Here is a 121,896-nt window from a genome sequence, read left to right as displayed (position 1 = left end):
ATTCACAACAATAATGTATGTAAAACATCTGGATCACTATAGAGCGTAGAAAACAGTTTCAGTTTCCCTTCACTCCTAGGATCAATAATCCAAACCCTCATACAGTACATGTATACAGTGGCTCCCTAATGTCAAATTTTTTTTTGTTTTTTTTTAAAAACATTTTCTTGTGAAATATTGCATCTATTCATAAAATGGATAGATTTCAAAGTACATTTTAACAAGTAAAGAGCAAACTTCAAAGAATGCAAATACATTTTAACAAGTAATTAAAGAACAAACTTCAAAGTATGTTATGGGTTACGGTTCTACAATCTCAGACAAAGAACCAATTCCTTTTAGCTGCTTGAATACACTGGAGACTAAAAAGAAATATCAGTCTAATGATATCATATTCATTTTTTATATCCTATCTTCTCAGTTACAACTCTTCCCTGTCATTTGATCCTTCTCCCAATGTTTAGGGATATTTGAGTAATAACCATTTTAACTTCTTCATGTTGAGAAGTGGTGTCGACATTATGGGGTAGGGGGATGTAACTGGTTGGAAAGACTGGTACCTCTAGGTTTCAGGACTTATCCAGTAGAGGAGCAATCTGGAAATTTTAGGTTTATGAAAAATAAACTGAGTGAAACTATTATAGTGTCTCATTCCCTGGATATTTGCTTAATGTCAGTTTAAGAACCTTTCTAAGTACCAAAAAATACTTCTTCCCTACCACGGCCCATGAAACCTATGCATGTTCTACACCTGTCTACCTCTCCAGTCTTTCACTGTCTTTCTCCTTTTGCTGATGTCCTTAAACATACTGGTCTCATCCTATTCCTCAAACTCACTACACTTCTTCCATCTCAGTACTTTCCCAAATGTTCTTTCTCTATAGAACACACTCAACCCCTCCTTCACCTGTATAACTTCTATTCAACCTTCTTCCATCAGCTTAAATGCCACTTACTTAGCAGGACTTTTCCTAACACCTCTCCCCAAGATTATGTTTCCTCTTAAGTTTTCTCATTGTATCCATCACTCTTTCTTCAGAATAGTGTCACATTCTTAATTGTATCTTTGGACGTGATTGTTTAGGCCTGTCTTCCTTCACTACAGGAACAACTCCATAAGGACAGGGAGTTTGTCTATATTTTACACAGAACTTCCAGCACTTGGCTCAATGCCTTGCTCCAAGAAAGGGCCAATATATTTTTAATTAATGAATAAATGAATGAAAGATTCCAGGTCGTATCAATTCAATGCTGAACACGGTCTTCCAGATTCTTCATTGTCCTTCTCCTGTGAAAATGAGATCAAGCATTTGGAGTAGTTACTTATTTGTGGAAGGCAGGAACATACCAGAAAGCAAGAACCCAATACTTTCAAGTTCTGGGTCATTGAAAGGATTCAAAATGTTGGGAGCTTAGGAGTAAGAACCTCCATGTGGCTCTCAGTCTGCTGACCTTCCACCTGGTGTAAGTGCCCTCAATAGCACAGCACACACATGCCCTGGTGCTATGCTGCAGACATCCACAGGTACCCTCTAGGATCTTGGAGTGATATCTCAGGATTGGGAATCTAAACCTAATGTGGAGTACAGGGATAGAGTGTTGGCCCTAAAGGACCACCTGGGTGAGTTCCATGTTCAGATTTCCTATATTACAAACATCAAGAGTCTCAAGCTAGTCTCTGGGATCCTACAAGGCCAGATGCTATCCAGGTATTCATGAGAATTACATTGCTTGGTGCAAATTGAACTTCTAGGGAAGTCTAAAGGTCCTTTGGAAGCTACTTAGAGTTACAGGGCATGTGGGAGTCCACATATGTTGTCGGGTAGGTGGAGGTGATGTGTCTACCTGACTTGAGGGATAAGGTCCTTATCCCTTCCCAACAGCATCTCTTTCCATTATTAGGTGTCTAAATGCCTAATATCCCACCCCTAACATGTTACTCTTTGGGGTTGGCATTACTTTATGTGGTTACCTCTTTTGAAAAATGAGTCCCCATCCCACCAATTGTTCAACATTCCCATCAACATCTTATTAGTTCACAGAATGGTTCTTCCAGATAAGCTTGACCTGATGTGGGTCAGAAAAGAGGAAAGTGGGTAATGGCACATATAGGGAAAACAGGTCTTGAGTGTAAACCCTGCCAACTAAAGTTTTTTTTAGGGCCGAGGTACTTTAGCCACTGGCCCCCTAAGAGAGTGAATCATGCACACTGGAATTTTGAGTATCACACGGCACCGAAGAAGGGGAATGCCAAGGCGTGACACATGTACAGCCATAGAAGTGAAGGAGAAGTAATAAAAGGGCATTTCCTCTATGCTAAACTTTGTTCTCTTTTCTCCATGGGCCAATAAATAGTTAATCTACCTAAGCTGGTAGGAGAAGCTTTCTGCCTCCTGTAAAATTTGATTCCTAGAGGCAGATTTTTTTTTTAAATCCAGCAAGTATCAGATAATTGGAAGGGTGGAGTAAAGCTGTAAACCATGACACACCTTTGTCAGAACATGTTCGGAAGCATAGAACTGAAAGAAACAAGGGGAGAGAGAAGAAGAAGTGAACATTTTTGAAAGATCACTCAGCTATAACACACCTTGGCTGGGCCTGGATAAAAAACTGTGAGCCACAAACTTAGAAGAAAACATCAGGGGAAGAAAGAGAGGGGGGATTTACCCAAAGTTGTTTCCAATTCCCTCAAAATCTCAAACTAGGTAAGTAACAGGAAGAATTTCACCTTTCTCTTTCTTTTGAGACTTTGATTTGAGGCTTGCCATTTAGCACTTAAAATGTTTATTAGAGAAAATAAGATGAAAGTTTTTTGGTTTTAAAAGTGTTCTGGTTGAAGTTATCAATTGATCATAAATTGTTACTTCAGCTTATGAATTCTGTCTAAGGTCTGTCTTTTAAAAGGACAACAAGAAAGATCCATCAATGGGAAAGTAAATGAGAAGCCCAGTTGAGATAGACTATATAGTCGCAAAATTTCTTGTATTATTTTCAATATTGAAAAATAACTTGTGTTAAGTTGGTTTTATTTATATTAGGATAAGGGTTTATAATTCTATCTATCTATCTATCTATCTATCTCTATCTCTATTTCTGTGTCTCTCTCTGTTTTTCTCTCTTTCTGGCTTGCCCTTGTTTCTCCTCCTGCCCCCCTCTTCCTCCTTGAAAGCAAAGAACAGCTCAGAGATGCAGTTAAGGGGGTCCTAGGGCCTCCTAGCAGCAGCCCCTGAGTGCCAAGAAGAAACAGCTGCTGTGCTGCTGTGTCCTGTACTGGCAGGACCCCCAGTTAAGCTTAAGGGGCTGGGCAGTCACAGTTGTTTATCACACTAAAATTAATACTGCCTCTAACCTCAAGTGAAATGGAATCTTTGGAATAATTAACCCAGAAATCTCCTAAAATCAAACTTGGAAGAAGAAATTTGCAAAGAAAATTTTATCTGTATACACATTCTGACTGGCTGATGTGGACCCCCTCATGGGCATAAGGGAAAAAAAAATCCCCTTCGGGTGAGAATTACCAGTTTAGGTATCTAACTGGCCCACGTTACCTGTTAATTAACAAATTGCAACTTCAGGTTGGGGGGTATAGGAAAAGCAGTTCATCAGTGGCGTAATAGTCAGGTCTGTTATATCCATAAAATACTGTAAAATTTTAAAAAAATATTTGTTTGAAAAGCAGAAATTTTTCCTTCCTAACCCTGTATGTTCTTTCTTAGAGCTAAGGCACAGGTGTAAGTCGGAGCTAAACTAAAACAGTTGTCCAACTCCTGACAGACACCCCAATTTGGAGAATAGGAGTGGGGCTGCTTTGCTTTTGGCCCCTGTATTCTTACATAACACCCACGCAGATCTGATCAGATTTAACATGGGGACGATTAAAGTGAATTCTGCTTCAAACTTGGACAGAAACTTCTCAGATTGGTGAAACTGATCAGACATCAGAAGTAACCACATTCTTAGATTATGCCCCACCAAAAGAAGTCTGTGTCTACATTGTTTAGTTTGTTTGCCATTTGTGATGGCAGTGGGACTTAACCGAATGTGATTGTAAGCAACCTGGCATAAACAAAAGCTGGTGACCTAGTCCCCACCAGTCATGAAAATCCAGAGTGCCAAATACAGCAAGTAGGCAAACTTATTTCTGGGATATTGCAGAGATAAGAAGAGGCTTGGAGACAATCCATCCTAGAGTATTGGTTTTCCTAGATTTCAAATTGCTTTGGTGTTATCCAGTCAAAGCCAGTGGATGATTCTCTCAAACTTTTGCAATTTTATTGCTGTTTTACTTTAGAATTTAAAAGTTTTCAGAGATTGGAGTGATAAGAGTTGTGGCTTAAATCATGGTATTTCACAGTGCTTCTATTAAGTAGTACTGTTGGAAGTGAGTGTGCTGGTTAAGTATGCTGGGAGAGGCAGGCTTGGGCACGTCTCTGGGCATATATCACTTTCCCTTCCCTAACGGCAGCCCAGAATCAGTCATTCTTTTAAAAAGACCATCGACACGTAAAATGTTGAAAATAGAGGTCTTGAAGGATCACCACTGGATCCACAGGACCATTTTAGTCTGTGTTTGTGTTGCAGCCCATTACTCCCCATTTAATAACTCACTTATTAAACAAAGCTTCCCTGTTGCTTCGGTTTAAAGGAGTTCGTCCCTGAACACATCACTGCCACCTCAGGCTATGGGTCTCGCGGGGGACTTTGCCAAAGTCAACAAAATTGTGTTCTTTACTATTTCGGGCTCGGGAAATAATTCTGTGTGGTGTGGGATACACAGTCATTTGAATGGCCTCAGGCCCTGAAAGAGGCAAAGAGCCCATCTATCTGTACTGGTTTAGTGCAGGTTGTATCCAAGGGGTGTTCCAATGAGGAGCTCACAAGCCCTGTGAGCTTATTTCCTAATAAGCTTACTCTTCCCCTCTGGAATTTGGCGAAGCTGTGGCTTTGTGTTGCAGAAATTGAGACCCCATCACAGGATCTTAGAGAAAAGATAGGGGTCTAGAAACATCTATTATCTTTCTGAGAGAGAACAACAACACAATCTCCAGGTTTGCTGCCTGGAGATTGAGCCTCTTACCAAACTGAGCTATCATCGGTGTGCCTTGATGATATAATTGCAATAAACCAGCCAGTGATCCATCCCAAATTTGCAGCTGCCAACTGCAACCTTCACTAAAGGAACAAAATAAGTGATGATATGTGCAAATTAAAAGTTTCCATGGATTGTTATAAACAGCTCCTTTTCAGGACAATATTTCATATTTATTCAGGTGCCATCCTAGAGAGTTAGTGACTTCCCCACCATCAGCCAGGTGTCTTGAAATGTTTCAATTCTGAGATGCCTTCTGGTCTAGCTAATGAACAATTTGTTTGAAAAGGGTGGGAGGGGAGTGAGGTCTTCAGAGATACAAAAGACAATACATGCTTAAACAAAGGATTTCCAAGAGGATGTCTGGTTGCACGTAGGTTTGCATGACATAAATCCTAGTTTGTAGCTGGAGAGTCATAGGCAAGGGATGGCCTTCTAATGAGGCTGCACTCCCTTGTTAAATTGTTTATGGAGCCCCTCCTCTTGGCTCCAGGAAGCAATACCTACAAAGACATTCTGTGGCTTCTCATACCCAGCCAGGATTTTTTCCATGATGCCTCATTCCTTGCTTAGAGCTGCCTTTAAGAAACACTGATGAGTAAGAAGTTGGCACATTCGACCAGGCCCTGAAGTTAACTGCACTGGTCTCAATGAACTCCACCGGGTCTCAGTGAACTCCACCGAGGGGTTGACCAGCTGGCTATAATGCTGTCTTAGTTTACAGTGGGGAAGTCACCCAGGTTCACATTATGATTTTTGTGGGCCCTAGGCACTTTTGTCTTCATGGACTCTTTTCTCCATTAAAAGACAAAAAAACAACAACAATAAAACATTTAAAATGATATTTTACAACCACATAGGTATAGAGATTAATATAATCCAGATTGGATTTTAATAATTTTTTCCTTCCGATTTTAAAAGAAATTAAAAGATTTTTGTTGCCCCTAAAAGTATCTTGGGCTCACTGTGCCTACCGGAGAAGGTGAACATTGTCTTGTTATGAAAAGAAAATTTCATACTCTGAAAAGTATAAACTTCCATAGAAATATGACAGTTATAATGATTTTTATCTTGACTTAAATTCATCAAACATGATTATCACACCCAAAGTCTAAACAATGAAACATGAATTTCTTGTATTTATAGCATTTCATATAGGACACTGAACATTGTGGAAGACTCAAAACAAAATAATTGATGACACTAAGTGCCTGACTGGTATCCTTCAGCTATTTCTTACCTTGGAAAAGAACAGAGGTTTTATAATCGAACAGCAGTCTGGGCACCAGGGCTGCTAGGTAAGCCCCTTGGTGCGCAGCAGGGCCAGGCTGATCAATTATATCCAGAACAAAAAGCTCCCAGTACAAAGGAACAGAATCCAAAGTGGAACTATTAAATTACTCTCCATTATAACTGATGACAAGATGTGGGAAGGACTCAAAGTATGCATACAAAATAATTATGCATTGAATTCTAGGAATCAAGTTCTTAAGCCTCAGCTAAAATAGTAGGGTTACACAATTGCCAAAAGTGATGGTGAGAAGCAAGGCTGCTCATTGTTTCTGGCTTTTCTTGCAGGTGGCTATGGTATGGATGTGACCAAGAAAACCAAGCGAGATGGCACTGAAGTCACTGAGAGAAGTAAGAACCTCAAAACTTAAAAAAATGATTTCATCATAAAAGCAATGAAATCTTTGGAAACAGATTAATAGTTCATCCATAATTCTGTAATTTGCCATTTTAATGTATAGTGATGTATAATTTTCATAAACAGCATTTTTAATGGTTGCAAGATATTGTGTTGGATGGATTTGCTTAGTTTATTTAAACATTTCTCTACTTAGGGATAAAAGGCAAAAGGAATCTTAAAGTATAATATCCCAGTTATTTCACCACACTGGAAATAATGCTAGTGTCATGGTCGAAATCTATACTGAAAATTGAAAACTGACGCATTTCTTTGGTGAAACTGATCAAATAATCAATACAGGGATATTTAAACTACCCCCTTAGCAATTCTAAGTTAGAAAACATGTTTCACTGATCTTGTGACTTTCATATATTTCAAAAAAAAAAATCTCTGGTTCTGCAGACTTGGAACTTTAGGTTAGGAAAATATTTTTATGTATCAAAAAATCCCAAAGTACTAAACAATGAGAGGCTTCGTGAAAGCACAAGTACTATTATGCAAATCCAACTGTGGCTTTAGTCAGAAAAATCATTCCCTTTCATGCATGGAATGCTATTTCTGCTGTGTTCATAACCCTATTTTCCTGCTCGGACAACCAAACCAATTAAGAAAATGCAGTGGAAAAAAGGAAAAGGAGGGGCAGTAGGACTAGTGTGGGATGGAGCCAGGGCAAGCCGAAAAGCATATGGTGGCACAAAAACCTTCCTATACCATCTCTTCACCTTTTACTGCAACCAATGTGCATGTGCATGTCACACACACACATGCACACACACGGGAACTCTGCCTTGAAAGACCAGCAACATTAGCTAGATAGGCTATGTCCTTTATATGTCCTTTATGTCCAATAGACAAGGTAGTGGCCATGTCATAGTGAGAGCCAAAAAAAAGGCTCTGCTACGGCTTTGGGAATCTGTCCACCACCCTGTGCTACTGCAGGCAGACTAGAGAGTGACTCATCAGGCAGGAGTTCTCCTAACTGCTACTTTAAAAACCCCTGAAGCTACCTTGTTCTGTAGGAAACAACAAATGGAAGTTGATGAAGCAGCCCAGGCTCTTTACCAAGACATTGTCCAAAATAAAATGCTTGTGAAACACAAAGGGGAAAAGATGCAACTTCTTTTGTAAACTTTTTAAAATTGCAGTATAACAATTTTAAGTGCACACCTCAATGAAGTTTTACAAATGAATGCTACCTTGTAGCAACCACCCAGATAGAGCTATAGAACGTCTCCAGCACTCCGGAAATTACCCTCCTACTCCCCTCTGAGTAAATACTTTCCCTTGAAAGTAACTGCCAAAGGTTAGTTTTGTCTGTTCTAAAAGATCATAGTAGCTGGAATCATGCAGTATGTGTTCTTTTGTGTCTGTCTTCTTTCTCTCTACATTTTGTCTGTGGGATTCATCTATGTCATTGAGTGTATGAATAGATTGTTTTTATTGCTGCATCATGTTCCGTTGTGTGAATAGGCCACGATTTGTTTCTGTCTTCTTCTGTTTATGGATATTTGGATTGTTTCTAGTTTTGTACTATTGTGAGTGGAGCTGCTCTGGATATTTTTGAAAGAAAAAAATCCTGAAGCTTTTATTGCCTCCATAGTGACTCGGGGTCTAGAGGAACTCAGTTTGGGGGGACAAAGTCTGTCTTTGATGTTCATCTATCCCTGATTTTGCCAATCAGTGGATAAATGTTACTTACCCAGAACCTGCTTTCCTCCTACTTCTACTCACACCTCTCCACACTCAGGAACGGCCCTGAAGGTTTCAGGATGAGTTATGATAGCCTCCAAACATCCCCAAATTCATTAAAAAAAAGCACAAAATGATTATCTACTTCACAGTGAAATCAGCCAACATGAAGCATATCAGTTCATTAAAACCCTTTGCAACTGCACACAGTTTTGTCTGCAGTGGACCAGATTACATACTTTAAAGCACAAGTATACACAAATTTATGTTAAATCTAATTTAACGTGTTTAGCCTATGACAGATATTAGACCTTGTCAAATACAGGGATTTCAGTGCATTGCATAAGATCTCTTCTTTTTCTTTGTCTTTTTCTAGTTATCACTGAAACAGTAACTACGAGACTTACATCCTTACCACCAAGTAAGTAACAATATCAGTCTCTTTCTTCTCAATCATGTGTGTGACTTTCTGCATGGAAGTTCATTCTCCAGTTGAGCAAATCCAAAATATCTGAAGTCCTCTATTTTTAACAGCTGTATTGAAATATCATTTATGTACCATAAAAAGTGGTTTGGGTATATTTAAAGTGTTGTGCAGCCAGCACTACAATCTAATTTTAGAACATTTCTATCAACATGAAAAGAAATTTCATGGCTATTAGTCGTCACTCCTCATTCTCCTCTGTCCCAGCCCTTGACAACCACAAGTCCAGCTCTGTCTCTTTCGATTTGCCTATTCTGGACACCAAAATACCTGAAATAGTATCTAGCCTGAACATGAATGGAGATTGGGGTGGGGGAAAAGGCACCAGACAAATTTATGTTGGAGTCCACTGTTCTTCAGAGAGGTCCTTAGGTTTTAGTAGATTCTGGTTTTAGTAGAATTAAGAGATCTGAGTCCTAAAGCTATGCCCCGCACCTCCCAGAGACCCTGAGTTGCTGGGAAAAGGGAGAGCCTGGCCATCAGCAGGTGAGGATAGAGCAGTGATGGGCGGCCAGATAGAATGCCAGCAACACACAGAGCTGTCACTCACCCCTCCAACACATCTAGGGACTGCCAAGTCTGAGGCACTGACCAGGCATTTGATAAAAACCAGTCCAGCTCAAGGTGCTTTTCATCACTCAGCTGCCTTACTTAATATTTAAACTTTCCTAATAAGCAACTTGTTTGCCCCATTCAAAAAGCTTCCCTTTTACATAGGGTAGCGCATTCACTCTTCACATTTATATTAAAAACAAACCAACAAAACCAGAATATGGCAGCTTGCCCCATGTGAGACAAAACAACCCTGAGAAAGGGATCTCAAACCAAGAGTGTCACCGGAAAGAAGCAAGGGAAGGCTCCTAGCTTGACTCCATCCTTCAATTGTCACTCGCTTCTCATTTCTGGCAGAAGGGGGCACCAGCAATGGCTATGCTAAAACAGGCTCTCTGGGTGGAGGGAGCCGCCTGGAGAAGCAGAGCCTGACACACGGCAGCAGTGGCTACATAAACTCAAGTAAGTGCCTGTTGGAGGGAGAAGGGGTGGGGGAAGAGCAGATGGAGAGGAAGAGAATATCCTGCGATGGAGGCAGGCAGATGCAATCAGTGCCAACAGAGGGACAATTACAACTGCTTGTCGTCCATTCCAAATGCCGAAAGAGCTATCTAGATGATGCACAACCCAGGGAGGGACTGACTTTAAAATCATTAATATTTGAAACCTACTTAAAATGTGATCCATTTTCATTAAGTCCCTATATAAATAACAGTAATTAAGTAAGAAGACTCCATGGGGGAGGTGGCTGTCTTCCCACTGAATCACTCTCTTAAAGTCGTCAGGTCTGAGAGCTTACAATTTAATTTAACAACAACCAACAACAAAAGCAACTTAACGATTGGGCTACTGTTCTAAGAGAATCTGGTGGTATATGATCCCACACTGTGTAAGTTTCCACTGGGCAAGCATCCAAGATAGGCCCATTGTTCGCAATGAAACACATCCTTCTATGGTAGCTTTCAAATGAAAACAAAACAAAATGAAGCAAGGGAGTAAAAAGCACACATATAACCTCTGATTTAAAAAATCTTGGAATGAAACTAATAAAGGAGACCCTAAATTTTTTTTAATCTACATTTAATATATATATATACATAAAAGAAAGAAGACCTAAGACAAATTGACCAAAAGAAACACCTGTCCTTACCTGCTGAGGGGTGCTTCTATGTCCGGTTATATTCTAGCCCATCCAAGCAGTGAACAACCATTAAATGGAAGGCCCTCAAAAATAAAAAAAACCCTGCCAGACCCTGTCCATTTCCACACATCGTAGCCAGAGGCATAAAGGACGTCCCTGTCTTCCAGTGGTCTGCTTGGTCAGGGCAGCAGTAACGATTCCACCCTTCCATTTCTGAGCAGCCATGGGAATGCTGAGAGAGACCCTTTCAGTTGTGCTCTCCTGATCTCTCCTGGCCCTTCTTCCTGGTCCCTCTTTTAGTTGTGGGTAGCCTGAGGGGACATGGTTAACATCACTGGATTTCAATTGCATTTTGATTCATCTCTGTTGATGTACTATGAAAGTTTATGCTTTTCCCCACTTGTAGGTGGAAGCACAAGAGGCAATTCTACCTCCAGTTATAGGAGGGCACATTCACCAGCCTCCACTCTGCCCAATTCACCAGGCTCAACCTTTGAAAGGAAAACTCACGTCACTCGCCATGCAACATACGAAGGTAACCATCCTACAAACTCTAGATGAGGTCCATTCTCTTCCCCAAGTCATGCACTCACCCTCTGAAGATTTAAGTGTGGACCACCTGTGTTAACTGTGTCTGCCCCCTAATCTTTCTCTCCACTCCTCCTTCATTTCTTTATGGGCTAACATTCCTCGAAGATTTTCATTCATTCATCCATCCCTCACTCAAGCATTTAGTCATTCTTTCAACTCCCTTGGGAGAAAGGGAGAAAAAGGAATCAGTGATTCCACTGTGGTTTCAAATACAGATGGTTGGGTTCATGGTGGTGCCATCTATTGAAACCAAGAGAGTTCAGGTAGATATCAAATATCTACCATATGCTTAAATCTATTTGGAAAGCCTTGATGGATGCTTAGTTTAATCAGGCATGGATCTAGCCTTCAGGGAGCCCACAGTTTAATAGGCAAGTTAAGGGGACAGATCAAAAGGTGTAATGCAAAGTAGAAGGAGATGATCATTTTCAGATGAGAAAATCAGGGAAGACTTTATAGAGGAGATGGCATCTGAGCAGGGCCTTCATGATGGGTAAGACTTTGACACTCAGAGATGGGGCACTCCAAGCTGAGGGAGGAGAGACAGGCAGGGCTTGAGCAAGAAGCAGCAGTAAATATCTCTGGAAGGGTATGCAGGAAGGATTGACAGGACAGAGACTAAACATGGGTGTCAAGTTGGAAAGCTGACTTCAACAGGCCAGGGCAGAGAAAATTTGGCTGGGACTAAGGTGCTATCAGTGGGAGTGGAGAAAAGGAGCTGGAGGTGAAAGGTACTGTAGATGTGGAACTGAAAGGTTTGGCAAATCGATTAAATGATGGGAGAAAGGGAGAAAAGGGCATCAGCAATTCCATCGTGGTTTCAAATACAGGTGGTTGGTTTCGTAGTGGTGTCATCTATTGAAACCAAAAGAGTTCAGGTTTTTATTCTGAAATTGAGCTGCTTGCCCAGCATTTGGGTGGGATACCAGAACAGCAGTGGGACAAGTAGAACTTGAGCTCAGGGGTGAGTCAGGGCCAAGATACCCAGTTTGGCATCATTCACAAAGAGATATTAATAAAAGGCTGGGACTGGAGGAGTTTTCCAAGGAAGAGAGTATCAAAGCAGAAGGTAGCAAGGAAAGATAAAGTAAGGGGGGAGAAGGAGAAAGCAGAGCTAGAGACCAGAGAGAGAAGGAAGAGTCAGAGAGAGGGGCCGGGAAACCAGAAATATGCAGCATCTTTGAAGCCAGCACAAGAAAGTGCTCACAGTCAGGGAGGAGGAGGTCTGAAAGAAGACTTTTGGATGTCATCAGTAAGGTTACAGGAGTTCTTGGTAATATGAAGAAACAGTTTTAGTGGAAAACCAGCAAGCCAGGTGGCAGGTGGATTTACTAGTGAGTAGAGAGGGGTACTAGCGAGGGAGAAGCAGAATCAAGGGACAGGTTATCCTACTAAATGATTTAAGTGAGCTTGCTGCCCAGGCCCAGACACAAAAACTGCCCGGTGGTGGTGGGAGCATAAAGTCCAGATGAGATGGATTGTGCACCGTAGTGCTTTCCGATGGTTAAGCTGAACAGGACCTTGTCCCTTCGTTTTAGCAAGATCCTTAATCAGGGTGAGCATCACATGATACGAGAGGCTCCTGGTACTGATGACACATTTATTTGAATAGGGGCAAATCTACTTGCACTAGCACTAACGGGTACAGGTCCAATACAAATGAGGAAGAAAAGACAGAGAGAGAGAGAGAAATGAAAACCCCTTGCTTTCCTTTGCTCGTACCCTTTCCCACCTGAGGTAGACCAGTGATCCAAATGAGGCATTACAACCAAGACCAATAGGGTGACATCTTTTAGCCACGATCTTGGTTCATTTGAAATGTCTGCTGAAGAGCACCTCTCATTTTCCCCCTGAAATACCCAGAGCTATGGATGTTAGGACAGAAGTGACTGGGCATTGTCCAGCCTCTTGGAAGACTTATAGGCCTAACTGTCCGCTTGTAATTATTTTATCCCCTCTCCAGGGAGCTCCAGTGGAAACTCTTCTCCGGAATACCCTCGGAAAGAATTTGGTATGTCCTTTCCTTCTTTTCTGAAGAAATGGTCAAATGAGGCCCTATGAAAATGCCTAGGCAAGTAGGGGATATAATAAGTTGATTCTTCTAAAGGACCTTGACCTCTGCTGACCTATTTTCCCTTGCTCTTTACCCTGAAGCATCTTAAGGGAACCGTCTGCCACCTTAACTTGCTATCACAAGTCTTTGCTCCTGACACTACTGAAATGGCAGGCTATTTATCCAAGGCTCAGGCTTAGACAGATATGCCCCTAAGGCCAAACAATCATTGACGGGAGTTTTTCCTCCCATGTGATGCACAAAGCCTTCCCGGCAACGAGGAAAGGGGTTAGAACACACAAATGCCAGACATCCCAGCATCTCCAATACAGCTTACTTCAAAAGATGTATTTTATATCCAGTGAAATCCTAGGCTGAATCTACACTTGCCCTGAGAGTCCTTAGTTGTGTTCCTGAATTCTCACTATGTGTATGATTTTTTTTTATTTGAAATACAACTTTATTCTGATTCTAAATGAAAAGAATGGGAATGACAATAACAAACAAGACTTCACTGCTCAATATTTGTGATGTGACTGTAGCAGCCTTATATTTGAAACTCAAAAAGGAAACAATTGGATTTCAAAACAGCTAAATATGCAGGTCCAGAAAAAGATGTATTTTTTTTAAACTGCCACATTCGCTCTGAAACCCATTTGTTTCCTTCAGCTTCCCAAAGATTAAGCACACGTCCTGCTCGATTATATAATCAAGTGGCAAACACGCTGCACCACTGACATCACAGGACAGTTGCCTATAAAATTAGACTTCTGACGCTGGGCTCCAGCTTCATTTTCTCACAGGTCGTGATGTTTACCCGGTAGAGCAGTTGTCTGAGCAACCTTTGACTCCTGCTCATATTGTGCTGCCAAAGCTGGGCCCCTGACAGCCCCTGGTGGGGCCAGAGCAGGCCTGGCCACAGACTCCAAGTTAGGGTCACCAGTCAATTTTCTAGCAAGCCAAAGGAAGGGCTTTTCAAAGTTGTAGTTACTTTTGGTAGAAATGTCGTAGTACTGAAGATTCTTCTTTCTGTGGAAGACAATGGATTTGCCTTAAATTTCCTGTCCTTAATATCCACTTTGTTGCCACACAACACGATGGGGATGTTTTCACACACTCATACCAGATCTCTGTGCCAGTTAGGCACATTCTTGTAAGTAACTCTTGATGTTACATCAAACATTATAATGGCCCATTGGGCTTGGATGTAATAGCAGTCTCTCAGTCCACCAAATTTCTCCTGACCAGCGGTATCCCATACGTTGAATTTAATAGATCCTCTGTTTGTGTGAAACACAGGGGGATGGACCTCAACGCCCAAGGTGGCTGCACACTTCTTTTCAAATTCACCAGTCAAATGACGTTTAACGAATGCAGTTCTTCCAGTACAGCCATTGCCAACCAATACAAGTTTAAATTGAACTTGGGGCTCTCCTTGGGTGGCCATAGTGATGGTTCTTCCAGAAGCATCTCTGTACCCTGTCTCTGTACATGAATTTTTGATATAATAGTTGATTGCATGGTGATTTTGCTTTTATTAATTTATTAGCATACAGTGGAAAAACAAAGGCAGTCTCTTAGCCAAAAATAAAAGGGAAGACTTGGCAGTCTTATGATACATTTGATCAGTGTAGTCAGTTCAAAGAGACAGTGCTCCCAAATGGATTACCTGAACTGAATGCTATTTCACTAACTTAACACTCCAGCTGCACTGGGGCACTGCAAAGCTCCCACTAATATTTTGCTTCATCATTTACTAAGCATTTACTACAAAAAGGCTGCTATCTGGATGTAAACAAACTTGTCCGTTCGAGTATATCTACTTCTATGTGAACAAAAAGATTTAGCGAGCCACCTCTTACATGTGCCTTTGTTTTGTTGTTTCTCAGCATCTTCTTCAACCAGAGGACGGAGCCAAACACGAGGTGAGCTATATCGTTGGAATCAGTTCAGTTCATTCAACAAATGTTTTCTGAGTATCTAGCATGTGTCCAACCTTGAGCTAGGAAGTGTGAGGAGTATAAAAGAATGAACATAGCTGGTTTCTGCCTTCAAGGAGCTTACAGCAACCTGGAAATCTTTACTGGCTCTGTCAGGGTGGGGAGGATGCATTTATCATGATCTCATAGGTACATAGAGGCAGAAATCAAAACACATGGTAAGGATCTGGGGGAACAATCTGTTCTGCTCTGGATTATCTGAAGGTACAGATGTCACATCTGATTTCACTTCCAGTCTCCTGATTGAAATTAGCAAGATGTGCTTTCATTGCCTTTCTTTATACATCAAAAGCTGAGCAAAAGTTCTTCTTTTTTGAGTTATTCCAAGGGACAAAGAACTCCATAATGGTTCTGCAATCTTCTCATCTGACTATGGAAAAAGATGTAGAGAAAAATGTCCTCAGGGAAAGCTGCCTTTGATAAGTTTTGGAGAGGGTGATGAGGACACACATGTCAGGGCTGGCTGGTGATGAAACTTTTCACAGGCTCAGGGATTTCTCGAATGACTGAGCCAGAGTTCCTGTGGGTCTTACTGTCATCAGCACCTCGAAAGTTAGGAGCACAACAACCACACTAAACTTCAGGCTGTTAGTTAAAGATGCCAATTCTCAAACTGAAGCTGATAATATTCAATTATCAACCCCTATCTTTCCCATTTCTGAAGAATGCAAAATGGCTAAGTAAACACTCCAGATTTTAGAATTCTCTCAGCATTACCTGGAAGCAGGAGAGGAACTTGACTCTGGTCACATTGGTTATTGCCAATTGTAATGCAGCCTCCTTGCTCAGCCTGGGATCTCGTCAGAGCATCTCCGTGGCTGGGAAGTATAGCTGGCAGGGTGAGGTGTAAGGAAGGGCTGTCCCTTTGGAAACAACCTTCTTGGGCGCATCCAGCTTCCTGTTCCAGGACACAGAATTCTCAGAGCTGCCCACAGCTTCATCTGCTGCTCAGAGCTCAATGTCAGGGACCATGACCCAAGCGCCTTCATTCACCTTCTCCATCTCTCCTCCTATACAGAGAGTGAAATCCGAGTTCGACTGCAGAGTGCATCTCCTTCTACACGATGTAAGTGAAATGAAAAGATCCAGAAGTTGAGAGCTAAAGCTGTGTGTGTGCATGCATGCGTGCGCATACATGCAGTCATGCACATGTGCATTTGCTCAATCATAAAACTTTCTTCAAGAACCTTCTGCAGGTCAGACCTTGTGCCAGATGCTGGGGGTAAAGGACTGAGTTTGTCATGGTCCCTGCTGCCTGATAGTTCATTGACAAATGGGGAGACAGCAACTCAACCAGCCGTCACTGCTCAGCGTGATGGAGTTCTGCCCAGTATGGTGGGGGAACCCAGAGGAGCAGGTCTAGTCAGCTTGGGAAGATAGGAACAACCTCAGAGACTCGGAGAAGCCTTCCTGGGCTAGGTGTCACTTGAACGGAAACTTAAGGGTGAATTAGAGTTTGGCTTAGAGGGATGGGTCAGCACAAGACATTTGAAGTGTGGCTGAAGGGAAAGGAGCGTGAGGGGATACACGGGATAGTTAAGATTAGAGAAGGGTCTAAAGCCAGAATATGAGAGGCTCTGTGTCCTGAACTATAAAAGGAGTTTGAACTTTATCTCAAATGTCAGGGATTCTCCAGTCTAGTCCATTGAATATGTTAGACTTCTGTTGCTTTTGTTAAAAGCTACCTGATAACATTTTGAAACGAGCCCAACTTTAGGGTAGGAGCCAAAGAAACACAGACCTGGGTTTGGCCAGAGATTTCAGAACCTGAAGTCAGGGTTTCTGACTTTGGACCTGACGTTTTGCTTTCTGGCCTAAGTCCTTCCGGGCTTGGGGGCACTGAGCCCAAAGGAGGAAGCTTTTAGGGGAGGGGACCTGGGAGGTCCTCCAGCATGCCTCATCTGCAAACCTGCTTGCCCCATCTTGTGCTGTGTTTGCATCATGCCCCTTCCTCTCCTGTTTTTCCCACTTAGGAGGCACAGGGAGTTTGTTCCACTAGCCCACCTAGCTACAGATAATATGGGACAGACTAATTTGAAATTAAATCACATGAAAGCAGCATAGTGTTTGGAAGTTATGGGCCACAAATTGCTTTAGACATCCCCAGGCCTACAAGGTCAGGGACCTGATATCTGTGGCATCCTGTGCTGGGGGTGAGAATACTGTTGAAATATTTGGCTCAAAAACCTAGTTATTTAACTGTCCATATTGCAAATCCCCTCCTGATGCAAGATGACAGCATCTTCCAGACATGGAATCTTCTCTGAGGTGTCTTGATGAGGTCTAATTAAGAATTATCTCCCAAGGACTTGACCTCCTTGTGAGAGGCACTGTATTTATGAGGCTGCTCACATTGCAAAATGCAGGTTCAAGAAGTGCTATAAATTGGCAAAATGCAAAAATTATATGGCTAACCAAAAATGTCCCAGTGTGTCAAGCAGATGTCATCCTCTCGTATATTCAGAATGCCATAAACGTTCCCCTCACTTCACTTGGAATCAGGAAAGAATCACAAGCCTAATAGAAAATTTGGGGGATTCTTTTACAGGGACAGAATTGGATGATGTTAAGCGTTTGCTCAAGGGAAGCCGATCAGCCAGTGCCAGCCCCACCCGGAATTCTTCCAACACACTCCCCATCCCCAAAAAGGGCACCGTGGAGACCAAAATGGTGACAGCGAGCTCCCAGTCGGGTAAGGCCAACAGCCAAGGATTGTAGGGCAGGGAAGAGAATCCGATATACACCATCTAAGGTGGCAGGTTCATCCTGGCCCAGGAATTCAAGCCTTTCAGGCTGCTGCAGACTTCACAAAGCACTGCATGAAGAATATGGGCTCACCCTTCCTAACCCTGACTAGTAAACCATCCCATCTGCACACTGTGGCTCAGCTCTAGGTCTAGAAATTTCTCTCCCAAGAGATTCTTAATGGTAGACTGTCGGTCAGGTTCCCCAGATGAAGAATATTGGGGAAAGTTGCAATGTTCTATTCATTCATTGAGTCATTCAATGACTACTTTCTGAATGCCTACCCTAGGGCAAGCACCAGGCACTGGGAAAAGCAGTGAACAAGACCGACATGGTCACTGTCCTCTTGCAGACCAGAGTCTCCAGGGCAGACCGTTAACTAGATGATCATAATCAAGTAGGAAGACTGTAGTTAAGCACACACGCATTTAGGGCCTACCTATCAAGTGCAAGTTAGGTTCTTTGGGAGGTAGAAACCTCCATAAGAAAAAGCCTTGGATGGAGAGAAAGAAAGAAATCAGGTCTGCTATGAAACCAAGTTTTCTTCTCATTGACTGCTGGAGAAATGCTGGAGACTGGGGTCCTCCTTTTGCTTTTTAAGGTAAGACATAAACCTATGCAGCTGGCTCCCTCTCATATAAGGAACAGGCAGAATTGGCTTCCGAAATGACAAAGCATGAACACACCCTCTCAGATGCAGTGTATGCCCTTTGTGTCTGGTTGGCACCTGGGAACATTTAAGCAGTGTTTACTCAGAGAAGGCAGCCAGCCGTGCAGTGTGGCCTCAGAACCGAGGGCTCTCAGCCCACACTTACACCCTGCACTTGATAGAGTGCCTGGAATTCTACTGTGGGAGATTTGCTCATAGGGTCTCATTCACTGTTTCTGAGACAGGTGCTCCCTGGCATATTTGAGGGTAGCAGAGTCAGCAATGGGTAGAACGTAAGACCATAATTTGGGACAGCACACCAGGCCATGGGAAGAGGGATATAGAAGGAGAAATGGGTGGACCCCAAAGCAAAATTCAGCTGTATCAATGTTTACTGAGAGCCAGGAGCAATTTTTAATCTAAGAAATCAAGTGTTTTCCAGTCCTGAAATGTCAGGCAGAAGAGGATGGTCTGCCCAGGACTATGGAGGTTTCCAGGACCTTTAATTCTAAGACCAGGAAAACCAGGATGAACTGGTTGCCCTACTCAGAATGTTAATTTGTCTCTCACTTGTCCGTATGCACGCATGTGCATGCTTCTGTTTCCAGTTTCAGGCACCTATGACACAACAATCTTGGACGCCAACCTCCCCTCCCACGTGTGGTCCTCCACCTTGCCTGCAGGGTCGTCCATGGGGACCTATCACAACAACATGACAACCCAGAGCTCGTCCCTACTTAACACCAACGCCTATTCCGCAGGATCGGGTATGTGACAGTACAGAGCCCTCCCGTCCCTGGACCTCAGCACCTTTACCCTAAAGCCGAATGAGCTCTTGAAAGTTTCCCATATCCAGGGCTTCCAAGAGAGGCTTTTTGCGGTCAAATGTCCCCACATTTCCCCCTGGAATGTCACTTCAATTCTATCCATAAAGTGTTTCTCCTGGTGAGTCCCCTATAGAAAAGAATATATAATACGGTGTGTCAGAAAAATTGCCATGGAAAAGACACTGAAGATGGATGCAGGAAACCTAGTTTCACTTCACATGAATTAACCATGTGACCTTAACAAATCGTTGAATTCCTTTGGGTTTTTAGATGGCTTCTCTGTAAAATGGGGATGCTAACAACCGACAGCCTTTGGCTGGACCTGATGTCCTCTCTTACAGTTCTATGACCACCCCTTGGCTATGACCTGAGGCACACCACAGACTAATACTTTGATTCTCTGCTGCAAGAGCCAAAGCTTTGCGTAAAAGCAAAAACTTGAGAAAACGTAAAAACTCAGTCCTAGCGTTTCTTCTGATTCTTCTACGGCACCCAAGACCTTGCCCTGTTCTGGGCTGGACGGCCCCTCTCACCAGCCTTCTTCCTCCCCCACAGTCTTTGGTCTCCCAAATAACGTGGCCTCCTGCACTCCTACCCTACAACCGGGCATCAGCACCTGCTCCTCAGGTCAGTGGTCACCATCTTCCAGGTTCTTTACTTGGAAATAAGGATGCTCCCTGCTGGCGAGGAAATACAGTGGTTTCCTGGAAAATGTTCTTTCTGCTCCAGAGTGTGAATGGCTTTCCTCTCCATACACTGTGACGCAGACAGCTGAAGCCAAGGAGTGCATGGAGAGGGTAGAAGGCGTGGGCCATGCCCTCGCCCAGACAGAGAACACGGGGCCTCAGGGGAAGGTTCTTAAGAGGAGCTGGTGGGAGGAGAGAGACCCATATGCTTATTCTATGCTGACCCCTTTATTTTCTGTGAGAGTTGGAGAAATGGAAGTAAAATGTTTAAGTGAGTAATAGTTTAAGACATTTTCAGGTAAAAATCATTGATAATTTAAAGGATTTTGTATAAACTGAGATAAATAGTTATAAATATAGCAGTAGTTCATTGGGGCCGCAAATAATGCATAGCTTCTAATGCCAACATATGACCATTTTACAGAAATGTTTATTCACTACATTTCCACGTGCAGTGTGACAGCCTCTGTATAAATAAGTTACCAGCTTATTTTTTTAAGGTACCATCTTTTTTAATGTGTAAAGGCATAAAAAGTTTACCACATTTTTAAAAAGAATCTGCCTTCTCCCTGTGACTTCACGGCTAGTAAATGTAATGATGTGGGCTTCCCTTATTTACTTGGCTGGCATATTTGCTAGTGCAAATTTAGCATTCTAATTTTCAACTCCAGCTGACCAGAGTCCCAGAGCTCCCAATCCAGAAGATGCTAGGTTTATGCTTTTTTCTTTTTTTTTAAATACCTTTGCCACTATCGTTTTGTGAAGTTCTTATTGGGTGAGGCCCCTGGGAAAGGTGGGCTGATATTGGATCCATGATCCTTTCCTCCCCACACCAGAAAGGACAGAATAATGGAAGCTGTTGACAGAATGAGCTTCTGCAAATTGTTAACAAAACCAAAACAGATAACAACCAGCCCCCCAGAATCCTAATAGGGATAAGGGGCATTTCATGTTAAGAAAGAGGAGTTGAAGGGAAAACTGTGTGTCTGCCTAAGCCAGTGCCTCTCCGGCTCCCGCTACACCTGCATCATAGGCCCACCATCCCCACACAGGGCACCAGGGTGCCCAGGTTACTGCCATGAATAAGGACTCCCTGGAATAGTTTAAACTTTCAGGGGGATACAGCAAGTCTGTGCAAACTATTGCTATTAAGTTGTGTGGTCCTAACTAGTCAATAAATGGAGCTGCTAGTAATTTCTTTTGGCTTGAGATGGGCAGGTGGGGGCCTAAAAAAACTTACTGAGACACTAAGGTTTCTGGGAACTGAGAAAGTCCGGGAACTTCTATCAGATGGAAAGTCTTTATCAAGAAAGTGATTAAGGGGCCTCCCCTTTGTGCTGCACCCTGAACTCAGCTGTTCTCAATTTCTTTTCACAGTATTTGGCATGCAGAACAATCTGGCCCCCAGCTCACCCGCCTTGTCCCATGGCATGGCTGCTACTTCCACAGGTCAGGAGCCCAGGACTGCAGCTTAGGGGATGGGGAGTGACACCTCTTTTCAGCTATGACTTACAAGATTCCTTTTCAGCATCTGAATTAGAGGAACCTCCGTGTCCCTAAAAATCAACAGAACTTTCCTACCAAAGAAACAGCTGTCTCCCAACTTAGAGATGTCAGCTTTGCTGGGTTAGACCTAAATTAATCCCACTGCCACTGCCCAGTATCACTGAAAATCAATATCTGGTTGATTTTATGGTGCACCCCTAAGGTTGCTGCCCTGGTGAAAACATCTCTTTGGGGGCTGGGGGTGGGGGATACTACAGAAGAGACATGAGGTTTATTGTTGGCCCTCAACTTGCTTATTGTTTAGTTGTGGTAGAAAGTCTAATATATGTGAGACAACTGGGCGATCCCAAAGGACAACACAAATTAAGTAATACACTGTACAGAGCACCTGTTAAGGGCTGTAGGAGTTCAGAATAGAAGGAGATGTGTGGGGATCAAGGAGGACTTCATGGAGGAGGAGCCTTTGGGATGGGCCTAGAAGGATGAGGAGGATTGTACCAAAGAAGTCTCTGTCTGTGCCCTGATCACTGCTCCCATGGCTGGAGAGTGTTGGATCTCACCGAGCGCTTCTCCCCTGGGGAAGCCGCCTCTCTGCCAGGGCAGATCAGGCTGCTTCTAAGCTACATAGGGCCGCCTGTCAACACTGGCCAACCTCACTCCTTGGCTCCTCTCTTGCAGCATACGGTGGGAAGAAGAACATGCCCCAGAGCTCTGCCGTCGGAAGCACCGGCATGTCCACTTCTGCTGGTGAGTGCTGCTCCCAGCTCCCGGGGTTCAGGCTGGCACACTGGGGGAATGGCTCCACCGTGGACACAGGGCAAATTGGAGGAGGGCCTCTAACCCTATTGGTGATCTAAGTTCCACAAAGCCAGCTCACCCTAAGGGTCCCGCAGATGTTTCTGTGAGTAAGCCAAGATGAGTGTCTGTCCTGTCCAAGGGGGCAGGAAACTCTACCCTCCACACCTGCCTTCAACCAGGCACCTATACTCTGGCCACCACCACACTTGTTTGGCAGCCCCTGGCCTTCTCCTGCTACATTGAACCCCTCGCAAGGGCCAGGGTGCCCCCCAGAAGCTGCCAGGCACCCTCTCTACTTTCTGTAGAATCTTTCTGATACCACATGGTAGATTATTTCCTTGACAGCCCCAGTACTGGTGTGTTTCTCCCATTCATTCATTCAAAAAAAAATATTTATTGAGCACCTGCTTTATGTTGGATGGACATTGTTCTAAATGCTGGGAGCAGAGTGATGAACAAAACTTTTGTCCATTTGAGAAAGCTTCTGGAACTCTCCAGGGCAGATGTCCCATAGACCAGCTGCTCAGGACTTCTGACATTTAGCCCATCGCCCGGTGGCCAGGCCCAGCCAAGCAGGAACACACTGTGGGAAACTTCATAGTAACCACTGCCTGAGAGAGCAGGAGACACGCATACACACTGCAAGCTCTCTCTTTGCCCTCTTCTCCTTCCCTTTCCTCTTGTATTCATTCCATCCCTGTCTCCTCTCTCGGCTCCCTGCCACCTCTCCCTTCCTCCCTACCCACTTCTTTCCTCTCCAGCTTGCACCACAAGTGTCCAGAATGAGGACCTTTTGCACAAGGACTGTAAGTTCCTGATCCTGGAGAAAGACAGCACACCTGCCAAGAAGGAGATGGAGCTGCTGATCATGAACAAAGACAGCGGGAAGGTCTTCACCGCCTCCCCCGCCAGCATTGCTGCAAGTACGCGTGAGCCGCGTGGCTCGGGTTTCAGGAGAAAGGAAAATAGTGGAGGAGATTGGATGTCCTAGAAGGTGGTTTGAGACATTTTAATAAAGAAACCATAGGCATCCCACTCAAATGAAAAATGCCTGCCCAAGTAGTGTGTCCCAGGACCCGCCTGGAATGCAGACAAGCTGGGAAAGTTGAGGCCACCTCCTGTGGAGGGGCCTGTGGACAACAGTCAGTCTCCTAACCACAAGCCCAGGTCGGGAGGTGAGTCCCAGGAAAGCTGTGCTCTACTTTTACCAGGGTAACCAGGACCTCCCAAAGCAGGAGAGGAGATGAGGCAGGGGGCCAGGTGGAGAGAGTATACCAGGTTATCATGGATTTGGGGCACAGCTTCTTTTTCAGAGGACACCCTGAAAAAAGAAAAGCAGGCTGCCTACACTGCTGACACCTACACTGCTGACAAATCTGAAGCTAACGGTAAGAACGAATCTGATAGTTGTCCACCTTGACTTTGTCCTCTGAGGCCTCACAATTGGAGGTGCGGTTCCTGCACTGGCAGCAAGGGCAATGCCTGGGAGCTCGTTAGAAATGCAGATTCGCAGGCGGGGCCCCAGTTCCACTCTATCTGGCAAGGGAGACCTTTAATATATGTATAAATAGATATATGTACAGGCCAACCATATTATACAAACAACGGCTCACAATATCATCACATAGTCATGCATTCTTCACCATGATCATTTTCAGAACATTTGCATCACCCCAGAAAAGAAATAAAAAGAAATAAAAAGATCTCACACATCCCATACCCCTTACCCTTCCCTCTCATTAACCGACAGTATTTCAATCTACCCAATGTTTACCCTTCATCTCCCACTATAATTTTTTTTTATCCTTTTTTTTTCTTTTTACTCATCTGTTCCATACCCTGGATAAAAGGAGCATCAGATCAGATACAATGTTTTCACAATCACACAGTTACATTGTAAAAGCTTCATAGTTATACAGCTTTCTTCAAGAATCAAGGCTACTGGAACACATTTCATTTCAGGTACTTCCCTCCAGCCACTCCAATATACCATAAACTAAAAAAGGGAGGTGGGCAGTGAGTTCACCTGCTGAACTGGCTTAGAGAGAGAGGCCACATCTGAGCAACAAAAGAGGTTCTCTGGGGATGACTCTTATGCATAGTTATAAGTAGGCTTAGCCTATCCTTTGTAGGGATAAGCTTCACTGGGGCGAACCCCAAGACTGAAGGCTTGGCCTATTGAATTGGTTGTCCCCACTACTTGGTAAGAGAGACTTCTGCCCAATTGATGAAGATCCTGTTACTCTCCAGGTGGAGAGGCATCCCAGAAGACCAGTCATTTGCTCCCTGCCTGGTAATTGCTGTGCATATGATTGAAGAAAGAAGGCCTTCCTTTAGCCCTTCTAAAGTCTACAGTGGCCTTTGTTTCTCACTTCACTCACCCTCCCATAATTTTCAAAACTAGAAGAAAATGCTTTGAAAAGTACTTGTTAGTTTTATTTTTTTTTTCCTTCTCAAATATCTGGATTTTTTCCCTAGATAATTGCATTTTTCTTGCATTCTCTGAATTCTGTGAATTCTCTCCAAATCACCAATTATAGGGAGGTCTAAAGAAGGGAAAAAGTCAAGTTGCAGAACATGTAAGAATAAATACAAATAAAATCAGTTACAATCCTGGCAGGGAGCAGACTGGAGCCTGGCTCTAACAAAGTCTTCCAAGTTAGTGTTTTTTTTTACCTTTGAGTTGTGGAGTCAAAAGACCTTTTTTCACAATCTGATGAAAGCTATGCAATATGTTCCCAGAAAATGCCACACATGGCCACAAACAACTTTCACATAGCGTTAGGGACTCAGAAACAGCACTCCAAGGCCATCCTTGCCATTTGGGACCCTCCGTCCCAGGTTGCCAATCTGTGTTCAGAGTGCCTTAACCAGGAAATCCGTCACTTCCTCCAAGCTTGCTTCTCGTTTGAAGGCAAATGCCCCCCTAACATAGACCTCTAGAAATATTTGGACTTTGAGGCTTTAAGATCGCAAGAGGGTTAAAACGCTACTTTTCACCACCATTAATCCTTTGTCCCACATGTCTTCATTGATATAATTATCGCAAGCACCAGATTAGGGAGGGCTGAAGGGGCGTTCCTGAACTTGGCCGGTCTGCAAGGTGCCTGGGGGCAGGTTGACCTAAAATCCTACCCGAGACCAATGCAGGGCAGGCTTGGGGCCTCCTGCAGTTTAAAAGCCCAGGTGAAAGCCTGCGTCCTCTGTGTTTGTCCTTTCAGGAGACCTGAAGACTGTGTCCACCAAGGGCAAGGCCACCTCCGCAGGTGGGTGAGAATGGCAGGTCCTGCTGGGACAGGAACTGACAGGGCTGGTTATGGTTAGTGGGACAGATGTCAGCTCCCTGGCCTGGAAACAGTGCACCAACGAGCCACCTAGAACCTCTCAAGAGCTTCTGCAGCCAGGCTGTGGAAGGAACTGGGCTCAGGGGATGGCACCTCGCAGGTCCAGCCACCCCTGCTGGGACCCACTACCTGCTCTGAGGTTTCCCAACATGGCAGGAACAACACAGCAGGGCAACTGCTGGGTCTTTACAGGGCCTCGTATCAAGATGACACTGAGCCCAGGCCCACCTCTAGCCCTTTATATTTTCCAGAGGCTTAGTGCCAACCCTTCTCCCACCGCTTTGGGGTGGGGGTCGGTCAAGGCTTAGAGAATTAAATGCCCTTTTCATTAAAAAATAATTTTTGTTGAGCACCGCTTAGGTGCTGGGTATAATTGCAGACACTATGGGGGTTACAAAGAAATAGCTGTGTGACCTGAGACATGGAGATGGGGATACCCTAGATTTGGGCTAGTAGGATGCAGGGGATTGTAACAGATCAATAGGCTATGTGCTACATCCTCTGCTAATTACATTCCTTACCTATGAAGTAGGTAATCTTTTTAAACCCATTTTGTAAAAAAGGAAACAGAGAGGTTAAGTGACCTTCTCAGCATCACACAGTTCGAGCCTGGAATTGTCAGACTGCTGCTGCTCATAACCAGCCTGGCCCTGGTTCATGCTAGGAATCAGCTCCATCCTTCGTGGAGTTGCCCAAACACTTTAAAGCCCCCAACTCACATTCACTCAGGGCCACAGGAGGTCACCAAAAGATAGGAAATAGGGCAGAAATCTCCAGGATTCACCTCACCCGTCCCCTATTTTCCACAGATATCCATGGCTACGACCGTGGTGGCGGCGGCGGCGGCGGTGGCGGCGGCGGCGGTGCGTGGGGGGCCGGGCCAGCCTGGTGGCCCTGTGGCTCCTGCTGTAGCTGGTGGAAGTGGCTGCTGGGCCTGCTGCTCACCTGGCTGCTGCTCCTGGGGCTGCTTTTCGGCCTCATCGCCCTGGGTACGTGGCAAGAGTGACAGGCGGCCACTGAGAAGGGCAGGAGTCCAGGGATCATCCAAAGTGTGGGAGTGACGGGACCTGGAGAGCATTGGTGCCAGCTGCTTTTTTGGTGCAGATGAGGAAACTGAAGCCCTGGGAGATCCCTGGCCAAGGTCACAGACAGGGGCTGAGTCGGGATTCGAACCCATCTCCTGGTTCACCCCTCATGCTCTCTCCCCCACAGCAACATGCTCCAAGCATTTGGTTGCCCTAAATAACATCATGCCTTTTCATAGCCTCTTTTTCTTTAACCTTTTCAATGCACCCATACCTCTTGCTCTGTTGGCTCTCACACCATGTCTCAGGGAAAGATGAGAAAACTGACTCCCAGTCCAGGCTTGTTTGGTTTTCTCCCCTAGGGCCAGGCTGCCCTTGAGATTCTGTTGTGGTTTTGAGTAATGAATCCTGCTGGTTGTGACACCAGGTTGTCCTCGTGGCAAGAAGAAGCCACCACAAACCCCGATTCAGGCTCCCCATGAAGAACGAGTTGTTCTGAAGGGTACTGGACCCGGGTCCTTTTATCTTTTACCCAGCGGAGGAGGTGAGGAAGCTGAAGGCGCGCGTGGACGAACTGGAGAGAATGAAGGTCAACATGGTCAGTTTTGAGAAGATGGAGAGGAGCAACAAGGACCTTCTGCAAGGAGTGGCGCCGGGGGCTGGGTCAGGTGTGGGCACGGCTGGGCTGGACGGCCACAACCAGGAGGCGCTTTGGATATTCGTAAGGAACAAGCTGATGATGGAACAAAAAAGTGGTGAGCGCGCGCCCCCAGATCGCGAGGTCCTGGGGATCCCGGTGGAGTGGTGCCCCATTCCGGGTGGTCGTAACCCTCTCACTGCCTTTAAGGCTCTCAGCAGCCCTGTGAGGCAGGTGGGGCTAGTATTGTGATCCCATTTTCCTGTTGGGAAAACTGAGACCTGGAGAGGCGAATTGTCCCAAATCACACAATTAGGACAGTGTAGAATCTGTTCCTAGTCACTCCCTGTGGTTCTTTCTGCTATACGACGCTGGCCCCCTTCCTGGGCACGTGAGGGACATAGACGATATGGCACTAATTCACAACTTGCTTTCTCTTGCAGGAAATCTACTAGGGAGCCCTGGTCCTAAAGGTATTGTGGTGGATTTGTGGCCCCTTACAGATCTCATTTCCTGTCATTGGAGCTCGATTTTCTGGGTGGATTGGAAAGCATGCTTTTTTTTTTCCAAATTGAAGGAAGAGGAAGTGAATGGTCTTAGGGTATCTGTTGGGAATTGGCTTAACAGAATATCTTACAAGTAGGAACCTATAACCTCATCTAAGGGAGGCCCACCAACATGTCTGAATGATATTGAAAGGAATGGAGAGAGCCACACCACACATCTCCTCGCTGGGAATGTGGCTTTATGGGCTGTTTAGTGGTTTTAAAATGCTAGGGAGAGAAGGCCCTTGGGTTCTTACCTCATCTCACAGTTTTCATGTTTTCTGATTTTAGGTGACATGGGAAGTCCCGGCACTAAAGGTAAAGATAATGTGGAGACTTTGACCTTACATATTAGTGAGGGTTGGTGGTTTAAAGCAGTAGATAGGAAGTGCCGGAAAACCTGCTTCACACTCCTCCTGGTGTCTCCTTGTGCGGTAGGACCCATGGAGGGCAGAGCTGCCCGCAGTGCCTTGTGCTTTTGCTGGAGGAGGGGCTTTGCCCCTGCAGGAACCTGCCTCTCTAGGGCAGCCCTGGCCCCGGCCTCTTCTTGGGGCTCCAGGGGCTCCCCAAACAAGGAGCCTGGGGTGGCTTCTGTCTTGTCTCCCTAAGCTCTAAAGGTCACTCTGAGGCCCTGCTGTACCACAGCTCCCTGGGAAGTTTTCTATATCCATGGGTTTCTGGACTCGGTCCCAGACCACCTGAATTGGACTCTCTGGACTTGGACTTGTCAGTTAATTCTGATAAACCAAGTTGGAGCCTGGTGAGCAGGCTGCTTTCAAAAGCCTCAGCCGGGAGGCTGCGGGAGTCACCCAGCAATGAGGAACTGGCCACAGGAATCCAGGAGGCCCAATGTTGCCTGCCTCTAGGGGACTTGTGGTACGGCCAGGGAGGCCTGAGTCACAGGGAAAGTCTCCCCACGGTATGAGTCAGGGGACAATCACAGGCCTAGGGACTGGAGGAAACTGCAGTGATTTGACCGTGGATGGGACTGGCACATGGAGAGGAAGGAGGTTTCGAACCCCAATGGCCCTCATTTGGACACAGATCAGCTCTCCTTGATCTCACTGAGTGGGGTTTGGAAACTTGAGTGTGCACAGAAATTGCCAGAAGATTCTGGATCCCGTTCTCAGACTCTCCAGTCCAGGAGTCTGCGTTCTTAATCACCCCAGGCTCCCGGGTTCGGGTCTGTGCTGAGAACCACTCCTCTGGATGGAGAGGTTCCCCCTCTGCCCGGCTCCATCCCCCTTCCTAGGACAGGGCAGGAGTGGGGGTTCCTATAATGGTCCCCTACTTCTCTCCATGACTCCTCCCCTCCCTCCCACCTCACATGCACACCTGGGCTCCTGCCCAGCACCCCAGCTTGAAGGCCCCACCTTTCCAGACCACGAGGGAAGGAGGACCGGTGCCTTTGGAACTCCTGAGAGCTCCTGAATCTGGGATTGCCAGACAGGACTTAGGACACTCAGTTAAATAAGGGCACCCAGATCAACAACAAATAACTTTTCAGTATAGGTGTATCCTAAATTTTCCATGGAACATTCTTTTATTAGAAATGTGCCTGCTGCTTATCTGAAATTCAAATTTAACTGAGCATCCTTATTTTTATTTGCTAAATTTGGCAACCCTACCTGAATTCTGCTGGCGGCTGCCTGAGGGAACTGGGCCTGAGTTCCCTGACTGACTTATCTCTTTTATTTCTGCTTCCCCAGGAGACCGAGGGCTACCTGGGACTCCGGGTAGGTAGTCTCGGCTGACCTCCCTGCAATGGTGCTGCTGGGGTTGTGGGCCTCCCAGTCCCCACTGCTGGCCTCGGGGGCTGAGGTGCTTTCTTGTGCATCCACAGGTGTCCCTGGGCTCTTGGGCCACCCGGGTCCAGAAGGTCCAAAGGGACAAAAAGGCAGCGTGGGTAAGAGCCCCTTTTCCACCCCTCCCTCCCTCCATCCGTTTATTCCTCCCTTCAGTAAACATCTATTAAGTGCCTGCTAGGAGCCAGGCTCTATTTTAGGTGCTGGGGACATCACCAACAAAGCAGGAGAGCCCCTGCTGTCAGGGTCTTATCTCTTGGTGGGGAGGGAAGACAGTACACAGGAAAAGGGAGTGACGCCTAGGAATTAGGGGTGATTGAGCCTGGCAGGGAGTCAGGAGCGCGGAGTGGCCTTTACCTTTAATAGGGAGGCTGCGGAGGGCTTCACCTAGGTGGTGCCTTTTGAGGAAAAGGCGGTGAGGGAGCAAGGCCTGAGGCAATCTGGGGGACGCACTCCAGGCGGTGGGAGCAGCCAAGGCGACGTTTCTGGGCCACGGGGTGCTGGGCCTGAGCAAAGGGCAGTGAGGAGGCCTCCGTGGCCTGGGCAGGGGGGAGGCGGGAGTCCAGAGGACGGCAGTGGGGAGGCAGATGCCGTGGGGAGGCAGATGCCGTGGGGAGGCAGATGCCGTGGGGCCCAGCGTAAGGACACTGGCTTCTCTCTGAGGATGCTGAGAAGCCAATAGCTGCGTTGGAGCAGAGGTGCGGCACAATCGACTTGCATTTTAAAAGGGTCGCTCTGGCTTTGCAGGGCCTGGTAGATGCAGGGAGAGCAGAGAAGAGGCCCCAGGCCAGCCTCCAGCCTGGGGGACGCTGCCTCTGGAGGCCGTGGGGGGGCACGGGATGTAACCCTGCGCGGCCCTTCCTGTCTTTAGGAGAGCCTGGCATGGAGGGCCCCATGGGCCAGAGAGGGAGAGAAGGTCCCACAGGGCCTCGTGGGGAGCCAGGCCCTCCTGGCTTTGGAGAGAAAGGAGACAGAGGTAAGAGGCTGTCACCAGCTCCGTCCTTCTTTCCATCTTTCTCCGTCCCTCCTTCCTTTGGTGACCTTTGTTAGCACCTGCCTTAGTGCCGGTCCAGGCTGGGCCTGAGCAGATGGTGGTCTAACCACCGGGTGAGATTCTGGCTGCTGGGGACTCTGAGTCCACAGGGTGGCCTCAGGGAGCAGCAGTGTGCCCAGAGCGGGTGGTGAGGAGGGTGGGGAGTCAGGGCCAAGCTGAGCGCAGAGGGCCCAGTGGGCTGTGTCGGCCTTAGAGCCTCTCAGGGCCTGAACTGGGCAGGGAGGGGGCAGAGAAAACCCAAAGGCCCAGCCCCAGCCCTGGGGGTGCTGTGAGCTTTCTGAAATTAGATTCCTAAATATAAGACTGTGCTGATCAGAGGAAACCAAACAGACCCAGAAATTCTCTCAATGCTGAAAGACTGGCAGCTGGCAGCCTGATTTCACCTTCATTTTCTCTAAAAAATACCATCCAACCAATCATGAAGTATTTACTGAGCACCTACTACAGGCTGGGCAGTTGGGCAACAGCAGCGACTGGGGACTTACTGACCTCACAGAGGCACGGGCAGCCTGGGAAATGTCACTTCCAAGTGACGCGGCCAGTCTGGGAAGGCGACCGAGCCGGGGACTCCCCCAAAATGCTCATTCCTCCATTTCTTCTCAGGGGATGCTGGTGAGCCGGGTCCCCAGGGCCCACCTGGTGTCCCAGGTTCCGTGGGTCCCAAAGGTGAGTCACATGCCCAGGGCAACATGTACATTTTCCCAGTCCAGGGCCCCCTAGCCCCTGGTCCAGGCCTGTGCATGGGCAGTGGGTCCAGGGAGCGCCCCACCAGAGGAGCCCGGGGAGGGCAGAACGGGGGCTGTATTTCTGGCCCAGCAGTGGGGTTGAGATCACAATTCCCTGCCCAGAGGCTGTTTTGTGGTCCCTAAGTGGGTGAATGGATCATTCAGGAAATCAGAAGTCAGATTGTTTCCTCAGCTGACCAGGGCCCAGACAAACACATTCAAAAACAATGAGTGTGCACAGTCCAGGGAGAAGGGACTTTCTCACAGTGTGATGGCTTTCTGGCCACCTCTCCTCCCAGCCCAAACATCTCCCTCTCAAGGAGAAGGAGCAAGGGGTTCGCCATCCAACCCAGCTGCAGCTTCCTCCCCAAGGAGGGCTTTGCACTGGGTAACTCCCAGACCTGCTGACTTCTGGGGTCCTGCTGAGAACCCAACACTGTGAGGACAAGGGGCACCCCACGCCACCCTCACTGGCCCTTGGGAGTTCACCTTGGGAGTTTATGGGCTCCTTGGCCTGTGCCTGACCCCTCAGCTAATTCTTGTCTCATCCTCCTTCTCAGGCTCCAACGGTTCTCCTGGCCCTCAGGGTCCAGCAGGTGTGTGCGCTTCTGCTTGTAAATATATGCTATTTCTGGGCCAAAGAAAGGGGTATTGAAAGAATAGCAAACACTTTGAAAGCAAAGGAAGCAATTATAGATAGGACTTCCTGGAGACGCAAAACCCAAGTCCACACATACGTATCCCCTGTGGCTGAGCTTGGGTGTCTTGATCCTGGCTTCAGGGCATGAGACCCTCCAACATCATCAGCAGCAGGAACCCCATCCTGCCTTCATCTGAGCAAAGCGCTTGTCTGTACCTCATTCCCTATGGGCACAAGAGCTCATCCTGCTGTCTTGGGAATTTCAAGCCGTAGCCCACAAACCAGCATCTCTGCCAGGTTCCTCCGAGGTGCTCTTACACCCAAGGCCTGGTGATGGGCAGATGCAAGGAACCTGGACCAAGATGATGAAGGGATGTGGGGAGGGGGAGTTTGCAGAAAGCAGCCTTTTGACTTTAATCCAGGGTGCATGTGTGAGTGTGTTCGAGTGCATGTGAGCATGTGTGAGTGTGTGTATGTGCGCCTGTGTCCATTCCTACCAAAGTTGGGTGGCCTCATCCACTGCATGGTTTTATCTGCTTGGCAGGTTCTGCAGGTCTCCAAGGGCTCCGAGGTGAAGTGGGACTCCCTGGTGTCAGAGGTAAGCTGGGGGAAGGGATTGGAAGGAAGGGGATGCCACCCTGCAGATACCTCTCACTCAAGGGTAGGGGTCTGGGGGAACGGAGAGGGTCTAATGGACACTGCCAGCAGCCTGCGCAGGCCCCCAGGTGAGTGACGGGAAGGAGAGGTAGGATGGAGGGGAGCCTGTCTTCAGGGACAGACACTGCCCCTTCTTGGTCATCCCCTCCAGGGCTTTTTCACCAAGGTGTCCATTTCCATTTCAGGTGACAAAGGGCCCATGGGACCACCAGGACCCAAAGGTGTGTTGTTCTTGCAGTTACTACGTCATCACTATTATCTGTCTGACCCATGGGAGCCCAGACATGACTCCTGCCCCAGGGTCCAAGAATGCAAATGATTCTGGACCTTGGTCCCTGATGCTGAGAGGGACTCCAGAGCTTATTTTAGTCCAACCTTGCAGATGGAGAAACCAAGGCACAGAGAAGGGAAGCAACGTGCCCTGCATCACATAGCTATGGTTGAATGGCCCTCAGGGTGGTGAGGGTGCAGAGGTGGAGGTGTCAGCCCTCAGTCTTGTCCTCCTGGTGCCACAGCACCCATTTATGCAAAAGCAGTGGGGAAGGGATCCGTCTGAGGTGGAGTCTGACCCTGGGGAGATCACACATGTTCCTTTGCTTTCTTCTGACCAACATCCTGCCGATGTTGATAATACAAGACTTAACTCCCTGGTCCAAGGATCCCTATCACTGGGGGGTGAGATGGTTTCCTTGCTCCCCACTGATGCTTCCTCCCTGCTCCTTCTGTGTGTTTTAGGTGACCAGGGTGAGAAAGGACCCCGGGGCCTCACAGGTTAGTGCTATGCAGAAATCTACTTCAATTCAATTGATAACTTCTGATAAATCCTATGAGCATCTGAGACAGAGTTTCTGTTTAAAAACCTTCCGAGAATTTGCAGTATAGAAAAAAACATGAGACAGGATAAAATAAAGCACTAAACAAGTATCAGCAAGCATCAAAACGTATAGCCCAGACAGCAAATGTTTGGAAGTTTATGATTGTCCCTGATTCTTATGGAAAATCTAAGTGGTAAAATTAAGCTCTTCCCACCACGGCAGAAAGTGGCACCACTTGTACCCTCTCAGCCACATACCCCCTGCCAACTTGCCTGATATGAAAGGAAATCAATAGTACTCATACTTTGGATGCTAGGGGTATCTTTCTCTTTCCAAGGAAATAAGACTCAAACACGCCCCTTCAAGTCAGGCGTAGCTCTGGGGCCAGGCCATGCTTGCTTCCCCTGGGACAGCCAGATGCTCTGACCACAGAATCAAAGCCAAAGCTGATTCCCCTGCCTCTGATGGGCTCCCCAACCTCCTCTGCTGGGGGCGCTGGCAGGCTTGGGGGTGTGGGTGGAGACGTTTACCCTTGTCAAGCACTCACAGCTGGAAAGCCTCTGACCAATTAATCGTTTTCCTTTACAGGCGAGCCGGGCTCGAGAGGCTTACCTGGTGCTGTGGGTGAGCCCGGGGCTAAAGGAGCAATGGGTGAGTATCCTGAAAAGTGAGGGCAGTGGGTCTGCCCCACCCAAGTCGTCAACATGGTGCAGGAGCGTTCAGATGCTTCTTCTCACAGTTGCCTCTCCTGTTCTCTGTCCTGTTTTCTGTCCTGTTCTCTGTCCTGCCCACCCCCTGCAAGAGGCTCAGCTTCCAAGCCCTTTCCGGGGTCGGGGCTCCCCACAAGAGGTGCAAACGCCTCTGTTGATTTCTCACTGCTTAGGGGAGGGCTTGGCAGAGCTTAAGACATCCACCTGTTCCTGCTTCTAAGCTCTCTGGTCCCCTGGGAGGTCAGAGAAGTACTGAGGTGCTCTGGGACCCCCACTAATCCAGGCATAGCCCTGACACCTCCGGACTGGTCCCACAGGCAGGATGAAGAAAAGACAAAGAGTTGGGGAAAATGTAGGACAAGGTGACAGAAGGGCAGCACTTTGGCAAAAGCTTAGGAAAATTCCTGGGACGGTGGAAACAAGAGCTTGGAGGGCCATGAATGCTGCCAGGTAGAGGGTTGTGGGCATTCTCTGGCATTCGGTTATAGTCCACAAACATTTATTGAGCCTCTGGTGTGTGCTGAGCCCCGCTATAGGCACTAGAGATGCAAGGGGTGGGGGGCAGGGGTGGTCATCGAACAATTTTCACCAGAAAGTAGTCAATTACTAGTTTAGGAGAAGAGGCAGGGAGGAAGTTGTATCAAAAGATGTAAGGAAGGCAGGGCTTCTTCCATGATCAGTGTCTTCAGGCAAGGCCACCATGGGCTCCTGCCTGGGAGACAGCTTGCTCTGAAGCAGTTGGGCAGTAGATGCAGAGAGTGGCTGAAACTGCTCCTGGGGTAATGGGCTTTGGTTCTGCCTTACCAGGTCCTGCTGGCCCCGATGGACAACAAGGCCCAAGAGGTTGGTCACTGACCCTGCTCGCCTCACTCTCACCGCCTCCCCTGCCTGTCACTCCATGTCCTACCCAGGTCCCAGGGTACAGTTCCCAGCCCCCTTAATTACAGTGCCAGAGAGGCATCCATCAGATGGAAACTTGTTCTCTCCCTTCTCCTTTCCACCTGCCAGCAAGTCAGTAAAGCCCCCCAAAATCATCAGCTCACATTTTGTTGGCCAGTTCAGCTTTCCTAAAAGGAATTATTTCCATGTTGGTCATGCTCTCTCTAGGTGAACAAGGTCTTACAGGGATGCCTGGAATCCGGGGCTCACCAGGACCTTCTGGAGACCCAGGAAAGCCAGGTAAAAGAGCAGAAAGAGGGAGCCACAACCTTTGGTAGTATGTGTACTTGAGTTTGTGTGTGCTTGTGCTCATGTGTATGTGTGTGATTGTGTGTGTGTACACCTGTGTGTGCAGACACTAGCACATGCCTCATCCAGCTTTCCTCCAGCAGCTCAGCAGAGAACTACCATGATCAAGGGCTGGGCATTAGTCTCATGCTGTGTGTGACTGGGGCCCTGGCACCTTTGAGTCACCAGACCTGGCAATTCGAAGGGAAAGATTAACAGTTGAAAGCAAAAGTTCTAGAAAGGAGCAAGAACTCTCTTAAAAATTGCAGACTTCAACGTCTTGCTCCTTAGCATCCTTCTCCTCTGTCTACCTCTCAATGGCCTATATCTGGACCCAATACCCACCAGTCCCAGGAGAGGAGCCATTGGTGGATTCTCCACTAAAGACAAAACAAGAGCAAGGTTCTCAGGGTTGCAGGAGGAACAAATCAGACAAGCCCAGAAAGCCATGAGGGCCAGGCGAAGTTAATCAGGGCAGCTCTGGGGAGCAGGGAGAGCCTTGGACTCCTATGGCTGATGCATAGATGGGAGGAAACCGGGTCCAGCGTTAGGGTCTATGGGTGGGTGGCTCTCCCAAGATTCCAAAAGGATCTGTGACCACAGATAGGTAAGACCGTCGTCTGGTAGAGTGGTAGGTCCCTTTGCCGCCAAGCCCAGAGAATTGCTCTTCACCCAGCACAGGGACACGCTGGAGTCTGGCCACTCTGATGTGGATTGTCCTCTGGCCCCCACCAGTGCCCTCCATTCTGTGTGGCCACCTGCTGTGGCTATTGATGCTGTGGCTCCTTAAGGACGTCTCCAATCTCTCAACTCATCGCTCATTTGTTTTATTTTCTGCAGGTCTTACAGGACCCCAAGGACCTCAGGGTGAGTTCCTGGATCACTCCCACCTCCAAACACCCCCTACCAAGCCTGCCCCTCTCCCAGAAGGCAGCTTCAGCCGATATTTTTCCTCCAGTCACCTTAGAGTTTCCCCTTTGCCCTCTACACCTACAGCATGGGTTCAGGGCCCTTGACTGTAAGTCTTGAGAAGCATCTTAGGAAGAAAAAATATGTGCAGACAAACCTAGAAAGGCATTCTGGTGGAGATGAGGTTGGGTCATCCAGTGGTTCTGCTGCCCGGTCCCTGTTCCCTGCTGATGCAGGAACCCTGCAAGGTGCAGGCCAGGCGCTCCGCTAGCCCCGGGGCCCACATCCCCCTGGGCGTGGTGACAAGGGGATGCCCACTTGTTTAGAAGGGCCCCGTTTCTCTGGGACAGTCTCAATGTTAAAGGTTGTTGGATAACTGGACCAGTGTGCACCCATTTATCACACCCAGCCCCACGTCCTGAGGAAATAAGGCAAAGATTTTTAAATAAAATCAAGAAGGACGCACAGTGACATCCTGCAGATGCTCTTTGGTGAAGAGTGTGGCGAATCCTATAGGCCCCACCTGGCTCGAAGCTTGCACTAGAGTAGCTAGAGGCAAGGAGAGGGCCACTGCAGATGCAGGAAGCCCAGCTCTGCCCCTTGGGGGAGAGGTGGGGATGGTGGCAGCTTTGCAGACTCCAGGTGACTCATTGCACAGAGGGACGAGCATCTGCCCACCGCTGAGCCTGTGGGCCTCTGCCTTCCTCATGCCCAGTTGTGGCCCCATTTCCCAGACAAGGAGAAGGGAGGCTCCCCAGAGGGCCCGTCTGGGCTAAAGCAGAAGGCAGAGCCTGGGAGGCTGTCAGGGTTTCAGTCAGGGCGGCAGCTGTGCTGAGTGAGCAGCGCTCGTTGCTGCCGGCGGGCGCAGCTGGAGTGCTGGGCGGGAATCACCCTGACGTACTTGTTTTAATCACTCCAGGACATCCAGGCACCCCCGGCCGACCAGGGCCTAAAGGTAAGTAATTTTCCGAATTCGATATCCTTTCCTTCTGCTCACCATTGCTGGGGGGTGGGGGTGGGGGTGGGGGTGGGGGTGGGGCACCAGGAAGTACCTCTCAGGGCAGAGCCCTGATCAACAGTGGCATCTAGTGGCTCGCATGAAAGGCCGAGGGGTTGGGGAGCCCAGGGATTTGTTCAGAGTGATGAAGCCTTGACTCCTGCAGCCTGCTTTGCCCCTCACCCACCACCCCACAGAACAGAGCTGCGTTAAGCCTGGCTGTCTCCAGCCCCTGGAAGAGGGGCTCCCTTCCCCAAAGCCTTTCATCACGTCTCCCTCTAAAATGACTTATCACCCTGGCTCTGGCTTGGTCCCCTCCTAAGAGGAGTGCTCCCCTGGGGCAGGAAATACCTTCGACCTTAGTCACACGCACCCCAGTGACTGGGTACCCCAGTTCTGTGCTGAGAGGCAGCTTTAATACAAGCAGGGAGGAGTGTGGAAGATGCTGGGAGGGCAAAAGCACAAATACTAAAAGGGGAAGTAATTCCGCCCCCCCCCCAACTGGTGGTTTGGCAGCCACCAGTGTGGTGACACTTGGCCACACAGTGACCCCTTGTTCTGTTTGGCTCCCCTGCCGGTGTCCCTTTCGGCTTCACCACACCCAGCCCTGAGCAAGTCCAGGGCTGAGCGACACTCAGGGACACCTTCTCTCCTCTGTCCCTCCCTTCGACCCCTCGATCCTGAGCCCTGACTGTTGAAGAGACGCACTGTATCTGAGAAATCACTAGAAGGGACATTTAACCTAACGCTGCCTTGTGTCCCAGCAAAACAAACTCAAGGACTTTCTCCTCTCGTGGCCTTGGCCCTCAGCTAGAGGAGAGTGAGCAGAGGTCATCCCTGAACTCCCTCTAAAGGGGAAATCAAGATCATCCTTTCATTGTGTGGTTGACTAAATTGCTCACAGACATTGAGAAATGAGGAGAGAGGCCCCTAAAGAACTCCAGTTTGAGGGCTTTTCTGTCCTCTACTCCACTTTTGGTTTCCCTAAGTCCATGGATTTCTGTTCTTGAGAGATGACTCAATGAAAAGGCATCCAGTGGTTGATAAGTCTGGGAACTTGGGAATCTGAAATCTCTTTTTGACACCTCCCATGCACATTTGCATTTTCAACATTTTGAGACACAAGGCAGAATTAAACTCAGGATTTCCCAAACTTACCAACCACAGAACACTTTTCAATTCTGCACCACCCAGAGAACCCACTGGGATCTCGTGGGCTCACCACCTCTGTCCTTTGACCCTCCCGAGACGATTCCCAATAGGAAGCCTGGTAGCCTGCTGGGGGGAATGATGGGGTCTGTGGGTGTGAGTGACACCTACGCCAGTTTTTCCCCACCTTGATGGGAGAGAGGCAAACTCTCCGACATTCTCAGATCTGTCCTTCCCTGCAGTCCAGCTTCTCCCTGAAGCTAATGCAGGTCAAGAAGATGGATGCTCTAGCCTCCAGGGCCTCCTGCTGATAGATTGGTGCTTAATGCACCCTGCAAGCCCCCTTCAGTTCATTAAAATGTGTTTAACCTGAAGGTTAGAGGCCCAGAAGTAAGTCTCAAATGCAATCAGAAGCCTTGAAAATGATTTATGGAGCCGCTAATGGGTCCTCAGAACTACAGCTCTCCTCCTTTTCCTTCCCTGCCAGGTGAACCAGGCAGTCCGGGCAGGATTGTGACTTCAGGTAGGTGGGCCCAGGAGGGCGCTCCTTCGCCTTTCTCTCTCTCTTGTGTTTTGGGCCCCTGTCCTGCCTCTGAAGTTCCGGTCTGTAAGCACAGTGCTTCGGGCATGCTTTGGTGGCCAGCTTTTCAGGCCTGCTGTACCGGGGGCAGGGAAGCTCATTTTCTCTGACCACCGGACTGATGAGAAGAAGGGAGAGCCAGCCACCGACGGCAAGAGGGTGGCTCAGCCCTCCATGCACCTTCTCTTTGCAGAGGGGTCATCGACTGTCACTGTCCCAGGACCCCCAGGACCTCCTGGAGCCATGGGACCTCCAGGACCACCAGGAGTCCCAGGTCAGTCCAAGTTTCCTGGGTTTGCCCCACATCACAGCAGCCCTTGTCTGCAAAAACTCTGGGAGTGTTTGCTCAACCTCTGAAACCCAGGGCAGGAACCTCACAAAGAGAGTGAGGAGGGGCTGAGGAAGACAAACTCTCTGGCTTTCTTGGACCAGTGACATAGTTACCCTTCAATGACAATTTACCTATCCAAGCACTGGCCAGTCCATCCCCTCCCAGCCGTCCCTAGAGGTCTGTGCTGCTCTCCACCTTTACAGAGGGGGAAACTGAGGCTTGAGCAGATAAGGCTTAAGGTCACCTGGTTGGTAAACAGCAAAGCCAGTATTTGACCCAGGCCATTTTGCCTGCAGAGTCTGTGCTGGAACCAGTTGAAATACAGAGCCCTCGAGCTCCTTGTCTCCTCCTAAAAAACAGTTTGATAATATGCATTAAGGACAACAAAAACGCTGAGTCTATTTAAAGAAAATATTCCAAAATCGTCCCACAAAAATGGGATGGTTAAGAAAATATGAAGACTTTTGAAGAAAGTTATTAGGAGGTAATAGCATTATTTGAAAGAGCAGGATTTGTTCTGAGATTACAACTACATTTTTACAAGATAAATTTATATAAAAGAAAAGCCAATGCTGGAAGGAAATGAAACAAAATGCTTACAAGTTGAAGGATTATGAGGAATAAGTTTTTTTTCAAAATGCCTGTTATTTTGTTGTATCTATCTTTTATTTAAACATTTTCTTTCTAAAAATAAAATATATGACAACACAACCAGTCAATGCACCTATGCACCAGCCTTCCCTCCTGGTAAGCGCTAGTGAGAAGGCAGATGCTGGGGAAGCTTGGGGGTCCCCAACCACCAAAGGGCAGTGTCGGCAGGGACAGTCCTGCCTCCTGTTCTGTCAGGGGCGGTCTCACCAGGGAGGACTGCGGGACTGGCCTCAAAATGCTTGTCAGTCTCAAATGAGCCAGCCAAGCTGACCTCTGTGGGCCACTGTTTCACGGCTCATGAGGAAGTTGCACGTTTACCCAGGTGCCTGCCCTGTCTGCAGGTCTTTCTAGAACTGTAGACTCTAGAGATATTATTTTGCCTTTTCTTCCTAACCCCATCTCCAGGCCCTGCCGGCCCAGCTGGTCTCCCCGGGCAGCAAGGTATGTCACGGCCTGGAAACACTGGCCCCGTGGGCTCATCTTCCCGAGGGGCCTGGGGCCCTGCTCTATAAAGGAAAGGAGATGTGGGTTTGGGGAAGGGAGGAGAAGGGTGACAGGGCTCATTGCCCAACATCTTGCAAGACCTTGGCTGCCAAGGGAGACACCTGCTCTCACCCCCAGCCAGGCTTCTGAGGAGCTAGGGACCCACAGAGAAACCTCTTTCAGCTAAAGCCCCGATGGGAGGTTGAGGTTTGGGGCATCCTGGCCGGGGTCCAACACAGTTATGTTCACAGGCGTCAGGGCTCTTGTGATGAACCCCAGATACTCATGCTTCTGCCCGGTGACTTATCCAAATGCCCAAACACAGTTGGGTTTAGGAAAAGCTGGTCTGGTCACCCCTGGGGGTGTTTGGGCTACAGACAGGGAGGCCCGCCCCTGCCACCTGGTCCCAACCTATCCCTGGGCCACTCCCAAGGGAAAGCAAAGATGGAGTGCAACGGGCAGTGCCCACCCTGGCTGTCCTCCCCACAGGCCCGCGAGGGGAGCGAGGACTTGCTGGCGAGTCATTCATGGGCAGCAGCAGCTCCATCTCCGAGATCCTCTCCACCCGTGAGTGCCACCAGGGTCTCCGGGGTGGGGGGGGGCACTGGGGGGGGGGGGGGACAGAGACAGTGGTGTGCTTGGGGGGGGCCCCTGCGGCAGCTGCATCAATGAGTCATCTGTGAGGGCCCCTGGCCTGAGGATGACCAGCTCCTCTGAGATGCGATGAAATCCTAGAGGGAACAGCAGGGGTTTTGTCCAGTGAGGGAGGGTGAGTGACACGCTGGGCTGTCAGAGAGGCCTCCTCGGGGTTCCAGGAGGACTGGGCCAGGAGTGGGGCTGGGCGTGGGGGGGGGGGGGGTTGCCTCTGCAATGAACCAGATGGAGTAAGCACTGCTTCCTCCTCTCAAAGAGAACAAGAAGGGTCCTTGGGCTCTCGGCCCCGCCCAGCCTGGCAGTCCTCTACACAAAGTCATTTAAAAAGCCCAGGCAGAGGCGCTTCTGGGCCTCCCACCTGGACACCTGGACACTTGGAGAGCTGACAGTGGTAACAACAGCCAGTCACCACGGACATGCACTGCGGGGTAGACACCGTGCTACCGACTTGCTACATCCGTCAACACCCGTCCCCCCAAGAATGTAGATCTTATTGCCTCCAGATTACAGAGGAAGTAGAAGCTGAGACGAGAAGTTGAGGAATTGCCCAAAGCCACCAACTAGTGGTGGAGTTGGGACTTGAACTCAGGCTCTCTGACCCTGAAGCCCGAGTTCCTACTATGGCTCCGTATACCCGGAGAGTTTGTGTGTAGCCCCACCTGTCTTGGAGCCGGGGGCACCCCTGATGAAGGGGCTCCTGGAGCATCCTAGGCCAGGGACTTGGAGCCTGGGGGCTGGGGAGTGGACACAGCAGGGGCTGCTGGGGGAAGGAGCATGGCTTACAACAGCCTTGCAATGGCTTTCTCTCATTTCTCTTTTCTTCTCGCTACAGAAGGTCTTGATTTACGAGGCCCTCCAGGCCCACCTGGGCCACGTGGGCCACCAGGTGAGTGTCTCAGGGGTCTTTGGAAGGTGAGGAGTCTTTGAGGGACAGGGAACTCAAGGTGCTTTGTGAGGAAGCCAAGATCCTACTCTCAGGGGCAGGCTCCAGCTCTCTGAGTTGCCTCCTTTTCCTTCCCTTCTACAGGACCCTCCATTCCAGGCCCTCCAGGACCCCGAGGCCCAGCGGGTGAGAGCCGAGTTCCTTGGTGGAAGGTGGGAGGTGGGCAGCAATGGCACCCAGAGCCTTTTGGGTCAGTTTTTGGGGAAGAGCTTCCCTGCCACTTCTCCTTAGCCCTAATAAGTCTTGGGTTTTCTCTTGATTAGGAGAAGGTTTGCCAGGCCCGCCAGGCCCACCTGGATCTTTACTGAGCAGCTCAGGTAAAGTTGTGGAGTTGAACCATATCTGCTGTCCGCCTCAGCCCTGGCCCTGGGGTGTGTGGAGGCCAGAGGCTTGTGGTCTTCCAGCCTCCACACCAAGCTTCCTGCTCTGCCTTTCCGCCGGCTGGGTTTATACAAACTCCCGGAGGCCTGCTGCATGTGCCGAGAGTAAAGGACCTGGTAGCCTGGCCTGCGGGAGGGAGGCAGCGCTGCCCTTGGGAAGCCATGGAGGTGGAGGAGACAGGCTCCCTCAGGGAGCCCAGGTCTAATAAAGTAGTTGGGACATGTATGCATGATCCATCTTTATCTGTCTATCTATCTATCTCTCTATCTACTTACCTAATCCATCTATATCTATTTAATGCTATCTCTTTTTATTTATTCATTCATTCTTTTATCCAACCTCCCAACCATCTGAACATCCATCCATCCAGCTATTCAACCATTCACCAATTCATCCATTTAGCCACCCAGCCATCCATTTGACAAGTATTTATTGAACACCTACAGCCCACCAGGCACTGTACTAAATTCTGCTCCTTACAAATGTAGCTGGGTCCTCACTCAACCTCTGTTTCCTCTACAGAAACCTTCTTCTCTGGGCCCCCAGGCCCACCCGGCCCTCCAGGCCCCAAGGGAGACCAAGGTGAGGGCCGTGTCTCAGGGAACCCCTGCTTACCCCACCGGTGGCCAGGGGAGTTTGGATGAGGCTGAGTGGACGGGAGTGTTTCTTCGTCTTCCTTCTGTATCTCATTAGGCGCTCAGCAGCTGGAGCATGGGGGGAGGACAGGGGGGAAAGCCGCCCAGTGCCAGGGGGAACGGGGCGGACAGAAGCTCCAAGAGAATTTCCACCCCCATCTTAGCCTGGTGGAAGGACAGGCTCAAGGGGCCCCAAGCTCGGTGTCAGCTCCAGCACTAGAGCCCCATCCCTTCACTCAGGGGCCCCCTGAAACCACCACGCCTGGTTGATACCTGCCTCACTGTTCCCTGCCTCCCTCCCACAGGCCCCCCTGGCCCCCGAGGACACCAAGGTACGGCAGAGCTGGCACGGAGCAGAACCTGGGGTGGGGCGGGGTGGAGCAGTGACACCGAATGTCTGAGGGCCTTGAATTTCTTGGAAATGAGTTTGGTCCAAAATAGCAAGAGTAGATTAGAATGTGTCTCTGTGTGTGTTCGCAGCAGGTGTGTGCATTTCTGCACCGTGTGTGCAGCAACCCTAGGTACTTCCCAAGGGCAGTGCAGCTCCAGCAGTTAGGACGTGGGGATGCCTTGGTGGGGAGGTGGTGTCCCGGGCTGGGGCATGGGTGCAGGGAGGAAAGCACAACTGACTGCCCCACTGTGTGTTCCTTAGGTGAGCAAGGCCTCCCAGGGTTCTCAGCCTCAGGTAAGGGCTGGCCCCCGTACCCCTTGCCAGTTCTGCCCAGATCTTCTCCCTGCCCTGGCTGACTGCACTGCGAATGGTTTTGGCTTCTAGGTTCCAGCTCCCTTGGACTCAACCTGCAGGGACCACCAGGCCCACCTGGCCCGCAGGGACCCAAAGGTGACAAAGGTCAGTGAGGGCACAACCAAGAAGGCGGTGAGGAGGGAGCGCAGGGCTGGCTCCCAGAGCCCCCAGGCCTGAACAAAAGGGCTGACAAGCAGGTGGCATGTACCTATTGGTGCAGAAGCCTGGAAGAAAGAACAGGCAAATGAAAGAAGAGGCTGGAGGGAGAAAGGATGAGGACATGGAGATGCCCTTCTCTGCCCAAAGGGAGCTTGTGTATCAGTGGGGAAGTGAAGCTACGAGATGTGGGACAATTGCTGAGCCACCAGCAAATAAGTGTGGGCTTCTTGTTTTGGATTTCAGGTGATCCCGGTGTCCCAGGGGCTCCTGGCATTGCTGGTGGTCTTTCTCTAGGTAAGAACCTAACTAAGGTGACCAAAGTTCCTCTCCCTTTCTTCAAGTGACGCACACATCATTCCAACGAGGAAATCCATTCATTCACTCATTCCATGATTCCATATTGATTAGGTACCTCCTTCCTGGGCTCAGCTCTGTGAGCCGCCTTCAAAGAGGTTTCAAGTTAGTGGGAGTGGGAGGGAAGGACCCTGCATATTAAAAGATAGCTAACAGTACCAGGTGACAAATGATGGAGGACAGCACTGGCCCTGGGTGCTATGGGAGTTGGGAGAAGAGGGAGACCGTTTAGAGTACTGAGTAAGTTGCTGAGGGACAGGAGGGCTTAGCCGGGGAGAACTCCCCACCTCTGTATCCCTCGCTGTGTTTCGTCTCTTCTTGGGGACGCTTCTCTTTGCCACTGTCCTCTATCTCCCCCTAAAGAAACAGCCCTCCACCACCACCCCTCAGATAGGAGAAGCAGTGCCTGGGCCCTCTTTGGCCCGAGAGTACAGAGACCTACTCAGAACCCTTGCTCTTTCCCACAGGGGGCTCCTCGAGTACCATGTATGTGCCAGGCCCGCCAGGCCCGCCGGGGCCCCCTGGGCTTCCAGGTTCCATCAGCAACTCGGGCCTGGAGATTCAGCAGTACATCTCTGAATACATGCAGAGTGAGTGCCTGGCGGCGGGCGAGTGTGAGTGTGTGAGCGGGCAGGGGAGGGGCGGACAGGTCTTCCAGCCCTGGAGGCAGACCCGCAGGCCCGTAAGTTCCCCCAGGTGCAGAGCACACACGTAACAGCCATCATTTCCAACCTGCTCACTTGCAGAGGCGCTCCCCTCCCCTGCACGCACCCCACTTATCAGTGTACCCCCCAACCTCATCCCTGGACCTAGCTGCGGGTTTTCCACATATGTGGGTGCCAGAGGTTTGTCGGATGGGTGGCTGACAAGAGCTGTGGCTCTCAGGTACCGCCTGACCCAGCACAGGTTTCTGCCTCCGTTTCTCCATTGGAAACAAGGAGGCATCGAGGAGCCCTGCGGGCCCCGCCTTGGGTCCATGGATGGGGTGGGGCAGGCATTTCATCGCATGTTCCAGGTCACCTCTGTGGGGGAAGACATGCCTTCCTGGGCACAGGCCTGACTGCTTCTTTCCTTTGGTGGCAGGTGACAGTATCAGGTCTTATATGTCTGGAATTCAGGGTCCCCCGGGTCCACCTGGTCCCCCAGGGCCTGTCACCACCATGGCAGGCGAGACTTTTGACTACTCCGAGCTGTCGAGACGTGTTGTGAGCTACTTACAGGGTAAGCCTCTCCCCACTCCCTGTGCTTGGACACCTTCCTCCTAAGGCCCCACTTTTGTTCCCAGAGCCTCATCTCCGAATCTGCAGTGTGCTTTCCCTTCTCCTGAATTTGGCTTTTAATTCTGCATCCACAGTAATCAGGGCACTGGGTTACAGCTTCATAAAAGGGCTTCTTCAGACTAAACACAGAGCTATGTTCCATGAGCCTTCTTGTGTTTGGTTAGTGTGTTCCTAATTGTAAGCACTTTTTATTTGTTCATGAAAGCAGATCCACTGGTAGGATAAGCTAAAGTGTATTCTTGTAAACAAACTGCATTTCCTACTCCCCAAACAAAAACAAAACTAAAAAACACACTTGTGACCTTTTGATGCTTTCATAATGACCCCCATTCACACACACCCCCAAATAGAAACAGCTGTTGTTCAGGTCTTTCAGTCTCCGGAACAAAGAAGTGTTACTTCAGTGCCAGAAAAGCAGGTAAACCTGAGGTTTTCCTTCCCTACAGCTTCGGGGTACAACATCGGCTCATCCTCTACTTCCATCTCTTCTGAAGATCTCCTGGCTGTGCTAGAGCGTAAGTCCCCCTGGTGTGGGCTAGAGGTTGGGACCGTCTTTACTATCTCCTGACCTAACTCAGCAAGCACACTTGTCCTGGCCAGAGCTTTGTGAGGGTTGCAAAGGGCAGGCAGCCTTTTGGGGTGAAAAGTCATTCCTTAGTGCTCTGATCTGCTTCCAAGTTGTGAATCTGGAAAGAGAACAGCAACCCCTTACCCCCAGGGCAAGGTAATCTGGCTGGTGCCCCTGCAGGTACCTAGAAGCTCATTGATTTTCTCCTGACTGATGTGGGCCTCAATACCCAGAACTCGCAACTCTACAGAGGTAGCCAGGCTGTGGCTGGGCAATAGGATGGCCTGAGGTAGCCCATGTTAATGCTTCCTCTCCTTTCCAGGGGATGATGTGCGTCAGTACCTACGTCAGTACCTGATGGGCCCTCGGGGTCCCCCAGGGCCACCAGGAGCCAGTGGCGATGGGTCCCTCCTGTCTTTGGACTATGCAGAGCTGAGCAGTCGCATTCTCAGCTACATGTCAAGTAAGTGTCAGCCCTCCTGGCCTGCCCCCTCCAGGCAGGGTCTGTGACGAGGACCTGGGCACTGGACTTCCCTGTAATGGCCCCTGTGACCCCCATCTACAAGTCTGCCCAAACCCAGAAGGGTGAGTGGTATCAGAACTATTCAAACCTATAACCTCAGAGCAGGTCAAGGAGCACGGAGAGGAAAGCTAAATAAGTGTCTTGACTTCCTATATGGAGTGTGCTTGTATACAACACACACACACACACACACACACACACACACACACACACACACACATTCTCTCTCTCTTTCCCATACACACAGCAGAAGGATATGAACAGTTTTTAACCTGTACTCTTCTTAGAACCTGAAGGCTCTTCTCCCTTTCGTGTCAACACACAGGATTACGTCTCCGTATTGCTCTTTCCTGCCTGTCTCTTCCTGCTACCCCTCTTTCCCTTTCTCAGACCCAGCTTATGTCCAAAAACATCTCTATGTCTGACCTCCTCTCTGGAACTACGTTTTCATCTGCCTTTCCCTGCATGATCTGACTCCATCCTAATTTGGGATTTTGTTCCCCAGGTTCTGGGATCAGCATTGGGCTTCCTGGCCCCCCAGGTCCCCCTGGCTTGCCGGGAACGTCCTATGAGGAGCTCCTCTCCTTGCTCCAAGGTACGACTCAGTGAGGGTATCTGTCTAAGCGTTGTGGGATGGCGGGGAGAGTCCTTCGCCCAGGCCATGGCTCTTTGTTCTTCTTGTTGTCCCAGGGTCTGAATTCAGGGGCATTGTTGGACCTCCAGGTCCCCCTGGGCCACCAGGGATCCCAGGCAACGCATGGTCCGGCATCAGCGTGGAGGATCTCTCCTCTTACTTGAATAGTAAGGCGCTGGGGTAGGGGGATAGGGCTGAGGGAGGCAGAATAGGCTTTAGCAAGGGCAGCCATGGAGAGTTAAGTAAATTCAGCCAGTCCCAAGTCCTCCTGCAGCACATCCTGGGCTGGGCCCTGGGGCCCTGGAGAAGAACACACTGTTCTTACTTGTAAGATACTTTCAGCCTTGCAGGGGGAGAAATGGGGAGGGATTGTGCTCCCAAGCACAGCCCTTAGTGAATACACAAGTCAGCATGCGTTTAGGGGCTACAGTGGGGCTCCAACTCTCAGGGGCTGAAAGGCTTAGGAAGAGGGGATGTGATTGGGCTGAAAAAGGCTCAGAATTAGCAGTGGGAGGGCAGTGAGAAGCACATGGGCCTTGGTCAGGGCCTCCAGGGTCCTGCTGCCCCCTCCTACCTCTTTCCAAGAGGGGCCCACACTGGGCCCTTAGCCGAGTTCAGCAGGATGACCCCTGGCCTTTCTCCCACGCAGCTGCTGGCCTCTCAACCATCCCAGGCCCTCCAGGCCCTCCGGGTCCTCCAGGCCCTCGGGGGCCTCCTGGTGTCTCAGGAGCTCTGGCCACCTATGCAGCTGAAAACAGTGACAGCTTCCGGAGTGAATTAATTAGCTACCTCACAAGTAGGTGCCCTGGCCTCAATGTCCCTCCCTGCTCCCTCCCCAGACCTTGTTTTTCTTTATATGTGTGGGCAATAAGGTGCTTGAAGGAACCTGGGAGGCCAGATGCATGTGAGCGAGCCATGAGGAGGGGCAAGCTGGGTTTCTCCCATGCCAGCATTCTCTGGCTTCTCTGCAAGTACCCTGAAGCTCACATCCTCTTCCCAGGGGCTTAGAGACCTTGAGCAAAACCCTCTTAACTCTCACTTCTTTTTCTCCACCAAGATCTGAACTTCCAATAACGCAGCTTTGTCCCCCACAGGTCCTGATGTTCGCAGCTTCATCGTTGGCCCACCAGGCCCTCCCGGGCCCCAGGGACCACCTGGAGATAGCCGCCTCACATCAGAAGAAGGTTCCTACAGCCGGAGGAGCAGCTCCTCCTCACACAGCTCATCAGTCAGACGGGGCACTTCCTACAGCTCTTCAATGGGCATAGGAGGGGACCATAGCAGTGGTTCCCTGGGTGAAAGAGGAGCCTTTGGAGCTGCTGCAGGAGAAGGGAACCTCTATGGCACTGACATGGGCCCAGGCGGAGGCTATGGGGCAGCGGCAGGAGAAGGTGGCCTGTATGGCCACGAAGGTGGATCCTTCAGGGCTGGCTTTGCTGGAGATCTGGATTACAACGAACTGGCTGTTCGGGTGTCAGAGAGCTTACAGCGTAAGTAGAGAGGCGTTAAAGCCCAGGCCTGGTGTGACCATGTGAGCACCTGAACATCTGGGTTCCAGAGACTCGCGCTCCCGCTTTCTGAGCGCCCAGGCTGTGAAAACAGCAATGCTGGAATCAGGTGGGCAGACTGAAGATGGCAGAAGTCCCCACCTAATTCTCCTCAGCCAGTTCCAGTACTGGGAACTGAGCTGCACGTGACAGTGCATGCTGGGGACTTGGTGCTACATTCTGGGTCTCAGCTGAGAGAAGGTTTTCAGCTGAGAAGTCCTTTCCTAGGCCAGCTTCATGACAATTCTGCAAAGGCCCCCGGTGAATGCCCACTGCAGGCACACTCTGTGCCTGTCCACCAGGGAATACGAAGCAAGAGGGCAGGGATTTCCCCTTGCTGTGGCTTTGGGAATGAAACCACCCAGGGTGCTGTCCTCCTGCTGTGAGAAGGGTGCTGAGTGACTCCTGCAGAGCACCCAATCCTTGCTTCCTTTACCCACACTCTGATGTTTTAAAGGTCAGGGCCTACTGCAAGGGATGGCCTACACTGTCCAGGGCCCACCAGGACGGCCTGGTCCCCAGGGGCCCCCCGGCATCAGCAAGGTCTTCTCTGCCTACAGCAATGTGACGGCAGACCTCATGGACTTCTTCCAAAGTAAGAATTTTGGTGACTGTTTTCCCCAAACTTAATTTGCTGCATAGTCTCCCATGGGGCCTGATTCTTTGAAACAAGTTTTGTGAAAATACCTTCAGTTTTAACACTCGAGATGCTGAAAATCTGATAAATTCTAAACTTTCCCTCTTGTGAGTCGAAACACAACCATAACTACCTGCATTATTCTGAACAAATTACCTTGTCTCCCCAGCTTCAGGCAATCTCTAGTTTAAGTCCAGTTTTACTTCCCCCCTACAGCTTATGGAGCCATTGCAGGCCCCCCTGGGCAGAAGGGAGAAGTGGGCGTGCGAGGACCCAAAGGTAAATGCTGGCAGGGAAGCAGCCACCGGTATCATAAGTAACAAGCTCTTGCTGAAAAATAGTTACTTTGCCAGGACTATCCTGGTATCTGTGCTGTTTCTTCATGCCCTCTGTCATTTTAGGTGAGAGGGGCCCTGCAGGACTGCCAGGTCAGCCTGGGCCACCAGGCCCTCGGGGGCACAAGGGAGAAAAAGGTGACAAAGGTAAGTCTTGGCTACCACAGTTTCTGGAGTGTGGAAGGCTGGTGCGCCAGAGAAGTAAATGATTTTTCCCAGAGCCAGCCTGAAAATTTAAGGCCATTTACTAAATGCCATTTACTAAAGACAGACACTACCAAGAACATAATTTACGTAAATCAAATTAAAAACTAGGGAATAAGGAAGGAGAAGGGTACTTGTGCAGGTAAGAAATGAAATAAGTCTAAAAACTTAGAAGTTGATATTCTCACAAAAGATTTCATCTTTCAAGCCATCTGTAGTCACAGTTGCCATAACTGCTAAAACTAAAGTGCCCATGGACCATAAGATTTTTTTTAACTTCCTATTCACCTTATTTCAGGTGATCAAGTCTATACTGGGCGGAGAAGGCGAAGAAGTATTGCGGTCAAGCCATGAGCCACCCTTGGCAGAACAACCTCCTGGGCCAGTTCATGCAATGACTTCTGGCGCTTATGTCAGATTCCCTCCAGAGGGTGAGAGCTGGACTCTGTCAGCTTCCTACTGAAACAACATAGCCAGTCAACTATCTACCCGTTTTAGTCTGGAACAAATAGAATTCATCAAAGATACACAACTTGAAACAGCTTCACTGGGTATACTTTAAGTGTAGTTTGTGATGTTCTTAAATGAAACTTCCTTCTCTGCTATCTGAGCTCCCTGGCTTAAGACTTACTTCTTAACCCCAATCTAGGAAAGCCAGTTGCATCAAGTTGGCTCAGAAGGCTTTTGAAGTCTGAGCTTTGCTACAAACCAGCCCAGAAAATGGAAGTGCAGGATAGGGATGCCTTCCTGAAGTGATACTTGATGGGGCTGCATTCTGGTTAACGCTACAAGTCTGTTATCAGCTCCTTCCTCCCCTGTTTACTCTGCATTTAGTCACAGCACAGATTTGCCTAAGCAGCAACTTTTACAACTGAAAAAGTTAAGAAATTCACTTCTTCTGTAGATGACTGTTTCTAATAATTTTTTTTTCTCATTACATATATTCCCACTTGCTTAAAAGTTTGATTGTAGCTATAATCTTTACCCATAGGTCCATGCCAGAGTTTATAGTACTGAACTAGACTACAGCAAATAAGAAAAGGGCCATGAACAAGGGAGAAAGAGCAAGGAGGGAAAATAGAATACTTGATGTGGGGACAAATGGCTTCAGCTTCAGATGTTTCCTCTGTCTACATTTAAGATACGGCAGCGAGACTGGAAACAGTTGGTTTTTAAGCACTTTTCAATGTCTGAAAATATTTGTATGTGGTCTATAAGATGAAGAGTCATTTCAATTGTAAAGTTTCCAATTAAAGAGGTTTTTTTTTTTCTTTTCTAATGATGTTTAATATGGTTCATCCAACCAAAGACAAAGAAATCTGGTTAACTGGGCCTGACTCTGATACTATTTATTGCAAGCACAAGACAACAGAAATAGTTATATTCTGGGATACAAGTTTCTGGCATTTTCTTTAATCATTGATATATAAAGGCATACCTTTACTATGCTCAATCTGGGCACATTACAGAGCAGTTGAAAGTTTTTCCTAAGCACAAGTTACTTAAAATAAACATATGCAACAAATGAACAAGATTAAGTGCAATTGATGTGGTGATTTATCCTGGAGTATATTTGACAAATAATATATGAAGCTTCAAAACTCCTATTAAGAACACCCCACAGAAATATACAGTAAAATCAGATGTTAAAATTCAGAAGAGGCTACAGTTGGCCAAATTGTAAATTTGTTTCAGCTGTGACTCTTAATTGCTATATAGTTTAAAATGAGGTTATATTAAATCTACTTCTAAGATGCTACTCTTCTAAAAGACTGAATTGTTCACTTTCAATATGGTCTTTCTTTAATATGTCAAACACTATCCTAAAAAAATCACACTAAATACCACAAACAATTGCTAGCAGCAACCAGTCAAGCACCAACCATGGTGTTTGCCTCGTTTATTATAGTTATAGCACTAAGCTACAAATGTGTCATAAGACCTTCAGAAATTCATGAGAATTTGAATTTTATGAAATTCAATGAACAACTTGTTTTACTGTCTAATGAAAATTTATTCTTGTATATAATGAATGTACTGTGCCTTTTTAATAATTTTTTTCAAATAGCACTCATTAATTTTACCCAAGGGGTGAATGCATTTACTTTCGTAATAGCAGCTTTAAGAGCTCAAACACTCTATCTCCTTTAATAATGATTTTTATCTTGATTAATTATACTCATGAACTTTTTCCCTAGCTACTAGATTTACCTTCTTTAGATATCCAAGAGTCTTCATAGTTCTTTGCCTAAATGAAATAGGGTAAAAGTCCAAATCTGTTAATTTCTCTGGATAGAATCCAGAAAGAGGACAGGCAGATATGTCCTCAACTGGATGGCAATGGATCCGAACCTCTTTTGTTCCATAAAGAAAAGGTCAAGAATGAGCTCAGTGGTATGCAATGCTCCTAGATCAGAAAATGACATGCTATTCCTGCCCCAGCACAGCTGGGTACTTGCCAAATGATGCTGCCTAGTGTCTACTAAATCTCACATGAACATACCAATGATGAAAAGAGGTTAATTTAGCAAAAATGAGGTCATATGGCTTGTAAAATGCTTGGTGAGAAAAATAATCCACCCCAAGGGGAAGGACGATTTTTTAAATATGTATATATATGTATGTATATATATATATATATATATATATATATATATATGTTGATGGAAATATTTAAGCACCTCCCAAAGAAGGGGTTTACATCTGAAAGACCCCCATTCCCCCACTCCAAATTACTAGCAGAAATTACACTTGTGTGTGTGTGTATGTGTGTTTTGACTGCCAAAGGCTAAGAACACTAATAAGTCTGGAACAGCCAAAAGATGTGGAGGACTGTAAGTTTTAAAATAAAACTTGGATCAAAAGAAGCTATAATGTATTCTCATACAGGAAAATCTACTTTAGAAGATTCTTAATAAAAGACTACTTCCCAAAATAGATTAAGAAATAACTTTATTTTTTGTTTGTCAATTCCATGATTGAAAAGACACCTTTGCTCCCAAATAGACAAGAGGCATGTTTGGAAACAAAATTCTTTCTGAAAATTTAGCTTGTGGAGTTACACTGCAAATCAAAGCAGGATCACAAAACACTGCGGCATTGAAAACTGATAGAATACTCTACCTCCCAGCTCGGTAGCAGAAATGTTAAAGCTTTATCAAAACCACGTCAGCCACAGAAGAGCAACAACCGGGGCACTAATAACTGTTCTACCTTCAACTTAAGTAAAGCATTTAAAATATCCCATTACCTATAAAAGAGCATTTCTCAGAAAAGAATTGATTTAATCAAAAATGATTAGAACTGGAACTCTCCTCTTCCACTCAGTTCTAAGTTTTCCTTTAATCAACAATATTTCTAGCTTAAGAATTTGACAGAATTTTGGCTTCTCAGAAGAGTCTTTGTCATTTGAGCACAGTGTGGAATGGGAAAAAATGTGTTGTTACAAGGGAAGTAGAAGAGTACAAAAGACAAGTCACTTCTGAAACTCGCTGATGCTCAAAAAATCAGAGACTCTCTGTTAAAGTGAGTCTCATTTGCCTGAGAGCTTTGTGCTTGAGGAAACACTACTTAGAGGTAGCTCTGGTTCTGGTTTATATTTAATTACAATTTGCTTTATCCTGTCACAGGAAGGTTCTAATATTGTTAGCAAAGTCTAAGCACTCTAAATTTCCTCCTTACCCACCCGACAGCTTCCCCATAGAAAAGGGTAAGAAAAAGCTTAACTGTGACTCTATATGAGATTAGCAGCTAATGCAGCAATTTACACTCAACTACTAATTGAAAGGACGAGGAAAGGCAAGCTGGTGCAACAAGCTCTATGAGCTGGACCTGCATCAGTGTGGCGTTCTGGTGTGCTCACAGCACTCAGGAGACGGAGGAAGGCTAAGCAATTTGGGTGAACATATGCAGAGTTTCTTTTATGCATTTCATAGCACAAGAACAACCAAATTAGGAATGGATTTGACTAGTCTCAGATTTCAAAGAAGTCTGTGCCCCTCCCTAACTCCCAGCTACACTTCCTGCAAGAAAGTCGGGTCACTGTGAGCACAGGGTCCAACCAAAGGCGGGCGGGGATGGTATGAACAGCATGCTCCATAAAAACACTTCTCTGAGAAAACTTATATAATTTAAGAATTAAAATGAATTCTTCAACTCTACATATGTGCGATTTTATAGTCTCCAATGCACATGAATATGATCATATTTGAAAGAGAACTCTCATGTGAACACTGAATCCAAGGGGCAGTTTTAAAAGAGATGCATGAGTTGCTAATAAACTTACCCAGAGTGTTAACCATTCCACTCTGAGCCTCTCTCCTTTATTCAATTAATCTGAATGTCAACTGAAATGAATAGTAAGAATAAAAAATTCAGACTAAATTAATTACATGTCACAAACTATTTAGCTCACAGATCACTTAAATGATACTGAAAATGGCCACTGCCTGAAATACTAATTTTTAAAAAACCAAACTGAAATTTTCAAGGGAGTAAGAGGTATGAGAAACTTCCTCCCCTCTCTCTATTCCAATACATCATTAAATAAACTGAGCAACATTATACCATGATTTTATCTTAATATAAACAATTTCCATCTTCATCCTGAATATTACTTTATAAAGATATATATTTTTAAAGGCTTTCAAAACATCTTTCAACCCAGCATTTGAGAATAAAGCATTTTGTACTGTGTACACATTCATGTGATAAGTGTATGAATTTACAAGCATACATAATATATATATATATATATATATATTTATATATATAAAAAAACTTGGCTGGAAATTAAGGCTAGCTACAAAGTTGTCCAAGTAAATTATACTTATCAAAGACTATTACAAAATTAAAATCACACATGCATTTTTAAATCATCTAAAACCACTGAAAAATAAGGCTCACCAAAGTTTTAAAATTAACTACAAGAAAGTGCTACAGACATTTACATTTTAATATGAATCAGTGTTCTCACAAAGTTACCTTTAATTTTTTTCACTGACCTTAAATATAACATAACAAAAAACAAACTTTTACAATTTGGTATCTGGCACTCTTAAAAAAGAACTGGATGCAAATGACAGACAGCAAGCATCATCTACAAATGTACTGCCTCATAAATCAAAGTACAGTTTATAATACTGTTTGACCCAGACAGCAACCACATGATAAAGGTTTCAATTTTTTTTTTCCACTCAAATCAGAGTAAATTTAAATTTGGAAGAAAATAAAACTAAAATGTAAGTCATCTTATTTCAAAACAACAACAAAAAGTCATTTCTAACATTTGTCTAAAAATGTAAATTCTTTTAAAAAAGTATTCTGAACAAAGGCCTCTTTTAAGATTTTAGAAAATACATTTATAAATATAATTGAGTGCTTGGAGGCCTCTGATAGTGTTTTAAACAAACAGAATCTGCTAAAATGGGGAGCAGTCATTTTACCAGCTCACATATTATTCTAGGAAATAAACTGGAACAGTTAAATCTATATTATTTTTAATTTGTTGAGTTTTATATTTCCCATTTGGACATCTAAAAGTTACCTTTTTAAAATTTATTTTATTTTTCCATCTTTCCAAACTTTATACAACATATATTTTGGATGAAAATTTCTATCAAATGGCAATAGAAGCAAGATTTTCAGAACAGTAATGTTTAATGCTAAGGGTGTTTGTCCCTGTGGAATAAGAAAAGAAAATCCAATTTCAGACTTAATTTTGTCTTAGCCTCTATTTTAGTAAAACTAGCACCCTTAATTATTAGCTCATGCCTAAAAAGGTAATAATTTTAGACAAATTACTGAAATATTTTTTCTCTTTTAAAAGCATTTGTTCCTATGTTTAAAGATATATTTATTTACTGAATTGATGGCATATTTTAAGCAACTCATAGTTTTTTCATGAGCACTGATTCACCCAAAAAAAATTTATTCCAACTTTCTACAGTAGAGTCTCAACTACAGAATTTAGGCATCATTGAGAAGTTAGGTCAGGTAAAAAGATATTTATTAATACTTAGTGATGTAACAGTTTCGTTGTTTTTTTTTTTTTTAATAACTTTAAACATTATTTTTCTAACAGTTTCTCAGGTAACAGTGTTTAAAGAACAAAATTTTTAGATTATATACAAAATCACCTTAGGGAATTACTATAAGATGCCACTTTGCCAACATGGCCTAGCATCTGTCTTCTTTCCTTTTCCTTTCATCTTTGCTTTAAAAACAAACAAAAAAACACCTAGGTTAGGCAGGTGATTGTCTTTATGAGCTATCTGCTATAGACTATGGCAGAAGATGAAGAAAACAAAATAACATTTAAAAAACCAAACCCAACCACAGAATGGTCTGTGTTGTTATGAACCAGTGGAATGCAAGCTAGGGATAGGATAGAATTTGGAAATTCGGCTCTGTGTTGAAGGATTAAGGCATTCAGACTCCCCGGTCATTTTAAAGAATACTTCCTGTTCCTGCAGTTTTCTGGCAAACTCTTCTTCCAGTGTCTAAAATAGGAAGGGAGAAAGAGTCGTTATATGCTGGTATTATAGACAGAATTTGCTCTGACAGCCAAGAAAACACTACTTGCCCCAAACACTTTCTTTTTATATTATCCTAAGGAAGACAGGATTGCTCAGTAGAGCAATCAGAGGTTTTGCACAACCCTAGTTCAAGTCTCAAACTGGCCATGAGTGGACAGATTGGGCCATTTACTTAACTTTTCTATATGATTAAATCATTCAATTCCTCTGCTGTAAAATATGGATAATATTAGCTGCCTCACTGGATTGCTGTGTGAAGATTTAAATGTGAAAATGAAGTCCTTAATAAGGTTTACATATGAGGGCTAGCAAGGCGGTCTAACACTGGTAGCAAAAACAGAGTTGAAATAACTGAATAGTATAAGACCACACTAGCAGGGAGTCACGTGCAAACAGAAAAAATTAAGGGACAAACGGCTAGAGAGAGGCTGTCCCCATTTCCCTGGATTGTAAATTTACAAAGCATAACAAGGTCCTAGTAATCTGACTCCAGTTAACTTGTCCAGACTCAGGCATCATCATTTTCTTTCTTTTCTCCCTCCCTACTGCCCTACACACAGGCACACTTTCCTTCCCCACAATGCTCCAACGATAGGAAACTATTTGCAATTCTCAATACATATCATTTGCCTCATGCTCTTCCCTCTATTTAAAATGTATCCCCTGCATCCCCACCCCTGCCCAACCCGTCCATTAACCTAGCAAGCTCTTCAAGCTTTGCTTGGCTTCCAAGGCACCTCTTCTCAAAAGCTTTCTCTGCCTTCTCCAAGCAGATTTAAGTACTCCTCCTTTTTCCTTGTACATTGTTCTCCTTTCCCTGTATCCTGAACTTACCTTCTTCAGAGCAACGATCCTAGTGATTTGTAATTGCTTGTCATTAGACTCTGAACCTTTTGGGAACAAGAACTTTGTCTTTTTTCACTGTAACTCCTATACCTGACAAAATTAGGCAGAAAGCCAGTGGCTGGATAGATGAATGAAGATTTATCATTTTAATTAGAGCTGTTAAAATTACCTTTTTCCTAGGTCTCAATTTTTCTCTCCACTCCTTTAGTTCCTGGCTGTGTTCCTCATCTAACTCCTTCAGTTTCTGAGTCTCATGTTCAACCAATAAGTGGCATTTTTCATTCTGAAAAGAAAGTTTGGATTTTAAAAAAATTCAGAGCAACTAAATAATTTTTTACAGATACAATTATCCTCCAGAATAATAAATTACTCATCAACATTATAAAAAAAACAAGGGCTAAGAGCTATGAAATGAGTCATAGTTTCATTTTTTTATAAGTTTAGAAACTAGATTTACTAGGTCTTTTTCTAAAACCTAGTTCTACATAAAATTAACATATAGTAAGAATTCATTCTGTCTTTTGTTTTCCTTTTTAAGAAGGTTTGCTCATAAAAGTGACACTGTAGAATAGAAGGCAGCTTGCATACATTTCACCTATTGGTACCAGACTGCAGGAAAGTTAGTAAATTACACAAACATACAAAATATCCATAATATATACAATAATCTGAAATTTTAAACATTTTGGGTTACATAGTAGATGGGCTGCATACTCCAGGTAAAATTAAAAAGTAGCTCTCTCTAAAGTAATCATCAAATTTTTTTCCCCAAAAACTTAGAAGAAAATGAACTAGTTCTCTCTAAACACAAAGAAAGTTTTAATTCAGAATCTAACAAAACTGCCATCTACATTTTGAAAACTGCCCATTTGTTTTGCAAAATATATAAAAACAATACTCCTTTTGAAAGGCTCATTTTTTTTAGATTATAACTTAGCTGCATGTTTATATCAATTTTATATTAATCATTGTTTTTTAAAATCTAAACAAGTGCTTCTGATACTAAAATGATCTTCATTTGGATCTATATAGGAAACACAAACTTAAATCCCAGCATTTTCATGAGTAATGTGCAGTTTACTTTGGTTAATGTTTGAGACTGAATCATGCGCCCCACAAAAGGCATGTTCAGGTCCCAGTCCCCAGTCCTGTGGGTGTGAACCCATTTGTAAATAGGACCTTTGAAGATGTTACTGGTTAAGGTATTACCCAAACAGAATAAGGGCGGGCCTTAATCCAATATGGCTGAAGTCCTAATAGCAAAGGAAATTGCACATATAAAGAGAAGCCATGAGGAATAGCCAGAATCTGGAAGTCAACAGAACCTGGAAAAGAAAGGAGAATATGCTGCCATAAGCACTGCCATGTGACAGAAAAGCCAAGGAACCCTAGGGATTTCTGGCCAGCTAGAAGATACTAACCCTGAGATGAAGCAAGCTTTCTAGTCTCTGAAACCATGAGCCAATATATTCCTGTTGTTAAGCCAACCCATTAAATGGTATTTGTTCTAGCAGACAGGAAACTAAAATAGTTAGCTATTATTTTTTCAAAATCAACCACTTGTGCAGCGGCCCCACCTATAAGCTTTGTTTTCATGCTTCTATATCTAACCTGCAATTGATGTAGTTCTCGGACATTTGCTTCACACTGCAATTGAAGATCCCGCATTTGATTTTCATGTTTTTGATGCTGAGCCATTCTCTCATTTTTCTGCCGCTTTTCTTCTTGAGCTGCAAACTATAAATAAGAAAAACAAAAGATTAATTATGGTCAATAAGCACTGCAATCTCTGCATTTTCCAAAGGTGTAATTAAGGAATTTAACAAGCTCAAACTACAATAACTAAAGCTGCAAGCAGAAATATGCTGTGATTCAAAGCTGGGGTCTATATTGTGACTGTGGTGGTGGGGGAGACAATTTTGATTAAAACCTCCTCTCTGTTTAATGACCTCATTAATTTGGATATGGGACCCATACCCACACAAATATCATAATGAGGCCACAAATTTTGACTTAAAAATCTGTCCAAGTCATCTCATTCCCAGGCCTGGTCATAGGATCCAGTCTAGCCTAGGATCTAACGTGGGGTACTGAAGACAGGGCTTTGCCCTCTGTGGTGGCTACTCTAGGAAGACCAAATTGGTATCTACCTCTGATTCACAGAGTTGAACTAAACATCAATAAACCCAAGGTCATTCTAAATATTTACAACACAATCATATGGCGCCTCTAAACATCATTCAAAATTTTAAAACCTGAAAAAAGAGAGTAATTTATTACCTGTTTAATTTTGTCACGGTCCTGATCTGGCGTGGCTGTTGAGTTAATTCTCAAACTTTTCTTAAACATGGCCATTCGAGTCTTGGCTTCACTGCGCTGAATCTTGGGCAGTCTTGCTCTTTCTTGAGTTTGTCTGTTTTTCAATTCCTCAATAAGTCGCTGGTTGTAACGCTGCATTTGTTCCGTTTCCTAGGAAAGTTTTAAACAGACTCCAGTGATAGGGGTATAATTTAATAGTCGGTATTCATACATGCTCAAACATGCAATTTTTTTGTTACTCCCCCAAATTATCCTCTCCTTAGATGTACAGTGACCACCAACATATCAGGCAAAAAACAAAGAAAAGCAAAAGTTGTTAGTCTCATACTGAAACTCTTACTAAGTACAGGGAGTCCACATTTTAAAGATATCTGAACCACAAATGGAGCCAAAACAGCTATCTTTGAGAGACAAAATGGAGATTCCAATGTATGAGTCCTTTAGGTACTGTAATTAGCTATTTTCTTTATAAATTTGTAGGAAAGAAGTTAGAAATCATGATCAGGATATGTTTAATTACACCAAATTTCATCAAAGAAATGTGAGGATAAAAGAAAGGGAATTTAAAATTCATTCTTTAAGAAATATAAATTTCTAAACTGAACAGCTTTGCAAACTTTCCAATGAACAAGAGGAGGCAAATTTCCCTTCATTAACCTTCTCATGGCGTTTAAGTAGCTGATGCCTTTGCATGAAATACTGATCTTTAAGTTGCTGTTTGAGCAGCTGGTGTTTTTCTTGTAAGTGTCGTTCTTCAAGTTCCCAAATTGCAGCTTCTCGAGCTAGAAGAGGAAAGCAGTTTTCAGAATGTCACTTAGTTCTTTAAATGTACTTTCGGTCTTTATTTTAATACTTTCATAAAATTGTTCTACATACACTCATTGACATTCTGAGCTATAAAAGAAAATTTATCAATGTAAAGATATTAATACCTATTACCATTTTCTATTCTATTCTAATGTCTTATACAGAATACCCCACCTACCACACCAAAATTCCATTTTATCATCTTAATAAGAAAGAAAAAAATCCAAGCTAATTTTTAAAGGGAAATAAGTATGTAAAACCCCATTCTATCATGTAGACATTAGTATACCAACGACTACAAGGCATAATGAGTATACACAATCATTCAGCTATATTTCTAGCATCATCTGGTCAAGAAGATGTTTTAAGAATATGTTATGTTCACTTCTGTCTTAAGGAAATTCTATTATTTTGCAGTATTTCTTAATTATAAAAAGGGTTTTTTCCCTTATTACCACAGCTTTATTTATCCTTTGCTCCACCATTCTAGGAAGGAAAATAATTAAAACAATTTGCAAATTATACCTCATCAATGTTTTTTAGCTATCATTTTATATATATACATATGCTGCATAATGTCATATACCTCTCATGAGCTGCTGTTTGTTATTCAGGCACTCTCTCTCAATATTGGCTAACTCTGCCTTCTGTTGTTGGATGATCTTTTTCAGAGAGCCATCTAACTCCTGTTGTTGCTTCTGAACAAACTCTTGTTCCTATTGGACATAGTTAACTATCAGTTAGTAAGTATCTACTGATGTAAACATCCATTTCTCTATAAGACCATATATATTAGTGATTAACAAGAGCTCCAAACCAAGTTTACAAATTTAACTGGATTTAGAATTCATCAGAATTATACAGTAGATATATAATATGAATGTATTAATCACCCAATTCAAGCCCAGAAAAAAGTATCATAACACAAAATATTCTAAATTCATTAGTAAGAATGATATGCACAAATGTAATCTATTTCCTACTCATAATTAAAATACCCTGTTACACTGGCATCTTGAAGAAAATAATATAGTTGCAACTTCGAAGACTGACGACTGATTCCACTATGGTATGGCTAAAGCAAAAAATAAACAAAAAATGCCTTTTAGGAAGAACGGCAATAGACAGCTAATAAAATGGATATTAAAATTTTAGACTATCTTTCTAAGAAATACAGAGTTAAGAAGAAATATCATGGCTACACTAACAGAGGAAGATAGTTTCTACAGCTATAGAAAACAACAGTTTGAGGACTTAATGAGAAATTCTGCATTGTTAGAGATATGTGAACTAGGAATAAGAGAAAAGTTACCAAATTTATAAAAAAAAAATACAGCCTATAAATCTATTAAAAATTCCTAATAATCAGAGAATTCTCCCATCAAATTTTATGATTCACTTTCATTCATTCAATAACTCTCTATGGGGCATGCTTTTAAAAAAATCCTTTTGAGTCACAGCCACTGCACCCCCCAAAAATCAACAAATGGTGCTACAATAATAAGACAGTCACATAGAAAAAGAATGAAATGTGATTCCCACCATACCAAACAAAACAAAACAATTACTGTGTAAGAAAGGGAACCACTAAAGTGACTTATGGTCTTTATGCTAGATCATACAGTTTCTTAATGCTACTTTATACTGTCATAGAAGGAAAAGAACCAAAATCTAAACTGAAGAAATGTAAACCTTTACAGCAGTTTATAACTAGCTTAAGGGATATTAAGATCAATTTGAATGTAGATTTAGAAATTTAGGATTGAAACAGCACTCTACCCACAATGCCACCTACTCCTCCCCTGCCTCCTACACATCCAAGAGAAGATAAAACCCAAGATCCATTTGGCAACTATTTTTTAGACCTTGGACAGAGTCTGACATGATCTGGATTACCATCAGCTAAGTCTCCAGTGTGCAATGGAGTAAGGCTAGCAATGTTCCTCAAGATGTTTACCTTACTACAGTGTTTCTGGAGGTCAGAATCAGCTCCTTACAGTTTATTTAGAGTAAAAAATGCTCCTGTTTCATCTGTATCATTAGTGATATTTTACCATAAATAGAAATGTACAGTACCAGAAAGAAAAGACTAAATAATTGCCTCTTATAAAATACAATTATCAACCTAACTACAGTAACCTATATCATTATATCACAACCAAAAAAATTTCAATAACTATTGAAATAAAATTCAACTATCCAGAACAAGAGCTTCCAAGTTCTATTTAAAGAAATGCAAAATTTCCATGCATATATTTACGCAGTTATATTACGAATAAATTGTTCAAGTTTCTCTATAGTGCTTTCTCCTACAATAAATATTATTTGTAATAAAAACTAAATTATTGCTTTTCTAATTTTATTGCAAAACATCTAGATGCAAACTTGTTTAATAAATTTATTATAACTTGCAGTGTATCAAAGCATTCTTTTTTGTTCAACATTTTTACTACTGATTTGCATACAGGATTTCAAAAATATATATCTGCATGGTCAAGAACAATGGGTCCAAATTAACTAGCATAAACACTGACTCAAAGAAATCAAATACAAAAAGAAAGAAAGCAATGAGGATATAAATATATTATTTATGTGGAAATAAAAAAGGTAAATATCAGACAGGGTCACTAAAAAAGTGAATGCAATTTCTGATCAATGAAAATCATGGTCATATTACTACAATACACTTATGTCTAGATTAAGCAAGGTTCAAAGAAAACCTTTATTAAGCACTTAGTAAATCTGGGTACTGTACTGGGTACAAAGTTACTATAATCAGTAAAAGACCATTTTTGCCTTCAAGAAGCTTCAACTCTATTGGTCCCAAGTACTTTCTGTCTGTCAGTCCAAAGAGAATTCGAACATAAGCCACAGAAAACTCAAAACTGGAAATAACAGGCCTAGAAACCATGCCTCATAATGAATTAACTGTAAGTATAAAGGAAGCATGCCCTGAAGCAGCTAATGCATAGGACGAACAGAACAGCTACCTCTGTGGAAGCAAGCAGAACTAGCACTGTATTGCTCCAGAAGGTAAATTAAGAAGGTGAAAGTCAAGATAGGCAAATATAAGCCCAATTTATGGAAGTACCTAACAATCAGAGCAAGCAAAGAAACTAGTTGCTTTGTTGAGCTATGGACTTGAATAGTCATGCAGAGATTGAACTATGTAGATAAGGTTACTGCATAAAGAATTTTTATATCAAAGCTAAAAATTACCTGAAAGATCCCTTACACAATAATTAATATACTGTATTATCTCAAAATAAATGGAAATTTAATATTATTGAGTCTTCATTAAGTTTCCTAACTCCAAAAGCCAAGCATAATATGTTTGTGATGGAATTTGTCATTAGAAGTTACTTCTAAAAACTAACTAAAAGAAATCTTACATTTCAAAAAGACTGCACAAATATCATTCACCTTAAAAAGAAGTTAACAAATGGATGTGATCACTAGGAGTAACAAATAAAAGATAACAACAACAAAAAAAAGAATCCAAATTAAGGCCAAAAGTCATTTTTAAAAATGGACATATAAACTATAAAATGAGTGACATCTAAATGTACACTTTTAATTTCTCATAAGGAATTTTATCATATTTAATCCAATAACTATAATCATTAAAATACATCTTCGGATTCTAGAAAACTAAGTAAGGGCTACCACATATTAGGTTATTTGTACAGAACTTGATCGTCTTAACTCAAAAGAAAGGCTAAAAATGGTAATGATCAGAAAAGTGATCGTAACTCATGATTTCTCCCTCTCAAAAAAAAAAAACAGTGCTTTACTTAATCTGTAAAGAGAGTCCAACAGCTGCCAATAATTAAAAAAATAAGTCTAATTTTAGGAGAGGAGAAAAGGAAGGGTTGAAATCAAGTTGTATTCTATCCACTCCAGTAGTATATATCAAATACCACAAACAAAAATTACCATGCTAGTTGCTTCCTTTGGAAACTGTGACAGAATACAGCTCGGAATTCCAAGCTTAATATAAAACTACAGTAAAGAGAATAGCAACTCACTATTCATTATTGACAGTTTGAATAAATAAGAACTAAAATTAAATGGAACTAAAATCACCACTTTTAATATGGCTTTTCTGACCATATCCATAATGAAAACATCTACACAAACATATATGCAATCATATCACTTCACACACAGAAAATCTAATCACAGCATTCAATTTCTCACATGTGCAGTATTCATAAAATACTATTGAGAAGATATCTGATTTTTCTTGAAGATGCTGAAAATCAAATTAAAATTTCAGGAGTGCAAATAGAAAAAAGAACACTGTATTAGAAGTGTTCTAGTTCCAGCTCTTCCATTAATCTCTTGTGCATCTGCACAGTCTTCTTCTGTGCCTTGATTTCTTCATCTGTAAAATGGATACACTCCATCCTTATCTTAGGGTGGGAGCAGTGAGAATCAAATATGAAAACTCTTTCAAGAATACTATATTACAAAGTTCGTGTCAAGTTATTCCTGTTATTTGGTATTATCACCTGTCCATCTTCTAGATTTTAGCGAATAAAGCCAACAATGAAAGAGGCACATGTGAGTCAAAGAAAGAGCAGGTGAAACAGGAGGAGGCATCCCCCACAGGCACCTGAGACTTACGTCCTGCATTTGGGCGTTGAAGACTGCACAGGATGACAACTGAAAAGACTGAATCATGACCTGAGCAACGCCCTGTGGATCAGAATACAATGCACCTCCTAGGTGAGAATATATCTGAATGACTTTTTGTAAAGGACAATTATCATTATACAAATGTTGAGTTTCTTGAGGCCTGTAACAAGTCACTTAACAAAGGGAACTCTCTGTTATCTATAAAATGAAAGATTTAAACTAGATCAGTGGTTTCCAAACTAGTTTGTTGCTGTTATTTTTAAAACCAGAATATCTTTTTTAATAACTCATTTTAAAAAATCTCCATTTATGTACTGAAAATAGATGGTAATTAATATTTTACAATGTCACCTTCTGTGTGAGATTAAAGCAAAAAATGTTTATTAGTTACAAAATTTATATTTTGACTGGAGCATTTCCTAATATAACTTATGTAGATAGTTTGACTGAACGCTATAAATACTTGGAATCTCAGGTAGGACATGAGATTTTGTTGGTTTCTCCAGAGTGATGCCCCAATGAATCCCAGAGTGATTCGATCAGTGAGTGGAAAAGTATCTGCAAAGCCCCCTTCGGGGAGTGGTGAGAACAGGGAGAAATTCAACTTCCCCAAGTTGAATTCTTGATATTCTCACAAGCAGTGTGGACAACCAAAGCTATAGGCAGAGCCCCCAGTCTCGGGGTTTGTTCATAGGAAACTTAACCCCACAAAGGATAGGTCAAGTCTACTTAAAATTTAGGCCTAAGAGTCACCCCCAAGAGAGCCTCTTTTGTGGCTCAGATGTGGCCTCTCTCTCCAGCCAACACAACGAGCAGTCTCACCACCCTACCCCTCTCTACGTGGGACATGACTCCCAGGGGTGTGGACCTTCCTGGCAACGTGGGACAGAGATCTTGGAATGAATGGAGACTCAGCATCAAGGGATTGAGAAAAACCCTAGAATGAGCTGAGATTTAGCATCAAGGGATTGAGAAAACCTTCTCGACCAAAAGGGGGAAGAGGGAAATGAGACAAAGTGTCAATGGCTGAGAGATTCCAAACAGAGTCGAGAGGTTATCCTGGAGGTTATTCTTATGCATCAAGAAGATATCATCTTGTTATTCAAGATGTAATGGAGAGGCTGGAGAGAACTGCCTGAAAATGTAGAGCTGTGTTCTAGTAGCCATGTTTCTTGAGGATGATTGAATAATGAGACAGCTGTCACAATGTGACTGTGATTATGAAAACCTTGTGTTTGATGCTCCTTTTATCTACCTTGTCAACAAACGAGTAGAACATATGGAATAAAAATAAATAACAGGGGGAACAAATGCTAAAATAAATTTAGTTTAAATGCTAGTGATCAATGAAAGCAAGGGGTAAGGGGTATGGTAGGTATTATCTCTTTTTTTCTTCTTTCCTGTGTTCGTTTTATTTCTTTTTCTATTGTCTTTTTCTTTCTTTTTCTGAATTAATGCAAATGTTCTAAGAAATTATGAATTATGCAACTAAGTGATGATATTGTGAATTACTGATTATGTATGTTGTTTTATTTTATTTTTTTAATTAATAAATAAATTTTTTAAAAAATCTCCATTTATAAAACAGATAAAAACTGGTGCTGCTTTGGTTGAAAGGAATGCAGGGGCCCAGAGCCAATAGTTCTGGGCCTTTTAAAGGGATTCCCTGAGGCATTTCTACCATACCTGGTATGGTAGTCTGAAAACCACTAGACTAGCTGGATGATCAATTATGTTTTAGCTCTATGACTATATTTGATTATTTATGAATTATCAGAAAAAAATTTAAATGGACTCTACAAAGTTATCAAGTTTTAGCACCTTTATCAAAAGAAGCCGCTAAAGAAAAATATATAGAAATTAGATTATAAAATTTCTCACTGAATTTACAGAAAAAAAATTTACTACTACTCCTAGCTTTAGTTGGCAAATATATGCCAGCTCCCAAAACTATAAGAATAATCACCACCAAAGTCTTATCGATGTACATGATCATCAAGATAATTTAACACTAAGTTCTCAATTTCAACTCCAAAGTTTGATATATTGCCTTTGGGAGTTTAAAAAACAAAAAAGTTCTATCTATATTCCTTTAAAAGTCAAACCCATATTATTAGTATATGGTTTGAAATTCAAATTATCCAATAGGAGATGTGTTACTAGCAAGGACTTCCTCTTCACCTATTAACAAAACATGGCCACCCATCACTGAGCCAAGTAAGAGCATAGATTAGGCACAGGAAGGATAGCTTAAATATCATATGAGACAGCATGGTCTGAAAGTTCAGTATATGAAATATGGTGCTAAACTTTGCCTGGATGTGAATCCTGGCTCTGCCACTACTATTCAGAGTTGGGAGTGGCTTTAGTTCCCTCACTTGCAAAATAAGGGTAAGAAGAGTAACTACCTACCTCTTGTGATATTTGTTGTGACATTAAATGAATTTATACATGTTAATTATTTAGAAAAGTACCTGATACATAATAAATGCTATATTTAGTATTATCACCTTAAATTCATAATCCTCACACTGGCCCAAGATAAAATTTTTCACTGGTTCATGGCAAAAAAACAAAAACTAAATTTATTCAAATAAACTAGCTTTATTAAAATTTTAAATTCAGAGATACAATTTTCTTGCTGTTAAAAATATTCTCTCCTATGGTAGCCCATGACAAACTCTGGGATCTATCCTGTAACCATTTTCTGAAGAGTGCTTTAAAAACTATTGCTTTTCTATTTCTTAGCTTTGTGTATATGTTATACTATACAATAAAAAGAAGTTAAAAAAAAACATTCTCTCCCTTGAGACGATGGTGACAAGTACACAGCAGTTTTTAAAGTCTTGACAAAAAAAAAAAAATACATAAATATATTTAATGGCAATCCATTTTTCATGGATTCCAATTGGTTTTTGTTATATATTTTAATGTGTCTATGAAATTCTCAAGTCTGGGAACCACTTTTAATGACATAAAACCACATTAAAAACATTATTCAAGGCAACAATTAATATGTAATTCATGTCTCTCCTACCCTTCATTGACATATGTAACGAAAAACAGTTTACTTCTCGTTCTTTGCCTCCAGACTGAGTACAAGCTTAAGAGTCCTTCTTTCTAGGATGAGACTTCGTAAAGTTATGTGAACATTTCTAGAAAGTTCTTTTAAGAATACTCATTTTTCTAGCTTTGTAAAGAAATTTAGTTCAGTAAAGAAACATCTTAATTAGCTCAGCTTTATCATAACCTTGAATTGTTTATTTAACTCAACATAGGTAAAATTAGTCAGTTCTTTTGTAATAGCTAGATTATTTATATTTCTGAATAAAAAAGAAAACAATATATTTTATATTTAAAATCTGATTTAAAGTTACTTATGCTATCAAGTTTAAAAGTAATAAGTGTTTGATCTACAATTAAATGTTAACCATTTATCATTTTTCTTCCATCTTTGAACTTTATAGAAATAATGGCCCTAAGTTATCCTTTTAAAATGCACAAAGCTTATGATACTCACCCTCTACTTTTTGTTCTAAATGTCTTCTATCAAACATTGGCATTACTAATCAAAAATATAAACTTCCGTGATGATTAAAATCAGATAACAATGGATTATACAGTAACATATTTGTTTATTTCATATGGAGTCAGCTTCCCAAACATTTCACCTAAATGTTACCACTGGTGAGAATTTAGTACTATGTGAAAAACATCCTAGGTACTTTCCAATGGGGAGAAAACACCATATAATTGCAGTTAGAATTTACCCTCTCAACCAGTTTATCAAGCTGTGAGTTAATGTTGCTTTCTGTTTTTCAGTAGCATTAAGCTGCTGCTGTTACCTGAGCATGCTGGCTTTGCGCAAGCTCCTCTTTCCTGCGTTTCATGAGCTCTTTTCTCAGCTCTTTGGGTGCTTTCTCCACTTCATTTATAACCTACAGTGTATAAGCATGCAGGAGGTGGGGAAATAGTACTTTCTCCACAGCAAGCATTTATGTGAGCAGACAAGCTGTAAGTCAAGTATTAAGGTTGTTCAGAAAAATTCCTTTCAACATGCATTAGCATAGGTGTTAGTTTGGAAAAAGAATGAAAGGATAGAACATGCTTAATCTCAGTGCAGAAAGAGATGTTACAGCACATAAAGGTTAAGAAATTGCTTAATTATTCCTAGATATAATCTTCTCACTTAAAGATCAAAAGGCAATCAGTAAAAAATTGCAGCACTGATGATGAACTGTGATAATTCAACAGACCTTCTTGAAAGACCATAAAATTATAAATGTATTTTCTGATACTGCTTGAAATATTGAACATAAGAAAAACTAATGCCATTTATAAAATGCAAAATTTCATAATTGGCTGGATAATACCAAAAAAAATTCTAAATTAAATCCACTTCATGAGGATCAAAAAAAAAAATGGGAGAGCAAGTCACAGAATACACAAAGGAGAAATAAATGAATACTAAGCTTTTTTCCTCAAAACACAGTGTGGTAAAAATGAGCATATCTGATAATTTTGTGTAGGACCAGAAAAACATTCTCCTTTGCTGACAATTTAAGCCAAACTTAACTGTCAACTTTAAAATTAGTAACGTGCATTCTTAAATAAATTAGCAAACTATGTTTATTATATGAGATGAAGTACATTACAAGATGCAATATATTTTAGAGTTTCTCCTTTTAACCATTTTGAAATCCTAGATGTGTATTCTGTCTAACAACAGATCTGTAATCCAAATGGAGAAAACAATCATGTGTTTATAATTAGAAGCACTGAAAGAAACCAGATTTCAAATCACCACATGCTATTGATGGTCTGTGAAAGAGACTGATTTTGATTTAACAGCGTATTTAAAATTTCCCATCAAAAACCCTCATGAAACCAAATCACCATTAAAAGGAATAGATTCCCCAAATGCAAGAAGTTTAGCGATAAGAAAAAAAATGCATAAAATAATTATTTAAAATATGCATATTATGATTTCAAACACTTTGACTCCCTGGCTAAATCTCTTACCCCCAAATAATAACAGCTAGAAACTTTGATAGATTTAGGACTAAATCATATATTTACCTGTAAATAAAAAATGTTTAATGTAATCAGATGTAAGAATAACTTCTCTTATTGAAAGAAGAAAATTAATATGTAGCTCCATTAAAGTCACACATCACAGGATACAGAACATTGGTATATAAAACAATAGTAAAAAAAAATAATTTTTAGAAATGGTAGCCAAATCATATAAAATGATATACCATTTCACTCATCTCTATGTAAAGAAATCATAAAATGCACTCTATTAATGTCAGCCTCTTTAAAAGCAGATTCTTAATATTTAGCAATATGATATATAATTTTCTTCATAATTTAAATGTTAAAATCAATGAATCTAAGTTATTTGAGATATCTAACACAAATGAAATCAATCTTTTTTGTCCCAATCTAACAGAACTGATCATAATTATGTCACAGATCATAATTATAATTTTATAATTATATCATGAAAAGATAAATCTTTCTCCTACATTGAAGGTAGAGAATAAATGATAATACACCTATGAAAACTGTTTATATGTAAAGCTGTTAGCTTTATTTTTATTTAGGGACAAAAAAGACACACTAATACACAAATCTTTCTTCTGAATAAATGACAATCTTATAGTAAACAGTACTGCAAATACATTCTATAACAATATGGAACAGTTTCAGGAAAACAACTCATTGGACTCAAACGACTTTACAGATATTTTACACTTGCAACTCCTCAAAGTACCTCATAATTCGATGAGTTTACAGATATTACTTTAATTTCATGTTATTCAGGTTTTGTTTTAGCGAAATTTCCAGGAAAGAAAATCATGCTTATCAATTAAAAAAAGTGTTAAAAAGCATGAAATAAAGAAGATAAACATATAATTAATAATAAGTCTTGCTGCCACATATAAACAGGACACAGTAAGTTTTCTTTAAAAATATAATTTCTATATCAGATGATAAATGTTGCATTAATAAAGAAGGAGTGATAGATTAGAAGGAAGATGGATTTGACTCAATTTCAAGATTTGGTTCAAGTTTAGCTGGACTATAAACTTGTACTGGTCAACTTGAGCAGGTCACATAAACCTCTTTTCTTTTAGTTTTCTTGGCTGTATAATGGAGATAACACCTGACTTTACTACTACCCTACCTGAATTTTGGAAAAATTGAATGAAAGAAGGAATGAGTGCTACTTAGTTATCAAGTTATTATTACTAATTCCTTAGATAATCTTAAGTGCACATAAAAAACAGCTTTAATAATCAAAAACAGTAGTTACACTTACCTCCTTCTTTCGGTTCTTTAGCATATTCTGAAATTTGCACAGCTCTTTCTCTTGTTCTCCTTTAATGCGTTTGGCTTCATCTCGCAAGCGATTTGTGTGCTCTTGTTCTAGACGTTCTATAGTCTGTTTCTGTTGTTTTTCTAGATTCTCAATGTCTTGGTCATATTGTCGCTTTTTACCCTGTAAAACAACACAGCTCAAAATCATTTCACTTTTCTGTCATCATATTAACCCATTACAGTGATGATGTTATACTAAAAGCATGTAACTAGCATGTAAATTTAGTGATATGAAGAACCTTTGCAATAGTGAACAAGTCAAATCTAATTCTTCACCACTCTGGTCAAAATGCACTGAAATATGTTAAGAAATTCTTCAAAAAAGTGAGCAGTTCATTATTTTCTAACACAAAAAATATGTTTTCTATTATACAAGTAAAGAATGTTCAAAACTTTTAGACAATCCAGAAGAATACCCTGTTGCTATGAAATACTAAATTAGGTTAGAAAAATGTCAATATTTATCCAATGAAAACTTTGATAAAGCAAAGGGCTTATCTGAAGTCTATTTAATAATGTAACATTTCTTGTCATTTTCAGATTTACTCTTTCTCACTAAGATTCTTAAGATTAAACCTATTCCATTAAAACAAATCTTTTTGGAATTATAAATCTACTCTTTCAACAAAAGATTCCTGCTGATGCAATTCATAAGATATAAAATTTTAGATATACAACAGTAAAACATTTTGGGGAAAAAAGCACAGTTTTGATAAGGTTCTGGAAAACAATACAAATATTATAAAAATACTCAATAAGAACAAAAATTAATTATTTTCTTAGGAATTCTCAGTTACGATTCAACAAATGTAATAAACAGTGCCATACTTGACACAGAACAATCCTAACCACTTAAAATTACAAGTTTAACAAGAAGACTATATTTAAATCATACATACTACACATTTCAAGTGATCTTTTTTCTATCTTCATTAAACCAGATATTCAAAATAAGTTATCAGAATTTTCCATCATAATATTAACTTCTTTCCTAACTGAGCATACACACACACACACAAATTTTTTTTTTCAGAGGTTTGGTGAAAATTAGCCTTGGCTAGGCAGCATTTCTGATCTCCAGCAATTGCCAACAGGGAATCTGAAGTTTAATTATAAGTATATATTTTAAAAGCCCCTGGGAAATTCAGCCAGAATTGAAGACAATTTTTAAAAATCTGGATTTTAAATATGAATAGTTGGACTATAACATTAAAAATTCTCCAGTAATGGAACTTTGTAAACCATCTAATGATTCCAGGTTTTCATGAGATTTTAATAAGAGAAAAATGAAGACACTCATCATTCATAAATCACTCATAAATCAGTGATAGAAAGACTTGGATGGCAGATCCTTGTAAAGAAAAAGAAAAAAGAAAAAAAAAAGCATCCAGGATCCAGGATTTTAAGAAGATAAAAGGCCAGAGAAATACATCACAAAGCCAGAGAAACCCAATAATTAGAGAATAAGTTATAAAACTGGCTAATGGTGCTTTTTTTTTTAGCATTAAATTACATTGTTAACAAAATGTTAAGAAAACATTAAACTTTACCATCATTTCTTGCTCAAAGCGCCGGAAAATTTGTTCACGTTGTTGCTGCAGTTTGCTATTAAGCTGTTGTTGGGCTCTCTGCTCTTCTTTTTGAAGAAATCTTAATTCCCGAAGTTCCTGACGTCTGATAAAACGTAATAGTCGTGATAAGGAAAAATGGCAAAATTTACCTTTGAAGTAATACTAAAAAAAACAATAACTTAAAAATAACTTTTTTTTTCAAATGGAAAAGTAAGCAATAAAGGAGTGATCTAAAATCAGCCAAGGATCTACTCTTGTTTCTCTATCCTTCTGAATTTGCAGAGACTGGAAAGAAACCACAAAACCAGTTTTAATTACGGTATTTCTCTACTCACCTAAGAAACCTCAATTCTTCAGTTTTGGAATCACTATCTGTAACTATCTTTGATGTTGTTACACTCACTTCTACACCATCAACAACAAATTTGCGTGTTTTCTTCAATGTTTTTTTTTGTCTTCTTGTTTCCTGAGTGAGAATTTTAGTTTAGTTAGACTTTGTATACGGAATAGTGGAGGTATATTTTCTTTAAAAAAACAACAAAAAAAATTGAACACCATGAGGATTTTTTTAAAGACTACACACATAAATCACATAAAGCAAGAAGACTCATCTGTGGAACCAGTTATATCACCATAAACTTTGTCTGTTTTATATGACTTTACAAATGAAATCAAATAAAATTTTTTACAATGTGCATATACAACTTTCACTGTACCATACCATAATTAGGCACAGGTGGTAATGAGCAATTCTCATAAATGACTGGTCAATATAATATTTACATGGTAACTATCTTTCTTCCTCTTTTCATTTTGTAGGTTTCTCAGGTACCCCTGCTCTTCACAACCACTGACAAAACACTTAAAAATGAATTTCTGGGGCTTGACCCTTAAAGAATCAAAATAGACATACCTAGGGTGGCTAGGAATCTATTTTGAAAAGGCTCTCCAGGTAATTTTTAAACACTGCCAGGACTGGGAATCAATAATTTATTTTCACCAGCAACAATAATATCAAAAAGCCCTCTTTCATGTGAGGGCTAGAGACAAGTATGATTTTACAATTACTAGAAAGACAAGCACCTACACTGTACCCCCAAAACACCAGATCCAGCTGCCAACTAATCCCTAAAATTCTTTATTAGGGCCAAATCCCTCATTCCTCAACTGGTATTCAAAAGCTTTTAAATGCAAATAGGACTAACATTCCTACAAATACATCTTGGTAAAAAGATAAGGGTTGAGAGCAGATAATTACTGGTTTTGTTGAGGGGGAAGGGTTTTGCCAAGGGAGCAAAATGAAACATAAAAATACTACACTCAAAATGCATTAAAATTTTAAACAGTTGTCTTTGTCATCTTCCAATCACCTTTATGTGACCACCTACCTACAGTTCTGTTCTCCAGGCTTCCCAGGTTCCTCATGCTCCTGTCCCTAAACCCTGGACTATCTTGTACCCGATCCCAGCTTACTCTAAAATGCAAAGTTGCTGTGTTCCCAAAACTAGATCTACCTCCCCTTACCCTCCTAACTTTTCATTTCTACAATAATTCCTGATAAAACATCCATGATTAACAGCTCCTGAATTTTCACAGAAGTATTCACATTTTTAAAAGTGGATGCAAGTGAATGGATTTCAGATTGGTGGAATTTCAGTCTGTGAAACAAATTAACTAAAAAAAGAAGAAAATCCAGGTACTACATGTAATAATTTGGGGCAGATAAGCAGGCTTATCAGTCATGCCCTGAAGTCCTGTCCTTAGTCACTTTTTCTAGGTTGTCTCTGCTTTCTTCTTCTTTGCTACTTGTTTACCCAGGATCTTTAAGAGGCATTTTCCAAAAGGTAATAAATTCACGGCTCTTCTGTATTAGAATTCCATGGGATCTTTTGTTATAAATGGTGATTCTTGGGCCCCATCCTAGACTTACACATAGCTCCCCTGGAACTCTTAAGCATACTGAGGTTTGAGAATTATGCTCCAAAAGCTGCAAGTATTCTGTTATGTTATTTGTATGGGCCAGTAGTAAATCAAGGGTTGTTTAGATTCTAAAACTGTTTAAAAAGATTATTCTTTCAATTTCTCAATTCTCTCATATATTATTCTTGCTAACATAGTATCTATCAGCAATTAGAGAACCCAAACTGCACTGCTATGACATTATTTTGTACTGTTTATCTCTACCAGGTTGGCAAAAATAAATAGGCCCTACAAAAGAATGTAAAGAAGATTATATACAGAAGCTCTTCTCCAAGCTTTTTTTTTTTAATTAACTGCCTTCATAGGTCTCAAGAATTTAACAGGATTTAATACTATACTGATTTAGTGCTGTTTCACATAGTTTCACACAAACTCTAAATGGCCAAAATGACAAAAACAAACAAATGAACAAGGAACCATGTACACTTACTTGTAAAGATATGGACCCACTGTCTTTAGTTTTGCTTAGGAAGCTAGAGATAGATAAATTCAAGTCAATGCTGCTATTATCAGCAGTAGAACCAGTGCAGGAATCAGTATCATTTTCCCTTTGAGTCTCAGATTCTGGGAGAAGCATGGTTTCAGTTTTTGATAAAGCACCTATTTCTCCTTTATTTTCTGCATCTTCAGAATTGATATTAATACTAGGTATTGGAACAGGCTGAGGTTCATTGGGTTGTGAAGCTGCAGTAACTTGAGGTTCTGGGTTAAATGGCACTTCATATGGGATTTCTTTTTGCTCTATATCTTTATGATCATTCAGAGTTTCACTTTCTACTGTTTTTTTGTCAGTATACACCTCTGCATTTCTGACATCTATTTCTTCAGTGCTACTTGACTCAGTAATTTCAACTTCATTTACCATTGGTTCCTCATCGGTCTTCAATATGTTTTCTGAACTGTTCATTGACTGTTTCTCATTTTCACCTTCTATCAATTTTGTATCAATCTCATTAGTTTCAACTACTTCTTTAATAGGAACTTCCTCAGTACCACCAGCCTTAGGGCTTTCCTTAAGCTTACTTACTAATTTCTTGTCTACTTCAATCACTTCTTTCCAATCATTATTCTGAGCATCATCAGGTTTGCTTTTAACAGATTTCTGAGCAACATCTACTGCCTCATTTGTTTCTACATTGCTTGTATCGCTGATGACATCTTTTTGAGTTTTGTCATCTTTTCCTAATTTTTCTTGGGTGTCTTCCTTTGTAAACCCAACTTCATTATCAATTGCCTGTATATCTGCCTCTTTTTCTCCAGTCTCTTGAGAAACTAAATCCAATGTTTGAACAGAAGTATCTTTAATTTCTTCAGATTTTATAAGCTTATTTTCCAATATTTGTTGCTTTTCCTCATCTCTTTCTTCCTCAGATGCCAAATTATCATCAATATTTGTTTCTAAAGTTATCACTGTGTTTTTCTCTTTTTCTTCATCAACAGAATTAATGTCAACAGTTTCTTGGTTTTCTGTGTCAGGTAGATTTTCAAGCTCAGATTTTTTCTCTTTTCTCTCATTCTCCTTGATTACTGTTGCCCTATTTTGAAGTTCAATCGTAGTTTCTAAATGAGCGTCATTAACATGTTCATTAATATGCTCTGCAGCTTTTTCATGTTCATCAGTGGTGGGCTTTTCATTAAAAACTTTGCTGTTAAACTTATCTTCAGAAGTATTTTGTTCTGTTTTTTCTGAGACAGATTCCAAGATACAAGCATTTTGTGAAAGTTTATCTTCTTCAGAGCTGGCAATACTAAGGTCAGAAGAGGCACGCTTACTTGCAGGTATTGGCTAAAAAAGATTTTAGTAAATAAGAAACGCTTAATAAATGGGCACTGGATGATAATTACACATACATTTTTAGTACTAAAACATTATTTCAAGACAGTTAAGTTTATATAAATATGTTTAAACAAAGCAATGTTTATATATAGTCATGATATAATATCTTTATTCAGTAAAAGCTGCTTGTTATAAAAATAATTTAAATAATTGACAAACCGTCAGATAATAAATACAATGAAAATGGGTAACAAGGAGGAAACTTGCTATTAATCCTTACCTCTAAAACTAAAGATTTTGTACTGCCACCCATCAATTAATTCTCAGATATGGGTGTAACCACACTTCAAAAACCAACCTGCTGGTTCTATCCCTGGTTTCTATGCACTCTGATGCAAAGGAAAAGACAAGATCTCCTCTGAAAATATCTGATGGCATACTCATTTCCTTAATTCTACTGTCTACTTCAACTGAAGTACTAGCTAGCACTTTCTTGAAAAGTACATCATGTTTCCTTTTAAATCATTTAAATAGATGACAAACTGTAAAGATGTATATATACACCTTTCTATAATCCAAACCACTTACTAAGACATGTATTTCAAAAGATCATAATGTATTTAAATATGTCTATAACATTTAAAAATGTTTACTTTTACAAAAGTAAGAACTTTTATAAATAATCAATAATTTTACATGACACATCGAATTAACCTTGTCTAAATTAACTTTAAAAGAAAATGGCACTACAAAGCTACAGTAATCCAAACAGCACAGTACTGGCATAAGTACAAGCAGACCAATAAAACAGAATTGAGAGTTAAGAAAGAAACCTACATATCTATGGGTAATTGATTTTCAACCAGGAGGCCATATCTACTTACTGAGGAAAGAACAGTCTCTTCAATAAATAGTGCTGGGAAAACTGTATACCCACATACAAAAGAATGAACTTCTCATACCATATATAAAAATTAACTCAAAATGCATTAATGACCTAAATGTAAGGATGAAAACCATAAAACTCTTAGAAGAAAATATAGGGGGAAATCTTCAGGACCTTGCTAGATAGACACCCAAAGCACAAGTAACAAAAGAAAAAAATAGAAATTCTGGACTTCACCAAAATTAAAAACTTTTGTGTATCAAAGGGCAATTATCAACAAAATGAAAAGACAACCTACAGAATGGGAGAAAGTATTTGCAAATCACATATCTGAAAAGAGTTTAATATCCAGAAATCTGTAAAGAATTCTTACAACTCAACAACAAAAAACAATCCAATTTAAAAATGGGCAAAGCCCAATTTAAAAATGGGCAAAGACATTTTTCCAAAGAAGACATAAAAATGGTCATAAACACTTGAAAAGATACTCAATATTGTTAGCCATTATGGAAATGCAAATAAAAACATTATAAGATATCACTATATACACATTCACTAGGATGGTCATTATTTAAAAAAAAAACAGAGAATAAGTGCTGACAAGTATATGGAGAATTTGGTGCACTGTTCATACACTGCTGGTAGGCGTGTAAAATGAGTATTCTCTGTTGAAAACAGTTTGGTGGTTCCTCAGAAAGTTAAACATAAAATTATCATATGACTCAGCAATTCTACTTCCAAATTATATACCCCAAAGAACGGAAAAGAGGAACTCAAACAGAACCCTGTTCATAGCAACACTGTTCACAATAACTAAACGGTGGAAGCGACCCAAGCAACCATCAAGAGAAGAATGAGTAAAGAAAATGCTGTATATATTTACAATAGAACATTATGTGGCAAGAAAAAGGAATGAAGTTCTGATACATGCAACAACATGAGCAACCTTGAAGATATTATATTGAGTAAAATAAACCAGATACAAAAGAACAAAAACTGTATAAATTCAGTTATATAAAATGCCTAGAACAGGCAAGTTCACAGAGGCAGAAAGTAGATTATAGGTTACCAGGAGCTGGGAAGGGAGGGAGTGGGCAGTTATTGCTTAAATTATGGAACAGAATCTCTGTTTGGGGTGATAAAAAAGTTTTGGTAATGGGTTGTGGCAATGTTGGCACAATTTTTTAATGTAATTATCATTACTGAACTAAATATATTATAAGTGGTTACAAAGGGAAACGCTATGTTCTATATATATCAATACAACAAAAAAATTTTTGAAGTACTTTATAGTAAACTAGAGATAGTTGATAGCATAAATTTAAACAATCCTTAAACCAACTCTAAAAAAAATCTAAATGAAATTTCCCTTCTAAATACTAACCAGAGAATTTTCTGTTTCCTCATCATCATCTTCCTCTTTGCCATCTTCAACTTCTTCTGTCACTTCAGCCTTTGCCTCTGCAATTAATTCTCGGATTGGTTTATTGGAATTGACAGTAACAAAGGGATGCTGTTGATCAATAAAGATAGTACACTCAATAACAGCTGAAATATTCACTTATATAAAGTAATTTTCAAACATAAAACATTTCTGATGGTAAACACACGCGTAGGAAAATATAAACAATTTCAGATAATATTATGTTTGAGAAGTGAAAGAGATTGGACAGAGGTAGGTGCTGGCTGCAAACTACATCCGCATTTTTTTGTTGTTTAATCTGAAGCAAATATATCTAAATGATAACATCTGTTAAATCTGGGTAGCGGGTATATGCACTTTCTTGTACATTTGTAAATTTCATATTCTAAAATTTGAATTAAAATTTAAGGTAGGTTTCAAGGTAATCCATTAAAAAGAAGCAACATAAATTCTGCCAAAGCCTCAATAAAAGAATTACTGAAAGCTTTTGAGCTCTGTTAAAAGTATCTATAAACACCTGCTGATTTGATATGGTTCTAATATTCTTAAAGGTAAGATAGTTTATTTAGCACTTAATGGTGTCTATCACAGATTAAGACTTTCAAATGTGGGGGTGTGTGTGAATGAACAATAGTAAGCAATGTGTTTCAGGACATGTTTGCACAGCAAGGCAATTTTTTCCTGCTTTTTGTCCCAGGATAAGTTGGTCAACCTAAAACACTATAAAGCTAATGTAGGAGTCAGACCATACCTCAGCTTAACAGTAATTGCCTTTAGCTCATCGTATTTGTAATTGTTGCTCCAATATTAATTGAAAATTTTTATTTAAATAGAGTAGTTCTGCTATAAAACAAAATCAAATTTACCCAATCACTTTAATATCTATCATTTTTAAAAAGCAACAATATTTACTGAACATTTACATTCATTTAATAAAAGACAAAAAAATAATTAGCTCATGGCCCCTATTCACAATTACTTTCAAGTAACTGGATAGACAAGTAGTAATAACTAACAAAATGAAAAGATGATAATAAAACTGAACCAAAAAAGGCACAATAGGAACAACTTACAAGCTAAATGTTTTATAGCAATGGCAGCACATACGTTTGTAAAACAAATATTAACTATTACAATGTATTTTGAGTTTCCATAGGAAAACTCAAGTGGAAACAGAAGACAAAGAATGAACCTGAAATTTTATCGTTCTTAAAGAGATGTTAAAACAATTATATGATTGGCTGCTGTCACATTATTCTTATTTTACCTGCAGTAGCTGAGATGTATTCCACCTGGCATCCACATTCTTTTCTAAACATTTCTTTAGAAAGTCCTTAAAATTTGAAGACCTTCAAAATAAGATTTTAACAATATAAAAAAGAATAGAGCCTGCCCATGTCAAAAAAAAAATTCTATTTTACTTTGTTATTTGAAACAAATAAAATCACTTGATATGTTATGCTCAAGTTTCATGACGCCTGTAATAGTACCAGTAATTCAACATAAGAAAACCAATAATGGGAATATTAAGATGTTATACTACTTATACACCTGTAAAATACATATTAAACATGTATGTAAATAGGTACATAATTATAGTTATTGAGGTACAGCTAAATATTCATAAGTATGCAAAAATCACAAAAATTCTATTATGTTAAATTCCACAAATACAGAGCAACCACTTACATGGTTCACTTTTTCAGTGTACAGAAATTACCTTTTTCATGCAGAACTCAAATCACTCATTTTTAAATATATGTGAAAATATAGTTATAAATATGGTCTTTAAGCCTTGAAAACATATCAAAATTCAGTCATTTCATTCACATAGTCTTTGTACTATGCATCTAAATTTAAATATCCTTGGAAATTTGGAAGAATAAAACAGCTAGTTTTGATTCTTAAAAAGCTTTGTTTAAAGTATTTTACCATTTTGATGGCTGGGCTAACGTAGGGGGTTCAGATTTTGCTATTTTTAGTAGCACTCGCATTGGATTTAATTCATGATGAGGTGGTTCTATCTCAGCCATTTCTATTAAAGTAACACCCAGTGACCATACATCAGCTTTGTAGTCATAGGGTCTGTCTTTAGATGTTTCACACATGACTACTTCAGGAGCCATCCTATAAAGACAGAGAACTGAAAGTTAAAATGGTTAACTTAATAACAGTGATTGCAAACCACATAAGCTAAACAGTATCATCAATTATGTGGAAAAAAATTAATGAGTAATATCCAAACAGAGCTGAGAGATTATCCTGGAGGTTACTCTTACACATAAATAGATACCACCTTGTTAGTCAAGATGTAATGGAGAGGCTGGAGGGAACTGCCTGAAAATGTACAGCTGTGTTCCAGCAGCCATGTTTCTTGAAGATGATTGTATAATGATATAGCTTTCACAATGTGACTGTGCAATTGTGAAAACCCTGTGTCTGATGCTCCTTTTACCTACCTTATCAATAGACGAGTAAAACACATGGAATAAAAATAAATAATAGGGGGAAAAAATGTTAAAATAAATTTAGATTGAAATGCTAGTGATTGATGGGGGGAGGGGTAAGAGGTATGGTATGTATGAATTTTTTTCTGTTGTCTTTTTCTCTTTCTGAATTGATGGAAATGTTCTGAGAAATGATCATGATGATGAATATGCAACTATGTGATGATATTGTGAATTACTGATTACATATGTAGAACGGAATGATCAAAAGTTAAGAGTGTTTGTTGTTATATTTTTTAATTAATAAAAAATGCTTACAGAGAAAAAAATTAATGAGTAATAAATGATGACATGATTAATATTGTAAATTCATAAAACTAAATACATACCAATAAGGTGTACCAATAAAGGAATCTCTTCTTTGAATAGTCCTTGTGTTTTTAGCTGATACTCCAAAGTCGGCTTGAAATAAACATACAAAAGCATTTAGGACAGCTATTAAGTATAGTTCACTACATTTCACCAGGGTGGGGTGTGGGGAGGGTGCACTTCAAACCTTCTATAAAGCCACTCTTATAAAGGGTAAGTAAATAGAGAAATAATTTCTCTACCACTCTAATCTTGACCACTCTTTCTTAAGCCACAAAAAAATCTAAAAAAATCCCATCACTAATGCACATAATATTACCTTTAATAATATTTAAGATGCCAAATTCTCCAGAATTGAAAAAACAGTGCTAATTTTAACTTTAAAAGACACCATAGCCTACTTCTTCAAAACAAATGCCAACTAGTGTTACATGTTGTAATTAAGTTAACAGACATAAACTTGTTTCTCTGTAGTGTGAAAAACAGAAACTGTACCAAAGCAGCCTTTCATGACTTATTTACAAGAAAAAATTGTGAGCTATATGTTTTTTTATTTAAATTACAGAAAACAGTAACATTACGGCCTTATCAGTTGTTAACCCCACCATTTCAGCTTGGGAGCTCAGACAACCATCAATAGCAACATAAGGTTGCTGTTACTGCATCACTACCTCATGTTATATATATTAAAAATTTTAAAGTTTCATGCTTGACAAGTCAGAGAGAGCTCTCAGAAATTAATAAGCATGAAAAATCCATTATTTGGTGCCTCTAGCCAAGGGCCTGGTATAGAGAGTAAACTCAAAAAATGGTAGCTAATATTTTAATCTGTAAATTTAACCTTGGTGATATTTTGTTGATAGAAGTCTTAAAGAATCCATAAAATCCTGTCTCATATTATAATTATTTGCCTATTATGTGATTCTTAAGAGTAAAATAGCTTTATACATACATATATACCCAACAGGGTGTCACAGAAATACAAGGGTCTGTAAGTATCTGTGACTTAATAAAGCAGAAACTGCAATTGTTTTAATGTTAGCCAACTCAAAACTATTTTGACATTCCCAAATCTTCAATAACCTATTTATTGTTAAAAGTACACAGTTTTACATTAAAAAATTTCTGTATTCAAATAAAATTTTAGACCATTTATAGACAATAAAGCATGACAGAAAAACATGCCCCCCAAATGGATCAAAACTACAACATCCTATTTCAAAATGAGCTCCAAGACTTAAAAGAATTATACAATACATAAAAGAATAACATGTCAGAAACAGAGAAACTCACAAATGAAGTGACAGAACTCAAGAAAAAAGTATAAAAGAAAAAATCATTAGAAGTAAATACTAATCTAGAAGGAATCCAAGAACAAATATACACAATAAATAATGCCTTATGAGAATGAGAATGAGAAAAGGAAAATAAATTTTAGAATTAAAAAACATGAAGAAAGATTTTGGGAGGAAGTAACAAATTTGATGATAGGCAAAGAAGACCCAATATACAGATAATTAAAGTCCTCAAAGAAGAAAGTCAAAGCAACAGAACACAATAAATATTTAAATATATAACTCAAGAAAAAACATTCTTAACAAATGACCTGAGTATCATAGGAATTCAGGATTTATTAGAAAAAACTGGTAAAATTATTGGGCTTTACAGAAAAAAAAGAGCACATAACTTAAAAAGAAAAGGAAATTAGATTACCAGACTTTTTGACAGCAACACTTCATGACAAAAGAAAACAGAGTTAACATATTTCAGATACTCAAGAAAAGAAATAGGAGTCAAGCATTTTCTATCAGCAAGACTGATCTTCAAGTATGAAGAGCATAAACTGGTATCAGTATGTAAAAACTCAGATAGGCCTTCCAGAGGAAAACTACGAGAGAGTGAGCATCAGACAACCAACATGGCCAAAGAGACATCTACATAAAGACTGGTGGGGAGCATTAAATAGAGAAATGAGGGTTAGAAGGGAAAGATTATAATTTGTGATGGTTATATGACCTAACAATGTACATACAGAAGCCACCACCATGAAAAATGGGGTATATGTGATGGGTATACATACACTGTAATATTTAAGATTTTTTTTGCTCCCAAAGAACCAACCAATTTTGACCCCCTCATACCCCTCACGAAAATGCATGCCATAAAAAAAAGAGATGAAGGGGAAGCCTGTAAATTAAAAGAGAATTACAGAAAAATCAGGTTTTAAATACGGACAAGTCAAAATTCCAATGTCTAGAGATGAATACTGGCTGATAAAGCCATCAAGAAATACAAGGACAAGATCACTATAAACATCAGTACAGCTTTACTTTTTGCAAAGCGAGGGGCAGTGATTGAAATGGACACATGGGAAACCTCTTCTTTACTTGGCCCGTTGTTACAAAGGTATTTGCCATAGAATAATTCACTAAGCTAAAGCTATACATTTGTGTGGTTTTCTATATCTGTGTTTGTTTCATAATAAAAAGATTAAAACTCAGTACATCAAATTATATATTATATATAGTGGGAAACCTGTTTAGATGTCATGACAAAATGAAATGAAATGGCTATAATCACTGTTATCAACCTGATCCCTGAATATATCATTTGTCCTTTCAGTATTCTGTCAAAATACACAAATTCAGACATCAGCAAGATTTTTAATTTTCATAGCTTGTATGTACTTTAAGAGGGATATATATTCCTTTTATATGTGATAAATGAAATTAATTTCCAGTCCAAAATAGACATCTAATTCTTATGACATTATTGTTCATTCCCTCAGCATTAACAGAAAAATTAAAAATTCCAGTCCTTATACTTATTTCAGGTAACCCTTCTCAGACCTAAGATTACTTTGTTAGTTTAGCTGAAGTACCATATCTCTATAAAAAGTTTAAAACTAGACATGGAAAAAAGAACTCACTAGTCACGAGTTCTAGAAATGAAAATGCATTCTGTAAAACAGAGTTAGCAGTTTTAAATACTGTACTATATTCTAAATTTATTTTATTTACAAGTATTAAGGCTATATGCAAAAATTTAAGAGAAAAATTTCTTTAACCAGTCTTTAAAAGGCTTGTCTTTTTGAAAATAAAAATGCACTCATTCTACTTTCTTTTTAAAGTGCTCTTCACTTAGATGCCTATGCTTAGGAATTTGGGGATAATGAATACTTATTCAAAGAAGTGTTTTGTAGAAAATTAAATGCTTCAGATATTTAAGTAGAAATAAAACAATATTAAATCACACATATATGGGGGAGAACCTCATTAGAATAAAATTCTAATGCTTATTTTAGGGGAATAAACTTACCCAATTTAATATCTCCATCTAAGGTAAAAAGGATGTTGCCCGCCTTTAGATCTCTGTGGATGATTTTATTATCATGTAAGTAGTTCAATGCCTCTAAAGTCTGTTTGCAAACTACTTGTATTTGGGACTCAGTTAATGGTCTCTCAAGTTCTATAAGGAAAAATTAAACATATCTGCATTTTTAAATAGTCAAAACATATCAGCAGTCTATATATATCTTTATCATCAATGTCAAGGACTATATAAAGTAAATTTATTTTAGAAGGACTAAATATCTACAAAGATTCATTTCCTGCCATTTATACTATTTCATTTTAGAATTTTATTACAATCATTCAAGAATATAAAAATACGTTCATTTCTTAATTCACTGAATTTCACTCAACAATAAGATAAATGTAGGAAATGTTTTAAATTCTTTCATTTTTATTAATCATAATTTAAGATATAAACATGAGGAAAAAAAGGTATTTACCAAGCATCACAGCATCCACTGCCCCGCCCGCACAAAATTCAATGAGGATCTGCATGCAAATAAAAGAACATGTGTCTAAAACTACAATGAGTATTTTTTCTTCAATTTAGAAAAAGAGACTAAGGAATAACTATCAAAGAATCTAGATTAGGGAAACAATAGTATGCTGAACATGAACATTTTCTTAATTCAAAAAGTCAGGAGTCTTAAATGCTATACAGTTGTAAAAGCACAAAAAACATATTGTGTATGTATGTACATTTTGTTAATGACCGTTTTAGTGTCCTTGCTTCATTAAATTTTCAGAATTTTACAGAAAAATTACAGAATTTAAATTCTGTACAGTATTATATATCCATTTCATCACCATGGAAAGATTTTATTACTCTCATTTTTAAGACAACTATTGCGCTTTAAGTGACAAAATTTATATTTATATATTTTAACTTCATTAATAGGAACAAATCCTGAAAATAGGTATACAGACTTATTTTAGTTTAAAAAGAAAAAATACATATACACAAAAGCTTCAGATACCAGCTCAATGATCACTTCTTGATGGATGCCTTCCTTGGCCTCCCTGGCAAGATATGGAAACACCAGTATCTCTCCTTAGCTCTCAACAGTTGCAATATTACATTTATTGTGAAAATTTCTCTCTCTCCTTCTAGACAATCCTTTACAAGAGTCTAAATTTTTGTTTTGTAATCAACCCATAAAGATCTTACTATTTTATTAAGTCGTCTAGGAGTTCATTTTCACTATAATCACTAGAAACATTCTGCTAGAGCCCTGAACTACATGAAAAGACCACACTAATAATAACTATATATAATTTTTTTAAGTAACCTATTTTAACAAATTGTGTAGCTTTCTGCTCACTCTCCACCACCACTTATAAAACTTTACTTTTGACAGGTACTTATTAATTATGAATTGTTTTTAAATTCATTATTTTGAAATATAATTCAGGAAATCAATCATTATGTGTAAATAGGCTCTTAAAGGTCAAGTGACTTTTCCAAGCTGCTAACTGGCAGAACCAGGATAAAGAAAATACAGATCTTTTGATTCCCAGACAGGTATTTCTTGTACTCGTTTCTCATATCACTTTACTTCTTTCTTCAAAGAGGAAAGCTAAGAAGTATACTTTTAAAAGCCATCTTGATTAAATTACAGCTGGAACAGAGCAAGTGACTGGCTGTACATTCATTAATATTTTATTTGTTCATCTATTTGTGCCTAGTATTTCCCCAAAATAAACAAAATTTACACATGCAGCCTTTGCAACTGCATCATACACTGAAGCTGGGCCTGAAAACATATCAGATAAATACTTAATATTTCTAATATTTTATAGTTTACTACATGATTTACAAAAAGTTTAGGGAGAGGAACTATAAACAGTTTCTAGAATAATAAAAAAACTAGAGAAAATTTGAAAGTAAATGTTTAAATTTCAATTATAAACAAAATATGCCATCTAATTTCATATTTTAAGAAATTTAATATTCTTAACCAGGTTTCTCCATCTGGGTCCAATCTCAAACAGTCAGCAATCATGATGAAACTGGTCCAATCTGAAAAACAGATCTGAACATCTATTGAAGCTGAGGATCAATTTTCATTCAAGTAACAATAACAAAACAGAAGAGGTAATACATAAAATAGGCTTTCATAACTCGTAAACCTCTTGAGAACAATTAACTCACTTTGGCTTCTCCTACAGATCAATACAAATGGCTTACCCAAAGATTGTTCTCAAAATAGAAGGCATCTAGAAGCTTGACTATATTTGGGTGATCACAAGATGCTAATATATCAATCTCAACCATGTAATCTTCAAGTTCTTCTTCAGATTTGGTGTCAATCACCTTTGCAGCTGCTAAAACATTAGTCTCTTTATTCTGGGCCTAAAAATGAAAGTATCAAAAGTGTCACACTTAAAATGCATACTTATCCTTAAGAGACAACCTACACATAAATATTAACTAATGCATGCTTGCACTGAGCTAAGTGCTTTACACGCATATAGAATAGTTCAAATCACGGGCTGAGTCAGCTAGAGTTCTAATTCTGGTTCTATCACAATAAGCTGTGACAACATTTTAGTTGGGGCAACTTTAAAAATCCCTCTTGTTTTAGTTCCCTTATCCATAGAATGTACCTATACCTCACAAGTTTGTGAAAATTAAGACAACATGTATTTGCCGAGTGACTAAAAAAAAAAGCATTTAAACATTTAATACAATGGAATACATGGTATATATAGTATGGAATCAAAATGTTAGCTGTATTTAATGCTCACAACAATCCCATGATATATTATTCTTACTTTAAAGGAGGAAAGATAAATTTGAAGAGGCTAAAAGGTCATGTAGCTAGTAAGAGGAAGAATCAGAATTTAAATCCAGGTCAGATTCTATAAGCCTTTCCTTATTTCAATAAATAATTTATTTAATCATTACCCTTTCTAGGATTGCTATATGTCCATCAATTTAAATATTTTCCCTCATTCTTAGTACTTAAACTTTTCCATTGCCTTTCTTTGTTTGAGTAACTTCTCACCTCCATGTATTACAAATGAAAGGGTTTCCAAATATGTAGCAGAAGCCATGATATTTTTTAAAAAGGTTAGGAAGCAAGCCATAAATTACTAATTAGATTTCTTAAAAAACACGTCAATATTTTATAATATCAGCAAAACCGCACATTTTCTTTAAAAATCCAGAAAAAAACCCAAACTTTTTTTTTTTTTTTTTAAGAGAGAGGGAGGAAAGGAAGGAAAGACAGAGAAGGAAGGAAGGGAGGAAGAAAGGGAAACATTTTTTAAACATTTTCTTGTTTTTTTTTATTATATTTTGTTAGTTTGTTTGTTTTTTACATGGGCTGGGGCCGGGAATCGAACCGGGGTCCTCCGGCACGGCAGGCAAGCACTCTTGCCCGCTGAGCCACCGCGGCCCGCCCCAAAAACCCAAACTTTTAAAAGCTAATAACTGCTTCAATAAATAAATACATATCCACATTATGAGATTTCACAAAACAAAAAATATTTTTGCATACACAAAATTATTCACCATAGTACTGTTTATAATAAAGAAAAACTGAATCGGCCTAAGTATCCATCAGCAGGAACCTGTTTATATCATTCAATACAGTTCTTCAGTGGAAAATTATGTAGCCATTAAAATTAATTAATTACTATTTCTTAAGATGGAACAGTAGCTACATATTGTTGAATGGGAAAAAAGACAACTTACTAAGCATGAAAGGTATGTCATTTCTCAAAAATTGTATATTAATTTCCACATGTAGAGAGGATAAGAAATACCCAGAATGATGTCATCAGTAAAGATGGTGGAATTTCATGTGCTTTTTACTTTCTTGGTATTTTGTATATTATTTGGACTTAAAAAAAAAAAAAAAAAGACATGAGAAACAATCAAGTGCTAACAAAACAACAGTATACAGGAATCGTCTCAGGGATTTATTATCTAACCTTGGAGATGATGATGAAAAGAAGCACCAAAACAGGTTTCAGCCTTTGTAAGGAACTTTCCTAAGTTGATTATTGCTAAGTTTTACTTTCTTTGGGGAAAAAGTAGAGACAAAATGTAATACTAAATGTTTAGGATTCACAGAATATATTTTGGATAAACATACAGAGTAGTCAACTTTACCACTCTAGATTCTAATCTACCATGTTTTATCACATGTAGGATGCCATCTTTTAAGATGCATTATTATTTTATATGCTACTAAGGAATTAAAACTATGCCAATACTGTATTTCACTCAATTTTTTTTCTTTTTTGATCAGCTTTATTGAGAGATGATTTAGATACTATAAAATTCACCTTTTAAAATGTACAATTCAGTGTTTAATATGAGAATTATACAAGCATCAGCATAATCTAATTTTAGAACATTTTTATCATCCCCCAAACCTAGTATCTATTAGCAATCTAACTAAACGTCACTACCCCCTCTGCCACTGGTACTTTCCCCCTCCCCTGGCCCCAGCTCTAGGCAACCACTGGTCTATTTTCTGTCTGTATACATTTCCCTATTCTGGACATTTCATGTAAATGGAATCGTACAATACATGGTCTTTTGTGACTGACATAATTCCCTTAGCATAATGTTTTCAAGATTCATCCAGCTGTAGCATATATCAGTATTTATTCCTTTTTATTGCTGAATAATACTCCATTGTATAGCTATACCACTTTTGTTTATTCATTCAGCAGTTAATGGGCATTTAAGCTTTTTCTACTTTTTGGCTACTATGAATAATGCAACTATGATATCTGTGTACAAATCTCTACTCATCAAATGTAGGATGCCTTCATTCACAAACAATGCAAATATTTGTTTTCATTTTTGGTGGGTAACACTCAGAATTTTTATTTTATACTTTTGGAAAGAGCTCTTTTGGTCAAATAAAACTTATTTAGATCACTTTCTGACTCAGAGTTTTCTAGTGTCTGTTTTGCAACATATCATCTGCTGGCTATTCAGAGTTTTGGTGATGCTGCATTTCTTAAAAAGTATTTCACACTTATCCACTGTTGGTGGGAATGTCAAATGGTGCAACCAGTGTGGAAGGCAGTTTGGCGGTTCCTCAAAAAACTGAATATAGAATTGCCATACGACCCAGCAATACCATTGCTAGGTATCTACTCAAAGGACTTAAGGGCAAAGACACAAACGGACATTTGCACACCAATGTTTATACCAGCATTATTCACAATTGCAAAGAGATGGAAACAGCCAAAATGTCCATCAACAGACGAGTGGCTAAACAAACTGTGGTATATACATACGATGGAATATTATGCAGCTTTAAGACAGGATAAACTTATGAAGCATGTAATAACATGGATGGACCTAGAGAACATTATGCTGAGTGAGACTAGCCAAAAACTAAAGGACAAATACTGTATGGTCCCACTGATGTGAACCAACATTAGAGAATAAACTTGGAATATGTCATTGGTAACAGAGACCACCAGGAGTTAGAAATAGGGTAGGATAATGGGTAATTGGAGCTGAAGGGATACAGACTGTGCAACAGGACCGGATACAAAAACTCAAAAATGGACAGCACAATACTACCTAATTGTAATGTAATTATGTTAAAACACTGAATGAAGCTGCATCTGAGCTATAGTTTTTTGTTTGTTTGTTTTGTTTTTTTATATATATTTTTATTTTTTCTATATATTATCATTTTATTTCTTTTTCTGTTATCTTGTTATTTCTTTTTCTAAATCGATGCAAATGTACTAAGAAATGATGATCATACATCTATGTGATGATATTAAGAATTACTGATTGCATATGTAGAATGGAATGATTTCTAAATGCTGTTAGTTAATTTTTTTTTTAATTAATAAAAAAAAAAGTATTTCATTACTCTCTCCAAGATTTTCTTTGAGGCCTCTGACTTCCATTTTGCAAGTTATAAGGCTGATACTTTCTTGATCTTAACAGAAGGTGCTAACAGAATATTTTTAGATTACAACTAGGACTCACATTCTTTTTCAAAACTCCTTAAAGAGTATACTGACTGAAACATCAAGGGGTTGCAACTGTTGAACACAAGGGATGTATCTAAGTTCACTATGCACAGGCAATGACAGCTATTTCACGACCACCACATGACCACAAGCAATTGTATAATAGCAGTGATTGAACAAAAAAAGGATATCCCAATTTCGGGAATGTTAAAAGTATTAAAAAACAAACAAACAAACAAAACAAAACCAAAGCCTGCCTTATAAATGATGAACTATGGTATTAAGCTTGTCTTCCTAAGGAAGATATTACAGTTAAGTCAATAATAATTAGAACTCATCTTCATTAGTCAATCTTAAGAGGAAATAAGCCAGTGAGAGATAAGCTCTTCTCCCTCCATTTTAATATAACACCCTGGAAAGAGAGACTAGAGGGAATCCATCCTTAGAGGGGAACACTATAAAATATGGTCACTAGTAAGAGACTGAGGATATTGTGGATAGAGTTAAAGCCATCAGGTTCAAATGATTCCCTGCTTCTGCTGATGCCCTGAAAGATTTTAGAGTTTTTACTTTTGAATGAAATGGTATGAAGGGGGCCGGGGTAGGGGGGGTGATAACTAGCACTAGAAAATCTCTAAAATTCCTTAAAATCCACATTCTGCTATTCCATTCTCCTGGATATTCTGACTAAACCAACACTGGTACCATTTGATTTAATATAAGTAACAATATTTACTTTAGAAAGTATAGTGCCTCCTAAGCTACTAATTGAAAGTAACTTGATTACTTAACAGAATACGGTCCTACAGAAAGAACTCTAAAAATCAAAACTGAAATCAATATTGATAAATGTGTGAAATTATTCTTTAAAAGAATATAAGAGATTAAAGTATTTAAAAGCACCTATCACCTAGCTAATACCTAGAAGCATGAAAATTCTTCATGTTAAGACTTAGCAAACACTGATTAAAAACAAGAATGGAATAACAAATATCCAGATATTAATATAAAGAAATAATATAATCTCAATTGATAAAAAGTTTTCAAAGATCAATCATAATAACTTAACATCACTGTTTTTATTTTAATAAATCATCAATAAAGCTTGGTCTTTTTACATAAATAAACAGGGGCTTCAGAGAAACTTGAGACATCTGAATTTTCTGCACTGGTTTCATGTTCTAAATGAGATAGGGTGAGAATTATATCCTTTTATATTGCCCTTATTTTTCACATTCAAATATATAACTCTAACATCAATTACATCTTAAAAATGAAATATGTATTTAATTACTCAACAAAACAAGATTACTGATTTACTCTCATACCCACCAAAAGTGAATATGCCAAATGAGGTTAATAACATTAGATGGAAAACTAAGGCCCAGAAAGGTCTTTTTCAACTAGATAAAAGCATTTTCTTTTAATCTTTTTTTTTTTTTTACACAAGCAGGGAGCAGGAATCAAATCCATGTCTCAAGTGTGGCAGGTGAGAACTCTGCCCGCTGAGCCACTGTGGCCCACCCAAAGCATTTTCTTTTAAAATTTGCCTGATTAAAATTCTAAATCTGAAATGACCATATTCCTATTTTATGGTCTATAATTAAAAGAATTAGGACTTGTGGAAAAAAGTTCTAAGAATTAGACTAAAAGCAAATGCCATGATATGAAAGAATAAAATAAGCAAGGAATAAAGTTGATTATGCAGTATGATTACAACGCTTTAAAAACTGAGCACTGAAAATATAGTGGAAGAAAACATAAAAATGCTAATAATTATTTCCTAGGTGGTGAGAATAAGAATAATTTTCATTTATTTTCTTTTTACTTTTCTATATTTTCTGATATAATACTTTAATAATGAAAAATGTTTTAATGAAATTCTCACCTAGAAATAGAAAGACCAACACAGAAAATATGTATGACTTATATATATATATATACACACACACATATATGAATATTTAGTCAATCAAAAGGAGAAGGCAAAGAAATATAGGATAAACACAAAAGGAATCAAAAAGCCAGAAAAAACTTGAAGATAAAGAGGGAGAGGAATTCAATCACAGTCAATAATCACTGGGATTGATTTTGTTGATGTGCATGATTTGCTCTCAAAGTTCAGAGATTAAAGGTATTCTTCCTCTAGATAAGACTGAAGACCCTAATTGTTCATTATAAAGAACATCCGATCATAACCAAACACAAAATGAGTATTGGAAAAACCACAAACTGGATTCAATTGCTGTTAAAGGAACCGCTGTTGCCATAGTAAAGAACTGTCAACAGAGTGATGCTCAGAATAACAGAAAAACAGATGGGGATCCCACAGGAAGCAAAGAGAAATAAATGTACAAGTACTTTCTTCCTCCTCCTTCTTGGAATCTTCTTCTAGCACCCCCTGCTTGTGAAATCAAAACATGAACTGACAAAGCAGAGATGTGGTTTGCGAAGTCAGAAATGAGAACAGGGGCCAAGGGAAGGGCAGGGAATGGGAGTTAATGCTTAAACTGTATGGTTTCTAATTAGGCTGATGGAAAAGTTTTGGTATGGATGATGGTGATGGCGATTATGAATGTAATTAACACACTGAAATTATATATTTGAATGTGGTTAAAAGAGGAAAATTTAGGTTATATATATGTCACTAGCATAAAAATTTAAAAAACAAAAGAACAGGTGCCCAAGTGGTTCAGTGTTAGAATGCTCACCTTCCATGCAAGAAACCTGGGTTCGATTCCTGGACCATGAACCACCCCTCCTCCCCCCACAAAAAAACCCAAAAGAACCAAAAACATAGGACCACACAACACAAACAGAGAATCCTAATGTACACCATGGACTATGGTTAATAGCACAATTGTTAAAATGTTTTCATGAACTGTAACAAATGTACCACACTAATGCAAGGTGTTAATAATAGGGTGATAGATGGGGATTCTGTATTTTATACATGATTTTTCTGTAACTTCCCTAATAAAGAAAAAAATGGTCGGTTTGGAGATGGAAACAAGCTTAATAACTATGCACCACCCTTATAAAACCTATGTGAACTACAGATGGGAGAAATAAGGCACCAAGTAATATTAAGTATTGAGTAAAGAACAGCACCAGATCTCTATACTGTGAAGGTAATCTTTTTCTTTGTAACTAATGAGTAATTTGTAGTGTGACACTCTAAAATAGTATATATCTGTTCCTCAACAGCCTTTCACATAATGCTTTTAGCATCCATTGATAATCCTTCCCTGAATTATTAACAGTATGGCTACAAAACAGTGCCTTTTCTAATTTTATCAATCTTTATATATCAGTTAGCTTGCATTCTTCTATTAGGGTACCTTTTTGTTGATACTTTTGTTGCTGAAACTATCCTGTGTCCTGTGCCATGTCACCATTAGTTTTTGAGTATGCCTATGCTTTCTAGTTCAAGATATTCCAGGTTCCTTTGGGGGAAAAAAATGACCGGTAGGGAGACTTTTATTTTTCAATTTCATAATTTTTGTACTTTCCCTGCATCAGACCTGGAACAAAACATTTCAACCAAGCTTTAGCTCCTTTTAGTAGGAAATGGTGTTTAGAAACCAAGAACTAGCAGTGCTAGCTATTATTATTTCTACACCTTTCAGAGGAGAGGGATAGGAATATATATATACACACACATTTATAATATATACATACACACACACATATAATATGTATATATATAATGCATATATTTTAAATCATGAGTTCAATCTGAAACCTCCAACTCAGTTATCAACATCCCTTCTCCCCCATTCCAAGTCTGTAATTCCTTTCTCCCACAGTAAGAAATACGCTTCCGGGGAGCATCAATAAATTCGCTCATTTGCTCCATTGTATGAGCTATACAAAATATTTTTAGAATTGTCACATTAATACAACTACTAGTAACAAATCTACTAAATAAGGTTCAAGAATTATTTGCCAAGATTTTTACCCTTAGAATATATCCCATTAGAACACTACAAGTTATTTGAAGCTGTTTTTCTGCATGATTATGTTATCAACTCAATAAAAAGCTGAATTCTTTTGCATATTTGCATGAATATGTTTGAGTGTACATATATATATTATATATATATTACAAGTAGCCTTCATATATATAACTATATGTATAAAATTTTACCTTAAAGGAAATACAAGATATTGTTATAGTAGTTGATTTTTGGGTAAAAGCTCTGGTGGGAAAGGCTTTTATTGTTTGTTTTACCATTTTTTGTACCATTCAAATTTCCTAACTATATAGAATATTATGACTTCTAAAAATTGCTAATAAAAGTTACCGAACAGTGGAATTATGGGTCATTTTAATATTCTTCTTTATACTCTGCTATATTTTCAAAATAATATTTCAATTTGTGTAAATGGATAAAATACATTTTTTGGAAGAAATAAAGCCTCTTATAATCCACAGAAAAAGTAAATTTAGATAAATTATAAGTAAAATTATTTTTAATTGAACGATTTAAAAAGTCTGGAAGACAATACAGATAAATATTTATTTAAATTCTGGGTACAGAAAGCTTTTCTATGCACAAAAGAAAAAAAGAGCAAAGTAGTACATTCACAAATTATATATAATAAGGAACATTATGTCTTTCTATCAAAAAAACACCACGGCAGTGCGGACTGGCTCAGTGGCAGAATTCTTGCCTGCCATGCCAGAGACCTGGGTTCAATTCCCAGAGTCTGCCATGCAAAAAGAAAAAAAAAAAAAAAAAACCCACCATAAACTAGCAGTAGCAGTCAATACCTGCTACATGTTTGATAGTGTTAACTTCCATAGTACATAAAAGCACTTTCAAATCAACTCAAAACAAATTCTAACTAAGTAATTAGATTATATTTTAAATGTGCAACCTCTCCAGAAATCAAATAAATGGAAAATGAAATAAACAGATATTCTTATTGCCTATTTAAAAATAAATATCCTTTTAACAGTATAATAACTAAAAACAAATACTCTTGTAAAAGTATAACAGCTAACAGTGGAAAGGGCTCAGGAACAAATGTAAAGACCCAGAAACACCCACAGTTAGGGTGTTTAAATATGGGTAAAATATGTAAAATATGGGTTAAAAGAAAACACAGAAGAATATCTGGAAAGATATACGTAACACAGATAATAGTTACATCTAGGGAAAGGAGAGAAGAAAACCGGGGGTAATTAATGATCAAAGAAAACCATATGTATTTTCCAATAAATAGATATTCTCCTTTGTATAACTGAAAATTAATTTAAAAAGAAATTTGTACAAGGTTCCAGAGTAATTTGAGAGGAAGCATTAATAAATGATCGTTTATTTTTATCTATCAATTCTACTTCTAGGAATTTATCCTACTGATATAACGAATATCACAGAAACATACCATGTGCATATGGATTTATGATGGAGGCACTGCAAAGTAGTGAAGAAAGGACAGTCTTCTCATTTTCAGTAAATGATGCTAAAACAACTGGATATATACAAAGCAAAAATCAAACTGAACCCCTCCCTACCTTACACTATAAACAAAATTTAACACCAGTTAAATTACAGACCTAATGTAGAAGACAACACTATAAATTTAAGATAATGTATAAAAACATTTTCATCACCTTGGATGGAGAAAGATTCCTTAAGACAAAAAGCACTTACCCACACAGGAAAAAGTTGATAAACTAGACACTATTAAAATTTAAAATGTCTATACAAAGGAACTCAACCTCATTAGTAATGAGGGAAGATATTATTTCATCTCTATCAGGGCACACACTAATAATAAAGGGGGGCAGCAAATCCAAATGTCCCTACCAAGATTATTTATAGATCCAAAATTAAATATGGTATGTTGGCTTCATGGCCAATTCTTTTGGAAATTTTGGCAGGTTATCCTGAAATGAATTATGCAATATTACTTCATCAATGAATACTAGTAAGACATAACAGAGAGCTTTAAATTTCAAGTGACCTAGCTACATTATAAATTCCATAAAACCCAGTACTAGAAATAAAATATATCTGCTTTATAAGGAAAAGTAAAGCCAAATAACCTGATTTCTACTTTATTTTTTTTAATTGTGATGCTATAAAGACAGTATCCAAAGAATTAAAAATAAACTTTGCTTACACTTTTCAAGTAATAATATAACTAACAAAAAAGAAAGAAAAGATTCAAATACATTCCCTTTCTAAAGCAAATACTCAAAAAAGTGATATTCCAGGAAAATAGTATAGTTCCTGCCCCAATCAAGATGGCAGACTGATATGCTTCAGGGCTCCACACCCTACGGAAGCTTTCAGCAACCTTAAGAACTGGCAGAAACATCTTTCTCAAAGCTCCATACAACAGATAAAGGATTGCAGTAACAAGGCTAACATGGAATTAAAAGAAAAAAAAAGGACAAATTAAAGAGGCAGGATCCTCATGGTGACCTGGCAGGCCCCTGCTCAATCTCTCACCATATTTGCACAGAACCAGCCAAGGCCCGCAGTACTGATCCCTGATCCTGGTTCCAAAGAGAGATGAATAAACCTCAAGTACATAACTGGGAGCATGTATGCCTGGCCCAATCTGGTGGTGGCCTCAGGAACTTGCCATTCCAGAATTTGCCTTATGTGCTGAAGGAGCTCACTAGCTCCCGTAAAGAATGCTGTGGGAGATAGTCAAGTGGTTGGTTAGGGCAAATGTGGCTGTAGGACATATAGTGCAGTGTCCAGGACTGTGAGGAAACTGTTTCCTCAGGAAAAGAGGACATTCAGAAGTGTGTAAATGGGGGAATTCACAGGATCACATGCACATACCCAAGAGAAGATGCAAGATGAACAGCATACACAGAAAGGATCAGCCCCCATGCTTTGGCCTCAAGCTATCCTCTAAACTTGCTCTATGAATAACCCTTTCATTCGAGCAATGAAATCTGCAAAGATTGGGAAAGGTGTTTTCTTTTGTCCTTTGTTTTTTTGTTACCTCTTGGCATTCAAGAAAACTCTGTCATATCACTAGCTGGATTCAATTTTAAGGAACAGATACTTCAGAGTCTAAATTCCAGTAATTATGTACTGAAAAATCAAAATGGCAGGTTTCAACAAAAGATTACAAAGCATACAAAGAAAAGAAGAAATGGCCCAAGCAAAGGAGAAAATTACAGCATTAGAAACCATCAACCAGGAGGACAAGACCTGGGACATACCAGACAAAAACTTTTTAAAAAATGGTCCTAAATATGCTTGGAGAACTAAAGGAAAACATACACAAAGAAATGAAGGAAATCAGGAAAATGACAGATGAACACAAGAGAAAGATGGAAATTATGAAAGGTAACCAAACTGAGCTGAAGGTTACAGGAACAGAAACTGAAAATTCCCTAGAAGGGTTCAATAGAATATTGGAGATGGCAGAAGAAAGAATCAATGAATCTGAAGATAAGACAATTGAAATCATCCAGACTGAGAAGCAGAAGGAAGAAAGAATAAAGAAAGAAACAGAGCCTGAGGATCCTGCAGACACACTAATATATGCACTGTGGGAGTCCTAGAAGAAGAAAAAGGGGCATAGGGAATATTCCAAGACATAATGACTGAAAACTTCCCAAATGTAACGAAAGATATAAGCGTACATATCAAAGACACTCAACTAACAGGATAAACCCAAACAGACCCATGTCAGAGCATATCATAATCAAACTGTCAAATACCAAAGATAAAGAGAGAATTCTGAAAGTCACAATAGAAAAGAAACATGTCACGTGCAAGGGAACCTCAATATGAGTGAGTGCCAATTTCTCACCAGAAACCATGGAAACAAGGAGGCAGTGGGATAACATATTTAAAGTACTGAAAGCAAAAACTGCCAACCAAGAATTCTTTATCTGGCCAAACTGTCTTTCAAAAACAAGGGACAGGGTGGTGTGACGGTGGCTCAGTAGGCAGAATTCTTGCCTGCCATGCCGGAGACCCGGATTTGACTCCTGGTGCCTGCCCACGCCAAAGAAAAAAAAGAAAAAAGATGAGGGACAGACTAATATACCCCCAGATAAACAAATGCTGAGAGAGTATCACCACTAGACCAGCCCTCATCAGAGATGTTAAAGAGAGCTCTGCAGATTGAAAGGAAAAGACAATAGGTCATAACCACATGAAGAAATAAGGACCTCCAGTAAGGGTAATGGCAGGGGTAAATAAAAATGTCAGTACTACTATAATTTTTGCTTGTAACTCCATTTTTTACTTCATACAGGATCTAAAAGCAATGTATAAAATGTAATAAGAAATCAGTAGTATGAGACTTATAAACACGTAATTTTTGACAAGAACTACATAAAGGCAGGGGATGGTGAGGTATAGGAACATAGCTTGTGTCTACTATTGAGTTAAGCTGGTATCAAGGTAAATAAGATTGTTATTGATTTGAGATGTTAAATTTAATCTCCACGGTAACAACAAAGAAAATAGCGGAGAATAGGTAAGCTCATAGAGACAGAAATGAGAATATAGGTTGCTAGGGGTAAAAGACACAGGAAATAGGGAATTAATGTAAAATGTTAAGGTTTCCGTTTGGGAAGATGGGTAAGTTTAGTAATGGAAGACGGTGAGGCTGCCATAACCTGGTGAATGTAATTAATCCCACTGAATGGTATGTTTGGGAGTAGGTGAGATGGTAAAGTTTATGTAGTATACCTGTTCCCACAACAGAAATTTTTTTGAAAAAGAGAGAGAGCAACTAAAGAGACAATGATAACTAAAGGCAATACATGATCATGGATAGGATCTAACAAGCAAGGAAGTAAGGCTCAAAAGGACATTATTGAGACATATAAAAAAATTAGAACACAGACTGTAAACTCTTTAACAATACTAAATTTCTTAAGCTTTATAACTGCACTTCAGGTGGATACATAAATGAATATCCCTGTTCTAAGGAAGTATACATGGCACATTAAATCTTCAAAGGGGTCATGTGTTCAGAAAATGGACTGATAGCCAGATAGATGAATAGACAGATGGATTGACAGACTGATATATAGGCAGAAGGAACCACAGAGCAAATGTGGCAAAATGATACAATTGGTGCATCTGGATATCTGGGGGGATAGGGGTACAGTGGAGTTCTCTGTATGCGATTTGTATTACTTTTGGCAACTGTCCTGTAAGTTTAAAAGTATTTAAAAAAAAAAAAAAAAAAAACTAATACTTCAGCTCTAATTTGAACTAGTGAGCTGGTAAACTAGAAAAGTTGATGATTTTATAAAATAAAATAAAAGAACAAGAAAGAATAATATAATGTTTTCATTCTCCATATGTACATTCTGTGGATCTATTCTTACAGTTAAAAAACAGAAAGCTATTTTAATAAGAAACATATGAATGTAAAGTGTTAGTATAGGTCTTGACATTTCCCCAAAATCCTTGAGATGAGGTTAGCCACTTTAAAACTACTTTCGAAAACAAATCATCTTTAGAAAAGAAGAAAATTTGCTGGAATACAGATTAGTATTTACATTAAAATCTGTTTTGAAATTTCAAAGCAATTTCAGTTCTCATTTAGCACAAAAATGTAATAGATCTTATAATAAAGATGCAACATTTCATAGGAACAGCATCTTATATTTGAGCAGTGTGTCTCCTGGCATAGATTCCATATGGTAAAATAAAAATTAACTCCTTTCATGACATCCAGGGGTGAAAGTCTCCCTGGTGATGTGGGAGAGGACTCACAGGGAGACTCACAGGGATGAATCCAGACCTGGCACCGTGGGAGCAACAATTACATCCTGACCAAAATGGGGAAAAGAAGTGCAATTAATAAAGTATCAGTGGCAAAGAGAGTCCAAATAGTCGAGAGGCTACTCTGGAGGTTGCTCTTACGCAAGCTTCAGGTAGACCTTGCTACCTGTCATAACCTGCCAACCCCCAATCAGGACTATTCTAGCCAATCCTAAAGAACACATAGGGCAATATATAAGATTCCACAAGAGTTTCAGGCACTAGAGTAACTTTCCAGAAACCTACAACCTCCAGAAGGGTCCCTGGTCCAGATAAGTCCTGAAACCTAGAGGGCCCAACCTCTCCAGAACATCTGATAGTTTCATCTCCCTACCCCACATTAATGACAGACCCTTGTAATATCAAAAATTTAGCATTGCAATAGCCCAAACAATCCCAAAGAGAGGTATGGAAAGATTAAAGGTGATGGTGGAATTATACATAGAGATAAGACTTAACAAATGAATATGAATGCTGAATCATTAAATTGATATCTCTTTTAGTCTCCAGTATTTTAGAGCAGCTAGAAGTAAAAACCTAAAATTGTGAAACTGTAACCCATGTCAAAGTCTGAAATACGTTCTACAACTAATTATGGTTCTGTGCTTTGAAATTTATAGCTTTTTTGTATATATGTTACTGTTCACAAAAAAGGAAGGAAAAAATAAGTCGATTGTGATGAAAAAGAAGTATTTAAGCCCTCTAGCCTCCTATGTTCTAGAGCAGCTAGAAAGAAAAATATGAGAGGATCATATGGTAACCCATGACAAACTCTGGGATCTATCCTGTAACCACTTTTTGAAGAGAACTTTGAAAACTATTGCTTTTTTATTTCTTTGCTTTGTATATACGTTATATTATACAATAAAAAAGTCAAAAAAAAATTAACTCCCTTGATATTGTGAGCCACTGATTGCACACCATGTATGGAATGTTTATATGTTAACAATGTATGTGCTTGTACACTGCTGTATCAATAAAAAATTTTTAAAAATTAACTCCTTACTACAATGAAAAAAAATTTTTAAAAAAGAACTGCTTTTGATATTTACTTGGGAAAAAAACTGTGTAAACTTAAACACAGATTTACAAAGAAATGGGAATATAGTGATACTTCACATATCTGAAAGTCTATGCTAGCTCACAGACAATACTTTCCTGATGAAAAACAAGAAGAAAAGTTTAAAAGGCTTTTATTCAACCAGAATAATATATTATAAAATAATTCACTAAAATCTCAAGCATTTCATTATCAGATTATTTTAAATTGTTCGGGAAGGATTACTCAACATAATTAGATCAGTGAGGAAAAAAAAGAATATTTGAATAAAGGGGAAAAACTTCAAGAGAACAGATGGAAACACAGAAACAAGAGATAATGAATGGATAAATGGATAATAGATGGACATATGTGTAATAAATCAAATACTGCAAAATATTAACTGTAGAATCTAGGTAGTTGATATATGGATATTTGCTATATTATTCACTCAACTAAAGAGCTGAAAAGATGTATTACGAAATGCTGGGGAAAGCATAAACAAGAGAATTCAGTAAAGTTGAGAAATCATATAAATAACAGTAATGACTAGCTTTCCTACACTTAAACAATAATTGCAAAACATAATGGGAAGAAATATCCCAATCAAAACGGCAAACAAAAAAATACAAAATATCAAGGCAAAAATTTAACAAGAAAACGCAGAACTTATATGTAAAAATATTAAAACTCTAAGAAATAATGGTTTTTACTGAGGTTTTCACTGTACAAAATTAGTGGGTTTGTTCAGTCTGTCATATTTACCTAAAAAGTCCTTTATTTCATTTATTTCCATTGTTTTCTAATAAATTATTTTTTATTTTTAAAAAGCTTCTAGGTGTCAGAAAGAAAAAGAATTAAACAAAAATGAATCCACATTGCAGACAATGGATTCATAGTCTACAAATCATTAAGGACAAAATAAATAAACCAATATTTTTTTAATGGGCAAAGGAATAACAAAGATGAACCCCAAAATCAGTGGTTCTCAACCACAGGCAATTTTGCACCTTCCAGGAGACATATGACTAAGCATTTTTGCTTGACAGAGGGTGTGGGGGGCGGGCGTAGTGCTAGTGGCATCTAGTGGATTGAGGCCAGGGATGCTGCTAATTGTTCTACCATATACAGGAGCGCACTCCACAAAAAGCAAATTATCCAGTCCAAAATGTCCATAGCACCGAAACTGGAAAACCCTATGCTAAATGAAAAAAGACCAGACATACAAGAATACATATTTTATGTTTCCATTATGTGAAATTTCTAGGAAAAATAAAAACAAAATTATAAAGTCAGCAAATTAATGATTGCCTGGGACCGAGTATAGGAATGGGAACTGACTGTGAACGGACAGGAGAGATCTTTTGGAGGTGAGAGAAGAACTCTCAAACTTGACTGTAATGGTAATACCACCATGCAAATTCACTCAAACTCATTAAACTACACACTTAAAATGGGTGAATACCGTAGTATGTAAATTATTCCTCAACAAAGCTATTTTTTTTAATGGATGAAAGAAAACAGGAATACCACAAAAGATGATACCCAAATATCCAATAAGAACAGTTAAGGTGTTCAACTTCATTAGTCATCAGAAAAATACAAATCAAAATCATACTCACCAGAATGGCTAACATAAAATACTAATAATAATATTAATAACAATACTAAGTGTTAGTGAGGATATAAAGCAACTGGAAATACTCCCATACCCTGCTGATGGGGGTGTAAAGTGATACAATCACTTTGGAAGATTGGCAGAATCTTCTGAAGCTGAAAATACATATACCCCTCTGACCCAGAAATCCCTTTCCTAGCTACATATCCAATAGAAATGAATGCATATTTGCAACACAGACCTGTACAAGAATATTCATAACAGTCCTATTCTTAGTATACAAAAAGTGGAAACAATCCAAATGTCCATCAATAACAGAATGAATCGTGGTATTTTATAAAATAGTAAAATTGTAGAACAAAAAAAGATCAAATTACTGCTGTATACAACACGGATAAAACTCACACATATAATAGTAAGTAAAAGAAGCCATACTCAAAAGAATACACCTATGATTATATTTATATGAAGCTGTAAAATATTGTTGCAGGAGTCTGGATAAAAGAAAATAACAGTTTTGACTAGTATAGTAACATTAAACAGAGAAGAAGATAGATTAAAAAAATGTTTCATAGGTAGAACAACAGGTCTTGGTAATAATTGAGTTTGGTGGGTAAAGCAGAGAGAGGTATTAAGCAGACCCAGGCTTTGGCCTATGCAATTGGGAGATGGAGGTGGGAATTACTGAATAGGAACAGAGAAGTACAAACCTGGGGCATAAGTTCATCACGTTTTGGACAAGTTATTCAAAGTTTCTGTAAGACATCCACATAGAAATCGTAATAGAGAGATGGATATGTGTGTCTGAAATTCTAAAGGGAGGTCCAGGGGAAGACATGGAAATTTTCATTGAGATGGTAATTGAAGCCATGAGAGAAGTAGGCTCTGCTATGATAAAAATAGTGAAGAGGATCAATACTCAATTCCTGCGGAATCCCAACGCTTTATATGATAGGGCACTGTAGAGCAATGGGGAATTTTTTTTTCCTCAATGAACAGTGCAGGGGCATTTGGGTATTAATGTGGTTAAAAAAAAAAAAATGAAATTGCAGTCCTACCTCTTAACATATAAAATTCTACTCTAGATAGATTATAGATCCAAACATAAAAGGCAAAGACATAATGCTTTTAGAAGATGACAAAGGAGATTATCTTCATGACCTCAGTTAGGAATATCTTAAATAAAACACAAATAGGATTAACTATATAGGAAAAGACTGACAAATTGGACCACATTAAAATAGAGAACTTCCTGTTCAGAAACAGATACCATGAAGAAACTGAAAAGACAAGCAACAGAAAAAGGATATATTTGCAATAACCATAAGCAGCAAATGGTTAAAATCCAGAATACATATACTCAAATAAATAAGAATAAGGAATCCAAAAGAAAAATGGACAAGAGACTTGAACATAAAAGAAGAAATCCAAATTACCAATAAACATGAAAATAATTATTAGTAATCAGAGAAAGACAAAAACACAATGAGAAACATAACACAACATGAGACTGTCAAAATTTCAAAACTCTGATAATACCAAATGTTGGCAAGGATGCAGAGCAAGCAAAAGCTCATACAATGTTAGTGGTAGTGTAAATTGGCATAATTAGATTGGCATTAACATAGTAAAATTAAAGATAAACATAGCCTATAACTCAGCAAATACACTCCTGGGTTAAGTGTTACAGAAATCTATGCACATATGCACAAGCATTGCGTGTAGCCAAAAACTGGAAACAATCAATTTATTCAATAACAATAGAAATAGTAAATAATGGTGACATGATCAAATAATGGAATATTATACAACTATGAAAATGAACTAATTATAGTTATAGATATTAACAAAGATGAACCTCACAAACACTGACTTTGAAAGAGGCAAGACACAAAAGAAAACACTCAAAAATGATTTCAAAAGTGAGGGCCATGGTGGCTCAGCAGGCACACTTCTTGCCTGCCATGCTGGAGACCTGGGTTTGATTCCTGGTGCCTGCCCATGCAAATAGAAAAAAATTTCAAAGGGTGCACAGATGGTTCAGTGGTAGAAAGCTCACCTTCTGTGCGGGAGACCCAGGCTCGATTCCCAGACCATATATCCACCAAAAAAGAAAAAGAAAGAAAAAGTGATTCCATCATATAAAGTTCAAGTGCATATGAAACTAAATTTATACTGTTTAGTGTTACATACCTAGACAGTAAAGTATTATGAAAAGCAAAGAAATTAACAACTTAAAAGAGAAGATAGTAGCCTTCTTTAGGGGAAGAAAGAGGGTTGGATTCAGAAAGGAAGATGGGGTGTTGGCAAAATTCCTTATACTGGATGGTTAATACAAGTTCACTTTATTATTATTTGCTAAATGTACATATATGTGTTATGTAACTTTTTTGATACTACATATGTACTATTTAAAAGGCAGCATGCCCTTCAGTTGTCATAAAAAGAATCACTCTCATCCAGCACACAGCCAGGAATTCAGCTTCAATTGGTTTAACAGTCAAACCAGTTTTCTAGAAATGAAATCCAATATATAATTTCAGGTCATCCTGTTAAAAGTAATAGAAATGCAAAGATAAAAAATTGCGAGGGATATTGCATATCTTCATTTATATATTAAATACTACTATATTTAAAAGAGAAAATTAAAGATTTTTCAGGCAAGAAAGTAACTTTGTTAGAGTTAATGTAGTGCTGGGGTGAATAGAAGCAGTTATTTGCAATTTAATCTCTGTAAAACTGCTGATTCTATATACAAATGATAGAATCAAGTTAACTAATAGTTTTCTACAGAAGAACATACAAATGTTAAGATTTGATAGCTTTTTTCCCCCATAAAGAAGGAAGTTCATAAATGTAAAAGGTCTAGAGAACCTTGAAAACAAAAAATTTTAGGAAAAAGACAAAACAATTTAGGTAAGTTTAAATTTTCTTTTTAAAAAAGCTCTCAGCCTATTCCTTGGAAGCACAAGCTAGTGAAATGAAAAAGAAACACTGCCAAGAAACTATGTTCTTCAAATTATCACACTAAAACACAATTACCAAGCTCACAGAAATAACCCTTGGCACAATTTTGTTGTGTTCAACCACTTGAAGTAAGTCTGTTTTTCAGAAAATTTTCAACTAGGAAGAAGCATACTATTTAGAAAGAGTCACAAGAATTAAATGACAGAGAATTAACATATATGTTTACATAATCTAAAGGGTTAACTATCTTCTTATTCCCTTTTCCTGAACCAACCCATATCTTACTTCTCTGAGCTCTAAAACAAGCAACAGTGTAATGTCTACCATTTACTTAGCTCTTTCTATTTGCCTTATATATTTTATCACTTTTAATCCTCACTTAACTGAGGAGTAGGTTTTACTGAAGAGAAAAGTAAGGCAGAGAACAATTAAGTAACTTCCTCAAGGTCACAGGCTGTTAGTAAGTCAAGTTGTGTTGTGACTCCAGAGCCAGTGCTCATAATAAATGGCTGTTTCTAGTCCATAAAACGAGATATTTACACCATGAAAACTGACCATAATCACCTACCTCTCAACTACAGGATTCCAAATGCCCTAAGGATTTATTTTTGCCTTTTCTAGCTAACTTCATACTCATAGAATGCTAATGGGTGAAGGAATCTAAAAACATTTAGGGAATTCTATGATTTTTACACTAAGAAAACTGAGGTCCAGATAAGTGTTTTGTCCAAGCCCACAAACCTGGTTTGTGACAGTCAAGACTAAAACTCCATGAGTGATCTTCCCACTATAATAAAAGCCCTCATTGCCATATAGTTGGCTACCCAGGAAGCTCTTGCTGAAACACATCAGTCTACCCTCCACGCAAACACTAAACCTTGTCAACTTCTATAGCATATCATAGCTTAAACAGCATCCGCATGTAGGTAACATACTCTTTCATTTCAACAAACACGTATATTTTGTATCATACTAGCAACCTGTTTTCTGCATACATTGTGCTCCTTGAACATATAATATTTCCATGTACATTTCCTCAGGAGGATATTTCTTTGTGTAACCACCCTATGAACAGTTAATCAAGTTCGAGAAATTTAACACTGATATAAAATCTATATTCCAAGTTTTCAGATGTTCCAATAATGTCCTTCGAATCTTTTCTCCTGCATAATTAGATCCTGACCAGGATCACATACTGCATTTAATTGTCACTGTCTCTTTAGTTGCCCTTTTACATTTATATACATACACACACACACACACACTGTATGTCAGGCAATAGATGTACCTAAATGTATATTAGGGTTTTGGCCTCTGGTCATCTTACACAAACTTAACACATGTGACAAGCTCTATACTAGCCGTGTGAACTATATGTTTTGAAAGTATACAGGAGTGAATATTTCAGCCTGGGTAAATTAGACACAACAGTTAAGCAGAGCTTGAGAACTGTGGGTGTGAGTGAAATGCTTCACTTGAGACAAAGCAAAGACAGAAATATGACAGTACTTACAAAGCAGGGATGTTAAAATAAAAGATGACACTAAATAGGGGTCAGAAGACCTGAGTTCAAATGTTAAGCTCTGACTCTTGTGACTTTGAAATAAACAACTCTGAGTCTCAGTGTAATCTGTGAAATGTGGATAACACTGTTCACCTGCCTACCTCACAGGACTTTTGTCAGGGCCAAATTATATGAAAATACTTAAAAATTGCAGTCCTAAAAGGGCAACTAAAGAGACAATGACAATTAAATGCAGTATGTGATCCTGGTCAGGATCTAATAATGCAAAAGAAATGACTTGAAGAACATTATTGGAATATAGATTTTAGGTCAATGTTAAATTTCTCAAACTTGATTAACTGTTCATAGGGTGGTTACACAAAGGAATATCCCTCCTTCTTAGGAAATGTACATGGAAATATCATATGTTCAAGGAGCACAATGCATATAACATACATTGTGCAGAAAATAGACTGATATTATGATACAAACATGGCAAAATGTTAAAATTTGTGGATGTGGGTATGGGGGCGCATGGTGGAGTTCTCTGTATGGGGTTTGCAAGTTTGAAATTATTTCAAAATAAAAAGTCTAAAGGAAAAAAAACTGCAAAATCCTGTATAAACATATTTTTCACTCCTAGGGACTCCTATGAGTCCTTCTTAAACTGTGTTTCATAAAAACCTCACCGTTTGAGGTGAAAACACACCTATAACATCATTTTTATGCTCCACAGAAGAAAATAGTTAATGTAAATAACTTCAGGTTGAAAACCCAACCCTTTTTATTGAAATACATACATATAAATACGGGCGTATATATGTGTTTTAACAATGTTTACTATATATTTAGAAACTATTACCAGATGTAGGTTTTCTTCTGAAAATTTTCTATCAGAATTTTCATTCCATTTTATAATACATTGTCAAGCAATCAACTCAAGAATAATGCGCAAGTAACAATCATTTTGTTCTCATCCCAAAAGAAAGACCAGCTATATTCGCTACAGATGCAATCGAATAGATGCCGTGTACTCTAAAAAAAGGAACTGTTTTAGTGTAAGAATGCATACGAATGTAACCAGTTAGTAGATAAATATTATAAAACGCGGGAAAGTAGAATGAGTTTTTTTACTTTAAAATACTTAAGAGGTACTACTTTTAAATTAAAGAATACCCTCATCTCCTTTAAAATCTGGATAGAGTAGACTGTATAACCTTGACTATTTAACCACTATTTAAAGGCCCCATTTTGTTCAACATAAAACCCTACTGTCTTAGCCATTCCTTGGATAATAATCTAAATAAAGTTTCAGTGTGTGCTTACAAAGTTAAAAAAAAAAAAAAAAAGACAGGAAAGGGACAAGGGGAGCGAGAAGCGCTCGTGCCACTCCCGTAGTGGCTGTTTTATCTAAGAAGTGCAACTTCCCGTTTTCTCCTTCTTACCTTGTACACTTTCCCGAAGGCTCCGTCGCCCAACTCCCCTATAATTTCCCAAAACTCCTCGGGGTTCAGGTCCCTCTTCACATGTTCGTACTGCTTCTTCTTCCTCTCGCTCCCCAACTTGAAGATCTTACGGAAATTGAAGAAGGACATTTTTCCTTCCAACAGAGTTCCTTGCACTTAAGGACTAAAAACAACAATGAAAGGCAAAGTTTCTCCTCCCTCCTCTCTCGCGCGAGTCTAGCGGCAGCGGCCGCGGCGACGGCAACGAACACAAAATCTCCCGGCTCCCGCCGCTCGGCTCCGGGGGAAGGCGGGGCAGCGACGCGAGCTCCGGCGCAGGGGAAGGGGGAGGGGGTAGGAGGAGAGGACGGTCCCTCCCGCAGCCGGGTCCGCGGGGGCAGCCCGACTGGGCTCCTCACCCCCGAACTGTCCACTGGGGCGGCACCTGCCCCGACGCTCGTCTCTACCCGGCCCAGCCCGACCGGGACTGGGGTCCAAGCCGTTGGGACGTCTGCGGCCGCCGCGACTTAGGCCCGTGTCACGGCGAGTCTCCAGGGGCGGCGGCCACTCTTGGCGACTGTAAAGGCCCGCGGCCTCTGAGATGGGCAGCCGAGAAGGCGAGCTCTCCCGCTCAGGCCGCGAGCTGGAGGTCGCCGCGGCCGCCTGCTCCCGCGTCACCTCTTCTCTGGGGCGCAGCCGCCCAGCTCCCTACCCAGCCTACACAGCCTCGGCCTGGAGCGCGCGCCGCCGATTCCGCCGACGTGCGCCGGCCCGCGCGCCCGCATGCCCGCGTGCGGGCGGCCCCTCTGGCCCCGCGCACGCGCGTTCGGCACTGCGCACTAGCTGCTCTGAGCCGCTGGACTGCGCCGGCCGCAGGCGAGGTGTGGACCGTCCTTGCGCGGGGTCACCATTTGCCCTCCAAACCCCAGATCCTGTCAGCCCCCCCGCTTTGGTGGCGTTACCCCTGTGGCCAGGACCCTGTTGGTTGTGCCAGCAGTCGTTACCTGAATTCTGGATCTGGGAAAATTTGAGATTAAATCTGTTTTTGTGTATATGTTGTTTTCCACAAAAAAAGTCGATTGTGGTGATATATATGTATATTTATTCTTTCTAGCCTCCTATATTCTGGAGCAGCTAGAAGGAAAAAACTGAGAGGATGGTATGATAGCCCATGACAAACTCTGGGATCTACCCTGTAACTACTTGTTGAAGAGGGCTCTGAAAATTACTGCCTTTTTCTTTCTTTGCTTTGTATATATGTTATATCATACACTGAAAAACGCTAAAAAAAAAAAAAAAAAAAAGTTAAAGCTGAGTAGTCAGGGTTGCTGAGAGTGGACTATTTCTCAAGAGGATCCGAGCTGCAGTGAGAGGAGTACTGTGATGGTTGGGAGCTTCGGCCTTGGAGCCAGAGCTTCTCAGCTCTGTGACCTCAGGCGGGAACCTCTCCGAGCCTTAATTTCCATACCCTACGGAGGGCTTATGGCGAGGAGTAAAGGTCTGTAAGTCATTTGTAGGGCGGCTGCACCGTAAACCCTCAGTCTTAGTCCTTGCTGTTGTTAGAACTGTGCAGGTAAGACTGATATAGATAGAGAAAAATTGTTCAAACCACTTCATGAGTAATGACCGGGACATTCCCTTGTGGGTAACGTACCTCCTCCTGGTCACTTCCACAGCCGTATTCCTGGTGTCGCCCTTCAAGGCTACCTGAACTACTTAGTAAGGCGGTAGCTTCCTAGGCCTGCCTCCGGCCCCTGAGGACCAAGCTAGTGGTCAAGGGACTGCTGTGGGGCGATGTGAGCAGGAGTTGGCTGGAATCTGTCAGATGATGATCTTCCTCGCCCGCCTCCACCAGCTGGGAGCTTTTAAGGCAGTAGCTTGTTGTTCATAGTGGTTTCCAACCTGACAACATTCCTGGCATGTAGAAGGAAGGCAGAGCTGTTGAATTAATTAATTAATTAATGGAGGTATCTGGGGCAGAGGGAATGTTGCTATTAGTATAATGCCTACCTACAGTTCCCAACCACCATGTCCCCCTCCAGCCCCAAAACGGTATATACTGAAGCCCTTCTTTCAGTAGGAGGGTTATGATGACTTGGTTTCTCAAGCTCTCATTTTTTAATAGCTTTATTGAGGTGTAACTGATACACAATAAACTGTACATATTTAAAGTATGCAATTTATACGTTTTGACAAATGTATTACCCATGAAAACAATACCATAGTCTCTAGTTTTAATTACTAACATTTATGGACGTGTGACTAAATGTAAATAGGTGCTCATTGTGGAAAATACGGAAATACACAAAGAACGAAATTAAAAAGAAAACCCTGGAATTCCATCATCCGTAGATAACCATTGGTAAGATTTTATTATATTACAAACAGATTTTGGGGGAGGTGGGTGGACTGTACATTAATTTTTTTACCTGCATGAGATTAAAGGTTTGTATCCTGAACTTTTAGTGTTCACTTCCATCATGAGATTTTTAGATTATTTATAATTGTTCTGTTTTAAATGAAACAGTGATAAACATCTTGGAATACAAACCTTTTTTTCCCCACATACTTAATTATTTCCTGTGGATAAAGTATCAGTAGATTAGGGTCAATTTCCTTTTTTTTTCTCTGTCTTTTCAAAACAAAACTCTTCACTGTGTTTTTCAGATTATCATTATTGTAAATAATTCAAATAATTCAGGAATGATAAACTAGAAAGTTGTCTGGTAATTCTCCCTTCCTGCCAGCTCCACGCCCCCCCACCAACTCCACCTCCACCCTAACCATTGTTAAAAGTTAAGCCTATGGGTGTGAGGGAACTTTTTGAGGTAATGAGAAGTTCCAAAACTGGATTGTAGTGATGGTTGCACAACTCTATAAATTTACTAAATCCATTTAATTATATACTTAGAACAAGTGAATTTTATGGTAACTAACCTCAGTAAATAAATATAACTAGATTTTTTTCTACACATACACTTGCTTTAAAATATGAAAATGGTACCTACTTTTCTATAAAACTTTTTTTCCACTTTCAATGAATAATGGACTTCTTTCTTTCCATGCCAGTACAAATAGACAAACAGGTCTACTTAACTCTTTTTAATAGCTGGATAGTGTTCCAGTGTAGCTTTACCATAATTTATTTAAGCATTTCTCTGTTGATAGGCATTTAGATTATTTCCAGTTTCTTGCCATCATAAACAACACTGCAATGAGCAGGCATACACAGGCATCTTTGTGTATTTGTCTGATTGTATTTCCTTATGACAAATTTCAAGAAATGGAATTGCTGCGTCAAAGAGTATATTCAATTTTTTTTAACCTGTATTGCCAAATCAGCCCCCAGGAAGTTTGCACCAATATAAACTCTTTCCAACAAGGTATGAGAATGCCAGTTTCACCACATCCTCAATAACACCATCTTTTTAATCTTTTCCAAGCTGATGGCCCAAGATGGGCATTTTAATTTAAAATTCTGATTAGTGATATAACACCTTTTCATATGTATATTGGCCACTTTTATTTCTTTTTTTAAAATGAATCATCTCATCATATCAATGTTCTATAAATGAGGTAATAAAAGTCTAACATACTGTTGTGAAGTAACCATGGACCTGATAAAAACATTTTTTTTTTCACCCTGAAGTCACAGAAATCTTTTCATAATGCTGGATGAGTTGACATTTGGACAGATTCAGGTTTTCTCAGTAATTATCATGAAATCTAGATATCTGTGTTATTTGTAAATCATAGTTTGGCTTCTCTGAATTTTTAGACTTTTAAGGTAAAGTTTAACCAGTGACCATGTAAATATTTAACACACAATTTTTTGGCTCTACTTACCTTAAAAATAATTTAAGGCCTCACTAAACAGCTTGTGAGGGGGAGTACTAGCTTTACAGTTTACCTGGAGTGTAACCGTCCTTGATAATAATAAGAATATCATTAAAAATTAAAATTTTATTATGTCTTGAGTGCTTACTCCATGTCAGGCACTGTACAAAGTGGTTTATAGGCATCATCTCATTTAAACGTCCTATCAACCCTATGCAAAGTACTATTATAATCCCCATGGTTAAAGAGAGGAAAATAAGGCCAAGAGTTAAATAACTTGGCCATGGCCCCATAGATAATAACAGCTAATTGGGACTTGAATCTTGGTAAACCTAATTCCTTAGGATTTAATAACTCTACTAATTCCTTAACCTCACAGACTTCTATAAATGGATAGCTCACAGGATTGTTGCCACTGCTGTATCTCTCCTCTTTGCAACTTAAAAATGTACTCTACACACTGTCATCACTTTATTAGCTCACAACCATGTATGTGTATGTGGGTATAAATATGCGTGTATTAGCATTTATGTATGTGTGTGATTGTGTGTGTATCAGTGTGCATGTGGGGAATGGGAGCGTGTATATGTGTGTATGAAGCTGTCTGTATGTTTCTCTCTCTAGACTGAGAGCACTTTGAGGGCAAGCAGGGATTCTTTTTTCAGTTTTCAAAGCACTCTTCAACAAGTAATTACAGGACAGATCCCAGACTCTGTCATGGGCTACCATTTGATCCTCTCAGATTTTCCCTTCTAGCTGCTCCAGAATATAGGAGGCTAGAAGGCATAAATATTTTTTCACCATCGCCTTTTTCATTTTTATATTCCCTACATCTAGCCCAATGCTTTGCTACTCTTTAATTTTTTGTTGAATGAATAAATAAAAATGAAAGAACTTTATACCCAAGGAAAGTACATTACATGTCAGTTCCTTTCCCCTTTCTTATTTCTAATTTAGACAGTGTTTACGTACTATCTTTAAATGCTCCTGTGTAAGTTAGGTGGAAATAGCAATTTCCTTTCATGCACAAATACTCTGTGGGATTTTTCTATCCTTGTGCAGTTATATTTTTAGAAAGGAATTTTTCAGGTATTTTAAGAAAGTAATCTGCAATTATGACAACTATTCTCCTGAAATAAAATTGTGTGTCATTTAGAAAATTCCAAATCACCTTTTTGATCATTTTTTTTTTCTATTTTAAAAGCAAAATAAAAAGAAACTGTAAGCAAACCACCTGATGTAAGCTTTTTTGGTTTCAAAAAATGAATCTAAAAATATCTTCCCTTCTAATTCATCTCTTTGGGTCATACAAAATTATTAACATACATTCCCATCCTCTCCTCATGCCTAGCTACTTCTGCTAAAATGAATCATAAGCCTTTGGCAGAATAATGAAAAGGCTTTCAAATCTTGGGAAATCAAAAAGTAACAACTATAGATATACTTCCTTTACAACTGATATTCAAATTCCAGTTTTAAACTCTAGGCACCATAACATCTTTTGAACTTTAGGTACCTGAATGATGAATATTAAATTTGTTTTATTCAGACACTGACTACACAGGAATAAGTCAGCTGAGCCATCAGCAGGTAACCAATTATTGGGGGTTGATAAAAGCCTTTGTGCTATTTCATTGTTCCCAACTTTTATGTATTGTATTTGTTCTTTGTCTCATAAGATATGTCAGATGTGATAATATATAGAAAGAGTGTTGGCTCAAAATTATTTCTCCAGTCAATAACTAACTCTTTTGATCTTGGGCAATGCACATACCTCTCTACAGATTGAGGCTAACCCATTGTATTACTCAGAGTTCTCTAAAGAGAATAGAAGATACCGGTAAATATGAAATTTATAAAAGTGTCTCATGCAACCGTGGGAACATAAGAGTCCAAAATCTGTAGGGCAGGCTGCAAGGCTGGCTCCTCAGATGAAGGGTCTCCACAAACTCCACAGGAGAGGCTCGCTGGCTGAAAAAATAGTGTAAATTCTCTTTTCTCCAAAAGGTCTTGAACTGATTGGATTCCCTCATTTATGGAAGACACACCCTTAGTTGATTATAGATGTGATCAGTCACAGATGCAATCAACTGACTGATGATGTAATAAACCAGCCTTCTGATTTATCAACCAGCCATGAAATATCCAAGCAGTAATAGTTAGGCCAGCGCTTGCCCGAGACAGAGCTGGATACCATCACCTGGCCAAGTGGACACTTGAACCCAACCATCACAGTCCACCCCTTGTCAACTTGGCAGCTACATATATCAACTTAAATCATACTTAATCTCTAAATAGAACACAATAACAGACATCTGTTGTGCCAAACAATACTCAAGTGTCCTGCGTAAACTGGTAATGCACTAAATCTCTCCAGAATAGGATGTAAGTCCTTAGGTAACATTTCTCTTAAACTTGATATCCTATAACTTAAATACCATAATATGAACAATACAACTTACATCATGAAATAAGAAGAAAACAAGATATTTGCTTTTTGTACAAATACAAACATAACAAAACAAGGAAGAAATATTCATAGCCCACAGTCCTCATTTCTGTAACCGGTCATGTGCTTGTAGTTCATATTTATCACTTTGTTCTTCTACTACCCATTCCATGTTTCCTTTATCCTCAGCAAGCACTTCAACTGGCCATGGTTATTTGCCTAGTGGGGTGACCCTAACCTTCATTCTTGAGGTTTCTAAGTCATTAGTAATTCTGCCTGGATTGGGTTGTTGCAGTTTTCCATTGACTTTAATCAAAGGGCACGGCAGTACTAAGAGATACCCTAGGGGATCTCCTGTATTCCAGGAAAATTCCTCTTTACCTCCGTTGTGTAGTTGCAGTCCTCAGGGATCAATCATCCCAACCGATAGGGTAATCTCTTTCATTGCCTGTTCATTCAGAGGTATGAGAAATCCAAAGTGGCGAGGTGGGAGTCTTAACTTCCAGTTCAATAGAACCATTGTTGTGTCTCCTGGTAGGAGGACTCTTCCTTTTGGAACTAAGACCTGTAGACCAGTAGAGCTTAAGGTTTCAGGGACAGGAAGCAAAAAGTTTTCTAGTGGATCATTAGGGGTGATAATGAATGGTGCCACTTGCATTTCCACCCCTTAATTCCTAGCTATGGGAAAAACAGCACCATAGAGCTGACGCTGATTCAGAGCATACACATTCTCCTGTAGAACACCACCCCAGTCCTGCAAAGTATTACCACCTACTTAGTGCCATAATTGGGTCTTCAAAAGGCCATTTCACTGTTCTATCAACCCAGCTGCCTCGGGATGATGGAGAATTTGGAAAGGCCAAAGAATTCCATGAGTATGTGTCCATTCCTGCACTTCACTTGTTGTGAAGTGGGTTCCTTGATCAGAAGTGTTCTAGTTTGCTAGCTGCCAGAATGCAATATACCAGAAATGGAATGGCTTTTAAAAGAGGGAATTTAATGAGTTGCTAGTTTACAGTTCTAAGACCAAGAGAATGTCCCAATTAAAACAAATCTATGGAAATGTCCAATCTAAGGCATCCAGAGAAAGATACCTTGGTTCAAGAAGGCCGATGAAGTTCAGGGTTTCTCTCTTAAGTGGAAGGGCACATGGTGAACACGGTGTCATCTGCTAGCTTTCTCTCCTGGCTTCCTGTTTCATGAAGCTCCCCAGGAGGCATTTTCCTTCATCTTCAAAGGTCGCTGGCTTGTGGGCTCTCTGCTTTGTGGTGCTACAGCATTCTCTGTTCTCTCCGAATCTCCTCCTTCTCCAAAAATATTTCCTTTTTTATAAGACTCCAGAAACTTATCAAGTTCCACCCAAATTGGTGGAGACATGTAGTCACCTAATCCAGTTTAACAACCACTCTTGATTAAATCGCATCTCCAGGGAAATGATCTGATTACAGTTTCAAACATACAGTATTGAATACAGAATGAAAGGGATTATTCTGCCCTTACAAAATGGGATTTAGATTAAAACACGGTTTTTCTAGGGGACATAACATCCTTTCAAACCAGCACAAGAAGCAGTGCTGTGTAGAATACCATGATGGTGAATAAGGCATTCCGTAAATCCACAGATGGTAGTTTTGGCAGAAGCATTTTGTGCAGGGAAGGCAAACACCTGTCTGAAGTATGTTTCTATTCCAGTTAGAACAAATTGCTACCACTTCCATGACTGAAGTGGTCCAGTGTAATCAACCGGCCACCAGGTAGCAGGGTGATCACCTCAGGGAATGATGCCATATTGGGAACTGATTATGGGTCTCTGCTGCTGAAAGATTGGACATTCAGCAGTGGCCTTAGCAAGATCAGCCTTGGTGAGTGGAAGTCCATGTTGCTGAACCCATGCATAAACTCCAACTCTACCACCATGCATGCTTTGTTCAGGAGCCTTTTGGGCAATGGCAGGAATGGCTGGGGAAAGAGTATAACTTGTATTCACAGACCGTGCCATCATATCCACTTGATTATTAAAACCTTCTTCTGCTGAAGTTACCTCTGGTGAGAATTCACATGGAACACAAATGTCTTCATGTTTTTTTCCCACTCAGATCTATCCACATACCTCTTCCCCAGATCTCTTTGTCACCAATTTTCCATCCATGCTCCTTCCATGTCCCTGACCATCCAGCCAAACCATTAGCCACAGCCCAGTGTACAAATGCACCTAATTAGATTATCTCCCTGGAGATGTGATTTAATCATGAGTGGTTGTTAAACTGGATTAGGTAGGGGTTTGTCTCCACCCATTTGGGTGGGTCTTAGTTAGTTTCTGAAGTCCTACAAAAGAGGAAACATTTTGGAGAATGAGAGCGATTCAGAGAGAACAGAGCAGAACGACATAGCCACAAGAAGCAGAGTCCACCAGCCAGCAACCTTTGGAGATGAAGAAGGAAAATGTATCCCGGGGAGCTTCAAGAAACAGGAAGCCAGGAGAAGCCAGCAGATGACGCTGTGCTCACCATGTGCCCTCCCAGATGAGAGAGAAACTCGGACTGTGTTCACCATGTGCCCATCCACTTGGAAGAGAAACCATGAACTTCATCAGCCTTCTTGAACCAAGGTATCTTTACTTGGATGCCTCAGATTAGACATCTCTATAGACTTGTTTTAATTGGGATATTTTCTCAGTCTTAGAACTGTAAACTAGTAACTTATTAAATTCCCCTTTTTAAAAGTCATTCCGTTTCTGGTATGTTGCATTCCAGCAGCTAGCAAACTAGAACAGCCAGCATTGTTATTCTCCTATAGGGGCCTGCCAAGTACTCCAGACAGCATCTCCATTTCCCCCCGACACTTCCAGCACCTTAGGTTCTGTGGGATCATAAGCCCCAAGTGGAAGAGCACATTGCACAGTAGCCTGAACGTGTCACAGAGCCTCCTCTTGTTCTGGTCCCCAGTCAAAACTAGCAACTTTTCTGCTCACTCAGTAAATGGGTGGATTGGCACACCCAAATGAGGAATATGTTGTCTCCAAAATCCATAGAGACCAACTAGGTGTTGTGCTTCTTTTTTGGTTGTAGGAGAGGCCAGATGCAACAGCTTATCCTTCATCTTAGAAGGAATATCTCAACATGTCCCATACCACTGGACACCTAGAAATTTCACTGTGGTAGAAGGCCCCTGTATTTTTGTTGGATATATCTCCCAACCCTTGACACACAAATGCCTTACCAATAAGTCTTCAGTAATTGCTATTTCTTGCTCAGTAGGTCCAATCAACATGATACCATCAATATAATGGACCAGTGTGATATCTTGTGGTATGGAGAAATAATTAAGGTCGCTGTGGAGAAGATTGTGACATAGGGCTGGAGAATTGATATATCCCTGAGGTAGGAAAGTAAAGGTTTACTGCTAGCCTTGCCAGCTGAATGCTAACCATTCCTGGTGGTTCTCACTAACAGTTATTACTAAAAAAGCATTCACTAGATCAATAGCTGCATACCAAGTACCTGGGGATGTGCTGATTTGCTCAACAATGATACCACATCTGGAAGAGCGGCTGCAATTGGAGTCACCACCTGGTTAAATTTACAATAATCCACTGTCTTCTTCCAAGACTGATCTGTTTTCTGCACAGGTCAAATAGGAGAGTTGAATGGGGATTTGGTGGGACTCACTACCCCTGCATTCTTCAAGTCCTTAAGAGTGCCACTAATTTCTGCAATCCCTCTAGGAATACAGTGTTGCTTCTGATTTACTACTTTCCTAGCTAGGGGCAATTCTAGTGGTTTCCACTTGGCCTTTCCTGCCATAATAGCCCTCACTCCACAAATCAGAGAATGCATGTGGGAATTCTGTCAGTTGCTGAGTATGCTGATTCCAATTATGCATTCTGAAACTGGGGAAATAATCATAGAATGGGTCTCTGGACCCACTGGACCCACTATGAGAAGGACCTGAACTAAAACTCCATTGATCGCCTGACCTCTATAAGCCCCTACTCTGACTGGTGGACCAGAGTGACATTTTGGGCCTCCTGGAATTAGGTCACTTCTGATCCAGTGTTTAATAATCCATGAAATATCTGATTACTTCCTTTCCCCAAGGCACATTTACCCCAGTAAAAGGCCATAGGTCTCCTTGGTGAAGGCTGGGAAGATGGTTAACAGTGTAAATTTTGGGTAGTGAAATAGGGTCATTCCCTAAAAGTATACAGCCTTTCCCTCATTCAAGGGGCTCTTGATTAAGAGGCCATGACTCTCTGTTTTTGTAATTCAAATTAGACTTCTGTTCACTTAACCTAGAATTCTTCTGCTTATTCAGCTCAAACAAGAACTTTGTAGACCACCCATCTATTTTACTTCTAGGTACCCTATGATCTACTAGACAACACCACAAGTCTCTGCAAGTCAGATTAATTTGACTGCTGCTTTGAGTCTGCTGTCTATTATGGTGGCCACTCCCACCATGTCTATGAGAATTAACTGTCATCACATGGCTTCTGCCAACTTGGGATCTGATCATCCCCATTGTGTTTAAGGATTCCAGCTCAGTGACAGCAGTTTCCACAGTAATATCTAATCTACAGAGAAGGGTGATTACAGAGCTCTTCAGGGATGATGGAGCTGGTCTCACAAATTTATTTCTCAAGGTTCTGGCAAAAGATGTGTCCTCTGGACATTGCTGGGGTGTGTGAGCAGGTCTTCCATGATAAATCTACTCTAGTATTTCAGTTTCTCTAGGTCTCTGGATCCCTCATCTACGTTATACCAGGGTAGTTCTGGTATTTCAACCTCAGGTAATCTCAGCCACAGTTTGATCCATTTGTCAATGCCCTTTCTAACTCCTCAAGATACAACACTGAACACAGATTCTCTGCTTAGTGGGCCCATATCAATAAATTTAGCTTATATTCCTTCTACCATTATCCTGCACCCTTAATATTCATTCCCACACATACTCCCTTGATTCCTGCCTGTATAGATTGGAAAACTCATGCAGTCTTTTGAAGTATAGAGTATATCCTCATGGGTCATAGTTTGTACCTTACCTTTAGAGCCCTTTTGGGATTTTAGTCTAGTTATAGATCTTGAAGAAAAGCAGGGTGTAGAGGTGGTCATGAAAATAATTAGAAATGTTTTTCAAGCCAATTACCTCAGGGCATTCCTTTGCAGTTTCATCTGGTGAAACAGGAATAATCACTTCAGATAGAGGAGTGAGGGCTGTTTCCCCAGGGAAAGTAGTTACAGGCTTAGCAGGAACTGAAGGGTTAATCTCTTAAATGTATGTTCAATGGCAGTCTCCTTAAGGCAGATTGTAAACTTGGAAGCTGTTTCCTCAGAGCAGGCTGGAGGTGGGGGGTGGGGAGGTGGGGCAGTTGCCTCAGGACAGACGATTTCAGGTCTATCTAGTAAAGATTCAGCAGAATTCAAGGTTTCCATGTCCCTATGCCATCATCATCAACCTTCATGTCCCCATCCCAAATTTCAGGATCCCATTCTTTTCCAATCAAAGCCCTTACTTTAACTGCACGTACCTTACAAGGTTGACAATTTAGTTTACATTGTAAATCAGCTACACACACAAATGA

At 40.4% G+C, this 121,896-nt stretch overlaps 2 protein-coding genes and 1 pseudogene across 3 annotated transcripts; 1 reads left to right on the top strand and 2 right to left on the bottom strand.

Annotated features, from left to right (window-relative positions):
- Nucleotides 1-2,289: 2,289 nt before the first annotated feature.
- Nucleotides 2,290-51,657, top strand: COL17A1 (collagen type XVII alpha 1 chain). The gene is made up of 57 exons (XM_077125933.1): nucleotides 2,290-2,705; nucleotides 6,668-6,730; nucleotides 8,845-8,889; nucleotides 9,862-9,966; nucleotides 11,052-11,180; nucleotides 13,200-13,247; nucleotides 15,179-15,214; nucleotides 16,308-16,355; nucleotides 17,838-17,981; nucleotides 19,292-19,450; nucleotides 20,066-20,137; nucleotides 21,574-21,645; nucleotides 22,381-22,449; nucleotides 23,262-23,423; nucleotides 23,802-23,888; nucleotides 25,722-25,766; nucleotides 26,654-26,833; nucleotides 27,406-27,624; nucleotides 27,950-27,979; nucleotides 28,343-28,369; nucleotides 29,761-29,787; nucleotides 29,895-29,957; nucleotides 30,728-30,832; nucleotides 31,514-31,576; nucleotides 32,196-32,231; nucleotides 32,820-32,873; nucleotides 33,118-33,153; nucleotides 33,668-33,703; nucleotides 34,336-34,398; nucleotides 35,265-35,300; nucleotides 35,565-35,636; nucleotides 36,525-36,551; nucleotides 37,513-37,548; nucleotides 39,227-39,262; nucleotides 39,513-39,593; nucleotides 40,707-40,742; nucleotides 41,274-41,351; nucleotides 42,271-42,324; nucleotides 42,466-42,507; nucleotides 42,645-42,698; nucleotides 43,285-43,344; nucleotides 43,703-43,729; nucleotides 44,050-44,082; nucleotides 44,173-44,247; nucleotides 44,545-44,595; nucleotides 45,123-45,245; nucleotides 45,739-45,876; nucleotides 46,382-46,450; nucleotides 46,826-46,966; nucleotides 47,532-47,621; nucleotides 47,717-47,827; nucleotides 48,310-48,456; nucleotides 48,755-49,150; nucleotides 49,665-49,802; nucleotides 50,061-50,123; nucleotides 50,246-50,326; nucleotides 50,682-51,657. Exons 2-57 carry the CDS (start codon nucleotides 6,679-6,681, stop codon nucleotides 50,735-50,737), a joined length of 4,563 nt encoding a protein of 1,520 aa, XP_076982048.1. The 5' UTR covers nucleotides 2,290-2,705; nucleotides 6,668-6,678; the 3' UTR covers nucleotides 50,738-51,657.
- Nucleotides 14,087-14,736, bottom strand: LOC143653208 (GTP-binding nuclear protein Ran pseudogene; annotated as a pseudogene).
- Nucleotides 51,658-53,318: 1,661 nt separating the features above from the next.
- On the bottom strand, nucleotides 53,319-110,768 carry SLK (STE20 like kinase). 2 transcript variants are annotated; one of them, XM_077125934.1, is made up of 19 exons: nucleotides 110,030-110,768; nucleotides 87,914-88,078; nucleotides 86,166-86,214; nucleotides 85,691-85,840; nucleotides 82,393-82,465; nucleotides 81,489-81,683; nucleotides 80,824-80,905; nucleotides 79,518-79,646; nucleotides 75,901-77,256; nucleotides 73,826-73,956; nucleotides 73,470-73,593; nucleotides 71,861-72,040; nucleotides 69,378-69,470; nucleotides 61,478-61,607; nucleotides 60,742-60,866; nucleotides 60,046-60,234; nucleotides 59,377-59,502; nucleotides 57,935-58,048; nucleotides 53,319-56,883 (listed from the first exon to the last, which is right to left on the bottom strand). In XM_077125934.1, the coding sequence occupies exons 1-19, from the start codon at nucleotides 110,177-110,179 to the stop codon at nucleotides 56,737-56,739; spliced, it is 3,708 nt and encodes a 1,235-aa protein (XP_076982049.1). In that variant the 5' UTR covers nucleotides 110,180-110,768; the 3' UTR covers nucleotides 53,319-56,736. The 2 variants fall into 2 exon arrangements, with proteins under 2 accessions (XP_076982049.1, XP_076982051.1); XM_077125936.1 differs by lacking the exon at nucleotides 69,378-69,470.
- Nucleotides 110,769-121,896: the final 11,128 nt, after the last annotated feature.

The sequence above is a fragment of the Tamandua tetradactyla genome, chromosome 13, assembly GCF_023851605.1.
Source record: "Tamandua tetradactyla isolate mTamTet1 chromosome 13, mTamTet1.pri, whole genome shotgun sequence".
NCBI classification, from domain to species: Eukaryota; Metazoa; Chordata; class Mammalia; order Pilosa; family Myrmecophagidae; genus Tamandua; species Tamandua tetradactyla.
This window is presented reverse-complemented; position numbering and strand designations above follow the sequence as displayed.

What these genes read in the sequence shown, in the direction of transcription:
- SLK (XM_077125934.1), bottom strand. Translation starts at nt 110,179, where the DNA reads ATGTCCTTCTTCAATTTCCGTAAGATCTTCAAGTTGGGGAGCGAGAGG. An exon ending in CCTTCGGGAAAGTGTACAAG is followed by an intron (nt 88,079 to 110,029) that starts GTAAGAAGGAGA and finishes TTTCATTTTTAG; the next exon opens with GCCCAGAATAAAGAGACTAA. An exon ending in ACCGTGACAAAATTAAACAG is followed by an intron (nt 59,503 to 60,045) that starts GTAATAAATTAC and finishes TCTTATTTATAG; the next exon opens with TTTGCAGCTCAAGAAGAAAA.
- COL17A1 (XM_077125933.1), top strand. Translation starts at nt 6,679, where the DNA reads ATGGATGTGACCAAGAAAACCAAGCGAGATGGCACTGAAGTCACTGAG. An exon ending in AGGGCTACCTGGGACTCCGG is followed by an intron (nt 29,788 to 29,894) that starts GTAGGTAGTCTC and finishes GTGCATCCACAG; the next exon opens with GTGTCCCTGGGCTCTTGGGC. An exon ending in CCCAGGGTTCTCAGCCTCAG is followed by an intron (nt 44,083 to 44,172) that starts GTAAGGGCTGGC and finishes TTTGGCTTCTAG; the next exon opens with GTTCCAGCTCCCTTGGACTC.